This window comes from Lagenorhynchus albirostris, chromosome 5, assembly GCF_949774975.1.
Source record: "Lagenorhynchus albirostris chromosome 5, mLagAlb1.1, whole genome shotgun sequence".
In the NCBI taxonomy this organism is placed as follows: domain Eukaryota; kingdom Metazoa; phylum Chordata; class Mammalia; order Artiodactyla; family Delphinidae; genus Lagenorhynchus; species Lagenorhynchus albirostris.
In genome coordinates, this window is record NC_083099.1 from 7,466,638 (window position 1) to 7,585,077 (window position 118,440).

Genomic DNA, 118,440 nt, shown 5'->3' on the forward strand with positions numbered 1-118,440 from the left:
GCGAGTGCGGGACTGTTTCTAAAACCATAACACTCTTCTTTAGCTGGATGTTTTTCCTGAGTGTCAATGGGCAAGATGCAGTGGATCACTCCAGAGACACAATAAGTGTCTCTCCTCTTGAAAATCTCTCACTGATGGGCTGTGAATTTTTTTGAAACTTCACACAAGTGCAACAATTCTGAACACCTTCCTCGACATGCTTACGACCTAAGAACTAAGGATGTAATCAGTCATCAAACAGATCGTACATTTGCCCTGTAAACTCAATCTGCCAGAAGAAGAAAACACACCACCAGATTAAGAGCTTTTTAAAATATAATTTAAAACTATTTTGTACCAGTACAATATATTAATTTTACAAATGTAAAATTTTATCCGCTGTTAAAGCATTTGCAAAAACCACACATCCTACTTCAGCTTTATTGCACAATATCTATAAGAAAATATTAATTTTTAAATTAGAAAACATAAAAATGCTTTCAATATAGAAGAGACAATCTGATTTTAAAGACAATACTCTATAAGAATGTCTACCCAGAAAATAACAAACTTTCACAGGATACCAAGCTGGCCAGATGCTTCGGCAGATCCAGTACAAAGCACTGTGGAAAACCAGTCCAAGTTACTTAATCCAAACTGTATCATCCTTCTTCATTAGAAATCCAGATGCCACACAAGGTGGTTTCTTATACTTTAAAAAGTTGAGGCATTTCTCAGTTGTGAGCATTCTGAATATATCCTACACATTAAAAACAATCCTTCCAACTTCACAGCCATCTGCAGGGTTTTTTCCTTCATGCAGACTATCTCTGGCAACTGTGTTTAATGTCTATCAAATAATCATTTCAATTCTTTTATGCTGATAGAAAACATCAAGTTAAATATACCTTTAAACCTAGTCCTTTACAAAAATCAGTTTATAAATTTGTATCATAAAAATTAGTGTCGAGACCATCAAGGTGGCCTTCGTTTGTTTTACATGAGTTGGTTCTCCCAGAGTTGGGAAGGCGGACGTCCCACTTTTCAACGTAGTGTTAATGAGGAAATAAATCCAAGCACTAAGCTGGAATCCCAAGACGGGTTAATAAGGTTGTATGATGGATTTTAGTGGGATAGTATTACCCTGGGTATATATATACCAACGTAGGTATTAAAATACTGACAGCAAATCTTGGTGGTAATTTAATTCATCTCCAACAATGAATATAATCTGGAGATGCAAAAGGAAAAATGTTCATAAATACAGTATCAGTGGGGTTGTGTGTATTGTAGAAAGGGCAAAAAATCCTTATTTAATAGAACAAGGATTCACTAAATTTGATACATTAAATAGATTATACATCTTTTTTTGTTAAAGTATGTTGATTCCATCTCAAGTGTTTTCAAATGGATGCCTTTGTGGCCCAGGAAATTGCCTTTTGGAACTTACGGCCTGCATAAGCAAAGTCAAATATAGTATTACACACTCGTGTAGAGAAAGAAATCATTAAAATAGTGGTTATGCACTCACAAGTTTGTTGTAGGTAGATAGAATTATCAAAAACCCAGATGCTTATAAAAGTTTGCACTATTTAGAATTTCTTCCTTAGGAATCAAAGCAGTCGCTTTCTGGAACTGCATTTTTTTCAGAACTGCTCAAAGCACCTCACCTAGATGAGTGTTTTTTAAAAATATATATAAAAAGTCTACCATGAGACTTCAAACATCACATATTTCACCTTTTACGGGCTTTTTATCATGCATCCCTTCCTTTAAAGTCCTTCAGAATAAAATAAAAATAAACTCTCACATTCCATTAGAAAAAAAGGGAAACATTCATGGTCTGAAAATTTTCTGCCTTCCCCCAAATCTTGGTACTATGTGCAATGTCCTCATATACAAATTTTGAGGAAACCCCTGATCATCTATTACTGAATAGTCAGCTAATGGACATGCCATAGAAAGTTGACATTAATTGTAGTGAATAGATTAAAATCTATTCCATAAAATAAAAATGTTCTATGACTTCAATTTAAATACATATCTGAAAAGCTACGAGGAGGTTTTCTGTTTGTTTTTTGAACGTGCTAATTATTACAAGTATCTTCAATACATTATGTCCAATTCTTTGTAAAACTAAACCATGCTTTAGGCACACTGCTTGATGAGTTTCTAAGAAGCAGAGGAAAAAAAATATCACTTGTCAATTAATCCAGCTTCCTTAATTTTACTGAAGAAGAATTTCTCCAGGATATTGGCACATTTGTAGTATTCACTCTCAGGGGGGTTGTACTCTTTGCAGTTGGTAAAGACGCGCTGTAAGTCTGCCATGAATAATTTCTTAGACACGTAGTACCTATTCTTGAGGCGTTCGCTCATGGTTTTCAGATCTGCACAGGAAAAAAAAATATTAGCCATCTTTGACTCCTTTTAAACCAACCAGCTGACAAAAGTGAGACAGGGAAAGAAATCTATGTCATCAGTTTGATCACATTTTCACCATCCCAATGTCTTTCTTTAAGAGAAATTCATATGATCAAGGAAAACAGTTCTTGAGTCTTATGTTCTTCCTTTTGTGAGGGTATCCTGTGCAAAATCACAGTGTTTTAACACTGAAGGGACCATTATTAGTCATCTGGCCCAATCCCCTCTTCAGCACGAGGCAGCTAAGTAGATTAGCAGCAATAAGTACGATGAACTAAGTACTGTTAGCTCTTCATTCAGAATTATACAGAAGAGGCTTTGTCTATACATTGAGCACAGCAGGTGGAACATTTGTATCGAATCATTTCATTACTTAAATCAGAACAATCAGACTGAGTTTGTTTCTCTAAATTCACAGTTGTTCTGGTGCTGTAGAGATAGAACTAAAATGGAGAAACAGATAATAAATACATCTGCAAATATACCAGTGGCCTTGCATGTAAAATGGTTCCAGTGAATTTAGTTTCATGCTCCATCAATGAAATAAGAATGACAAACTTTACTTAATAATCTATTTTCTAAAGCAAGTAAGCCTTGCGAGACAATTGTCAAAAAGAATATTTTCCCAATATATCTACTTGCTTTAAATTATTTTACAAAGGAAAACAATGCTTCATCTAAACTTGTAAGAATATAATGAGGCTTCTTTAATCTTCACTCTCAGAACCAATTTAAAGAATTCCACGAAGATTAGAAGATGCTAACATTTGTCTACTTATAGGTCCCTAGTTGTCTCTAAGTCTGGTTCTATCATTAAAAATTATATCAACTAGGGCCTCCCTGGTGGCGCAGTGGTTGAGAGTCCGCCTGCCGATGCAGAGGACACGGGTTCGTGCCCCGGTCCGGGAAGATCCCACATGCCGCGGAGTGGCGGGGCCCATGAGCCATGGCCGCTGAGCCTGCGCGTCCGGAGCCTGTGCTCCGCAACGGGAGAGGCCACAACAGTGAGAGGCCCTCATACCGCAAAAAAAAAAAAAAAAATTATATCAACTGTTAAATTGGATTAGCAGATACACACTACTATATACAAAATAAACAACAAGGTCCTATTGTATAGCACAGGGAACTGCAATAAACCAAAATGGAAAAGAATATGAAAAAAATTATATAAACTCTGCATGAAAAAATAAGTCAAAATCACTAAAGAAATACTTCTGACTACCAACAACCCAAATTCCCACTATATTATCAAATTTTCCAGAGGGAGAGAAACTGACAACCAAATACACTGGGATTATCATTTAATAAGATAAATAAACTTATGTGCAACATCCCAAAATGGGGAGAAATTCATTTGCAGCAAAATCCTAAATCTACCACAAAACTCCAAAGGAAAAATAGGAAATATCTGCTTTCACCTATTTCCTTTGACTAAAGCCTTTTTTTTTTTTTTTAAATAAAGCCTATCTTGGTTAGAAGTATGTCATCACATCTGTGAATTCAACTTTCCATTTTCTTTCTTCTCTAACTGAAATAGTTCGGAGGGAGAGAAAAACTGAAAAGTATTAAGCTACACAAAGGCTTGACAAATAGCCCAGTAAACGTGTCACCTGAGTGTAACTGAACAGCTGAAGAGGTGCTCTCGTTGAATAAAGAAAGAGCAGTGGAACCGGCCTCTCTGGGTAAAACTGGATGCTTACCCTCCTCCCACCTAAATGCCCACCACTTAGGATATGCTGCCTGATATCATGTTTACGATGTTTAGAAGGAAGAGACGTGTGACCAAAAGAGAAAAAAAAAAAGTAAAGGGGGAAAAAATGAAACTTGACACAAAGAAGTTTACGCAAAAGCTCTCCCCACTAGTTTTTGGAAGGCGGGAGGAAAGGAGCGATGGGGAGAGCCTCAAATACAGCAGGAAAAGAATCATGAAAGTGTTTGGAGCTTTCTGAATAATTACAACCAACTCTGCATGTTTCCTTTCTCTATTGCCTTTCCATTCTAAAGTTATAGATAACAGCTTCCTTCCTCTGGCCTTCTTAGAAGCTTTTGGTTGACCAAATGGCCTGGGTTACAAAAGAAGGTGACTGAACACTAGTGAAAACAAACATGGAGACACCACTAAATTACTCATTAAATCCCCAAAAGTTGGGAATTCTGGGTAAATAGGAAAGCCCTGCCTACCTGCCTAGCTACCCATGTGTGGGAAGCTTGGGCCACACCTCAGACGCTGTACTGAATGCCATTTCCTTAACGAAACAGGTTGGATCTCATCCATATGGAAGAAAAGAGGTTTTTTTAGGGCATGGGGGTGGGGGGGAAGAGAAGAAATGTTTTTTGAAAAAGCCATGAAGGCAATGGCAGAAAAAGTGAAATTACCGATTGTCCGTCTTGTCCTCAAAGACATGACCATCTTAGGGGCAAGGGCATCCCAAGAAAACAAAGCATGGCTCCAACCAAAGAGCACCATCTACTGTTTTCATTAACGCTGCTTACGCACACCTCAGCCCACCACTGGCCTTGCTCAGTGGGGTCAACTGTCCCCTCACGAGCATTCAGCTGTGCGCACAAGTGGTGTCCGGCTGGCGAGGTTCCCACCCTCCCCTGGCTGGACCAAGCAGAAAGCTTCCAGAGGGCAGGCTGGGAGTCGGCTATGACAGACAGGACCCACCGGACCTGCCACCGCAGGGCTTCAGAGTGCACACGGACAGGGCCGAAAACCGTTCTCCCCAGGCTCACGCAACCTCCCTTGAGCATTTCACAAAAGAACTTGAGGCAGCCCAGGTGACGAGGATGCCAAGGTCAGGTAAGTTTGGAAATGGACTTAAAGGGTTTTAGCATATTTTTCACATCCTGGGAAATACTGATTCCCAAGTCAGCCTTCCATTCAGAATTCTACACTCCTTCAACCCTTACTCTGATTTTCATGTACTGAAATACACAGAAGCGAGGCAGATAGAAAAGGGAAAGAAAAGCGTACGGATGTGCGTCCACTTTAAGGACCAGAGACTACTGAAATCATTACCACCACTGTGTAGAACATTCGTGTGATAATGCCACAGAAAAATCTACAAATAACTCTGTTATCGGGGAGCTAATGGATCCCTTTCACTCTTCCTTTCACATCTTAATACCTTCTTAGCACCAGGTAGAAAAGGGACAGAAGATACAGGCCCTCTCCAGAAAAATGGCCACACAGCTGATTGGGGGAAAAAAAAAAAAAAAAAAAATTCAGCTCGTGGTCTGTCATCTGCACAATGCCAAATTAGTTTAATTTGGGGATTCTCAATTGACTCAATTAATCATTCCTTTTAGCCTGGTGCAGACACAGCAGCAAATTCCACAATTCTACATTTCTAAAGGCATTTCTTTTGTTTGTTTGGGGATGTGGGACCAAGCTTAAAATAGGAGTATAATTAGTGACACTCAGTCTCCTTCAAGAGCGTGGAAAATCAAGAGCTGCATTAATGATTATTTCTCCATCTAAGAGTACAGCAGTCAAGCGGCTTGATCTAACTTCGTCTGTTTACCTTCAAAAATTCTCAGACTCTCCAAGCATATCAAGAGGACAAGCTGATGTTTTTCCATTTGCAACCAAACTGAATATAATCAAGGTTATGTCCACACAGCTGACTCTCATCTCCAGTGCTGTCTGCAGCTCGCATCGATGGTGTGGGCGCTACAGGGCAGCAGCGGGAGCCTAAGGAACACGGCCATCCCCTCCCCTTTACCCCTCCTGCTCTGATGCCACCGGCCCTCCACCCTACAACAGAAGAGTGCACATCAACCTCGGCACCCCTTTGTCCCCCACACCGCCATCCAGAGAGTTTTAAATCTATACTTAGAAAATGTTAATGGCATTACCCATGGGGAACCTTATAACTTCATAATATCCCGGAGCTTCTGTTCTCTTCACGGGTTCCATGAAGGGCCAAGCGCTTTGATGGCTCTTGGGTAAAGAAAAAAGTAAGGTATCTAATATGGAAATGCCATGTGGGAAATCATTTCAAAATATTTGCATGAGGTGAAGGAAAACAAAACACCCACCTTCACCTGCTGGAGGATGCTCTTGAGGGTGCTATAAAGCTGGTCGGGGTCTTTGGGCTCTTTACTTGAAAGGAAAAGAATAAACAAGAAGGAACAATGATTAGTTTTCTCTTCTCTTGCCAAGTGATTCCAGCTCATTTTTACAGAAACTTAAAATTAGAACCATTCCAGAATTTTTTATGAAAACTGAAACCTAACAAGTGTTGTGATGGTGACTACAATCAGTTTGCCTGTTTTCTCTAAGTTTCTGGGAGGGGAAAAAGAACACTTGCATTAATATCCTCTGGCCCATCATACTTACCTCTTCTCTTTTCCACTCGGTTTCCAGCCTGTCTCTCCTATATATCAACAAAATTAAACACTGAATGAGAACTGCTTTTGGTCAAGAGAATAACATATTTAATAGTTATCAAAAATACAATAAATTATAGCCACAACTCAATAAATGTCTATATCTGAAGAGTCTGAACTTAACTACAGTTAATTCTTTACTTCCTCATACACCTAACAATACAAAACATTTCCAAGACTGACATTGCTCTGTCTGTTAGTACTTTTTAAAGCAGGAACTTCAACCTTTCAGAGGAAAGCATAAAAAACAAACATGTCTGGTACTGTGGGTGTGTATTTTTTTTAAAACCCTAAGTCACGGTTTTTGCTAATCACCCTGTGAAAGAGTTAAGCTGTTGTTTTAGGTTGGAACAAACTCTGTCCTGGTCTCTAGTTTATTTGGGGCAGACCCTGCTTGTAATGCAAGATGGTTTACTGTAGCAGAAAGAAGACACAGCCTGGAGTCCAATCGACCAGGACTGATTTCTTGTTCTCTCCTTAAAAGCTAGTGTACCCGAGATAAGTTAGTCAACCTTTGCCTCTGTTTATCAACCTATAAAACAGAACTCTAAAACTGAGCTGATGTGATTCCTTTTGAGATTAGTTGATATATGTAAAAGCACACAAAACAAACAAATAAACAAACAGAAGAATGCCTGGCACATGTAGGCATCCAGTGACAGGGGAGCTATTAATAAGATAATACACGGAAGCAAAATTTCCAGGTCTGACAAGGAAAGTAAGATCTGCTATAGGGTATACTCTGTAATGAAGAAATATATCTTGCCCATATAATGTCTTATTTTCTCTGGAGAATTTTAGTTTGTTTGCTTTGGTTTTGTTTATATTAAATCTTCAATATACTGGATGATCCTGGATTTGAACCGAATGAAAGTACCAATATTCATAGCTTTTGATCTACAAAAACAGCTGTTTTAACCCAATACAACTCACCTCTAATATACTCACAGAGAAGAACCCTTGGGAAAACTACTCTAAAATAGGGAACTTGGAACAAAGTATATGCTTTGCAATCATCTTGTTTAGAGGGTTGTGGAAACTAATTCAGCCCAAGCACAGTTCTATGCAGGCTGCACCCAGGAGGGCAGTGAGGCAGGGTACCAACAGCAAGATGTCTCGAGGAGGCCAGGATGGGGCTGCTACTATTCCTGACATTCACTGGCCATGCGCTGTTTAAGGTGAAAGGGCTTAACCATCCTGAGACTCAACCTTCCCCTCTGAGTAGAATTCCCTGCCACCAAGGTCACATATGGGGAGTGTCCAGCACGGTGCCACAAATAACAGGCTCTCATAACCGATGGACATTAACAGCTACAACAAGAGGTCAACTAAGTTCTCTTCCGCTTTGTCTGCACTGGGAAACAGAGAAAAGATGTAAAAGGAAAGCATTTGCTCCCTTCTTAAAGACTACAATAACACAAATGGAGACAGACAGGGGAAGCAGCTTTCCAAATCACTGCATTCTGGTATAATTGTTTCCAACACTGTCATGGCATTACCAAAAGGTTTTGCTTTTAGAAGAAGATCTATACATACGAATTCCAGGAATGCTTTCTATCGGGATCTGCCGGACTCCATCTTTAAAACAGGAAAGTCCCGGGTAGACTTTCCGAATCTGGGCTTGTTTTCTCTCTATCAGCTTTTTAATGATCTGCAAAGCACAGAAGAAAATACGTTTAGTGACAGGAGTCTGTGGCCACAGTTTAAGTCAGTCTATGGAGTCATTTTCCTAACAAAATTGAGTCTTCAGGAAACAAAAGGGTGAATGCTATTGAACAGTAAGACATGAAAGCATTCTATTATACCATGCCTTTAATGTCATTCACCCAGCCGCCTTTGAATACTTGTTCCCTTCCATTGAAAAGAAGCCAATACCGAGAGAACACACTGCCCCAAGGGCCCACTGTCCTCTTTAGTATAAGCGCCAAAGGTTTTGCCCCCTCCCCGGGAGCCTCAGCCGCAGCAGCCCAGGCAACGTCAGAACCTCTTCACATCCCATGACCAGGAACTGCTCCCTTCTACTCGAGGGGCAGACAAACTCACGAAGTCCCCAAAGCCTGGGAGGACGGCTTTCCTATTATTCACATTTTTCAAGGCTTGAGCCCCAACCTATGCTGTCTGCATCCAAACCGCAGCTCTAATGAGCAAAGGCAACACAACCAGGATGGGGGCCACCAGAACCGATTAGGGAATCTTGAGAGGTGTCCGTTTGTTTTATAAAATAATTCCTAATGCCCTGAGGTAACTATTTCCAGAGCAGTTTCCCTTTAAAAAAGGAAAGGAAAAAATAAAATAAAATAGCCCTCACAACTCACCATCTTGAGATTAACCATATCATAACTGAATTTTGGAAAACACAAAACAGTAGCAGTCGTTAATCGAATTCACAAAGGAAAACAAAAAAATTCTAGTTCCTAACTGCTTGATCTCAGACATAAGGCTGGTAAATGCCATAGCATGAATGCATAACCTTAACAATTAAACATAGGACTTCATAAAATGAATGGGACTGGCAACATATATTCCTGGTAAATCTACTCAGGGCTGTCCAATAGAAATATCATGTAAACCACTCATGTAGTTGAAAATCTTCCAGTAACTACTTTAAAAAAAAGAAAAAAAAAGTAAAAAGAAACAGGTGTAATTTTAACAATATATTTTTATTTAATCCAATGTATCTAAAATATTATCATTGCAGCATATGCTCAAGAGAAAAAAATTATGTGATATTTTACATGTTTTTATTCACACTAGGTCTTCAAAATCAGAGTGTATTTTACACTTACAGCACATCTCAGCTTTGACTGGCCATGCGGCAAGCACCCAATAGCCACGTGTGGCCAGTGGCTACCACCTGGGACAGAGCATATCTAAAACGATGCTCTGCATTTATTTGTAAGTCCAAGTCTTTTTTAAAAAGAATCCTTGGAAACAACCTAAATGTCTATTGACAGATGAATGGATAAAGAAAATGTGGTACATACATACAATGGAATATTACTCAGCCATAAAAAAGCATAAAATAATGCCATTTGCAGCAACATGGATGGACCTAGAGATTATCATACTAAGTGAAGTAAATCAGACAAAGAAAGACAAATATCATATGATAGCACTTATATGTGGAATCTAAAAAAAAGATGATACAAATGAACTTATTTGCAAAACAGAAACAGACTCAGAGGCACAGAAAACAAACTTATGGTTATCAAAGAGGATAGGGGGGAGGGATAAACTAGGAGTTTGGGGTTAACATATACACACTACTATATATAAAATAGATAAACAGCAAGGTCGTACTGCATAGCACAGGGAACTATACTCAATATTCTGCAATAACCTATAATGGAAAAGAATCTAAAAAAGAATAGATGTGTACAACTCACTCTGCTGTACACCTGAAACCAACACAACATTGTAAACCAACTACATTTCAGTAAAAAAGTTTTTTAAAGAAAGAATTCCAAAAAAAAAAAAAAGAAAGAATTCCAATGACAATTTCTTATATGAAGGCCTTCAGAAAATATAATTTCAAATATAATTTTGAAAGTTTTTTCTCTTCACCAAGGATGCCCTCAAATGTGACAGCCTAGCAGGTGGCTTCCATACCCTCAGGTAGCACCTTGAGGTGACTGGTAATAGAGGTGGGGTGCGGGGGGCTTCGCAACCTCTCTGCACCTCTGAGGATCACTTTGGAGAAAAAGACATTTCACTTCCGTTCCAGTCTCTTATCTTCACCTCCCTAGAAAATATCTTCACTTCATCACCACGTTGTCATCTTTCTCTACTCAAATCCGTCTCTCATTCCACCGCTGTTGGTGTTAGTCTTCCCAAACAGAAAATTGGGGGCAACTCCCCCATCTTTAATATTTCACCAAGTTTTAGCATGTCTTCCTACAAAGATCCCATTGCTTTTCCTCACTCTTACTTTGGCCCCTCCAAGCCCAGTCTCACGTAGCCTCACATGTGAACGGAGATTTAAGAATTACCCCCACTTCCCAGCCCCCCAGACACACCCACACTCAGTCCTGCCTGCTCACGGCCTGTTCACACTTCCTCAAGTAGTGGCCTTCATCACCCACACGCCTATGGTCCCAGGTGTGCAGATACCCATGAATCCACTTATGTTGGGCTCTGAATCTCTGCTCATGCTTGATTCCCTTCCAGGCCACCCCGTCTAGACACGTGTCCCATGACGCCACCTCCGAAGATGTGAGATGATGCTAGGGCTGCTGCATCCCACCCTGCCTTGGAGTCCTCACTCCCCACAGCACTCAGCTCCCACCCACCGCTCCACCTGTGCAACTGCACTGGTTCTCTCTCCACCCCTGCTAACCACAACCACAAGTGACTGCTCTGTACGCTTCCACGGCGGGGAAGACCCTCCATCTCCCTACAATTTGTTCCTTCCCACTATTTGTCCCTACCTTCCCCAAGGGGGTTTCCAGAGCTGGAATATGTGACACTTGTAAAATCACTTGAATTCTGTGGAAGAAGATATTACATGAATCCAAACACCTTCTTAGGGCGACCTCCGATCTCTCATGCATTCAGTGGTGCGCCTATTAGGGAAGGCTGGAGGCTGAGAGGGAGGTGGCGGGGGAGGAATCCAAGGGGAGAGAAAAGGGAAGGGGATGGGGCGCTGTCTTCTCAAAAGCTGAGGCTTTGCTGCCATCTAAAATAGCTCTGCGCAACGGGCTGCGAATTCAGACCTGCTCATTAAGCCCAGCGGAGAACAGGGAGAGGAGCCTGCTGTGCTTGTATTAACTCTCCAAGCACCCTATGTGGAATTCTGTCTTAGGCTGACGTCTCTGACAAGAAACAACAGAGGTTGTTTTTATTTTCTAATTTAATAAAAGCCTTTTGCTCACTTCCACGGGAAGCATAAGAACAACTCTGAGCTACTTCAAGTAAAAGGAAAATACTTACTGAGCACCTACTATACACCAGACTCTGCGTAAGGAGCTTTACATCTGTTATGTCAGTGACATCTGACAAGTAACTAAGAACTGGGATCAGGGAAATGAGCAGAAACCAGAAAACAAAGACAGGTTTAAGGCAGAGGTCTTTTTTGTTACTCGCTAGAGAAAAGTACACTCGAATGAATAACTGAAGTATCAAGTGGGACTGATGTGGGGTGACCCAGGTGCAAATTCCCGGTTTTTGAACTCCAAGAACTAGGGGGACCAAGGGGATGATCCTGGGCTTAACACATAAAGTTCATTCATTTAATAAACGGCTTCTGTTACACTCCCCTAATTATGATCTCCGTATGTTTCTTTTCCCTGACTTAGAGAAATGTAAAAATTACTATGTAGTCAAATCTATCAACGTTTCCCTTTACTGCTTCTCTTTTAGTTCATACGCATAAAAGACTTCACCCCAGCATCAGACACCAAATCACTTGGTACTTCCCTTGGCAGTCCAGTAGTTAAGATTCTGCGCTTCTACTGCAGGGGGCGTGGGTTCGATCCCTAGTCGGGGAACTAAGATCCCGCATGTCATGCAGTGCAGCCAAAAAAAAAAAAGAGTCCTCTCCAGATAACAAATCACTTACTATTTGGAAGTATAAGCCTTCAGAACTTGCAATGCAGAAGGAGAGGTGAATACAAACTAAGATAAATATGGAAGGTAATGACTAACTGAAATTCAAATGAGTGGATCAAACTAGTGCTCAAGAAGTTCGAAGAGGAATGGAAAACAGGCGGAAGTGGTCCCATCTGTGTGTGTGTGTGTGTGTGTGTGTACATGCATTGGGAGAGGAAGTGGGTAAAGGATGAAGATACCAAGCAAGAGGGTTAAAGCATCAGTAACAGCCTTTGGAGATTAGTTTACAAAGGGAAATAAAGAGGTGGGTTTGAGAAGATGCATGAGGCCAGCATGTAAGAGGCCTTGAAGGTGAAATTAAGATTTACTATCATATTTTACAAGTTTTGTATTTTACACCAATTTAACAGGTACTGACCCCCTTAGGAGTGGTGATTTAGAGAGAAGATAAAGGATACCTTCAAAGAAGAAACCTAGACAAAACAGAGCAAACCGAGGTTATGGTACCCAGCAGACCCACACCCACAGAGCCCAGTGATGCACACTTCTCCCCAAAAGAGACTGGTCTGCGCAGACCAGTCGGGTTCCCCCGAGTCAGTCGTGTACTTACCTCCTTCTGCTTCTTAATGATGACAGAAAATTCCGTGTACGGGATCTGTGGATTTAGCTCACATCCCATTAAAGTGGCTCCCTCATAATCCTTGATGTAGCCAACATATTTGGTTTTAGGGATTTTAATTTCTTTGGAGAAACCCTGCAAAGTCAATAATTTCATTTATACAGAGGCCTGTGCATCAAACATCCTCTCCGAGTGCTAACTATGTGCTAGGCCTGTCTTGGTGCCCAGCACAGGTCCAAGCTCTTGTCCTATTATCCTGGGGAGAATTAGCATGAAACCCTTCCAAGAAGTTCAGAAACATCAAAAATCAACTGTGCAAATAGGAAGCAATTCAACATAAAAAATAAACCTAGTAAAACACAAATAATATTAAAAAGTCTTTAACAAAAATGGCTATTAAGTAAAAATAAGGTTTAATTTTGCATTAAACTGCACAATTTCTCCCAAAGTAGACAGGGGGCCTCTAGGATGCTCCACAAATCAATAACTAACATTGATCTAAATTCTGAAAGCAAAATTTGTCCAAAAATATAGCAATAAGAACCTTGATGTTGAGGAAATGAAACACCTACTTGACAGGCAAAAAACTTCCATACGGGCTTCCCTGGTGGCGCAGTGGTTAAGAATCTGCCTGCCGATGCAAGGGACACGGGTTCGAGCCCTGGTCCAGGAAGATCCCACATGCCACGAAGCAACTAAGCCCGTGCGCCACAACTACTGAGCCTGCGCTCTAGAGCTCGCGAGCCACAACTACTGAGCCCACGTGACTAGAGCCCGTGCTCTGCAACAAGAAAAGCCACCGCAATGAGAAGCCCGCGTACCGCAACGAAGAGTAGCCCCGCTCCCCGCAGCTAGAAAAAGCCCACGCACAGCAACGAAGACCCAACGTAGCCAAAAATAAATAAAATAAATTTATTAAAAAACAGAAAAACTTCCAGACCATCACGACAGTGGTTGTTTCAGTGATATTAATGCTTTGCAGTATATTAATTTACATACTTTAAGCTGTAATAATATAGTTAGACAGGGCATATAGTCATATATCTATAACGACTTTCTTTATGGTGCCTATTTCAAATTTTTGCAGAAAATTACTTGGACTTTAAATTTCCTGCCTCCTCTTTTAGCAAAAACTTATTTTCCAAGCAATTATTGACATCAGCCTCAAAGAGGACCACAGACAAGTCATTTAAGAAGCACGCCTGAGATTTCTTCTCTACAATGTTGTTACTGCCTAGGAAAGCTGACACTCAAGCCCCCAGTAAAACAAACCCATTGAGTTCTCTCTAGTGAGTTTTATTACAAAAGTCACAAAGGCATCCTAAAGAATGAGGAGAAAATAAATAGGAGGTTACTTATCTGCCATCAGAGGAGTGAAAGTTTTCTAGTCATATAAGGACTTGTATTTTAAAAAGAGGTTAATAGATTGTATGTAATAAAATCTTTTAAATTCTGTACATTAAAAAAAATCCATAAGCAATGTGGAAAAACAAATGACAAACAGGAGAAAAATCATAAAATAAAGGTTACTATCTTTATATATCTGAGTTCTCATAGATCAATATGAAAATAAATATTTTAATAGAAGAAGAGGCAAAATGCAATGAATTGGGAATTCAAAATAAGAAGAAATACAAAGGGTCAATGAACAAGGAAAAACAAGTCAAACTTCACAATAATCAAATAAATGCAAACATGCACAATTTGTCACCTAGGAAAGCGGTAAAAAAATATATATTTTTTTCAATTATGAACTTGTTTCCTGAGCTCCCTTATACATTGCTGACAAGAGGAGAAATTACTTGGCAGTGCATAACAAAACCTTAAATACTTCTGGAAGCGCACATTCACACATGGACACTTACTTAAAAAAATACCTAAATGTCCCCCAAATGTGGTATTGGTTTAATAAATTATTCTCCATTTATACAACAAAATTTCAGAGAAGCATCAAAAATCATATTTGAAAAGTCAGACTATATTAAGTTAAACACGTAAGTGATTACATTACATGCAATAATGAGCCAATTTTTGTATTTATATACAGACAAACACACACAGAGAAAAAATATTAGAAGAGTATCTGTCAAAATGTTAACAGCAAATTTCTCTGGGTGGTAGAATTACAAGCAGTTTTTCTTCTTTTCTTTGTGCTTCATTTCATTTTCCAAAATTTCTACAGTAACTATCCATTACTTTTGTCATCAGAAAAGTAAATGGAAAATGTTTAGGAATTTAGAATTACAAAGCACTATTAAAAACTATGTAGCAAAGTATAATCCTCAGAGTGCTGAGATGGAAACTTCTGACAGAAAGAACTAAGATGCAGCCAAGCTCCCAGCCGCCTGTGTGCTGTTGGACCAGGATGGTCTGGAACCCCTTGTAAACATCAGAATTTCCTCTCTGCTGTCATAAATGAAGGTCTTCCAGAGACTGAATCTGTTTCTCTCATTCATGGAGAACTCTAGTCCCCCAGCAATGGGAATTTCTCCTTAGCCTGGGGATAGCACATTATAGATGACGTTCATTCATTCACTCAACAAACATTTATTTAGTACTTACAATGTGTTGGTCATACCCTCTAGTCCAGACTGAAGCTTACCTCTGGCTTAAGGCTTGCAAAATAAATGGATGCCCCTCTTATAAGCAGAAAACAGTGGGGGGCGGAGGGTGGGTACTTACTTGCATGAAAGCTACCTGAGTGCATATTAAGAAAAGGGACGACAGAACAGGGTTGCACGTGAAAAAACCCACCTGCTTCTTGAAATATCCAATTGCATATTCATCTGCATAGGTGAGAAAGTTCAGGATGTCATGTTTTATGTGATATTCCTTCAAATGGTTCATCAGGTGTGTTCCATAGCCCTGTGGGCAAGTCAGTATGCAGACAAATATATTAGGTTCTGGAGAAAAGGAAGTCCCATATTTTCACTGGGAAATGTTGGCAAATTTAGGAGTATGTATTGCCAGTATAACACCAACACCCTTCTTGCATTTCTGAACTTTGAAAATGAGCTGTAAAACCAAACAAATTCAAAATCCCTGAATGGAGATACAATCATCTTTTGAAAATACAAGTTTCTGGCTCTTCGAAAAGAACACACCAAGGCTACAAGCTTCTCATTCAGTCCTAGAGATTACACATTGAATATTAATAAAGAGGTTTTTGGAATAAATACTGATTATGAATTTCTGCTTATGTTTAAAGTATTTGAGAACCTGAGATGAAAAGAGCAATGTAAATGAGAAAGGCTAATCTCTACTAGAATATTAACTAATCCAGGTGTTGCCTGCATACAACAAATCAGCAGTCCTTCCAAAGAACTGTATCATCACGTACATAGGCTTTTCAACTTGGTCTTATCAGACCTTTCCAAGCAGTCTGAGAAGCCCCGAACCTCTGAGTGAGCCAGAAGACATTAGGAAGTAACTAAAAATAGTGAACAATGTTAAATAAATTAATGATTGAAATATGAAAAAAAAAAGTAAGTACCAGATTTTTTGGTGATGTACAATGCTTGAAGAAAAATCTATAAATTTAAAGGGATGGTTTTAGAATCTCATAAAAAGAAGATGAAGGTAAACCCAAGCATCCACATACAAATATCTTCACATCAATATTTTAGAATTTGGTGACACACTTTTCTAAAGAACTCAAACACGCTCATAGGTATGTTATCATGGAACTACAGGCCCACAGGGGAGAAGGATCTTTGGAAGTCATCTGGTCTAATTCTATCCCATGTGACACTAGAAGTCTCCTGCCATCTACCTTGGAAACGTGAGCTGCTAGAACACCTCCAGTTTAGGGTGCTCGCTCAGTCCTTAGACCAATTAATTTTCAGCCACTGTTATGGTTGGGAAGTTCTTCCTATGTTCACCTGAGAATCTGACCCCTTGTTCCTCCTTCTACCTATTGACCTTAGTTCTACTCCTAGAATAACAAAGACTGGTCCCTGCTTTAAACAACTCTCCAGACCCCTGAAAATTATCCTCCCTCACCCATGCCCATTCCTACCTCCCAGGTACGAAGCCAAGCTTCAGTTGTTCTTCATATGGCATGATCGGAAGACCCTTTCTCAATCTAGTCACACTTTCCAGGGCCGCACGGCAGGAGGTGAGCGGCGGGCGAGAAAGCGAAGCTTCATCTGCCGCACCCCATCACTCCCCATCACTCGCATTACCGCCTGAACATTCCCCCCACCCCTCCCACGGTCCGTGGAAAACTTGTCTTCCACGAAACTGGCCCCTGGTGCCAAAAAGGTTGGGGACCGCAGTTGTATAACAATACCCTTCTAAAGCATGGATCCCAAGACCAAGCATAATAATATTCAGGGGACAGTCTGCCCAGTACATAGGAGAAGTGTATTACCATCTCCCTATTCTGGAAATTATTCTTCCATTGATATTACCCATGGACATGTTAGCTTTTCCCAAACATATCACAACACTGACACATTGTGAGTTTGAATAAAACTCGGATAAAAAGACGAATGAAATCTCTCTCTTCTTGAGAAGATAGTAAAATGGGGAAGATAGACATATAGAACTCATAATTACATATACAACTGGCTGTTTAATATGGTAGCCACTAGCCATGTGTAGCTTTTGAGCGATGAAAATGTGACAAGTCCAAATGAGACATACAAGCGTAAAATACACACCAGGGGAAAAAAACTCTCATTAATGACTTTTAAACTTATTACATGTTGAAATGGCAGTATTTTGGACACACTAGGTTAAATAGAAAATATCAAAATTAATTTCACCTGTTTTGTTTTACTTTTTTTTTAATACGACTATTGGAGATTTTTAAATTACACATGTGGCTTGCATTTGAGGCTCACAAATGTATTTTTATTGCACAGCACTGGTACAGAGTGATGTATTTGTACCTATAATAGAGAAAAAGGCTATAAGATATTTAAGAGGGAGAAGGAAAAGAAGATGTGTAAGCTAAGCCTTAAAGAAGTTTTGTCAAGTGGTAAGAAGACGGACTGGAAATCTAAATGTAAGGAAAAATAAACCTATACAAAAGTATTATAAAAAGATACAGGAAAGTGGGTTTATAACCTAGGGATATAGAAAGGCTTCCTAAAGAAAATATAAAATGCGAAAGCACAAAAGACTGATTATTAAGTAGACTACTTCAAAGTTTAAAACTTCTTTTACAGATTTCATAAGCAATTTAAGATACCATAAACAAAATGACAAAATGGGATGGTATAGATATACAAGATATTATAAAAAATTAACATCAAGAATGCATAAATAATACCTTCGATAGGATCAATACAAAAAAAGATAAATCATCAAAGGAACAAGCAATAAATATAACCAAGAAATTTTAAAAAAAAGATGTTTGATCCCAATACTAATCAGAGCACTCCATCACGAGATGCAATATTTCACTCAGCAATGTGCAAATTTCTTTAAGGTTGACAATACCCAGGGAAATGGCACTCTCCAGCACCACTGGTGAAAGTGTAAATTGGTAAACCCACTGAGAAGGGTGATCTGGAAGTAAGTTTTTAAATTGAGACTCTGGCCATAGTCCTCCCTACAGCGATGCCACTTTTCAGTGTCCAGAAATCACTTCCAAACAGAGCACTGTTAGTGATGGAAAATAACTGGAAATAAATATGAATGTCTTCTATAGGGAACAGTTACATAAATTATGGTCTGTCTACATTAGGCAAATCTATATAAAAAGAATAAAGTAGTTCCATATTAGCATTGTCCAGTAGGGATTTCTGCAATGATGGAGATATTCTTCATCTATGCTATCCAATATGGTAGCCATTAGTCACATGCAGCTACCGAGGACTTGAGTGACTAAGGAACTGAATTTTAAATTTTATTTAATTTTAATTGATCTAAATATACATTTAAATAACCACGTTTATGTACTAAAGTTGAAAGATCCCTAAGATATAATGGAAAGGTTTTTTTTCAATTATGTACACTATGAATTCTAGTTATGTAAACAACACCACACCACACAGACAGGTACATGTCCATGTACATAATATAGAGAAGCAACTAGAAGGATGCACACCAGGCTGACAATGACTGGACAGCAGGGGGAAGGGGGCATGGGATTTTTGCTTTCTCTGAAAATGCATCTGTGCATGACCTAGGTAATTAAATATAATTTTTAAAGAAAAGTGGGGGGAAAAAAACTGGAGAAAAGGGAAGGGTTGGCTACTGCATGTGCACAAGAATAGTAATATCTAGGAATCAGTAAGAAATGTGTCCTCTGATGAAACTCACTTTAACCTAGAAGTGAGTTTAACCTAGATGTGGTTGATGGAAGAGAGTTAGGCTTTCACTGTATACACCATCTTGTAAGCAGCTAATAGAGCTATACATTTTCTCCCCTTCACCCACAATCCAAGGATTTTACTCAAGCAGAAAAATAATGGTTCTTTTGTAAATAGCTTCTCAAAACCTGCATAAGGTATTCTTCATCAACAGCCACTAATCTGTCATTTCTCCAAAGAAATTTTCCAGATTCCAACTGCTTGTGAGTAGGGACTGTGCCTTTTAACTTGAATCCTCTCTGTGTATTTCCTTGGTTAAAGAGGCACTAACAGTGTTAAGTTATTATATGCAAATGTTTAGATTTTTCACCCCAGAACTATTTCCCTCCTTTGTATGCCTTTATTTTCAACTATCACCAAAAGGATTCCTTTCCAAATCCACCTGGTAACTTCAGTGTTTATTTAAATACTTACTATGGTAAATTAAGTATTAGCCATGTAACTTTAAAGTTGCATATAATGTCAAACCCAAATAGTTCTTAGATAAGCTATTCCAAAACCAGGTGAGGAGCTTTAAGTAAATTCTCAAATGTTCTCTTGCATGTGTTTTGAGCAAGATAAATTCACATACAAATCTTATTTAAAGCATTCACAGGAATTTGTATATAAGCTTAGTCTCCAAAATGAGTACGTGCGAATTTTAACGTATCATTTAGCCAAGATTTTTAATATCTCAAATCAAAATTGTAAACCTCCACTTACGAACTTTCTGTTTTCAAAAATAAGTGCCACCAGAATTGACTTCCATCGCATGCATCCATTCTATCCAGTTTTGAAAGATTAATCTTCATTTTCTAAAACCAGTTAAGTCACTTACAAAAGGTGGCTTTTCTTGTAGTTTTCCCTACTCAGTTTGTAATGTTTGGCCACCTTCCTTCAAGTCTTTAGAAAATTACATGGTTTGGGGGAAAAAATATACACTGCCCTTCTGGGAAGTAATAAGACAAAGCATCCAATTCATATTAAACAGCTTTAGTTTCCCTCTGGTATCCTAAAAGTGTCCAAGGCAACCTTAACCAACCTTTCCAAACAAGCTGCTTGGTGTAGCTTTCTTTGCAAACAAAAATTAGGCAATCTTCTGAAATTATAAACCAAGGACATATTTTCCAGCTCCTCTCCCTATGAAAAGCCAAACCAAATTTTTCTTTTAAGTAAGTTCCTAAATTCCGGACACTTACTGTTTCTCACTTTGGCTAGGGGGAAATAAACCTGTGATAAGCACAGCAACAGTACCATCTAAAGATATAGAGTCAGAGTTCCTTGAAAAAGAGCCAGAGATCGGTTTCAGGTAGATGTGGGCCCTCACCTTCTCCGGTCAGAATGATGAATTTGATACTGATGAATTTTGTCTGTCCTTGGATGCTGAGTGCTGTGAGTCAAAGACAAAAAGCCCCATTTGTGCTTTGTGAGAGGAAACCACAGCAGCTGTTAATTGGCACCGTGACCATTACACAGAGGAGAGCTGTTAATGAAGCCAAAAGCACCCATGGCCCTGGTTTCAGCCGGCAGGCAGCTCATGATTCCTTCCAGAGATCCATTTTTGGTTTCTGTAACTGGCATTGCTGCACTGTAGCTGAAGAAGGCAACAATGCCCTTAGGCCCACACTGTCCAAGCCCAGTGAGCACCTGAAACGTGGCTAGTCCAAACTGACACAGGTGTGAGTACGGAATACACTCTTGATTCTGAGACTTAGTACCAATCAAAGAATGTAAAATGTCTCAATACTTCTTGGATGCTGAGTACCTGTCGCAATGACAACACTTTGGATATACTGAGTAAAATGAAGTACAATTTTTTAGAATTATTTTTGCCTATTTTCTTTTTTTCTTTTAATGTAGCTACTAGAAAATTCAAAATCACATACATGGTTCACATTTGCCCATTGCATTATATATCGCTGGACAACGTTGCCTTAGACCTGCCGATAATTTTTCTCAGCAGCCATCAAATCCTGAGCTACTTATCTTTCCACCAATTGCCGTATTTTTGCGTGATTTTAGGGCTCCCAAAGTACCAAATGAATTATAGCCTGAAAACATATTTCTGGTTCCACTTTCACAAAAGCAGCAGAGGACGACACAACACAATCTAAATCTTTCTGACAATTGAGAATCTGATTTATTCCAGTCAGACTGCAATGCCAAGCACACTATCAATAAGACAGTCTGGCTCCTGGGGAGGAAGGGACCCATGCCAAGTACAATCGGGAAGGCAAATCAGCCACACACACACATACACACACACACACACACACACACACACACACACACACACACACACACTCCAGAAAGACCCACATTCCAAACCTGCATGAATATTTCTGAAACTCGGTAATAAATTTATTCAAATGTCATGACTTCCCCGACAGAATTTCTTTAGTCCTTGTCCCCCATTAGGCATAAGGTCATAGGAAATCTTTCTGAGGTGTGAGTCACCTAAATCATCTCCCTAATCCACATCGCACCACACCCCTTCTGGTGGTGCACTGTCCCCAGGTGTGTGTAGACATGTCTGCACGTGGAAATGATCAGTAACACTGAGACGTGTTTTCAAACATCTCTTCACTTGCTGTAAACTTTGCCTGAGTTGCACCAGGGGCTGTGTGGTGTCCCCAGACCCTGCACCCAGGTCCAACAAAACCCGGTAGAGCCTGACTGTGGATACAGGGAAGCGTGTATGCTACACACACACACACACACACACACACACACACACACACACACGCAGTGAGAGGATGCTCCTGGGTCACGCTTACCTTGACTTGCTCATTGGAGGTTACAGCGCAGAAAACAATCTCTGTGAATCCTTGGGATGGGAACATTCGGAAACAGATACCACCAATAACGCGGCCGTCTTTAATTAAAGCAAGGGTTTTGTGTTTCCTGAAAGAATAAGATTATGTCAAAGTTTTACTTCTCTTGGTTATACAAATATACTGTTTGGGGTGTTCCTCATGAACCAGCCAGGAAAAGCAGGGGGTTGTTTCTTCTTGATTTTTCCACGGAAACCTCCTCCATCTCGCCAGACCATTCTTCACTGTGGACTTTTAGAGCGAGCTTCCCTGCCGGAGATGGCACCAGAGCTTCCGTGGGGACAAAGGCCAGCCACCTAAGGAGGCTCTGAGGTTACAAATAAAGAACACAGCGGGGCTTCCCTGGTGGCGCAGTGGTTGGGAATCCACCTGCAGATGCAGGGGACGCGGGTTCGTGCCCCGGTCCGGAAAGATCCCACATGCCGCGGAGCGGCTGGGCCCGTGAGCCACGGCCGCTGAGGCTGCGTGTCCGGAGCCTGTGCTCCGCAACGGGAGAGGCCACAGCAGTGAGAGGCCCGCGTACCGCAAAAAAAAAAAGAACAGAGCGTGTGGGGAGGTGCTGATTGGTGCTGCAACAGGGCCACCCCTGATGCCCACGGACCCACAGTGGGAGTCCAGAGGGAGAACACAAAGGCAGGGACAAACATGGTATGTGTTTCTGAAGAGTTTAGTCTCACTCAAAAACAGCACGGAAACAACGTGGAAAAGAAAACCAAATCCACAGGTACAATTTGCTAAAACCTGCATTCCAGAATCCTATCAGGCCTTCTGTCTAGAACGTCACTCTGAATAGTCCCATGCATGGATCACAATGCACACAGGCTACTGGGTTCCATGTGTTAAAATACATTCAAGTAGGGAAGTTTACTTTTTTGTTTTTTGCTTTTTTTTTTTTTTTAATGTAATGGATTGTCAAAGTTAACCTGTCTAATACCCCAGTAATCTTCTCAGGGCTTACAGACCCTGGCAACAATGGTATCTAGTTAAGATACCAAAATCAAGAATATTCTGACTGTGAAAAAAATGGGACGCCTTCTTAGCGTTTATATATTCCTTCATTGCTATAATGAATGACGCACAGGATGGTCACCAGCAACTTAAAATATAAAGCCTCATTAACAAAAAATTGACAAACTGTTGAAAAATTAATCTTAATGCCTTTAGCCATGGCAATTATCGTGATGCCACTCTGTATCCACAGCGTGACGAGAGGCAGCAGGACTCAGTGGGTGACTACGGCTATCTGAGTAGTTCCTCTTTCATTTAAAAGGGAAAAAAGGGGACAGGTGATCCCCGGTGATCCAGTGGTTCAGACTCGGCGCTTCCACTGCAAGGGGCACAGGTTCAATCCCTGGTCGGGGAACGAAGATCGCATGTGCCATGTGGCGTGGCCAAAAAATTTTAAAAAAAAGAAAGGAAGAAGAGGGAAAAAAGGGAGAAGAAAGAGCAGAGCACAACTTACGGGTCAAAGACAAGCCGTGTGATGTACTCCTTTGGCATCCGGGGCAGCTGATGGGAAAACACATTCTGCAGCCCCACCAGCCAAATCAGTATCTTCTTGTTGGGCTTCTGGTTCAGGGAATTGCCCACTACGTGAAATTCAATCACGCCCCTGCGCTCCTCCAGCCTTGCCGCTTCGTCTCTGGCTGAGTGTGCTGACAGAAAATTGGTCTGGGATGCAGGAGACAGGAAAACATTACATAGAGAGCTCTTCTCTTAAGACAGGAGGGATAGGACATAGCAATGCCTCTCTTCTGTGTTCTCATAAGACGCACATTTGTGGATTTTCAGGGTCCCAACCAACACACACACGTCATGAAAACAAAATAGGTAGGCAGAGCATCTGGAGGGACCAGAGTATTCTACGTGTACACGGAGGTTTGGTGCAGATCAGGAGTCCCCAAACTGTCTGTAAAGGGCCAGGGAGCTCATATTTTAGATCTGCAAGTCATAAGGCCTCTGTGGCAACTGGCCAACACTGTTGTAGGGCGAAAGCTGCCGCAGACAACACATAAACGACTGGGTGAAGCAGAATTCCAATAAAACTTTACTTAAAAGCGGGGAAGGCAGACTGGATCTGGCCTGAGGGCTATAGTTTGCCGGCCCCTGGTTTTTAGGAACTCCATCTGGCTGAGCGTTACAGCACCCTCGGGATGACAGATCCCAGTACAGGCCCAACAGTGGCAGTCCTATTTATACTGTCAGCACCTCTTCTTGGAAGATGGTTTTCCTTGCACAGGAGTCTCCGTTGGCCACGCTCAACCACAGCTCACAGCACAACCTTGTGCCAGGACTCAGTGGGGTGCAGGTCAGCGTTCAAACAATAGCTCCCCAAGGGAGAAAAGCCCACTGGCGGCACATGCTCATTTCACTGGTCTATGGCGTTGCCCAGGTGCCCAGATGCCACTGTGGTCAGTTTCAAGCTACCAACGTATTTAACAACCAGCACACAAAATTCCTGAAAATGTAACAGTTGCCTTGCGCACACCAGTACAAGTCAACTCCAGGACACTACTAAAGCCACCCAACACATCCTGAAATGTGTGACTACATCCACATTTTATAGTTGAAAAAACTGAGCTAAACTAATCCGTGAAGTTACTAAATCCCCAGGAGACAAGTACACAAAAGGTACTACAGTCGTAAGTCCCCAGGTCTGGATATCCAGAAGGAAACGGAAAGAACAATTTTATAAGAAGATCTCTCTCTTAACAACATTCTGGTTCTCTGAATTATCTCACTACCATGAAATAAACCTCTAAGGAAACATGACACATTAAAAATGGATATTTTGATCTAGCAGAGCCATAGTAAAAAAATTTTTAAAGAGGTTTTGCAAAATAATCTCCGAGCCATTTCTTCATTTTCTGGAAGCTGTCAGAAACATCTTAAACTGCTTTGCCCCTGGAGAGGACACAATGAGACTGACAGCAGTACTTTTACCAAAATTGCTTTACTTGAATCTAATCATGGGTAAACAGACAAATCCAGGTAGAGGGACATTATGCAAAACCAGTGACCAGGACTCTGCAACAACAGTGCTGCCACAAAAGACCAAAAGAGGGCTGGGGAACTGTTCTAGAATAAAGGAGACTAAAAAGGTGAAGAGGGGAAGTCCCTGGTGGTCCGGTGGTTAAGACTCCATGCTTCCACTGCCGGGGGCACAGGTTCAATCCCTGGTCAGGGAACTAAGATCCCGGAAGCCACACAGCGCGACCAAAAAAAAAAAAAAAGAGGTGAAGAGATAAGAACTAAATGTAGTGCGTGATCCCTGACTGATCTTCCAACAACAGCAGCAAATGTTATAATGGACAGAATTTGGATACATGGGAAATTTGGATATGGGCTGTATATTAGGCCAATGGTCTAATATAACTTTGTCTAAGTAAACTTTTCTATAAAGGGCCAGGGGACAACTATCTTAGGCTTTGCAGTCAGTCTTCCCCTATCTTAACAATTCAGATCTGCTTTTGTAGTGCAAGGCAGACACAGATAATACACTTCAATTAAACTTTATTTACAAAACCAGCAAGTGGGTTGGATTTGGCCCGCAGGCTGTAGACTGCCAACCCATACGTTAGATAATACTGTAACCTGGCGAAATTTGCTGGAGGTGATAACTGCATTGAGGTAATGTGAATGAACAGTCTCAGTCTTAGGAGATACATGCAAATATAGTTAGGGGTGAAGTGTTATGACATCTGTATTGAATTCTGAAATGGTTCCTAATGCTTCACAGGAGAGAGAGCACGACAGAGGGAAAGTAAATGAGGCATGTTAACAATTGGTGAATCTAAATAAAGAGTCTCTGGATCTTTATCATGGAGTTTTTTGCAACATTTATGAGGGTTTAAATTTTTCAAGATAAAAAGTTGAAGGAGAAATGCCTTCAGCTGCATGAGATTGTGTTTCCCCGTGATCTGACAGTCATCAAGGGGAATCAGCTCTCCATCAGCTTTTCTTGCCTTTCCAACCCTGACCGCCAGGCAAAATGCAAACCAGGGTAGCGTGACATGCTCTCTCTTGGCAATACCATCCCCATTCCCAACAGCTGGAGTGGCCCGGAGAGTAGAAGGGGTCCACCAGCTGGCTGCCTAGGTTCACCCTGCTGACCTCTGGCCCGAGCATCGCTGCAGGGTCCGTGATGGTGGACATGACCTCGTGGATTAATTCCAGTGGAATATCGCCCATCACTCGGGGTTTCTTGGCCTCCTCCAAAACGTGAGAGTCATTCATTTTCCTCTTTTCTCCTTGAAGATCAAAATAAAAGGGTAAACGATGGGTTATTTTGACCACAAAGCACAGGCCAACCAATCCAACTAATTTTCTAATAACACTGACAGGTGTGGACGTCAACCCTCCACGTACCAGGGGAGGGGCACAGTGGAAGGCAGGAGAGAGAAGGGAGGAGGTCTCACAGTAACTGCCAACCGTAGATCTATTCTAAATAGTTTCTATTTTCCATGGTCATTTTTTAACTTGATATATGAGTTATTAAAGCATGTGTCTCTTCATTTGCATATTAAGGGGTGAGTCTAGTTATCACTTTGTGGTCAGAGAACATGGCCCATATGATACCAAAGGTCAAAGTTTTTCAAAACTTGCTTTATGGACTAAGACTTGACCAATTATTTGTAAATTAAGTGTCTTCTTGGAAAGAATGTGCATTTTTCCGATTTTGAGTGCTCTCTACACATATGTTAGATTAATCTTGTTGATCGTGTTTGCAGGGCTTCTGTCCTTACTGACAGTTTTGTCTGCTTGATCTATGAATGAATCAGAGATGTTTCTTCCAGATTTCAACTGTTGGTTGGTTTGAAGTGATTATTTCTCTTTGCAGTTCTGTTAATTCTCCCTCTTCATATATGTTTGCATGTATGTATGTATAGATATACGTGGTCATATGCATGTCATGTATATATGTCTATATATTTGAAATATACTCATGAACTGTTTTTTGTTGTTGTTGTTGTTGTTTTATTTTTGCGGTACGCGGGCCTCTCACTGTTGTGGCCTCTCCCGTTGCGGAGCACAGGCTCCGGATGCGCAGGCTCAACGGCCATGGCTCACGGGCCCAGCCGCTCCGTGGCATGTGGGATCTTCCCGGACCGGAGCACGAACCCGTGTCCCCTGCATCGGCAGGCGGACTCTCAACCACTGTGCCACCAGGGAAGCCCATGAACTGTTTTATTTTCCCGGTGAATTTAATTTTTTTAATCACAAAATGACTCTCACTATCTCTCACAATGCTTTTTTGCCTTAAAATGATGCCTCACAAAGTGAGTAGGGCCACTGGCCTTTGAAGTAGGTATACTCTCAATATGTTACATGCTGGGAAAGGCCAGGCGAAGGCAAGAACTCTCTCCCACCTTCCTCCTTAGATTACATGGTGGCTTTCTGTCCCTTCTATTATCATGTTTGGTTTTTCTTTCTTTCTTTTTTTTCCTTCTGTCATAATGCATTTATTTTTACAATTAAAATTTTTTCAATTTTTAGATGTTCAAATCTAATTTATTCCTCAGGTATGAATCCCACTAAGCATGTTCCATAGAGCATTCCCATCAACTTTAGCTAAAAAGAAGCACAGCAATGTCAAGTATCTCATCTATACAAGATGCTTCTCCAAATATTATATGTTACTTACTAAACAGTTTTGGTTGAGTTCTTGTTTTCATAACTTTTTACTTGTTGTGATTGGAGGTGAGTGAGAATATTTTCAGTCATTTGACCAAGAAGCCTTCAAATTCCAAGATTCCCCAAGATTAACACTGCGAACTATTTATTTTGGAGTTGAGGCTTACACCCAATATGCCCCAAACTTGATAGATTGCTAATAGTGATGTGATAAGAAAGCATCTAAGGCTGCATCCAAGTTCACTGGCAAAGAGTTTCCAGATTAATTAGTGATGTCTCCCTTGGACGTGGGAGAGACAAGGGTAGCACCAATGCTAAATGCTTAGTACTTCATTCAAAATCCTCTTCTCTCCCCCTTTTATGTCATTTCTTGAATGTCAAACTTTGGTCATGCCCAAGATTTGTCTGAGGTCAAGCCTGTGGACAGAAATGCAACCTTCAAAACATCCTGTAACTGTGAAATGCCTTTAGGATTAAGAGATGTTTTTGCCCACACGGCAGATTACATTCAAGGCCAAATTCTTTCCCCTCCTGTATCCATGCTCTGCCATGTGATTTTGCCGTTCTTCCTATAAAAGGAGTAGGGTACACTTCCCCACCCCTTTACTCTTGAGTTTGACCATGTGATTAGCTTTAGATGACAAAATGAGGCAGGTGTGATGGGGTACCAGTTCCGAGCTTAGGCTTCAAGAAAGTGTATTTCTTCTTGCTTTCTGCTGCTTCTGCCACCATAATAGGGACATATTCTGCCCCAAGGGAAGGTGAAGAAACCCAATGGTCCTAGAAGGAGGATGAGAAATATGCAAGCCCAGCCTGAAGGAGACTAGCTGGGATTAGCCACCTCCCAGGCAACACACAAGATGAGTGAGCTATGATAATAAAAGATTACAGTTTTAAGACTCTGAATTTTGAGTGAGTTTGTTACACAGCAATAACTAACCAATACAGCTCAAACTGAGTTCCAACCATTGAGATCCTGGACATGTACAATCTGTTCGAAGTCTACCTTTGGCACTCCTCAGATAATAAAGCTTCTAGGGCAAATCGCAGTCCTCTATGATGCCCTCAAAGAGCTTACCTGGGTTTGCCTCAAGCCCCGAAGCACCTTTACAGGAAGGACTGTTGCTCCCTCCATTCTGTTGCTCAAGGGAAGCTGAGTTTGAATTGAAGGTAACTGTCCCGGCCACAGGAGGTGGATTGATAACTGCCCCCAGGAAAAGGAAAAGAAGGTATTAAATGACTTCTTTCTTAGGCAATAAGGAACCAAGTGCACATGACACCATCCCATTCCTGCCCATCACCCCAAGAAGTCATCTTTAAAATAAAAACTATGGGGCCAATGTGAGCATGATAAGACAGGGTTGGATTATAACCCATTGGATAGAATAAAGATATCCGAGTCCAAACTGATAAAATCATAAATAAATAAGTGGGGAGAAGGTGAAACTCTTCGTACAGGAGAATGCCAACAAATAAGAAGGGAATGATGGAAGTTGGCAGGGGCTGGGGGAAGCAGCCAGTATATAATAATTGATTCAGGGAAGAATCATCTGTACAGTCTAAACCCTGTGAATATAATTTTTTTAATATTTATTTTTATTTATTTTTGGCTGCGCTGGGTCTTCGTTGCTGCACTCGGGCTTTCTCTAGTTGTGGCAAGTGGGAGCTACTCTTTGTTGCAGTGCATGGGCTTCTCATTGCGGTGGCTTCTCTTGTTGTGGAGCACGGGCTCTAGGTGCGCGGGCTTCAGTAGTTGTGGCACGTGGGCTCAGTAGTTGTGGCTTGCGGGCTCCAGAGCGCAGGCTCAGTAGTTGTGGCGCACGGGCTTAGTTGCTCCACGGCATGTGGGATCTTCCCCGACCAGGGCTCAAACCCGCGTCCCCTGCATTGGCAGGCGGATTCTTAACCACTGCACCACCAGGGAAGTCCCAATGAATAGAATTTTGATAAAGACAGGATAGTCTCAAAGTATCTCCCCACAAAAGTACTTTTGTTCTTTTTATTACAAAAGGAGAAATGGTAACACTGCAGTGGAGAAACCTCCTAAAGCCTGCCCTAAGCCAGTGATCAAACTGCACACCAGCAATAATGGGAGAGGTCAACGTTACGTGCCTCCCGATGTGACGCAGAAATTGCCATAAGCCACATCACTGAGATGAGGGGCAAAATGGAAACTAGCACATAGATTAGATAATAATATTGCATCAAGGTTAAACTCCCTTACTTTGATAACTATACTGCGGTTAAATAAGAAAACGTCCTTGCTCTTAAGAGATACCCACTGAAGTCAGTAAAGGGGTGTGACGTTTGTAACTTTCAAATAGTTTAGAAGACAAAAAACATACATACACGCACACATATTTATGGAGCGAGGCAGAGACAGAGAAACAGGAGAAATGATGAAGCAAGTATGGCAAATGTTAACAATTAAAGAACATACAGCACACAGGACTGCTTTGTCCTAGTTTCGTAACTTTTCTGCAAGTTCAAGAGTATTTCCAAACAAAACCTTTTTGTTTTGCCTTTTTTCAAAAAGGCCTTCATAGGAAGTAGGACGTTGTGTGCTAGTGTGATTGCTGATCCGTAGCTGATGAGGTGAGACTGATGAGGGACACGGACATTCTCAGGGCAGACAGATGCCCAGAGAGCACATTCATCTTGGTGTCAAGGCAGCCACAGTGTGGTCTACGGGGGACTTTCCCCGTAGCCAAGAGAGAGATGGAGTAAGTAAACCAAGCCACGGAGAGACATGGACCCATAGCGATCCTAACTGAACAGCAACTGGTATGTAAAGAATCAGAATATACTGATTCCCAATGTTGTGTTAGTTTCAGGCGTACAGCAAAGTGAATCAGTTATACATCTACATATACCCACTCTTTGTTAGATCCTTTTCCCATATAGGTCATTACAATAAAAAAAATTTTTAAATAAAAATAAATAAAACATAGGTGAGGACACCATCACCCCCAGAAGAAAAAGAAAACAACGGGGGATCAGAATATACTAAAGCACCAGGCTGTGTGGCTTTCCTCCCAGCAAACAAGCCTTCTGAATTTCTAAGTACACTGGAGCGATTCTACACAAAGGGGAAGCTCTGGTGATTCAGAAGACATCTGAGTACCTTGCAAAAGTTCAGAGCCATCATTATGAATGTCATTTATCACAGTTGCATAGATGTGCAGACATGCCAATTAAGTAGGTGATTACACTTTTCTCTTCCCCCAGAGAACACACTGCAATTACAGCAGAACAGGAGAAGACAGCCTGCTTCCGATGGCGGCAGGTAATACTGACAAACCAGCTGAACTGGGTGACAACCTGAGACACAGAGATGAATCTGAAATCCCCAGAGGGTCAGAGACGTCCCGCCTTCTCCATCTTGTGTGATGACAGACAACACAATGGAAGTGGGACAGACTGGGAGGCATCTTGAGCAGGTGAGGGTCAAGGGAAGTCTTCACCCAGAGAGGAATTCTCTCCAGAAGTCCCTCCAGAAAAGAACTAAGATGACCCTGACAAATAGCTCTGGTGTCCCCGGCCCAGGTTCTTCACTCATTCCTTCCACATGCGCTCGCCTGCACATTTGCAAAGCACACTGGGGCCGTGCAGAGCAGCGGTTAGAGCTCTGGCTCTTAACACAGGGCAAGAGACAGGAATTAGACCCAGTGTGAAGCCCAGTCCCATCACTCACGAGCTCTGCCTTTGGGCAACTGGTTGCTCCTCTCTGAGCTCTCATTTCTCATCCACATAAAGGGGATAATCACACCAGCTTCTCATGGTCTGTGCTAAGGCTCAAAGACAGGAAGCAAACCTCAGGGTGAGCACTTACTGGAAGTATCAGCTATTCTCGTGGCAAAACTGGGTCTCTGACCATGCAACAGTCACCCTCATAGGAGACAGACACGTACAGAGAAAAGGGGGCGAGGGTAGCATGAGGTGAGTGCTGTGTGACTCAGACTGCTGCACATCAGGTCACCTGAGGAGTTTTTAAAGTCTCGATGTCCAGGCCACGTCCTTGGCCACGTCCAGGCCATGCCCTTGGCCAGTTACATCACACCCTCTTGGGACGGGCCTCAGAGATCAGTAGTATTTTTTTTTTACTTAAAATAAATCATTTTGTTTTATTTATAGCTATTCTCAGTATCTAAACCAGTGCCATAAATATTGTAGAAAATCAGGAGATAATTGTGGGAAAGAAGGAAATTATTTTCAAACATACAGAAGCATCTACTGGCAAAAACTGATAGAAGCAATTCTTAACTATTTATTGAAACAAGAACCTCTATATGGCATATTTTACTGAGCCACTAAGAGTCAGGCTATAAATTTAGGTGGTTTCTAAACTTTTTTTTTAATTCTTCTAAATTTTTAATATATTTTCTTCCCTTCCTTGACAGCATCCCAAATTAATAAAGTTCTATAATTAATCATACCACAAATAAATAACACTATTCGAAACCAGTAGTATTTTACATCACATGGGTGATGCCACGGTGCTGCCAAGTTAAACAACCGGCGATAGGATATTATCAAGCTTCCACGAACATTCGGAAGAAAGGAGATCCAGCCCTTACTGGAAGGCATGGGGAGAATCAGGAAAGAGTTTGTGGGAGAGATGCCATTTGAAAGTTAGGTAAGATAAAGACAGAGACAAAGTGAACAACATGGGGACAGAGAGAGAAATACAGAACACATGCCCAGGTGCTACACAGAGCACGTCCAGGAAATGCTGACACTCAGGTCTGGAGTTCTGTCCACGCACAGAAAAGCCCCAGAGCGCTACAGGTTTTGAACCAGAGAAACATGAAATTATATTCTATGACCTAAGGTGAAAAAACAGCACAAAAGATGTTTCTGGTAACAAGAAGCCAAGCAAAGATGGTTTGATCCAAACCAAAATACCTCATTCCCTAAGTACTCTGCTTGGAAGGATTTAATTATATGCATCCAAACTTGGGGTCTAGATGAAAAAAAAGTTTTAATCACCTTCTCAAATGCTGAGTGAAAGAAGCCAGTCAGAATGCTAGGATTCCACTCATACGGCATTCTAGAAAAGGCAAAACTACAGGGACAAAAAACAAATCAGTGGTTGCCGAAGCTGGGGGTTAGAGCACTGAATGGACTACAGAAGGGGTACAAGGGAATTTTCTAGGGTGATGCAGTTGTCCTATATATTTTTTTTTCTATATTCTGATGGTAGTGGTAGTTACACAACTAACTATGTGTGTTTGCCAACATTCACAGAACCACATACTAAAAAGGTTGCCTTTCACTGTATGTATTCAATTTAAAAAATTGGGGGGTGGGGGAAAGGCGAGAATAAAATTACCCTTTGCTGGAGGCAATACTTAAGAGCCCCCGTGTGACGCATTGAACTAGATCTACTAAAAACTCGACATCAAAATTCTGCATTCTATCTTTCCCCAAGGCCACATACAAATTACTGCTTTGGCATCTCTTGCCAAACTTCTCCAAATTTTCCGAGCATCCAAGGCAGGAATTCAGACCCTCTTTCTAGGGTCAGTGTGACTCCAGGAGTTACACATCTTCCTTCCTCACAAAATGCTCGCTGAGGCCACTGGCGGACCCGAGGCAATGCCAGCTGACGCCCTGACCCCACTTCACGTCCTGAGACTCACTATCCTACCATTATCCATGAGAGCAACTTGATGCCCAAACCACACCCCACAGATTCAGAAACCAGACGGAGACATGATTCCTGGGCATATGTGGCCATTGACCGAGACTGTAAGTGTCTTCAAAAAGATCCAGCATTGACTGCAGACCTGAGCCGCCTGGGTTTAAACCTCCCGTACAGCTGTGGGGCGCGGGCTGAGCAAACTCCCACAGCAGGCGCAGCAGCTGTTATTATTTTAACTGTTTGGTTTGCACCTGCTCTCCTCACCAACAGAGATGTAGATGCAAGATTTGCCAGAGCTTCTACTTTTTTTTTGCTGGTGCTAGTCTTCAATTCTTGATGAAAAACACAAATAAATGCAGAGTGAACTGTAACGAACACTTCCTGGTTGTTTTTTGATTTATGCAAAAAAAAATTTTTTTTTTACCTGTTTGGATTCCTAGCTGGCTGGTTCTGGAAGAAGCTGAGAGAAAATCCTGATCCCAGATGGGAGAGTTTTGACTATAAACTTCTTCTTCTAACATGGACAGAAACCTAGGCACAAGAGTAAAGGCAAGCATGAGGTCAAAACTAATGCATCACTAGAGGGACAAAAGCCCTGACCACCCACGGCCATCACATGAACACCAGCATCCCATCTTCAATTTAGAAATATGCTAGTCAAGGGGCTTCCCTGGTGGCGCAGTGGTTGAGAGTCCGCCTGCCAATGCAGGGGACACGGGTTCGTGCCCCGGTCCGGGAGGATCCCACACGCTGCGGAGCAGCTGGGCCCGTGAGCCATGGCCACTGAGCCTGCGCGTCCGGAGCCTGTGCTCCGCAACGGGAGAGGCCACAACAGTGAAAGGCCTGTGTACCGCAAAAAAAAAAAAAGAAATATGCTAGTCAATTATGACTCAAGTGATGATTTAGTTGGGCAGCCCTGGTATATTCTAATAACAGAATGCATTTCTACAGATGTATTCTCTTTGGGCTCTGCATAGATAGATACGAGCTAGACTACACGGAGCATTAGATCAGTGGAAATGGATTCCACCCAGTCCCCCTCAGGGAATCTCAGAACCAGATTCCAGCCCTCCACGGAGCGGTCACTGTCACCGTCATTTCCATCACAAAAGCCGCTACAGTATTTATGGAATCCTTGCCATGTGCCTGCACTGTCCTAAGAACTTTTTTTTTTTAATTAATCTTTATCGGAGTCTAGTTGCTTTACAATGTTATGTTAGTTTCTACTGTACAGCAAAATGAATCAGCTATACATATACATATATCCCCTCTTTTTTGGATTTCCTTCCCATTTAGGTCACCACAGTGCATTAACTAGAGTTCCCTGTGCTACACAGTATGTTCTCATTAGTTACCTATTTTATACATAATATCAATAGTGTATATGTGTCAATCCCAATCTCCCAATTCCTCCCACCAGCCCCCTTTTTCCCCCTTGGTATCCATACATTTGTTCTCTACTTCTGTGTCTCTATTTCTGCTTTGCAAATAAGATCATCTATACCATTTTTCTAGATTCCACATATATGCGTTAATATACAGTATTTTGTTTTTCTCTTTCTGACTTACTTCACTCAGTATGACACTCTGTAGGTCCATCCATGACTCTACAAATGACCCAATTTCATTCCTTTTTATGGCTGAGTAATATTCCATTGGATATATGTACCACATCTCCTTTATCCATTCCTCTGTTGATGGACAGTTAGGTTGCTTCCATGTCCTGGCTATTGTAAACAGTACTGCTATGAACATTGGGGTGCATGTGTCTTTTTGAATTATGGTTTTCTCTGGGTAAGAACTTCTTATTGAATCTTCACATCAACCCAATGAGTTACATATTTTATTTTTATTTATCACACACATACATAGCTCTTACTATAGGATAGACACTGCTCTAAGTAGTTGGTATGTATTAACTCATTTGATCTTCCTAACAACCTATGAGATAGGATCCATTATTGTACCCATTTTACAGATGGAAAGACCTAGGGCACAGAGAGGCTCAATAACTGGTACAAAGTCCCACAACCAGTAAATTGCAGGGCCAAGATCAGAACGTGTGATTAATTACTACGTTATATTTCCTGTCGTGTTATAAACAAACAGATCTCAAGTTTTGGGGGCCCAGAGAAATCACCCGAATACCTTGGTAAGAGTATAGATACCCAAACCCCACCTAAGCTTACTGAATCGGAGTCTGGGAGAATGGTCTGGGCAACTGATTTTTGATAAGTACCTTGGACAGTTCTTATGTGCCCCAAAATAGAAGAACTATGATTAAAATACCAACACAAATCTATACTCCTAGTACTGGAATGTCTTCCTGAAAGCCTCTTTTTAAGGCACATTAATTCTCAGGGAGGGGTACAGAATAATGGCTAAGAGCTTGGGTTCTAAAATCCAATTACCAAACTCACCACTTATTATTTGTGTGATCTTGGAACACGTTCTTAACTTTCCTCTTCCTTGGTTCCACTTTTATAAAATGGAAATATCAACAGTAACTCCTGCAGAAGATGGTAGTGAGGAGTACACTAATGTCATGCTTCAAATGGTGATGACCCCTTAGGAAGTGCTCATTCATTCACTCAACAAACACTGAATGCCCACCACATGCCAGGTGCTGTGCCAGGTGCTGGAGGGTAGAGGGAACACAACCTCGTCTTGCCCTCAAGAAGTTTACACTGCAATGATGTAATAAAGGTTAGCTAGTATATACGTCTACTATCCTGTCTCTGAAATTTTGAAATCCAAAAGCCCTTAAAAAAAGTATTTTCCCTAATCCATTTGGCAACAAAACATACGTAAGACTACTTACAGTCTTTATAAATGGATTTGCTTTGGGGGACCTGCCCCCACCCCTAAAGCTATGATAATGTATAGCCCATGTGTTATGTTACCTTTATAAAGGTGTCAAGTTACCCTAAAACTTGAACTGAGAAACAGACCAAGTATGGACAACTGATCAAGGACCTACATTAACATCATCATCATCATCATCATCATAATTACTGAAAGTGCCACTAGTCTTCTCATTAATCAAATCCGGCAAGACTTCAGAAGGTCTCGGGGTGGGAGAGGTTGCGTTTTTGGAAGTGAAGACAGGTGGGGAAAGGTCCTGAGGGTCTTCTGACTTGCTGTTCATACTCAGAAGATTTAAGAATAAGGTACCATTTGCGTGAACATCTACCTGCACTCAGTTGTGTAATTCATGGTTTACAGAGACGACATGAGTCGCCTTTTGCCAAGCAAGCCACCATTAACTTATTCTTTAAAACACTTTAGTATGTTTCTTATCTAACACAGAAAGACTGACAGCAACAGGAGGTAAAATCCTTACTAAGGTCACATTCTGACCTTGCTGACAAGACGGAAGGTTCTCGATGCATTTCCCCCTTTTGCTAAGCAGACCCTGCCTTCACCTCACACAGCCCTCAAGATTTCCCCAACTGCCCTTTATCACAGAAGTAAATTTCCTTTCCTTTTCCAGGCTCCTTCTTTATCAGTAATTATATAATGGGAACACTTCACAAAGCCCTAAAGAGACTCACCAAAGAAGAATGCCATTAATAATTTAGGAAAATAATCATGTGTGTGTTATATTTTTTATATATATATATATATATATACACACATACATATATATATACACATACATACATTTAGTTATTTCAATAAAATAAAGAACAGGCTCATCTAATGCTATGAGAAAACGCTTGTTTTATATACAGAGGATACAAAATTATATGTAGAATAAAAGAACGCAGTACACGGAGAAAAAACTGAAATATCTAAAAGCACAAAAAGTATATCACAGTGGTAGGATTATAGTGGTCTTTTGCTTCTTTGTTCCCTGTGCATCAAATTTTCATCAACATGTCCATTCATCATTTTTAGAATGAAATGCAGATACTAAAGTTTTTAAAAACAACCGTGTAAATAGGTGGATGGGGGTGGCGTCGGGGAAAGGCACACGTTAAAGCCAAGCAGAAGAAGCGGCAACATATGAAGAGCAGGAAGATAAGGATGTAAGCTCTGAAGATGCATCTGAGAAGCACGGCGACCTCACCAGGTGTGAGAAGCAGTCTGCAGCCCTTCCCTTGAGCTGGTGCCCAAGACGCAAATGGCACCTCCGGCTTCAGTATGAGATTCTGCCGCCAAATCTGCAGGTATAAATCCCTAACAGCCTCAAATGTTGTCAGATTCAATGAAAAGGGATTTAAAAGGAGAAGTGGGTGGTAGTTTTACCCTACCATTAGTAACAGAGATAAAAAGAAAGCAACACTGATTTTTCAGCTGAACAGCATAAGCATGCCAGAACTATGGGCTGAATGAACATAACACTATAATTAGCAAATACCTGCAAGAAGCAAACTGAGTTTGCTATGGGGGAAAAAAAATTGCTACTATGCAAGGTAATTAAAATTTCTCTTTAAGTACCACAAAAGGTGTGAGGGGGGAGGGGAGAGGGGTCCTCTTTGTCCCTTGGCTTAGAGACAGAACGACTACTATAATCTGAACACATGAAATGCTACTTATGTGGCAAATGTAACAGAGAAATAAGAAAACTGCTTTAATCTCTATGGAAAGAAGCTTAGAACAGTTAAAAGGTAGCCACTGAAATACATGAGCTTGCCCAGAGTTCATTACCCATTGAGGGGCAACATTCAAACTGCAGTTTAAGTGCTTCTGAACCTTCCTCCCTGGAGGATACCAAAGGGTCCATGTCCTGCCTCAGTCTCGTGTCCTTCAGGAAATACTGAAAATCAGGTGGCTAGGACTTATGTTCAAATATTGGACGTTCAGCTAAAGCTCATTAGAATTATCCTCTACCTAATGTTTGAGATTCGTGTTAAACTGCAAAAAAAAAAAAAAAAAATTGTTCAGTCCATTTTCATCAGAAAACCATTTTTGTTATTGTTTGTTTTGGGCCTCACTTATTTTTTTTTTTTTTGGCCGTACACGGGCCTCTCACTGTTGTGTCCTCTCCCGTTGCGGAGCACAGGCTCCGGACGCGCAGGCTCAGCGGCCATGGCTCACGGGCCCCGCCGCTCCGCGGCATGTGGGACTTCCCGGACTGGGGCACGAACCCGTGGCCCCTGCATCGGCAGGCGGACTCTCAACCACTGCGCCACCAGGGAAGCCCTGGGCCTCACTTATTTTTAAAAATTAAAACTATCATCTTTCCTGAGATAATTGGGTAAACCAGAAATAGTAATAATAAAAAAAATCCAGTTTCTCAGATAAAACAGGATTTCATCAATCTTTGCTCAAAGACTATAATGGCTCCTCTCTGAAACTCTGCTATCTCGCAGTTCTCCATGGCAGAACTCTATCAGACCTAGAATGCCTTTTCAAATGATACCTTCCACCCCAGCAGACCGGTGCTTCCAGGCAGAATGAACTGCCTCCTTCCTGTCTTGCTGTCACTGCTCCATGACAAGCCATCACCTGCACCCCTAGCCTCTCACCAGCACCCAGCCTCTTAGCTTAAATTTTGGGTTCTTCGCACTGAAAATTCATTTCCAAGGCCAATGGTGTGGCACTGCAACTTCCTATCCCTTTGACACGTTGCATGTATTTGAAAAACATTTAAATGATTATTCACATGTTGGCGTTCCGGCAGGTGTGAGAAGCAAAGGTGCACAAGAGCATGCACATTCCACAAGAAACTGAGTACACAGGAACAAGGATCATTCTGAAGGAGGCCTCTCTATTCCCGGCCAGCCCCGCTCTTGGGGTCTAGTTCACTCTAGCTGAGACGGAACTGAACCGCCAATCTTAGCAAGGGCTAGATGGGACTTCCCTGGAGGTCTAGTGGTTAAGACTCCGTGCTTCCAATGCAAGGGGCGCGGGTTCAATCCCTGGTCGGGGAACTAAGATCCCACATGCCGCATGGTGGGCCAAAAAATTAAAAAAAGGAAATGGCTGGAGACGTGGGACGGAAGAAACAGCCACCTGACTTCTCCTGCACCACTTCTGGGAAGATGGAAATGGCTTCTGCACCACCTTTCCCACCCCCCACTAGCATCCTGGCAGCTGAATATACAAAACAAAGCATTCCCCCCCCCAACCACCCCCACCCCACCCCCCAGCCCCATGAGACTCAGGTGGAATGAGGCGAGGCTAAGGGACCAGTGGTACAGAGTCAAGCTCATCTCAGATGGGCTGGAAAGTACCCACGGAGGCTCCCAGAGGGAGCTGAGAAAGATGGGGTCCCTCTTTCCTACCCCTCCTGATTGTGTCACTGAGGCAGGCTTTGCTGTGTATCCATCAGCCTTAAGCCCTTGCATCAAAGACCCACAAAAGCACTCCCTTACTTTGGGAAATGGGTGAGGATTAGAGTCCGTTTCTCCAGTGGCAGTTTGTCTTTTTCCTGCCTCGCCTGTTCCAGGAGCTGTCGTCTCATCACGGTGAAGACAGAGCGGAGCAAGGTTCTCCCGAACACCTGGGCAGTCTCGTACCGAGGCAGACTGTCACAGAACTGGGGCACGTTGCAGTAACATAGCCACCTGCAACCAGAGGAGAGCACGCCATCAGTATCCCTTAAGCCCCAGACCATGTGGAACACCCAAGGACGGCTACTCTGTATCATCAACCTCAGCAGGAGAGGCCAGGTCTGCAGTGACGAGCAGAAGTATCACCACCAGCTAGTAAAACGTGGGAATTCGGTGAGCTCACCCGGCCATAGCCACTTGGGTCCAGTTCTACTAGAATCATTCCATTCTGCAGCATCCTTTAAATAGGAGGAGGAATGAAAGGGGAAACCGAGGAAGTCCCTTTTGCAGAAGAATCAGAACTCCCCCATCTAATCCTCTAAGTAAAATGTAAGGCTTCTTTAAAATGCCTACGCAGCATTCACATACCTCCACAGCTTTGGTGGGAAGATAAAGATCTTCAAGACTGTTCAAAACTCAGTCAAAACGCAGGAAGTAATGAGCTTCCACCATCTGTTGCTTAGGTACGTTTTCAATGACTCAGACTCAAAGTCAAAAATGCATTTCAGCGTTGCACAGGGCTGGAGGAGTTCCCAGAGGGAAACCAGGGCTTTCCTGACACCTGATCACAGTTCTGGGGCGCACGGGCTATGCAGAGCATATGATTTAGAAAGCTCGTTGAGCCGAGAGAAGCTAAAACATGAGCGTCCACCCACAATGGACCCACCTTCTCCAGGGTGACCCGGAGATGCAAGCCCTGAAATTCCCAGCAACATGGGCACACAGTGGGGCGCAGAGGGCAGCAGAGACCAGGGTCAAAGGTCGAGGCTTCACTGCCCAGGTCCCGCTCCTTGGTAGCAGACCCAAACATCCTCTTCCAGGACAGGACTGCTTTCCCCAAATAAAACCCTCTCCTCCCTGTGTGCCTTCCTGATCTTGTTTAAGACGGGGGGGCCGTGCTCCAATGCGCCCAAACTGCTGAAGGACACCCCAATGAACTGCCAGCCCCTCAATAAAGAGTGGAACAATATTCACTTACTCATGCTTCTTGCCTTATTTTTTTATCTTATTCTGTATTACTTCTTAGTTCTCCTGTGTATGGGGTGGGACTGTTTCATATTTGGGGAAGAAACCTTTCATTAGTGTTAGTTCATCTACCTGGATTCAAAATTAACCTTAAAATCCTGCTACTATTTCTGTTCTCCTCTCAACTTTTCTGTCCTAATAATTCACACCCAAATGTCATTTTATGACACAATACCCAGATGGGCATCTTAAGGGCTGCACTGTATCTTGTCAAGTCGGAAACAGCGACCTTGGGAGCAGAAGGAGCTAGGAGGTTCATTGATTTTGTAATCCATAAGGCACTTCACATAGAAATTCATCACCTTCGAAGCCAATCTTTGCTGGAAGTTCGCCTGTGGCCACTAAATGAAGTTAAAATATTTGGAGTTGAAGGGAGGCCAGCTCCCAGGGAACTAATTATGAAACTACAAATGTAATCACAAACCATAATCATCAGTTCAATTTCATGAGACTTAGGCTATCATAAGATTGTTTGTAAATGTTAATAATATTAGAAGTATGTCCAATCTGCTGCAATGGAAGATATATAAGGATTTAGACCAGTACTGTCCAATAAAGCCTCTATGATGATGAGACTGTTGCATACCTGTGCTGATACAGTAGCCACCAGCCACATGTAACTACTCAGCACTTGTACAAATGAAGAGCTTAATTTTTTTCTTTCTTCTTTTTTTTATTGAAGTACAGTTAGGTTACAATATTATATTAGTTTCAGATGCACAGCAAAGTGATTCAGTTTTATATATACACATATGTGTATATACATACATGTGAATATATAATTCTTTTTCAGATTCTTTTCCCTTATAGGTTATTACAAAATACTGAATATAGTTCCCTGTGCTATACAGTAGGACTTTGTTATTTATCTGTTTTATATATAGTAGTGTGTGTATGTTAATCCCAAACTCCTAATTTATCCCTCCCACTCCTTTCGCCTTTGGTAACCATAAGTTTGTTTTCTTGAAGAGCTTAATTTTTTTTCCATAAATTTATTTATTTATTTAATTTTTGGCTGTGTTGGGTCTTCATTGCTGTGTGCAGGCTTTCTCTAGTTGTGGCGAGAGGGGGCTACTCTTTGTTGTGGTGCGCAGGCTTCTCATTGTGGTGGCTTCTCTTGTTGCGGAGCATGGGCTCTAGGCACGCAGGCTTCAATAGTTGTGGCACACAGGCTCAGTAGTTGTGGCTTGCGGGCTCTAGAGCGCAGGCTCAGTAGTTGTGGCGCATGGGCTTAGTTGCTCCACGGCATGTGGGATCCTCCCAGACCAGGGCTCAAACCCTGTGTCCCCTGAATTGGTAGGAGGATTATTAACCACTGCGCCACCAGGGAAGTCCCAAAGAGCTTCATTTTTAATGTTACTTAATTTTAATCAACTTAACATTTACTTTCAACCAACAAGGGCCTACTGTAGAGCACAGGGAACTAGCCTATGATAAACCATAATGGAAAAGAATCTGAAAAAGAATAGATTTATATATATCAATATATCTGAATCGCTCTGCTGTACACCTGAAACTAACACACCATTGTAAATCAACTATCCTGAAATTTAAAAATACATAAAGGAAAAAATAAAATAAATAAAATTTACTTTCAAATGGAAACGCTGTGAAATATTTTTCCATTAAACAAAACTTTACTGTTTTGGTAGAACCCCATTTATCTTTAACCACTTAAAATTTAGTGAATGAATTAAAATGTGCTTTAAGTATAAAACACACACTGGATTTGGAAGACTTAGTACCAAAAATACAAAAGTAAAATACATCATTAATAATTGTTCATATTGATTCCATGGTGAAATGATAATATTTTTATATACTAGGTGAATAAAACATTATTAAAATTAATGTCCTGTGTTTATTTTTTTAATGTAGCTACGAGGAAATGTTAAATCACATATGCGGCTCACTTTTGTGGATCATATTATATCCTATTTGGCAGTGCTGATTTTGTGTCTAAAAGAGCATTTCCATCTATAGGGGTCACAGATGTCAGAGACCCTACTTAAAGACAGATGCTCTTTCTGCTATGGCAATGATAGGTTATAAATACTATCATAAATTCATAAAATGTTGTCCCAAAGTGCTTAATAGGTCATTCACTCTCCCCAGAGTAGAGGAAGGCAGCATAGATTATTATCTAGTAAAAATTTTCAAATAATAGGTTGCCATTCATTTCTTCTCAGAATCATTTTTATAGACCTCAGTTTACACTTTGTAGTTTAGTTTTGTTTTTACTTGCAAGACTAATCTTATTTTATAAATCTGTAAGGGCACAGTATGAAAAGACAGAAGATGAGTCAGCGTGTGGTGTTTCGGGGACTGCTCTAGTAAATGACACAGTCCAGGCATGTGGTGAGACAGAAAGAAGGAAACGGGAATGAATGTGTGCCTTGTCACTGCTCACACGCTCCCCCAAAGACTAACCTGGAGGAAAAGATTATACCTAAACGACTGGTTTCAGGTCTTCTCCAAAGAAGTGAAAGGACAGCTCAGGGATCTTTGTATGCCTAACGGTGACGGCATGGGCGTGCAATTGACTGATGGTTCAAACAACTGTCTCTGACTCCTTAACGGCATCGTGGTGATTTGCAACCACTTTGCTTTCTTTAAAACGTGAACAGAATTGGAGAACTTGACTGCAGAAGACCATGTCATCCTACCTACTTGCTGGACTGAAAATCCTAAGGTTTTCAGCAATTAAGTGACCTCTCCCATTTCTCCCAAACTAAAGGCTAGTTATTTTTAGAAACCACACTAGAAGCTAGGTCTCCTGAGCGCCAATCCACTCTTCTTGCCACGCTCTGTGATAAATACTGCCCTAGATTTACACACCTAATTATGAATGCCCAGGAAGCATGGTGACAGGTTATAACCTCATACAGCAGTAGTTATATACAACTGTTTCACCAAAATCAATTTAGTTATATCTAACTTGCTCAGTATTCTTACAATGCATCTCCCCAGTACAGGCATGACCTCTAATTTTGAGGTCTGCACAACTGAAAATCTAAGGCTAATTATTTGCCACTTTCCTTTAGCATATTCTGTTGGTCAGATGTATTGTAAGAAGTCGTATTCCTTTGACACTTTATTTTCCAGTTATTTCCTCGTGAAATTATATTAGCACACCATCACGGAATTCAAGGAATTTCAAAATATTTGTCCAGATTTTTTTCCAACACCACAGTGATTTCTGGGGGACATATAAAAGTATATTTAATATATACTTATATAAATTATTAAGGTTAAGTATATTAACATTAATATACCAGCTATTTTTAACATATAAAATATTTACGTTTTTCCTTAAGTCAGAACAGAGAGGATAAGTAATTTAAGCAGTTCTACTGTTCAGTCTGCATTTAATTTTTTATTGGCTAGATCCTCACAGGTTAGCTTTGTGAGGAACATAATCGCTTTCTGAGTCTATTCTCTTCCACAGAGAATCCTGTTTCTCCCCATCTTCATGCTGATGTGCACTCCACGAGTTTTCCGCCCCTCGGTCCTAATGGCTACAACTGCTGTAAATTACATGCTGAACCAACAGTCCAGCTCCTGAGGTTCACTGACACGCCACGTGGTGCCTGCAGCTGTAACAGGACCTATTTTGGAGAAGATGGTATCAGTGAGACACCATGCCGCAGCGGCGTGTGGTTTTTTAAATTCCCACGTGGTCGAAACAAGTCTCGCTTGTGATAATGTTCACAGGTTGTTCCTCTCTGCTTCCCTTTCTTCCTCAACACGGCAGTGGTGGGGAAGCCCGGGGGTGGGGGGGGCGGGGGAGGTGGGGTAGGCGGGAGGCATATCTACCTTCATTCCCTTATTTATTATTTACAGAGGCTCCTGATCTCCGTCCGGCCTAGAAATCGGCAGGTTGCAGGACAGGCTCACTCAAGCCCCTCGCCGCTTCCCTTCCCCACATCGGACTCCACCCTTCCGCCCTCGGCTGGGGCGAGGAGGCGGGGCCAGCCAGGACCCTGCGGCTGTCTCTCAGCGCCCTTTCTAAAGTGACCCTCAAATCGCTACCCTCTCATCCCACTGCACACACTCCAGCTGAAGAGTTGCGCGCTGGCAGTGACTTGAGTTTTGGAGAGCGTGTGTTGGGGGGAAAGAATGAGTAGCATCTTCCCAGCGCCTGTGCTGTGCGCCAGACGCCAGGCACGGGCCACCTCAGGGGACACACAACAGCCATGGGACCGGGCAGAGGAAGAAACAGAAGGTCCAGGAGGCGAGGTGAGAGCTCTAACACACACACAGAACTGGGGAGGGATGGAGCCATGGCCATTGCTCATTCCAGAACTCGACTTCTATTTTTTACGACTCCTTGAGTCTTCATAAGTGCCGCCCATTTCTTGGTAATTCCCAAGTGCTACACAGTATTTTTATTGTTTTCTAAAATACAGCATTAACTCCCGTGCTGCTTCACAATTAATTCTCCTTCTTGATGAAACAATTTTTTCTCTCTTAAGGGCGGAAAATATTGGGAATTCCCTGGCGGTCCAGTGGTTAGAACTCCGTGCTGCCACTGCAGGGGTCACGGGTTCAATCCCTGTTCAGGGAACTAAGATCGCACAAGCTGGCACGACCAAAGGAAAAAAACACAAAGACAGACGAAAAGTGACAAAAACAAACAAAAAGAGAGGCAAATATTTTCAGGGGTTTGGCTTTGACAGATATTTTGACAGCTTTGTCAGTCGTTCACAGATGGAGTTAAAAGACATATTTTTGAGAGTTCTATTATCTCAACTCATAAACAGGAGTAACGATGCTATAGGAACTACTGTTAATATAAAACTCTGAAATGAAGGTGTGAAAATGAAGACATAATTTAAAAAGTTGATTTTGAAGAAATCTGTAAATTTTACAATTATTAAGATAAAATACTTTATAACTCAAATTGTATATATTGTAAAAGGGGAGAAAAGAGGGAAAGGGGGTTTTACTCATGCAATCAGGTCAGTGATCAGAGAGAAAAGCTTATCTTCAACTACACCCATTCCTCTTTGTCATCCGCTGTTACAGAAAATAACCTGGGTACAAGTGGTCTTTACAAGCTGTCGAAAAACATTGCCTATTTTAAATCGCGGTTGGGGGGGGGACCCTGAAGCAAGCTTGATGTGCCTATAAAATATAAATGGGAAAAGTTATAAAAAGGGTGAACAGAATGGATAATACAAGTCACTGTCTTACTTAAATAAAAATAAATGTAAGTCATTCTGTTTTGTAGGGCCCATGTTTATGACTCTTAAGTCAATTCTATTATTCTGCAAGTCATAAGTAATAAAAATAAATTCCCACTTTAGAAAAATGTGTAATTCTTGGATGTGTAATCCAGGAATATGTTTGATGTCCACCAACAGGGACATGATTAGGTAAATTTACAGTACATCAATTCAACAGACTATAATACAACCAGTAAAACGTCTGAATGGGGGACAAAAAGGATGCAAATTTTGTATTTTCTTTCATTCTAACAAATGTAAAATAGCTATTTAAAGGGACAGTGACTGTAAGACAATATGTATAACGATACTATTTATACCATGCTGCTGGGACTATGGTGATCTTTCCTTCTTTAAAAAAAAATTTTAACACTATTATATTCACGGTCATTGCTTATTTTTTTAATGATGTCTCTATATAATAATTACAGAGTCAGTATAATTATGTAGATCAGCAGTGCTCGATAGAAATACCATGCAAGCCACACATGTAAATGTAAGCCACACGTTTAAATTTCCCAGTAAGTCACATTAAAAAAGTAAAAAGAAACGGGTGAAATTAACTTTAATATATTCTATTTAATTCAATATTTCCAAAATATTACCATTTCAACCCGTAATCAATATAAAAATCTATTAAACTATTAATGAAATACTTGACATTCTTTTTTTCTTTTTTTGTACAGTCTTAAAATCTCCATTCATACCAGCCACACTTCAAGGGCTCAGTGACCACATGTGGCTGGCAACTATCATATTAAAGAGTTCAGGTCTAGATGATTTGGATCCCTCACCCTCCAAAACATCATGCTATGAATGAAGAGTAGGAATCTGGGGAGTTAAATTCGACGTTCTCTCTAACTGATGGAGTCCCGTGATAACTGGGCAACCCTCTGCTTGCAGAGGCAAGTAGCGATGTTATGTCTGCAACGTACTTTATGGGCCAAAGAAGAAGAACCGGCCGTCTGCTTACCTTGTATAGTTCTCCTTGTATCCAGAAATATCATCGTTGGGGGATCGCAGTCTTCGTTGAGATGGAGCCTCCAGATGCCAATAGTTGATGCGGTTCAGGAACATTTTTGCCAACTCAACTATTGTTTGCCTTTCTTTGGATGGCAGGTGACTAAATTTGTACTGTACAAAGTTATTCACACCCTTAAAAGGAGGAAAGGCAATTTATTCACGCAGCTGTGCAATCCTGAACACTCACATAGTCAGCCCCGTTGGTGGTCATTAGCAAAAGAAAAGACATTTCTCTATTCACAAAAACCTCTTCCTTTTCCCTCTTAGAAAACAGGAATGCCCAGAAGGAATCATGCCCCAGATCACAGTCTATGAAAAGTGACAAGACACAGAGGCTGTGAGTTGCAATTCTATGCCTGCTGCAATCGTGACGTGCTAAAGAAAAATTCAAAATCACGGACCGAAAAAGTCAAAACCCCATAAACAATAAAATATGGCTCTTTTGCAGCATAACTCTTGCTGTACTGTCAACACAGTAGCTCACATATAATGAGATTCTTGGATAAATATAATGTTTTTACATTCATAAAATTTTAATTTTTGAACTAAACCACTAGAATTTGAACTTTTACTATCCTCTTTCGGTTTTAGTAAACCTACCAAAAGAAAATTCTTATTCAAAATTATGACCTTTTAAAATAATAATCTGTGGATTTGTGGATTAATTTAATCTTTCTTCAGAACACTCCCATCTAATTTAATTTCAAATAAAGGAACAATGAATTCTTATTTCGTAGGGATTGGAGACAACGTTTTTTCTATGAAAAACTAACTGATAAAATACATTTATTTGTTTCTGATATCATGTCTTCTGTAATTATTCTCATCAAGAAATTCAGTCCAGAGTATCTGAGATTTACTTAGGCGAACAATGATGGGCCAAAAAATTGATACTGATGAGAAATCCTGACAACACCTAATAGAAAAGGTCTATACATATCAACAGATTCCCCAAGTAAATCTCGGCTTCTTTACAGGAATCTTAATGTACCAGGAAGCCAATTTCTGCAAACAAAATCTCATTTCTTTTCTGTGCTTGCTTTTTAGTTGACTTACAATGTTTTTCACATTGCTCCTGAATTCCCTCGCCTCAATAGACTTTTCAACAGTGCAAACAGAGGGACAAAGACTTAATTTTAAAACATCAACACTGGGGCTTCCCTGGAGGCGCAGTGCCGATGCAAGGGACACGGGTTCGTGCCCCGGTCCGGGAAGATCCCACATGCCGCGGAGCGGCTGGGCCCATGAGCCATGGCCGCTGAGCCTGCGCGTCCGGAGCCTGTGCTCCGCAACGGGAGAGGCCACAACAGTGAGAGGCCCGTGAACCGCAAAAACAAACAAACAAAAGTCAACACCAAGAAACAGCCCATTTCATGTGTTCTGAGGAACTACATGCTCTATTATTTTCTTTCCCAAACACACAGTGAATTCTGAGCGTTCAGCAACCCTAAGAGACACAAGCTAGATCATTTATTACATTAAGTATTCACTTCCGATCCAAAGGGCCCAAGACAATTCCTACCGACTTGAACATCTCTAAGCCATCAATGAGGATGAAAATGAGAACGTTTGTTCAGCCTTAAAGCACTAAAAAAGGGGCTTCTCTTGTATCTCTTTACCTGTTCAATGCTAGGTTTCTCAAATGGGGGTTTCTTCTCCAAAGAGCCTTCAACCACAGGTTTTCCTCTTTGTAAAATAGACTTTCTCAAGAGCTGTAAGGAAATCATTTAAAAAAAATCAGTCAGTGTCACACACGCACGCACACACACATACACACACACACACACACACACACACACACACACACAGACACTATGGACTCTCCAAGCTTACAATCTTGCTGGGAAAAAAAGGCCACATTAATCTAGAAAAATGGTACAGATAAACTGGTTTGCAAGGCAGAAATAGAGACACAGATGTAGAGAACAAACTTATGGACACCAAGGGGGGAAAAGGGGGATGGAATGAATTGGGAGATTGGGATTAACATATATACACTAATATGTATAAAACAGATTACTAATGAGAACTACTAATGAGAACTTGCTATATAGCCCAGGGAACTCTACTTCACTTCACTGTACAGTGGAAATTAACACAACATTGTAAAACAACTACACCCCAATTGAAAAAGAAAAAAGATTACAAATATTTTCTCCCATTCTGTTGTTTGCCTTTTAGCTTTATTTATGGTCTCTATAATTTTTTTTTATTTTAATTTACTTAATGTGTCAACTCTTCCTCTTTTTGTTTATCAGAATTTAGGTCTTAACGATACTTCTAAATAATATTAATAATGTTGTCTTGCTTAATACTAATAATATCATAAAAGTATTACAAAACCTTAAAAAAAAAAGAGGCCACATAATGGAGCTGGGCCAGGCCATACCATGCTGTCTTCCCACATACAAAAGGAAAAAAAAAAAAAAAAGGTTGGCAGAAGAGAAATTCCAAATAAGTTGCAAAGGCAGTAAGTGCAGTATAAAGCCCAGAGGATGAGAGCTCAGAAGTCTGCCTTACCGAGGGAAGATGTCACACAAGAGGAAGGGTATAAACTGAGTCTGGAAGGGAGGACAAGCATGAAACACAAGAGGACGGAAAAGCATTTGCAGGAAGGTGAGGTAGGAGGTCAGCCTTGGAGGGAATTTAAGGGCTCAGTACAGTTGAGGCTGCATCAGTTGGAGGTTAGAAGCCCCATTTAAACTTTGATGTTATTTTATTCCTAAAATATTTAATCAGCCAAGATGTGGATTAAAGGTAATACGTAAGAGTAACAAATTTAGCATTCTTTTTTGTTTGTTTGTTTTTGGCGGTGCCTTCGGCATGCACATGCACGCTGCAATCGTGACGTGCTAAAGAAAAATCTTAGTTCCCTGACCAGGGATTAAATCCGCGCCCGCTGCAGTGGAATGAATTCCACTGGACCACCAGGGAATTCATTTTAACATCTTATTTTGAGACATTTTAAGCTTAGGCTTTTCTCTGAAATACACAGTATCTCACACCACACACACACACACACACACACACACACACACACACACACACACACACACACACACACACACACACACACACACACACACACACACACACAGCCTTCAAAGGGAAGCTACCATATTCTATTTATCTTAATTACATGTTAGTAAATCCTTAGATCAACAACATGGGTGACTACCAGGTAACGCAATTTGCCTTCACGCCCATGACCAGAGCTGGGAGAAGCTAAACACTTTTCGTGTTCTGGGCAGCCGGGAGCACACAGCCGCGCCACACCTTTCCTGCTCACTCGCCCTTCCCCACTCTGTTCGTGCCTTCTGCTGACCCAGAGGCTGGTGGACACTGCACCCTCTGCACACGCCCATCCAGGCCGCTGCAGATGTGCTCATGCTCCGGATGGCCTGATTTAAACCCCTGAAAGGCCGAGGTCCACTGTGTGCGCAGGGGCTGTGTGTGACGGCTGTGTGTCGCACACATAATCCAGGGCCCAGGCTCTTCCGGAAGGAATTCCGTAGGGCTCTCAATTGGCAACTTTCACTGTTGAGGTCTTTTTTCATTTCCTCTCCATCCACAGAATGCGGGCCAAGTCTTCTGGCATCTCAACGCCCATAAAACAAAAACGTCGCTCTTAATCCCTGCCATTGGAATTTAAAGCCCTCAAAGAGCAAATATCAGAGAGTAAAAAGAACGCGGAACCACTCGTTAAGACCTAGTTTGAAAAAAATTTGATCTTGAAATTCTTTACCTTCAACCTTTGCTTGAACCTTCAGTAACCTTTACACATGGGCCAGTTATGATATACGACCATGCATTCATTCATTCACTCATTTATTTATTACATATTTATTTATTTATTACACATTTATTTACATCTTTCTCTCCTTTCTCCACTGATTGCCTTTTCAATAGAAACAAAACATGGCAAACTTTCTCCCAGGAGTTAGTGGAAATAGACGAACCCCCAAGGTTGAAGAACACCCTGTGTGCCCCCTGAGCCGGGTCTTATAAGGGCCTCATTTCCTTCTAGAGGTGCCAAATAAATTACTCACATGTAGTATTTGCTTATCTTATCAATGTATCATGCCCATCTTTACAAAAATAAAGGTGCCATGATGATAAGTTGTTGTATGTGTTTCTAAGGATATAAAAAGACTGATTATCAAATTTAGATACAAATAATTCTGGCTGCCTACATTTTTGTCCAGTTAAAGTAAGACCATTTGGGAACTTGACCCACTGAGGGTTTCAATTTGGAGGTAGACGGATGAACTGGGGAGGTGTCGAATCTCCGCTTCTTCATCTACAAAAGGATGAAGCTGGGATAAATAGGCGTATATACGAAGACTTTAATAATAGCAGCAAGGATTTGCTTCCTGACTTTTGCCAGGCACTCTCTGTGGTTCTTTATCTGTATTACCTCATTAATCCTCCTAACAACCTCTTGAAGTAGGTGCTATCATTGTCTATAGATAAGGAAACGCGACTTGCCTGAGGTCACATTCACTAAGTGATGAAGCCAGGATTGGAACCCAGCTATAGCTGAGCTCCAGAACCACGCTGACAAACACTAGGATAAAATGAGCTTCAGGAAGCAGCTTTTCACCGAGTTCATTTTCAACCTCTAAGGCAGAAGAAGCTTCCAAAATGCTACTAAAATGCACAATAACATTTTAATTTAATTTAATTATGGAGACATAAGAGACACAGGAACTCCTCTTCCAAAACTAAGAAACGGATGATTTATAACTTATTTGCCCCAAGAATGACTTTGGGGGAGGAGAGGGGAGAATGCTGAATATTTTGGATTTTGTTCTCAAGAGCAAAGATATTTGCATGGCTAAAGATGAGAGAGGTAAGAAGGGGAGAGAGAAAACATACTTCAAAGCGGAGCAGTGTTTTCTGGCCTGTTGGTTGGTTATAAACAGAACCTAGAGGAGGCCGACAGGATGGAAACCTTCCCTTCCAGCAGGGCGGTGAGGAACCGCCCGCCAGGGAGCTGAGTTCCAAGACAAATAATAGCTGCAGTCATGCAGACGTTGTTTTCCTTCAACTAAGGCCTTTTTCCAAAGAAGCTCTAAACAGTATGAACCTGCCAGGGTTCAGTCCAGATGACTCAGGCCTCACGGTCATGTCAACAAGTTGTCACCTGGAGCAGCCTGGCGCCTGCTAATGGCTGTGGTCTCTCTCCCTTGCCTTCTCCTCCCTCCCCCTACACCCCACCCCAACATTTACCGTTTTAGTGTTAACAGCCCCATGTGACTCCACAAGTTGAAAATAGAATTCCCTCTCCCACTCCTGTCCCCCATCGACCCCCAAAACCCCAGTAGTACAATAAAAAACAAAAGTTAGTAAAAGGGGAAAAGGGAAAATCACATATTTCAAGTAAATTCAGACCCCTCTGCCCTCACCAACGTTCTAAGAATTGGGTATAAAATTTGCCCTGAGATTCCTAGCAGCCAAAGCAAAAGAGGAAACTCAAAGGAAAATGGATCTCTCCTCGTCATACAAAATGAAGCCCAGCCCTCATTAGGAGAGGCCAAACTTTTCCTGGCTGTAAGCCCCGAGGGGAAGGGGAGTGTTTGGGGTTTTGTTTTTGTTTTTAGAGATCCTTATAAGGGTTACACAATACAACATAATCAACAGTGCCCTCAGTAGCAGGTTCTGGGGGCTTTTTAAATTATTCCTTCTGTCGGCCTCCTTTGTGCATCTATTTTGGGCAACCTGAATTTCCTCTCTCCATTTTCCCACCCCCGGTTTCCCTCCCCCATCTGTCAGTCTTGATCGCCATCACCAGCGTGGGGAGACCCATATCAGTGGGAAAGGAGGGGCTGGGACCCAATGGAGCTGAGGCAGAGCCATGAAGAGGCAGAGGCGGGGAGTGGCAGCAGTGCTGGGTGACTGGTGTCAACAGGCACAGAGAACAGCGGTAAGACGCCAAAACAAATCTGGACATTCTTGATTCCTCCCCTCGAACAGTCGAGGTCTTATCTTAGCAGCATCCCTCCAGCCACTTCTCCTGCCTCCCCCTGCCGCCTGGGCCCCACCATGCTGGGGGGTCACGTCCAGCTCACTCGGAACACGGTCTACACGCCCCTGCCTGGAAGGCGCTTCCCCGGCCCTTTTCAGGGGTGGCTCTCATGCCCCCGCTGTGGTTTCTGCTCAACTGTCATCGCAGACAGGCCTTTCCTAACTGCTCTTCCTTAGCACCAGGTCGCCACAGCCCCCCGGCATCCCTGCCATTCTGATGCCACTTCCCCTGCTTCGTCTCTCTTCACAGCACTTATCACCACCGGCAAACATACTGTTGACTTGTTGATTGTCTGCCTCTCTTACTGAAATGTAAACTCCATGAGGGCAAGGACTTTGTTTTGCCCACTGATCTATCCCTCATGCCTACACGAGCGCCATGCATAGAGCAGGTATGTGGTAAGTCCTTGTTGGATGGATGGATAGGCAATGGAAAGAAATCTATAAGCACGTAAAGATATTCAGCTCTGTGTACAAGTAGGAAGGCTCTCGAGGAGAGTGATGTGCTCAAAGTACAGTGGGTCATTTTAGAGAGTCCCTCACGGAGAAACACATGCTCCTGCAAACCCGAGGGCCAGATGTATCTAAGTTGAGAGCGTTCCCACGTGACCTGGCCCATTGATAATGAGCATATTTGAACAGTGAGAGAAAGAAGAAAAGCTCTTCAAAATGTGGAAGTCTCACCTTGAATAGGTAGAAATAAACTTGTTTGGTATCTGCATCTTCTTCCTTGTGGACACAGGTAAAGAGATATTCCACATCCAACACGATTCCCAGGAGTCTGTTCATTTCTTCCTCTGACACATTCTCCAGGTGGGAAACGTGAGCGGCTTAAGATAAAGATCAAAGGAACACAGGTGAGAAGTAGATGGAAACCACCAACAGTCTCCATGTTAAAATGGAACATTCGGGAATTCTCTGGCGGTCCAGTGGTTAGGACTCCGTGCTTTCACTGCAGAGGGCCCGAGTTTGATCCCTGGCTGGGGAACTAAGATCCCACAAGCTGAGTGGTGTACCCAAAAATAAAAATAAAATAAAAATTGGACTTCCCGGGTGGCAAAGTAGTTAAGAATCTTCCTGCCAATGCAGGGGACATGGGTTCGAGCCCTGGTCCGGGAAGATCCCACATGCCATGGAGCAACTAAGCCCGTGTGCCACAACTACTGAGCCTGCACTCTAGAGGCTGCGAGCCACAACTACTGAGCCTGCGTGCCACAACTACTGAAGCCTGCGCGCCTAGAGCCTGTGCTCCACAACAAGAGAAGCCACCGCGATGAGAAGCCCGCGCACCACAACGAAGAGTAGCCCCTGCTGGCCGCAACTAGAGAGAAAGCCCGCGCGCAGCAACGAAGAGCCAACACAGCCAAAAATAAATAAATTTTAATAATAATAAAATAAAATAGAACATCCTCTCCCAGGAACCTTCTGGAATGTCAACCCATCAGACTGCACTGTCAATAGAGGAACTTTCTGAACCCCTATAAGACTGATATCTTCACACAAAATCGACTTATAATTGTAAGAGACCACCACCTTGTCAAGCACGAGCCTCCCCCTCCAACACTGAAAATGACCAGCGGCTAATGTACGGTTTTAAGATCTGGAACTTGTTGGCATCAAGTCTGGGTACGACGGTGTTAAATTCTTATATGTTTCCATATAAGCCGATTTTCATCGTGCCAAGAGGGTCCTGTGGTCCTACAGGCTGGATCCAGGATTTGAGGACTGCGGGTTCAGAAGGACCCCAAAACCAGGCTCCCTAAAGGTTTAGCTCTAAGTCCTGTGAACAGTTCTGTGAACAGTTCTGTTGGCCAAGAATATCACATATCAGGAATGACCAAAAAAGAGTATCAGTAAAAACTGAAGGAAGGCCCTTTTCCTCAGCCCTCCTGAGATGCAGTGAAACCTCACTATCTCTGCAGCAGAGCCCCAAGGCCTGTCTGAGTTTGAGATTCAACGCCCTGCACAGTCACGCTCCAAACCCACCTCTCCTACCTTTATTCTGTTGTCTCACTATCATTAAGTGGCATATCCATCACCCTCCTCCCCTCCCACACCCCGTCCTCTCTTCTTCCCAAATCCAGCCCATTTTTCAAGATGAACATGTTTTATCCTCAAAATAATCCTATGAAGGAGGGATGAGTAGCCCCATTTTACGGTGGAGGGAACTGAGGCCCACAGAGACTGAATGCTGTTTCCTCCAATGTCAATTGGCCAACAAGGCAGAGCTGGGGTCTGGAAGCAAAGGATGTTTGACCCAAATTCTGAAGCACCCACGCACATAGTTTTTGGATGACTAGGTGATTCACTTCAAGCCCCTTTCCTTTGGAAGGGACTCTCTCTAGGTAAGCCATCCAGTACCCAACCAGGAGCCCAGGAGCACCTTGGGCGGGACCGTGGCTCTCGGGTCTGTGTCCCCAGAACTAATCACTGTGCTCACCGTGCTAACAGGCACTGCCCTTCGAGAGCGATCCATTTCAGGTATGTTGACCGAAAATGCTTAGACCTAGAAGCGCTTGAGATGACTTCTGAGGAAAGATTAAACTATGGAGAAGGGTAGGCTTTTCCTTGCCTTTTTAAAGGGAGTTGGAACTAAAGATTCTCGAGGAACAATCCAGGTGTCAAGCATGGGTCAGGCTACTCCAGAGATCAAACCATGAAGCCCAGGCCGAAGTCTGGGATAGAGAACGCAGCTGGTACCCCACCCAGATCCCCTTCCCTTACCACCTCAGAGCACATCTCCTGGCCTCCAACTGCCAGCAGCTCTATTCCCTCCTGTCACCATAATCTGCTCTGCCACCTACACGCCCCTCAAGAGCAGCCTTCAAGTTGGCGTATAAAGACCCCAGTTGCCCCGCCCCTCGGGGGGAAGAGCTCTGAGCTAAGTGTTCCAGACCAGCTCTCACATCTTCCCCACAGAATTACCCACCTGTGGCCCACAGCGGGAACTGGCTTAATAATGCACCCATATCGGCCACCTTCTCCTCCTGGTCTCACTTTCCCACTCCCCTACCTCCATCCCAGATAAACTAGGACTTGCACTCACATCCTCGTCTTTGATTCTGCATCTGTGGGACCTCCAACGAAGATATCCGATCAAAAGCATTTTCAGAGAGGTAAGAGGATTACATACCAAGAGGGTGGGCCTTCCACGCGTCCATGAGGAAGCCAGATTAAAGGGGTTCAAGTTAGAGGGGCAGAGGCCACCCACCTTTCATTCCTTTCTAATGCAGAAACGCAATGGAAAGGCAGAGGGAAGGTCCCAAGTCACAGGCCATTGGTGATGCGCGTAGGTGTGTAGACACCTACATGTGCACGGGTGTGCACCTCTAGACAGCGTTTCTAACAGGGAAGAGGGGAGGAAGGAAATGTGGTGAGGTCTGCCTTAGGTACCATAGATACATCCACAGATACATCTCAACTTGACAACGCCGACACTATATTACTACGTTATGTACACACGAACGTCAGTATTCAAATCTATTACTTTCTACTTGGCTCTACAATACGTGGCTTCATCACTTTCTAATAGATGCCCTTTTAGGTAGAACATGGGCTGGGTCATCTTGTTTTCTCAGGAATGCAAAATTGTCTTTGAGGTTAGTCCGAAGCCTTTGGGAGACAGGCCTTATTCTGACAAGTAGGTCAAAATTTTTATGTCACTTATTTACAGAAACAATTTTATTTAAGACTGTTTTGGTCTTGTAATGTTTTCATCTCTTTCCAGTGATAAGTTATGAAAGCAATCAGTCTCCAATATAATATAAATGCCTTCAGATTCTCCAAAATATGAAACAGTCTAATTAAGGTGCTAACATATAGTGGCTTTAACTCGTAGAAGTATACGCCATGATTCACTTTTGAAACCAGTGGTTCACTTTCTTTAAGCCACAAACGCTTTGCCCAGATAAATCCTTAATCAGAATTTAGAAAGAGCTGCTCTTTCTAAACAGAGGTTGAAACAGAGGTTGGAAGCTCCAATTTTCAAAATGGGGTGGGAATTGGATGGGGCCCAGCATCCCCTCCCCTTGTTGGGGCTCTAAGCTGCATGGTTTGAAAACCACGATATTCTGAAGAGACTAGATGAAACTTAAAATGCTTAAGACATGAGACCTGAGGAGGTCCATTTCCTTCTGATTCTGTGCATAAGGAAATCCATAATCTCTCCTCCAAGCTCTGTGTGTGACCCCAAGTACAGAGGACTAGAGCTGGAGATATGGGGAAATGGAAAGGAAGCTGCAGGTTCCCAGAGGGAGGAAGGGCGAGGCTGTGCTGGACAAACGGGGGTGTTCCTCACAGCCGAGAGGGTAGGAATCTTCCTCCAAGAATAAAGGAAGGGTGGGTCGGGGGGTGAAGGGAGCTATACTGAGGCAGAAGGATGACAGTGCACGAAAAGGGTTAAGCTTCCTAGAATGAATGATGGAGTGGGGTGGGGGGAAGATTAGATGAAAACAGAGGGAGTGGACCATCTACTTGAGAAGGAAAAAAGCAGCTCTGGACAAGTTGCCATGAAAGAGAAGCTTCCGTAGAGTGAGAAAGCCGGCACGGGCAGATACAACCATGCTGCATCAGTGTGTAGTCGTCTGCACCTGCCCGTTCTCAGACTCTCCAAGCATGGGCCCCTTTCACCAACACTCCTTTTCAGTCTCTGAGCATCTAGCACTCAGCTTTTCCCTCTCATCAAATCCACATCACCAGCTAACGTCTCCTCCCATCCGAATCATCCATCCCCACACCCTACCTCACCACCTCGCCATCCCAACAACCAGTGCACCACCATCCTGGCAAACTTGACTCCAGGATTAAAATCCTCAAGGCCATCCTCAAAACAGCAACTCCCTCTTGCCAAGGAACTTGGCACTCACTCCCTCACTGTCCTTCATCCCCCAACCAGTGCCACCACCGGATGGACGCAGCTAAGCTTTCCCACCCCTACCTTTGTGATCACTGGGATCTCAAGCCCACGGCACAAAACAACCCCCAGACTGCTCTGCTGCCATGGGAGTCTCCCTAAAGCCCCACTGTCCTCATCAACCCCATCTCCACCAAATCCAGAGACGTCTCCTGACTCTTGGGGGCTGCTGAGCAGAATTAGATAGACCCCACAGTCAACACCACGTCATGCCAACACCCAGATACACTTCACTCTAACTGTAAAGCGAAACTACTTACTGAACTCGTATTTAACTAAAAAGAGCCACTTATTATTGAAAAAAAAAAAAAACCTCTTAATGTTTTCCAAAGAAACCTTTTTGATGCAAATAAGCTCCCTTTGATGAACCAAAAGCATATTTTCTTGAAGAGATATGCCTCTATTATTTACAAGCCTGGAGGCATATATTAAAAAAATAAAAATCGGGCCTCCCTGGTGGCTCAGTGGTTGAGAGTCCGCCTGCCGATGCAGGGGACGCGGGTTCGAGCCCCGGTCCGGGAAGATCCCACATGCCGCGCAGCGGCTGGGCCCGTGAGCCATGGCCGCTGAGCCTGCGCGTCCGGAGCCTGTGCTCCACAACGGGAGAGGCCGCAACAGTGAGAGGCCCGCGTACCGCAAAAAATAATAATAATAAAAATCTGCAGACTACAATGTACACATCTACAGTGGTTAATCGGCCACAGAACTCATAACACTGAGTCAATGCCATTTAAAGCTTTGATACATGTTCCCTCATGCATCTTCCCAATAAAGTCTGCATCCATGTACATCCTATCAGCAGTGTGGTAGAATACCCCTTTCCCCGCGCTTGCCAACAGTGAAGAATCATGCTCAGTCATTTCATCGGTCTTTTGAAAATTAATCAGGGTCCCCCACTGTTTTGATTTGCATTCGCTGGAACGCCCTTGGAGTTGTTTGTTTTTCATGTTACTGGCCATTTGTATTTGTTCTTTTGTGCACTACCTATTCACGCCCTCTGCCTGCTTTTTTAGGATGTGGGTCTTTTTCTAATAGCTTGAAAGAGCTTTCTGTCTATCCTCCTGGATTTCACTGGGGGTTTTGTTTGTTAGGTTGTGGTTTGGTTATATAGGAATTTTACATTTTTCAGAAAGTCAAATGTATGTCTGGCGTTTCTTTAAGGTCTTGCTTGCAAAGGTCTTTCCCATAGAACCAAAAGATGACAAAAATGTATTTTCTCCTAGCTCTTCAACAGGTTTGTTCTCAACATTTAAAACATTCCTCCACTGAAACATCAATATCATAAAAGACCAAAAAGAAGAAAAAAAAAAGGCAGAGGAACCGTTCCATGTCGGAGAAGACTAAAGAGGCTGGCTGTGATGTGATTTATATAAAGAAACATATATTTGGTCTTTGTCTCCTTTCCTAGCACAGTTTCCTAGTAAACTTTCCAAATCTCTTGGAATTTCATAAGTAAAGGTGAAAGGAGTGTCTGTTGTTATTCCTAAGGTGTCCCTTTCGACCACACCTGAGCTTCTGTGAATGGGCTTTTGGAAAGCCCCTACTGATGGGGATTGGTTGCCAGGGGAACCAAACCCGTGATGAGAAGGTTGGAACTCAGCCAGCCCCCTCCACCTCCCCAGGAGAGAAGGGGGTCTGGAGGCTGAGCTAATCACTAATCAATCACTCTGCCTATGTAAACAAGACCTCCGTTAAAACCCCTAACTGAAGGGCATGTGAAGGTTCCAGTAGCTGAAGCCTGGAGGTGCTGGGAGGGCAGCTCGCTTGGACATGGCAGAGGAGCTTTGGGCTCCTTCCACCCCAGCCTGCTCTGTGCATCTCTTCCATCTGGCTGTTCCTGACTTGCATCCTTTTTATAGAAAGCCAGAAATCTAGTAAGTCAACTGTTTTCCTGAGAACTCTGAGCCGCTCTAGAAAATTATCCAACTCGAGGAGGGGGCCGTAGGAACCTCTGATACACAGCCCATCAGTCAGAAGCACGGGTTAGGACCTGAGCTTGGAATCGGCATCTGAGCCCTTACCCTGTGGGGTCTGTGCTAACTACAGGCAGATCGTAGCAGAATCCAGTTAAGTCGCAGGACACCCAGTCAGTGTCTGCTGGAGAGCTGGAGAACCGCTCGGTGTGGAAAAACCTGCACATCTGGTGTCAGAAGCCTTCCGCAAGTGCTGGGTGTGAGAAGACTCACTGTTTTCCGTTCACATGACAACTAAATACATATGTAATTCTAGACTGGGTGCTTAATGGAGAGGAAAATACGCTCGCAAAGACATTTTGGGGTCAACTATAAAACTGGAATACAAGCAGTAGATTAAGTATTACATTAATGTTAATATTTACTGAAGTTGGTAACTAAACGGAGGTTATGTAAAAGAGTATCTGGGAATTCCCTGGCGGTCCTGTGGTTGGGACTCGGCGCTCTCACTGCCGTGGTCCAGGTTTGATCCCCGGCCGGGGAACTAAGATCTTGCATGCAGTGCGGTGTGGCCAAAAAAACTAAAACTTAAAAAAAAAAAAAAAAAAGAATATCCTTAAATTTAGAAAATACATACTTATGTATTTAAGAGAAAAAAACCAGGATGTAAATGCAACTTATTCTCATATGGTCCAGGAAGAAAGTATAATACATACAAATACACACACACACACAGACTCGTATATATCAGTCTGTGTGTGTATCTGTGTGCGTGTGCACACGCAGGCACACGCAAACATACATATGAGAGCAAATGACAAAGCAAATAGGGCAAAATGTTACCAATAGGTAAATCTGGGCAAAAGATACGTGGGATGCTCCTTGTCACTGTTCTCATCATGACTTTTCTGTAAGTTTGAAATTATTTTCAAATAAATAGTTTTCTTAAAAAATCATCCTTCCATCTAGAATTTGAGAATCAGATGTAAAAGGACCCTACTTTCATTTCAAATTGTCTTCCAAGAGCCTGGTACAAAGCATCCACATAAGTACCCAAGAATGGCCAACCCTTGACCTGTGGGAAAAGCTCCCTTCTGCTGAGCGCTGTTGCCCACAGTGTCCAGGGCATGGGGGCGCAGGGGGATGCGGGGGACGCGGTGCATCAAGGACTGGGCGGCCACCACCTTGCATCTCCCAGCAGGGTGGACCCTACCACCCCGCAGGGCTGAGTCAGACTTGCAAACACCCAGGGTGCCACAGCGACCCGCCAAAACCTGCTGCCAGGAACCAGAGTGCAGCTGTGGCCTCGCTGGGGACAGGAAGCGCACTGTCACCGCAGGCTGTGACCTTCACGCACTCAGCTCTGGCCCCGCACACCTGTCCCGCACTTCTCCTGCGGACAGCCTGCCAGTCCTCACGCACCCTGCGGCGGGAACAGGCGGCCGCTGGGCAGGCTGCTGCTGCCACAGCTCCGCTCCTCTGGACCAGAAAGAAAGCAAAGGGCACAGCATCTGCAGGATCCGTGAGCTGTTCAAACATAGTTTTTGTTCATGGGAATTTGAGGTCAAGGCTAGAAGAGGTCGAATGACGTCTTTCAGTGAAAGCTTCTGAATTGACTATGTGCAAAAGGCTTATAATTTAATGGTAGTTTCCTAAAATGGAAAAGAATCTGAAAAAGAATAGATAGATAAACTGAATCACTTTGCTGTACACCTGAAACTAACTCGACATTGTAAATCATCTATACTTCAATAAAAAATAAATTTTTTAAAAGGAATTTTTTTTAAATTAAATAAATAAAAGTGGGGCTTCCCTGGTGGCGCAGTGGTTGAGAGTCCGCCTGCCGATGCAGGGGACACGGGTTCGTGCCCCGGTCCGGGAAGATCCCACATGCCGCGGAGCGGCTGGGTCCGTGAGCCATGGCCGCTGAGCCTGCGCGTCCGGAGCCTGTGCTCCGCAACGGGAGAGGCCACAACAGTGAGAGGCCCGCGTACCGCAAAAAAAAAAAAGAGTAAGAACCTTAAGAGAGTTCAGTCCAACAGAAATATGATGTGAGCCACATATAAACTTTTAAATACTCTAGTAACCACTTTATTTTTTCTTATAATAGATGGTCAAGAAACACTTATTTTATTTTTTTTAATTTCTTTTGGCCACTCCACACCGCTTATGGGATCTTTTTTCCCCGACTAGGGATTGAACCTGGACCCCCAGGAGTGGATGCACGGAGTCCTAACCACTGGACCACGAGGGAAGTCCCTAGTAACCACTTTAAAAAAGGTAAAAAGAGGGCTTTCCTTGGTGGCACAGTGGTTGAGAGTCCGCCTGCCGATGCAGGGGACACGGGTTCATGTCCCGATCCGGGAAGATCCCACATGCCGCGGAGCGGCTGGGTCCATGAGCCATGGCCGCTGAGCCTGCGCGTCCGGAGCCTGTGCTCTGCAACGGGAGAGGCCACAACAGTGAGAGGCCCACGTACCGCAAAAAAAAAAAAAAAAAAAAAAAAAAAGGTAAAAAGAAATAGGTGAAATTCGTTTTAATATATTTTATCTAACCTAATATATACTAAATTATTTCAACATGTACTCAATATTAAAAATATTTTACATTCTTTTCTCATACTAAGTCTTCAAAATTGGTGTGCATTTTCCAAGGGCAGCACATTTTAACTCGAGCAGCCACAGGTGGCTACGATGTTGCACAGGACAGGTACCCATCATAAACCATGAAACCTCCTCTGCAAATAAATGCAACCAGTCGTCTCTTTAGTATTACTAAATGTAATGGATATCTACTAATGAAACAATCCAGTTATACCCAAGGAACTAAATGTATTAGGAACTAGAGAAAAAGTCAGTCCTTCATCTCAGTCCAGTCCAGAAAATCAATAAGGGTAGAGAGAACTATAGTTATACAAGCAGGAACACTGCCGTGCAGCTCCAGGAAGTCCTTTATTGTCTGTACCAAGGGCTGGGGGAATCAGGCCTTGGAGGTGAGTAGGGTTCCCCCAGCAGAGAAAGAAGGAGCGGCATGGCAGGTGCTGTGCACCTCCACATCCAAGGCAGAGGTGGGAGAAAGTGTGCAGACCCTTCAGAGAAGGTGGAGCGGCCCGGGGACCAAAATGCAACCCAGGAGGAGGAAAGGCCTGACCCACCTCGCACGCTCAGCTGAAGTGGGCCTTCATCCTGAGAATGAGAGGCCGCCCAGTGGGCTGAAGCAGGAGAATGTGACCACATTAGGTCGCTAGTGCTTTCTTGGGAAGCCAGGTGGAGATGGGGCCTCCAGGCTGCAGATGCGACCACAGAAGGCAGAGAAGCAGCCTGAATCCAGGCAGAGCTGGCGGGAGGTGCACTCAGACAACATCCACAGGACTTCATGGCCGGAGGAGCACAGGGAAAAGTAATAACCTACGTCAGGTGAGCACGAAAAATGCTACCAGGTTTATCCCCTAATTGCGGCTGTACCAGACTCACAGGTCCTGACAACTCTGAAGCCCGTGTAGAAAACCAGAGGACCCCCAGCCAAGAGGAATACGCAGACCTGACCCAGGCGGCTGTGTCCATGTGCTGGCCGGGCCCCATACTTCTTTCACTTGGCGTCTGCCCGGGACATGTGTAAATGGGGACGACTAAGTGGTGAAGGGGTTTGCAAATGCGGCAAAGCCAGAGAAGAGCTGTTGGATCAATAGTCCATGAGAAAAATACTGGTAAGACACTTCGTACTGTTCAAGAAATAAGCTCTGGTGTAACTGTTAATGCTGGTCTTTACTTTCCTTGGAAAGTTTCTACCGTAAATAAGCAGGTAAGCAGAGGTAACCATAGGAATATATACCAATTTCCACTTCTGTGATGTTTAAATATATGTGTGTGTATCAGAAAAAAACTGATGACATTAAAAAACAGTCAGAAACCGGGACTTCCCTGGTGGCACAGTGGTTAAGAATCTGCCTGCCAATGCAAGGGACACCGGTTTGATCTCTGGTCCGGGAAGATCCCACATGCCGCGGAGCAGCTAAGCCCATGCGCCACAACTACTGAGCCTGGGCTCTAGAGCCCGCGAGCCACAACTACTGAGCCCACGTGCTGCAACTACTGAAACCCGTGCACCTAGAGCCCGTGCTCTGCAACAAGAGAAGCCACTGCAAAGCGAAGCCTGCATACCACGACGAAGAGTAGCCACTGCTCGCCGCAACTAGAGAAAGCCCGCGCACAGCAACGAAGACCCAATGCAGCCAAAAATATTAAAAAAATTAAATTAAAAAAAAAGGGGAAAAAAATCAGAAACCTTCCTAAAACTGCAAAAAATGATCAATCGTCAAATTTAATAATCAGTATGTTCAGGCACAGTTCAGAACAATGGACTCCAAAATGACAACAAAAATTCCAATTGTGTTTTGATCACAATGGTGTTTCCTACTGTCCTGGTCATAAAAGGAGGTTGCCATTTAAACAAGCAGTCCCAAAATTAGAAATTTTGATTAATACTAAAGTAAGGAGACGTGTTTGGGCCAACTGAAGTACTTTGTTAGTATCCTTCGCCAAGTTTTTATAAGCTGAATGTACTTGTACCAATCCCAAATATCAAATAATTTCAGAGAATGGAGTAGAATGTTCTAGGCCAGCACTATCCAATAGATATATAATGCAAGCCACACATGTAATTTTAAGTTTTCCAGTAGCAACACTGAAAAAAGAAACAGGTGAAATTAATTTGAATAATACATTTTATTAACCCAAAATATTATCATTTCAACATGTAATCAAAATTAATGAGATATCTCACTTCTTTTTCATACTAAGCTTTCAAAATCTGGCCTGTGTTTCACACCCACAGCTCATCTCAATCTAGAGCAGCTACAATTCAAGGGCTCATTAGCCAAATGTAGCAAGTGGCTATAGTATTAGACAGCGTAGGTCTAGACTAACAATTGCATTCTGTGGATGAAGATACTGAACAGCAAGGCGGTTAGGGGACTGGTAAACTGCCAAGCCAGGCGCAGAATTGTTAGTTTCTAACTCCTGCCCGAATGTTCTTTCTATTTAATCAGCGCATCAGCCCTGCAGTAGCCCTGCGTTTGACACCCAGGAGACACAGAAGAGTATCAAATTAAGGCAGGCCAAGGACGCCTGGGATGCAAGTCGCTGTCAGGAGACCGTGTGAAACCAGAGCTCACTGTCAAAAGACCGTGTATGGCTGAGCCAAAGGACACCCAACAGCAAATCAACAGAACAGACACCATCTCAATCGATACGCCTGAGTGTTTTGTTTTGACAAGTCCAAGAACACTACATATATTGTAGGATCTAAACTCATCATACTCAGAATAGTCACTGTGAAAATAGCACAGTGCACACAAATCGAAATGTTTTTGAGAATTCAAGCTTGCATGACACTGGACAGAATTCCCTAGACCCCGACCTCTACTTTGTTGGTAATATTTAAGAAGTCATGTGCAGGAATAAGAAAAGATGTCTGGCAAAAAAAAAAAAAAAAAAAAAAAAAAAAAAATGTGGGGAGGGAAATTGTCAAATGTTAATCATTGTTAAAGCTGGCTGATGGATACAAGACTGTTTATTAAATGATTCTTCCTACCTTGATGCATAGGTGGAAGTTTCCACAATAAAAAGTTTTTAAAGGGAATTCCCTGGCGGTCCAGTGGTTAGGACTCCAGGCTCCCACTGCTGGGGGCCCGGGTTGAATCTCTGGTCAGGGAACTAAGATCCCACAAGCCTTGCGGCCCGGCCAAAAAAAAAAAAAAAAAAGGGTCTTTAAGAAAAGGGGTTGGGGAGGAGGCATAATCCTCCTTCTAGAAGAGGAAAATTTTTTCTCGAGCTCCGGCACTAAGACCAGTAAATAATCTATGGCATTCGGGCAATAATTCCAAGAGCACTTGAAAATATGCAGACATCCCAATTCTAAGAAAGCAAACTGAATAGAGAAGAGAAAGGAACCGACAGGGGGAAGATATTTTTAAAACGCCTACGACCCCAATACCCTGAGAAAATCACTGTCAGCAGTGCAACACATGTCCTTCCAGATCTCCTGTTCGTATGTATTAAAATATTATCTAAAGAAATGAGATTATCCTCATGGTGCTGTTCTCAAGTCAGCAGCCCTGCATTTGGGACTGACCACCTTCTGGGTAGTTCTCACGGGGTGAAACTCAGGGCTGGGTGAGTGACAGATACCACACTAATCAGCTCCTCCTCTGAGGATTTAAATCTTGAACCAATACTCCCAGGGACAGAGGTTAATGGACCTGAATCATACAGGGTCCTGGACAGAAGGCCCATGAATTCCTGCAGCTGGGATCCCAGGACCTGACTGATACCGGGTTTCCCTCTGTTTCCGGCTTGTGGAAGCGACCAGTACTCTTCTTATGAATACGGTTTTCTCATTCAAACTGGACAGAGTTCCCATGTGTTGTTTGAAGTAAAGAACCCTAATAAGAGTAATAAGAACACATTAGTCTTCCAGGTATTGTGCTAAAATTCTGATAGGCATTCATTCACTTAATCCTCACGACGCTCCCATGAGGTAAATACTATTATTAACTCCATTTCAGAACTGAAAAACTGGAGGGCCAGGCTGATTACATAATATGCCGCAACTCACAGCTACTGGCTGTTGAGCAAGGATTTGAACTTGCGCTGGTGGATCTTGTCATTTAGTCCTCCGATTAAGCTGCTTTCTGACCTGCTTTTTTCATTAATAATACATTAAGAATATCTTTCCATGCTGGAAAACACATCTTTTGTTAAGAGCCATATTGAATTTCATAATATATATTTTCATAATTCAACCAAGGATCTCCTCCATTGGAATATTTAGATTGTTTCTAGTTTTTTTAATAGCATGAATATGGCTATAATAGCTGTCCTTTTAATCTGAAGGCACATCTTAATTTATATTTAGGTTAACTTTCTGGCATGGATTTGTCAGGTCAAAGGATATGTACCCTTTTTTTCCATTCTCGATCATGTACTGTCAAATAAGGGGACTTGTTTTCAAAGCTTGTGAAGAAATATAAAAGGGAACAAAGTTGGCTTTTCTTTGAGAAAGGCTGTTTCTGCCTTTGGGCATTCCTGTGTGTTGACCTGCTCAGAAAGGAGACAATCTGTGCAGCTAACAAAGAAAAAGGACTCTGTTTTGAAATGTTAATTGGTGTAGGATAATAGGATTTCCCAATCAATACCAAATACAGTTCAAGTCCAGTGTTTAGGGAGTTCTCTACTGCATCATATTTCCTGAGGCAATTCTAAAAGGCATCACTCAGGGATCGATAGTGGAAAAGGTGAGTTAAAAGCAAAGATATTCCTCTGGGCTTCCCAGGTGGCGCAGTGGTTGAGAGTCCGCCTGCCGATGCAGGGGACACGGGTTCGTGCCCCTGTCCGGGAAGATTCCACAGACTAGACCTAACTCCAGGCTAATGAAGGCTGATGCTCCACCATCTGATATCAGCAGGAAGCTTTAGAGAAAGATGATGGCTAAAAGGAGCCACTCATACCATATGACCCTGCAATCCCACTCCTGGGCATATATCTGGAGAAAAACATGATCCAAAAGGATGCACGCACCCCAGTGTTCACAGCAGCACTATTCACAATAGCCAAGACATGAAAACAACCTGAATGCCCATTCACAGATGAATAGATAAAGAAGATGTGGCACATGTATACAATGGAATATTACTCAGCCATAAAAAAAGAATGAAATAATGCCATTTGTAGCAACATGGATGGACCTAGACATTGTCGTACTGAGTGAAGTAAATCAGACAAAGACAAATATCATATGATATCGCTTACAGGCAGAATCTTAAAAAAATGATACAAATGAACTTATTTACAAAACCGAAACAGACTCACAGAGGTAGAGAATGAACTTATGGTTACCAGGGGGGAAGGGTGTGGGAGAGGGATAGTTAGGGAGTTTGGGATTGACGTGTACCCACGTTATATTTAAAATGGATAACCAACAAGGATCTACTGTAGAGCACAGGGAACTCTGCTCAATATTATGTAGCAACCTAAATGGGAAAAGAATTTGAAAAAGAATAGATACATGTATAACTGACTCACTTTGCTGTACACCTGAAACATGACATTGTTAATCAACTATACTCCAATATAAAATAAAAAGTCTAAATAGAGACTTCCCTGGTGGTCCAGCAGTTGAGAATCCACCTTCTAATGCAGGGGACACAGGTTCAATTGCTGGTCGGGGAATTAAGATCCCACACACCACAGGGCAACTAAGACAGAGAACTGCAACTACAGAGCCGAGGCACTCCGGAGCCCATGCGCCACACCTAGAGAGAAGCCCTCGTGCCACAATGAAAGATCCTGCATGCCGCAACTAAGACCCGACACAGCCAAAAATAAATAAATAAAGTTTAAATTTAAAAATAAATAAACAAATGGAGCCACCCCCTTATAAAGGGTCAGAATGGAAAAGGCCAAAGTACATTAGTGAGAATGTCTGGCGCTGCGTCCTTGCAACACTGGACAGTAAACTGGACACAGAGACGTTCTTTGGGAGACCAGATAGCTGAAGGCAGAAAAGTAAATAAAATAAGTACGGGAGTCCCAGATCCCCTGGGAACTGGAATTTTAATATGTCGGGAAAACGAATTTCTCAGTAACCTTACCCACTCAAACAAAATACAATTTAAAAAGAAAATCTGTATCCTAAAAGTAGGATCAGGACACAGAACATATTAGCACAGGCCTGTTGACTACTTCTGGCAGAGTCTATATGGCCAGGCTGACAATGATTATCTTGCAGGGACAGATAAGAAAGTTGAAAGGGAAAACACAAGTAAATATTTACCAAGCACAACCCCAAGGAAGAAAAGAGCTCGCAGACACAGGAAACTAAAGAATATGAAGATAAACATTCCCAGAAAGTTCAGGGAATCAGAAAATAATAAGAAAAATGAGAATCAGAATCAGGACATATTATGTGTTCATCTAAGTAGCTTGGCTGCCACGTTTCATCTTATTTGGCAATCCCCGTCTCCCTCACTCCCCCGCCAACTCCGTCCCAGTCAACCAGCTCTTAGGGAAAACCCGGGAAGAGACAGATGAGGAATCCATGCAAACACTGCAGGATTTGTCTCCCACGTGAAGCCTCCCCAGCAGATTCATGAAGCTAAAGAGTCTCTCTTGTTGCCTCATAAGGAGGTGAGGTGTGCAAGTCTGGTTAACCCACGAATTCAGTAAGTTAGAACTTGCAGGCAACAACGATATCGTTGGTCTCCTTGAAGATTTAGGAACTTACCGAGGGCATGGCTACAACTCCGGCAGGATTCCGTCAGACTGACAATTATTTGCTGCAGGTCGGCTCTGGGGGGAGTGGGAGAAGGGTTGGGGTTTTTCCAGCCATTACATTTACAAGATTCCTCAGCCTAAAAAAAAATGAATAGAGAAACAACGTTATGTAACAGGCAGCCATGGACTGAATGTATTACACGCGAATAATACACTCTAGTCACGTGACAGCTACCCTCCCCACTCCAGACTTAATAATATTCTCTATATTCACAAGAAACGAATACAGAAAGAAAGCAAAGAAGGTGTGTGACTTGGGCCTTTGGGTTTTTTGTTGTGTTTTTGGTTTGGGTTTCTTTTCTGCTGGCTGGAATCCAAGTACTGCCTCAGAAAAAGGACCGTCCCATACACTTCGGTAACACCGCCCCAAGCGAGCCTCCATGGGGGGGTCAATTCCAAGGGAGTCCATCCATGAAGCTTCCCAAAGGGATGAGCCAGACTCCTGAGGTCCCTGCAACACAGCTGGGGCTCCAGCTGCAACTCTGCCCCGCGGAACTGAAGAAGTCAGCAATCCTGGGGACATGAGGAGGGACACAGCAGTTGAAGCCACACGTGCAGGGTCCTCCAAGTCCTTTGGGGGAGGCCCCAGCTGTAGAAGTGGACAGGGCTCGCCACGTCGTCCGGGATTTTTACCTCTGTGTATTTCCCAGGCCTCCTGTACTAGAATACTATTATTTTAGCAACGCTTGATAGAGATCTTCCTTAACTTCTTCCACTTACTTCACACTTCCCCACCTTCTTAGAGAACAGCGAATATGATTGAGCATTTCAGTGATGACTTGGGTTGTGAAGCAGAGGACAAGGATAGAAAGACATCGATTATTCCCAACTACGCTACCAAGCTACCATGCTGGGTATTCAGGGGTCGTAAGTTGTGGAAGGCAATGTGGAAGGCTTGCACCGAATGACTCAAGCCGCTTAGAATTCTGCCCACTTCTGGTGTATCCGTCACCACTCCAACCCTCTCTTATTTACTGCTTCAAATCTGCTGTGGCTGGGAAACCAAAACATTAATTGTTAGAACAACATGAGACACAGGCAGATTCATTCTGGGCCTTCTACGTGCTCTGTCCAATACGGGAGTCACAAGCCACGCGTGGCTATTGCGCACTTGAAATGTGGCTTGTGCACGTTGAAATGCATCGTAGGTTTAAAATACACAGAGTTAGAAGACGGGCGCGAGGGGAAAAAAGTCTCAGTAATTTTCATATTCATTACATGTTGAAATGTCAGTAGTTTAGATACATGGAGTTAAATAAGAGATATTAAAATTCATCTGACCTGTTTCTTTTTTACTTTTCTTAATGTGGCCACCAGAACATTTAAAATTACACATGTGGTTCACATTACACTTCCACTGGACAGCACTGGCCTTGAAACAAATCGCAGTAGATTTCTGTGCTTGGGCTTCGTATTAGATCTTTTGTTCCCTCAGATGTCTCTCCTCCCTGCTTTGGATCCTGCCCCCCACCCAACCCTCCATCCCCTCGTGTACCAGATGGCTGAAGTTAACAGGAGTCTGATTTGTAGAAAATTCCAGAATGGCTGCTTGACCTCACACAGAAAACTCTCCAAGAGAGGAACAGTTTCTGAAGTATAGGCGTGTATAGGAGAGTAAGAAAGAAAGAATAAATAATTGGTAAGGCAGGAAGGGTCAAGGTGGAAGAAGAAAAATCTGCTTTGGATGGTAAGTCCTCTCCAGGGGGCCCCGTGAACCTGGCAAGCCCAACCCGACGGTGCCTCACATTTCATCACAGCGCGGATGGGGAAGGATGGGCCCGAGGAAGGACCTTACACCAGGTACCCCAACAGAGCAGCCCCCCGCGAGTAGCCCCCGTCACCCTCCTCTGTTTGGCCAGGCACCAGGCAGGACCTAGGCAGGACCTACCGTTACCCTCATTGCTCTGCTACTAAGCTGAGCCGGGCCCTGAAATTCTCTGCCGTGAGCCATCCACCTCCTTAGAGACTTGGAAAGGTCTCCGAGGCCATGTTCTTGAGGGGGACACTCATAAGAACCTGCTCCCCGCAAAGCAGCCCGACAGGCTCCGGAGGGCTGGGGGAGACCACCCCCCGCCCCGTGGACCTCTCCTCTTCTAATCGTGGGAGAGCTACCTGAAGGGACTCCCACAGCCCCCAGCTTCTCTGAGCGCTTGGTCTGATCCCGCTGCCCTCTCCGAAATGACCTTTGGTTGGAAAAAGAAAAGTGATGACAAAACAAGTGAATGAAGGAGAGCAGGATAAACCTAAGAAGAGAAAACAGTGATAGCCAGAAACCCTGAGTTCGGAGACCTACATTCTAAGCCAGACAAAGACTACTGTGCATACTGAGTCACTCACTACCACACGGTGTGCTGAGGGCCTACCATGGGCCGGGTACTTCTGCTGGGTATGGAAGGGAACGAAGAAAGATCCTGCCTGTCCTCAAGGAGCTGACACTGGGGTGCTGCAGGAGAGGGCAAACGGGCAACACCAATAAGCACATCATACAGTACGTCAGAGAGTGACGGCACTCGGAAAGAAAGATGGAGAGATGGATACAGGGGGGTTCGGGGAACAGTGAGATCGAATGCGCAATTTCAACCAGGCCTTTTAGAGAAGGTGGCATTCAACCAAAGGCTTGACCGTTAGGGACCTGGCGGAAGAGCATCCCAGGCTCGAAAAGGCGAGCATGCCTGGTCTGCTCAACACAAAGGCCAGCACAGCTAGAGCACAGCAAGCAAAGGAAAGAGCCGCAGACAGCGAGGTAAGGTGGACGTGGCGGGGAATCCTACAAGGCCTCCCGGGCGATGATAAAGACGTCAGCCTGGTTACTTGATCTCTTCCCTTCCTCTCAAACAGGATCCTCCAGGCTTGAAGCAGGGACAGGAATGGAGTGCAAAGACATGAGGCAGGGTGTCTCCAAACTCATTTCTTTCTCTTTCACTTTTTCCTTTAGTCATTAGGGTCAACCATCCCCACTTGCTTTTTTCTTTTTCTTTAATGGCAATCACTAAGGCAAAAAAAAAAAAAGGTCCATCCATTTTCCTGTCCCTAAATTACATGAGCAAATCATCCTATTTCCTTCTTCTGTTAACTTCCAGTCCAGGACCAATGATGCCTTCTATCACATGGAGAAACACCATAATTCCTAATACAATCCAGAACTTAATAAATCTGTGCTATCTGGATAGGAAGGAACGCCAACACCGTCACCGAGGCCCACCGAGGGAACACAGGATTGTCATCAATGTGCCGAGTTGCCTAGTCAAGGGTTTCCTCACTGAGTAAGGCCGAGGATTTATGTTAGGGTTTGGGGTCAACTGGATAAGGACTGAAGTTCAGAACGCTGAGGAATCGTGTGACTTGGGAGTCTGTCCTCAATTTGCCTCAGCAACCCCTTTCGCTTTTGACAAACGTGATGGATTTTGCATCCTGGCAGGTTAGCGACCACAGCCTAAGTCTCCTTCTCTGGCAGGCTGGCTCGGGGCAGGAAGTAAAACTGGCAGGAACTCTGTATAGACCAGAATTAAACCCACCAGAGCCAGCATCTGTGACTCCAGATTCTCGGAGAGACGGTGACCTAGTTAAGCATGAAGTTCCTCATTACGGGAAGCTGAGAAGCCAGCGTGCTCTGAATCCATCCCATACACTCCACACCTACGAGAAGAGCCATCAGCCTGGACAAAAGAGGCTGGACAAAAAAAGGTCTGAGTCCACAGGTAAGAAACCCCTCGGTATGTGCTTGGGTCTGATGGGACCTCCCCACTGCTTTTCACACAGTGTGCGGACTGGATTAGCTCAGAAGACACTGCTAATGGGGTGGGTTCTCTCTGCATTTGCAGGGTGGTGAGAAGAATGCACAGGGAGGAGAAGGCAAAGAGTAGATAAGGGACTTCCCTGGTGGCACAGTGGTTAAGAATCCGCCTGCCAGCGCAGGGGACGTGGCTTCGATCCCTGGTCCGAGAAGATCCCACAGGCCACGGAGCAACTAAGCCCATGCACCACAACTGCTGAGCCTGTGCTCTAGAGCCTGCAAGCCACAACTACTGAGCCCACGAGCCGCAACTACTGAAGTCCGTGCACCTAGAGCCTGTGCTCCGCAAGAGAAGCCACCGCAATGAGAAGCCCGCGCACCACAACTAGAGAAAGCCCACGTACAGCAACAAAGACCCAACACAGACAAAAATAAATAAATTAATTATTTAATTAAATAAATAAAGAGTAGATAAAACACGAGCTTTTCCTGCTTTCTTTCCTGCGCCACCTATCCATTCTTCAAACCATGAGCGCCCACTGCACGACACTCACAGGCCTGGATACTGAGACACAAGAAATCTCTGTGGAACTGCTTCAGCAGTTGTGGCACATGGGCTCAGTAGTTGTGGCTCACAGGCTTAGTTGCTCCACAGCATGTGGGATCTTCCCAGACCAGGGCTCGAACCCATGTCCCCTGCATTGGCAGGCGGATTCTTTTTTTTTTTTAGAAGGAAACAATGTACTTTTTTTTTTTTTTTTTTTTTTTTTTTGCGGTACACGGGCCTCTCACTGTTGTGGCCTCTCCCGTTGCAGAGCACAGGCTCCGGACGCGCAGACTCAGCGGCCATGGCTCACGGGCCCAGCCGCTCCGTGGCATGTGGGATCTTCCCGGACCGGGGCACGAACCCGCGTCCCCTGCATTGGCAGGCGGACTCTCAACCACTGCGCCACCAGGGAAGCCCTAAATATTTTAATAAAAACAATTCCACAGCATTTATTGTCATCTGGTAATAACATAAAGGTGAGCAAAACAATATAAATAAATGCTTTAGAACTACACTCCTAACAAAGGACACCTAAAAAAACTGTACTGCCTTCTCAACAACTTCTCACTTCACTGATCATTTCTAGTTGGAGACACTTTGGAGCAGAGTAATGTTAGCATGATCCGACCCAGTTGTTTTCGTGACTTTGTTTTAGAATGGATCTCTTCTGCATCATCTAATACGAGGTTCATATACTCATCAGTACCAATGATACAGCCCTCAATCCACATATTCACTTGCTCATAAAGCCACACCTGAATCCGAGATCCATTTGGCAAGTATCTGAAGATGAGATGGATGGGCTGCACCACCACCTTCTGCACCTCCTGGCCCTGGCCCCGGTACGCCATGGTGGAAACTCACAAAGACCACACTATCCCGCACGCTACCTCAAAAAAAAATGGCAGGCGGATTCTTAACCACTGCACCACCAAGGAAGTCTGCCCTTGCTTTTTTTATGTCATACTATTTACCTTAAAAATTCAACCTAAATTACAAACAAAAGGTTGAACCATTGGCCTAAAATAGATAAGACTTTGGGATTGAATCAGATAGGTAATGCATACCTATTCCTCCTGAAGCTCTGCTTAGCAACTAGATTCCTGGAAATTTTCCCAGATAACCTGGGAGAATGAGACTGGATGTTCCTGCAGCAAAGCCCTAGGACTAGGATGTTCTTTCATGATATATTGCTTCCTCAGACTCTGGAGCAGCCGAGAGGGCAGGGATGGAGAAAAGGGGCAGAGGAAAAGGGAGCCGGGAAGGTTGAGGCAATCCTCCATCACAAGAGGCTGGCAGGAGACTGGGGAAGGGGCCTTTCTGAGCCCTCCCGCAAGAACTTGTCCCCTTCCTCCGCAGCCCTTCAGCACCTGCCCTCGACCAACCCACAGCAACGATAGGGGAAGGAAGGGAGGCAAACTCATGGTCAGCAAAATGTTCCATCTTAGGTTGAAGCTGGTAGAAAGGCTGCAGGTACACGGTATCAAAGCTGTGGTCAGAAGGGTGGGCCTCACAGTGATATAAATGTGGTTTCAAATCTTAGCTCCAACATTTACTAACTGTATGAACCCGGGGTAAACCCCTTAACCTCCTAAGCTTCCCAAGCTATAAAATGAGTATAAAATACCTATCTCACAAGACTGGTGGGGGCATTAAGTAATGAATGTGGGTAGGCGCTAGAGTGAACACAAGTGGTTATAAAGATGATGGTAATATGCTAGGAGTGCCCTGTTAGGTGAAGGATGAGCTGGAACAAGAGCTCTGTAAGTCATGATGAACTACAACAGTTAATACTTCAAAGCAAGGACCTGAAGAGGATGCAGCCAATGAAAGTAGCTTCAGGATACTGGCCCCAATCACTAGAGAATCACAGCTCTTACTGAACAAAAGATTGGACAGCTTACAAATGAAAAGTTATGCCCCTCACACATATGATCCAGCAACCCCACTCCTGGGCATTATCCAGACAAAACTCTTAATTTGAAAAGCTATATGCACCCCTATGTTCACAGCAGCACTATTCACAATAGCCAAGACATGGAAGCAACCTAAAGGTCCATCAACAGATGAATGGATAAAGAAAATATGGTATATACACATACACACACACACACACACACACACACAATGGAATATTACTCAGCCATAAAAAGGAATGAAATAATGCCATTTGCAGCAACATGAATGGACCTAGGGACTATCATACTAAGTGAAGTAAGTCAGACAGAGAAAGACAACTATCATATGATATCGCTTATATGTGGAATCTAAAAAAACAATGATACAAATGAACTTATTTACAAAACAGAGAGTCACAGATGTTGGAAACAAACTTACGGTTACCAAGGGGGAGGGGGGGAGGGATAAACTGGGAGATTGGGATTGACACATACACACTACTATATGTAAAATAGATAACTAATAAGGACCTACAAGGAACTCTACTCAATACTCTGTAATGACCTATATGGGTAAAGAAAATTTAAAAAGACTGGACAGACGTATACGTATAACTGACTCACTTTACTGTACAGCAGAAACTAACACAACATTGTAGATCAACTATACTCCAATAAAAATTAAAAAAAAAAAAAAGTGATGCTCCTTGCAGAATCAATCAGCTCCATTCCCACCACATGTGAGAACAATGGGAAGTCACTCAAAAGGCTCATGGGGTGACCTTGGTGGACATTTTTATAACAGAGTGGATGTGAAGAGAAAGAAATGGCAAGGTTACATATACACAATCACTCAGTAAGAACACAATGTATCAAAACCTATGGGATATGGTTAAGGCAACACATAAAGGAAAACAAAGACCCTTAAATGCATTTACGGGAAAAAACAGAAAGATTAAAAATAAATGAACTAATCATTCAACTCAATAATCTAGGAAAAAAGTAACAAACTCAAGGAAAATTTTTTAAAACTCAAGGAAAATAGACAAAAGAAATCAATGCAAAAAATATTTAAGGAACTCAATAATGAACAGAAGCATATACCTAGCCAGTATTATAAATGGTTGGTTTTTGAAAAGAACATTAAATTAGGGCTTCCCTGGCGGCGCAGTGGTTGAGAGTACGCCTGCCGATGCAGGGGACACGGGTTCGTGCCCCGGTCCGGGAAGATCCCACATGCCGCGGAGCGGCTGGGCCCATGAGCCATGGCCGCTGAGCCTGCGCGTCTGGAGCCTGTGCTCCGCAATGGGAGAGGCCACGACAGTGAGAGGCCCGTGTACAGCAAAAAAAAAAAAAAAAAAAAAAGAACATTAAATTAAACAAACTCTTGGCAAGTCTAATCAAGGGGGAAATAAAGAAGTGAGAAAGGACATAAAACTACAGATTTATTTTATAGCCTAAATAAGTACTCTGTAGAACTTTATACCAATAAATTTGAAAAACTAGATGAAACAGGTGACTTCCTGACTTCCCTCAGAAAATATAAATTATCAAACCTGATTTACTAAGTACTAAAGTTTCTAACAATCCTAGAAGAAGTGAAAAGGGCGTCAAAAATCTACGCCTAAAAAAGGACCTAAAAAAGGACCCAAATAAAAAAAATGTTATAGGAACATTCTAGTTAATTCTCAAGGGTCATCCAACATAAATATTATGTGAACCACAGACAAAATTTTAAATTTTCTAGTAGCCAGATTTCAAAAAGTAAAAGTAGGCGAGATTAAGGTAAGTAATAAATTTATTTCATATAACATCTAAAATGTTACCATTTTAACATGGAATTGGTATAAAAATATTATAAATAAGATATTTTACATAGTTTTTTATGCTAAGTCTTCAAAACCCAAGGGATATCTGACATGGCACATCTCAACTCAAACAAGCCATGTTTCAGATAGTCAATTGTCATTTGTGGCTAGTGGCTACCATATTGGACAGCAGGAAACCAGGTCACTGGTATTGAAAACGGTGCCAAAGCATTATAAAAAGATTAAAAAACACATATTATTCTATGAATTCAGTATAACCCTAACAGTAAAACAAAATACAGAGAGCAAAAAAACATAGAAAAAGTCACCAGCCCAACCTCACAACAACAAAAATGAAATACTTGTAAATCAAATTCAACAATACAGGGGGACTTCCCTGGTGGTCCAGTGGGTAAGACTCCACACTCCCAATGCAGGGGGCCGGGTTCGATCCCTGGTTGGAGAACTAGATCCTACATGCCACAACTAAGAAGCCCTCATGCCGGAACTAAGAAGTCCGCATGCTGCAACCAAGATCCTGCATGCCACAACTAAGACCTGGCACAGCCAAAATAAGTAAATATTTTTTTAAAATTTGACACTACACAATCCAACATCATGCATCTTGACTAGTACATAATAACTAAACTTTATTACAGGAATGCAAAGATAGATCATTTGAAACAAATTAATTCATACATTAACAAATTAAAGGAAGAGAAAATCATTACGACTGATGCCCGAAAAAGCTTTTCAAAGCATTCAAAATTAATTTCTGATTTTTAAAAAAATAGCAAATTTGGTATAGAAGAAAATTATATTAACTTGAAAGCAAACATTATACTAAATAGACATAAAATCACTCCTACTGGGACTTCCCTGGTGGTCCAGTGGTTAAGACTCTGCACTTCCAATGCAGGGGGCACAGGTTCGATCCCTGGTCAGTGAATTAAGATCCCTCATGCCACGCAGCACAGCCAAAAAAAAAAATCATTCCTATTAAAGTCACCAAAACAAGAAAGTCCTGAATATGCCCAGAGTTCAACACTGTACTAGTACTACACAAAAATTATGAATATTGGTAGGCAATTCTTAAAGCTTATCAAAACTAATAAAGAAATTAATAAACTGGCTGGATATAAGAGCAACATAAAACTCAGAAGCTTTTCCATCACCAATAGCCACTCAGAAAATGTAACAGGAAAAAAAAGATCCTAATAGCAAGAGCCATCAAATACTTAGGGTCAAAACTTCAAGATGAGTCAGACCTATATTCAAAAAACTACAACTGTCTACTAAAGATGAATAAATGAAGAAATATGCATTGTTCTTGATAGGAAGACTGAACAGTGTAAAGATATCAATTCTCCTTAATCTATAAATGTTGTAACTCAGGATCAGTTGAGAGGGCATACACTTACAACCCATAATCAAAGTATTAAGATCCAGAGCATATATAGATCATCTACAAAACAATCTGAAAAAGGCAGTCTGATAGAAACAAAATGGCAAATCCAAGTGATTCCAAGAAAAATGAATGCTAATTACAAACAAACCTGTACAAAGTGATCAAAGTAACTATTAATGGGGAAATAAAAAATTAAAAGCCCTGCGATGAAATTTTTAAAAAGCAAAAACAAGAAAAATAAAAGATAAAAACCCTGTGATACATTTCCTCACACTAATTAGTTTGCCAAAAAATAAAAATAAAAGGTTGACATCTTGCAGGGGAAACATGCACCTCATACACATGTGTGGGAGGAAACACTGGTGCAGCCTTTTGGAAGTCAAATTGGAATGTTCCTGCCCTTTGGCCCAACGGCACAATTAGGAAGGGCACCTACAGAAATATTCACATGGGCTCAATTATATTTGTATATACTGTTTATTAAAGTAAAATATATATATATGTCATCTTATATATATCATATATATGTCATCTAAAATTTGATCGAGAAGAATTTATTAAATTATGTAGCTTGTTACTACCGACTATTGTACCACCTTTATCACATGCTAGGGACTTCCCTGGAGGTCCAGTGGTTAAGACTCTGTGCTTCCAGTGCAGAGGCCACATTCGGAAGCAGCAGGTTCGAACCCTGGTCAGGGAACGAAGATCCCACATGCCGCGTAGTGTGGCCAAATTAAAAAAAAAAAAAGGCTAACTCAAGACATGGAAGCAACCTAAGTGTCCATCGACAGATGAATGGATAAAGATGTGAGATACATATATATATTTATAAATATATATATAAAGTAATATTCCATTGTGTATGTATATATATTACATATACAATGCAATATTACTCAGGCATAAGAAAGAATGAAATAATGCCATTTGCAGCAACATGGATGGACCTAGAGATTATAATACTAAGTGAAGTAACTCAAAGACAAATATCATATGATATCACTTATATGTGCAATCTAAATAATGATACAAATGAACTTATTTACAAAACAAAAATAGACTCACAGATATAGAAAACAAAGTTACCAGTGGGGATAGCAGGGAGCAGGGGATAAATGAGGAGTTTGGGATTAACATATACACACTACTATATATAAAACAGATAAACAAGGACCTACTGTATAGCACAGGGAACTATATTCAATACCTTGTCATAACCTATAAGGGAAAAGAATCTGAAAAAGAATATAGGGACTTCCCTGGGGGCGCAGTGGTTAAGAATCCTCCTGCCAATGCAGGGGACACAGGTTTGATCCCTGGTCCAGGAAGATCCCACATGCTGTGCAGCAACTAAGCCCGTGAGCCACAACTACTGAGCCCATGAGCCACCACTACTGGAGCCCGCTCCTAGAGACTGTGACCTGAAATAAGAAGCCACCACAATGAGAAGCCTGCACACCACAACGAAGACCCAACGCAGGCAAAAATAAATAAGTTTATTTTAAAAAGTATATATGTATGTATGTACAATACAAACTGAATCACTTTGCTGTATACCTGAAACTAACACAACATTGTAAATTAACTATACTTCAATTTTTTAAAAAATGGTTTAAAAAAAAAAAGAAGGCGGCTAACTATTTGTGCTGATGTGGGACCTCTCTAGGTCCCGGTAAATGGCAGAAAAGGCAAACCACAGAACAATATATACCATAATCTGATATATGTTTTTTAAAAATAAATGAATAAGCAATTTAAATATATACGAATGTGGGGAATTCCATGGTGGTCCAGTGGTTAGGACTCTGCACTTCCACTGCCAAGGGCCTAGGTTCGATCCCTGGTGGGGAAACTAAGATCCTACAAGGCAGGCGACGCAGCCAAAAAAATGTGTGTGTGTGTGTGTGTGTGTGTGTGTGTGTGTGTGTGTGTGTGTGTGTGTGTGTGTGTGTATGAATGTGGGTGGGTATACAGAGGGCCTAGACAGATACATACTTATGGGGGATGGGGCAAAAGTTGGGGAGGGGAAGGGACATTCCCACTGTACTCTATATTCTTCTCTGTGGTATTCATATTCATGGGTTGCTTGCTAATTTTCTTTAACATTGATTCCTCTGAAGGGAAAACATAATTCCGGAGAGATTCCAACAACAATAACAGAGGCTCAGTATACATCAGTTGTGTGAAGGAGGGTGGAAACCACCTTCTTATCACAGACCACATTTAAGAATTCAAGGATCCAAAACTCTTCTCCCTGTGGGTCTGCTTATAAACCAACCCCTCCCCTCACTGAGGTTCAAGCCAAAAAGTAACAAGCTTGCAACTCTTGGAGAAGACAGTACAGATTTTTAGAGATATTAATCTTAACTTCATGACTGCAAAAGACTCAGAGCAATCAGCCCAGAAAGAAAAGTTTGTGCCTCTTCTTGTCTTAACAGGACAGAATAATGCCACGTTCATGGAGGGGCTGCTAAACGGGTGGGTCACAAATCTCATGGCAGGGAGATTCCTCCCAATAGCCTACTCAATAAAAAATGTTACATCCCAAATATTAACCACACTTATTTAAGCCACTTGTGATAGAAGTGCTTAATAAGCTGTAGAACAATGAACCCTGATGCTTAAAAATGAACTGAATAAAGGACTTTTCTTTCAAAACTGGCTAACTCGGCTTCCTCCACTGAGTCTTGGGGACCCAGTAGCTTTTACAAAGTAAGTTTTTATTTCTTAAGCTAAGAGGAGGGTAAAGGGAGGGCGAGAAGAGAGGAGAGAGGGCGAAAGTACAGGGCAAAACACTGAGAAGCATAAAAGCTTTGTCAGCGTGTTGGCCAGCACATGGCAGTCCGCCACAAGCCGCTACGCAGCCCTCAGAGAAAGTCCAAGTTGAGATGCGTTGTAACTGTAAGATATGCACTGAATTTCAAAGACTTAGTGTCCAAGGGGGAAAAAAGGATGTTAAAATATCTCGTTAAGAATTCTGTTATATTGATTACATGTTATAATGATATTTTGGAATATTACATAAAACATTAAAATTAACGAAATGGAATTGTTTTCTCTCATTTTTTTTAATGTGGTGTGGTGGGTGGAATAGTGTCCCCCCAAAGTTTAGGACCACCTGGAACCTCACAAAGGGAACTTATCTGGAAATAGGATTACTTAAGTATCTTTTTTTTTTTTTTTAAACTTATTTTTGGCTGCGTTGGGTTTCTGTTGCTGTGCGCGGGCTTTCTCTAGTTGTGGTGAGCGGGGGCTACTCTTCGTTGCAGTGCGCAGGCTTCTCACTGCGGTGGCTTCTCTTGTTGCGGAGCACGGGCTCTAGGCACATGGGCTTCAGTAGTTGCAGCATGCAGGCTCAGTAGTTGTGATGCATGGGCTTAGTTGCTCCGTGGCATGTGGGATCTTCCCGGACCAGGGCTTAAACCCAGGTCCCCTGCATTGACAGGTGAATTCTTAACCACTGCACCACCAGGGAAATCCTACTTAAGGATCTTGAGATGAAATTATCCTGGTTTAGACTGGGCCCTAAAACCAACAACTGGTTTGTTTGTTTGTTTTGCAATACGCGGGCCTCTCACTGTTGTGGCCTCTCCCGTTGCGGGGCACAGGCTCCGGACACGCAGGCTCAGCGGCCATGGCTCACGGGCCCAGCCGCTCCACGGCATGTGGGACCTTCCCAGACCGGGGCATGAACCCGAGTCCCCTGCATCGGCAGGCGGACTCTCAACCACTGCACCACCAGGGAAGCCCAATAACTGGTATTTTTATAAGAGAAAGGAGAGAGGGAGATTTGGAAGCCGAGTCACTGACACTCAGGGAAGATGCCACGTGAACACGGAGGCGGAGACTGGAGAGACACAACTATAAAACCAAGGAAGGGGAATTCCCTGGAGGTCCAGTGGTTAGGAGTCCGTGCTTTCACTACCATGGGTGTGGGTTCAATCCCTGGTCGGGGAACTAAGATCCCAAAAGTCACGGGGGAAAAAACAAAAACAAAAATAAAAACAAGAAAGGCCAAGCGTTGCCAGGAATCACCAGATGCTAGAAAAGGCAAGGAAGGATTCTTTCCGGACCCTTCAAAGGGAGCGTGGCCCTGCTGACACCTTGATTTCAGACCTCTGGCCTCCAGAACTGAATTAAAGGAACTTTCTGACAATTTGTTTGTGATCATTTGTTATGGCAGCCCGAGGAAATAAATACAAGTGGCATAAAATAGATAACTAATAAGGACCTACTTTATAGCACAGGGAACTCTACTCAATACTCTGTAATGACCTGTATGGGAAAAGAATCTAAAAAAGAGTGGATACATCTATATGTATAACTGATTCACTTTGCTGTACAGCAGAAACTAACAACATTGTAAATCAACTATACTCCAAGGAAAATTTAAAAGAAAATATACAAGTAGCTATAAGGAAATGTCAAGTTACAGATGTGGGCTCACATTCTACTTCTGGTGACACTGCTGCACTAGAGTTTAAAGGGAATTCACCCCCTCAAACACAAGTCTTCACTATGGACCCTAACAGCTTAGGCAGAGAATAGTCCCCATACTTCTTAAGTGGTTCTAATTGATGAAAGTTATACCCCATTGAGATATCTGGAAGTCTCTCGATTTTGCTCACTTGCTTCTAAATTTTTCATGTTGGTAGGATATGAAAAATACTTCCTAACATGCGTACAAGCATCATGGGACACTCAGAACCTAAGTGCACAACATTTTTAATATGTATGGGACTTATTGCCCAGTTTACTGAAGGGGACGTATTATGTCCTTGGAAAACATTCAACCATTATCCTCAACTGCCAGCGAAGCATTTTCTGCCAAGCGCCCCAAGCTGCTGCCACCCTGCCCTCTGCCTTGGCCTTCCTATCTCCCTTCCAGATGTTCAGGCCCAGCCACTGTGCTTTGAGATAAGACGTCTCCCTTCAAAACACCTTTCCCATGTCTCTCCTTAATAAGACAAGACAGCTGCTGTTGCAGGGAACTCCCAAGGGGGTTGGCCTCGCAGCTTCAACAAAGTATCAGCTGCAGGACAACCTTTTAGGGCGTGCACTGCCAAGCCAATTACCACCGCAGCTAGCAACCCAGGCACAGGCGGGGAGGCTGCCAGGGGGAGTGCATCTCCCCTCCCCCCCACACCCGGGGGCAAGTCTCTGCAGATGTGGCAGCACCATGGCAGCACCGAGAAAGGAAAGGCCACCTCATTGCTTTCGACAGGCCCAGGATAAACATGTTTTTTGCCCCAACAGGATCCAGAGTGAGAGGTCAGGAGAATGCACCAGATTTTGTCAGACTACACAGAAGCCAGGACGGATGATGAGAAGGAAGCAAAACTGGATAAACAAGTGATCATGACCCAGATGACAGGCAGGCAAGGGGGCAGGGTGCTTCCCAGTTCACTCAGCGTCGATGAGAGACGTGAGCGTGAAGATATTTGGGTGGCATCCAGAGGAACCGGAGAGAGATGGCCAAGCTGCTAGCAGGGCTCTGTGATGCTTAAAATGCTGGAAAGTCATATTTGCTGGAAAAGTTAAATCAGTGACAGGGACGTCCCACAGCAAAATCACACAGATGGGAAATGTAGGGAGTAAAACTGTGAATCCAACATTTGTTAAGAACCAGAAAAAAAAGGCACTTGTATACTTGTTCTTATCTCACCTCGTGTGAGAAAGCGATTTTTTTTTTTTTTTTTTTTTTGGCCGTACCACATGGCATGTGGGATCTTAGTTCCCCAGCCAGGGATCGAACCCATGCCCCCTGCAGTGGAAGCTCGGAGTCTTAATGGACTGTCAGGGAAGTCTCGAGAAAGGGATTTATTATTCCCGTTATTCAGAAGAGAAAGCTGAGGCTCTAAGATGTTGAGACACTTGCCCGAGCTTATTCAGTCTACCCTGCAGAAGGACTAAGTGCGTTCAGGCAGGTAACTGGTCCTGTGGTTGTGTGTATGTCGGGGGGAGGGAGGGAGGGTGCCCTCACTCTGTCTTACTACCTCTCTGTTCCAGGCTGGACAAAGGCAGAATGTTCAAAGGTCAAGAACCAAAATCACAATGAGATACAACTTCACACCTACGAGGATGGCTATAATCAAAAGAGCAGGTAAGGGGACTTCCCTGGTGGCACAGTGGTTAAGACTCTGTGCTCCCAATGCAGGGGACCCGGGTTCGATCCCTGGTCAGGGAACTAGATCCCACATGCATGCCGCAACTAAGGAGCCCGCCTGCTACAACTAAGGAGTCCTCGAGCCACAACTAAGGAGCCTGCCTGCTGCAACTAAGACCCAGCACAACAAAATTTAAAAAAAAAAAAGAGCAGGTAATAAATTTTGTCAAGGATATGAGGAAATGGGAATCCTCACACGTTGTTGGAGGGGATTGTAACACGGCGCAGTTGCTTTGGAAACCGTTTGGCGGTTTCTTAAAAAGTTAAACCAATAGAAAACCCCAAAATAAACCCTCACATATATGGTCAAATGATTCTCGGCAAGGGTGCCAAGACCATTCAATGGGAAAAGGACAGTCTTTTCGACAAACAATGCTGGAAAAACTGGACATTCACATGCAAAAGAATGAAATTGTTGGACCCTTACCTTACACCATATACAAAAACTAACTTCAAATGGATCAAAGACCTAAACATAAAACCTAAAACTATAAAACTCTAAGGAGAAAATACAGGGGGGGAAAGCTGCATGACATTCGATTTGGCAATGACTTTTTGGATTATGACACCAAAAGCAAAGGCAACAACAACAAAAAATAGGATTTAATTGGGAATTCTCTGGGGGTCCAGTGGTTAGAACTTGGCACTTCCACTGCAGGCGGCCCGGGTTCGATCCCTGGTTGGGGAAATAAGATCCCACAAACTGCACAATGCAGCAAAAAAAAAAAAGGACTTAATCAAAATTTTAAACTTCTGTGCATCAAAAGAACATAATCAACAGACTGAAAAGTAGTCAAATCATAGAGACAGAGAGAATAATGGAGGCTGGCAGGAGCTGAGTGGACAGAGCCCTGGGGAGTTACTGTTCAGTGGGCAGTTTCAGTTTTGCAGGATGAAATGAATTCTAAGCAGAGACGGTGGGGATGGCCGCACAGCATAGTGAATTTCTCTGTGCCGCTGAACTGTACACTTAAAAATGGTTAAGTTGATAAATTTTACGTGATGTGCATTCTGCCACAACTTTAAAAAACAATCCTTTTAAAGTTAAGCATAAATTTATCACATGACCCAGCAAACCCACCCATGGGTATCTACCCAACAGAAATGAAAATATCCACACGAAGAGCTGCATGCAGATGTCCACAGTAACGTGATTCATACTAGCCAAAGAGTGGAAAGAAAACAAAAGTCCATCAACTGGTGAACTGGTTCATAAACAAAATGTGGCATATCCATGCACTGGAATGTTACTTGGCAGTAAAGAAGAATGAAGTGTTGATACAAGCTACTGCATGGATGAACTTCAAAAACATTATGTTAAGTGTAAGAAGCCAGTCACAAAAGACCATGTATTGTACAATTCCATTTATATAAATGTCCAGAAAAGGCAAATGTATAGAGATAGAAAGTCAATTAGTAGTCTGGGGCTGGGGGGTGCAAACAGGGTTGACTGCAAATGGACACAAGGATCTTTTTTGGGGTAATGGAAACCTGGATTTTGGTGATGACTGTACAACTCAATTTCCTAAAAATCACTGAATTGAATGCCTAAAACCAGAGGAATTTATGGCATGCAAATGATACCTCAATAAAACTGTCTTTTAAAAGGGCAAGAACTTGCTATTAAATTATCACTTCAAATATGAGTCTTCTACGAAGTTTCCCCAAAGCGCGTCCCAAAATTGAGGTTTATTTTCTCAAACACAAATTAAAGAAGCTTAATACGCTACACTAAAAATCATCATCATAATAAAAGACCAGCACATGGGGGTCTCCATCTCTGTCCTTTCAGATAGAAAAAAGCAAAAGAAGTCAGAGCATCTAGGTGGCCACACCTCTGCTGGCAGAATCTGTCCCAGCAAAAGAGAAATAGCAAATGACAGAAATAAGTCATTAAGTAGGCTGCCCTGTTTTTAAAATTAGTGGACAGTGTGAAACAATTAAAACTTGCTAATAATAAAGCCATGTTGCTGGCGTCCCTTTCGGACTCCCTCACCCAACACCTTTGACCTGCTGCCATGCAGCTTTCTGGCCTGTTCACAAATTCATTCGAGCCTCGTCGGAATCGAAAATGGATTTCTGTACAGTGACTCTAGTTCCCCTCCTCGAATTCTAGTAGAAGATGTAAGATGCAGCCTCAGGAGGGTGGCGGAGGGGAGACCAACAATTTCTGGAAATAAGTCCAAGGGAATGAGGAGTGAGCCTGGGGTTGGGGAAGACTGGGGTGAGAGTGTCTAAATTTTCACTGGGCCCCACTGCGAGCAGTCTGAATTTTGCTCTTAACTGCGTGCATGTATTCCTTCGGGAAGAAAATTCTTTTAATCCTATTTTAAAACAGCAACAACACCCAGAGTCTGCTGTATGAGCTGTGATCCCAATAAATGTTCTCTTTAGAAGTGAACTGCTGTGGAAGTAGTCTGACTAATGCTCATGGGACTTGCAGCAGTGCCTCTCAAACTCTACTCTGCTCCTGAATTACCTAGGCAATCTTGTTAAAAGGCAGATTCAGAATCAGTAGGGCCAGGGCGGGGCCCAAGATGCTGCATTTGGAAGAAGCTCCCAGGTGAGGACCCCACTCAGAGTAGCAAAGGTGCGAAGGAAAAAGATGGTCTCGGGGATGTGGGTGTTAATACCTCTCTCTTCTCCCTGGATTAACGTGAGCTTTCCATATACAGTTTAAATTTCACGGGCTAAGTAATCCTTTCTGGGACATGAACACTTTTTCTCTCTTCACTGTGTGATAATATTTCCAGTTGACACAGTTGCCCACAGACAGCCAGCAGACACCATAAAGTTATGACTGGAAACTGGGATTTTTAAATTTTGGTGACTTTTAGTACAAGTGAAAAGAATAAAGTGGGAGTGGGGGAGGGAGTCTTCCCTCAGGAGATCAAATTTGCCTGGAATTGAGAGTGAAAACAGAATCGGAAGGGGAGACTAGATAACCGGTGAGGTAATTCAGAGCAGAAGCGTCTCTGAAGACCTTAATTAAGGGTGCCATTTTGGTCTGGAAAGCCACAAGGAACCAAAAAAAACAAATATTGAAGAGAGGGGTCAAGGGTACAGAGGAAAAGAGAGTGGTCAAGCCTGAGGAAATGACCCAGGACAAGACAAGCAGGTGCTTGTCAAACACCCTAGTCAAACAACATCCTTGCAGGCCCTCCACGAGGCACCAACATCCAATCCACAGAAAACCTTCAGGAGGAGACCTCTGGGTCTGGAAGAAATCCCTGTGTCTGTGCTGGACTTCGATAAGGAACTGCACTCTTTATGCGAAATAATCAGATCTGACTGAACCCAAGGCCCAGGACCCTCAGGCATGGTCTCAGAAGGTGCTAGAATGACTCCAGTGCTACCAAACGGCCTAGGGGTGGGCCAGCCCCTTCCTTATGTCTGAGTCACCTCTCCAGGACCAAACCGAAACATGCATCACCCTTGGAAGGGCCTCAAGAGGTCCTGAGTGACACCAGGGCCAAGAAACTGGTGCCCCGGAACCCTGAAGCCCAGACAGTTCCTGGAGTCTTTTCATACACACACCGTCCATCTTGGACTTCACCGGTGAACCTGCCAAAGCAGCCAGCTCAGCCTCCAACGCAGTGGGAAGATTCCTCAAATTGCTTGGCTGGCACTGAGCAGCCTGGGCAACCGGCTGACTGACAGAATGTCTCACTCCTCAGCCTGCTGTCTTGGCACCAAATCAATCATGACGAGCAAAATAAACAGTGCCGCCGCATACGCTGCATCCTGGGCCGGCTCACGCTCTTAGAGTATCAGCCAGTATCCGGGCTGATGCCTCGCAAGTCCCCTTAACCAGCACAACCTGCGGGGCAGAGTGTCCAGCCCACATTCCCAACTGCCCACACCTGGCATCTCGGCCCAGGTTTTACTTGAAGGCTTGCCCTCAACTCCAACACACCCCCTTTTCAACTATGCTATTCCCTACACAGGCATTAGGCTTTTCTCCCAGCTCCTGATACATCTGCATTCAAGGCCCTCACCCAAGGCCACCCGATTCTCCTTTCAAAGTCTTTGCCAGATTTATACCTTCTCCGTTCTCACTGCCAAGGCCCTAGGTCAGGCCCTCACAAGCCAGTTAGAAGGAACAGCCTCCTCCCTACCTTCAATCTGTTCCCACTCCCACCCTCCATATAACACCTACTGCACACATGGCTCTACTCTAAAATGACACTGAATAATGTCAAACACTTCTGACACTTCCCAAGGCAATTTTCGCCTACATCATCCTATTTTCCCCACCCAATAGCCCCGTAGGAAGGGCCAGTGATTCAGTCCTTAGAGAAGGGTGTGGCTTTGCATTCACCCAGCTGGCAGATGAGCAAAGACCAAAACCTAGACCTCCTTGCTCTAAAATATCTCATGTCTCCTCTGTCTTAAAGTGCAAAGACTCACTATTGGTAAGTGGATTCAGTTTGACTTTCTCTACTTGAAATTCAAGACCTTCTATCAACTGTTTTCTTCTTTACCCAGTGGATCCTATTTCCCATGATTTCTATTTACTCGCTTTTCCTTTTTCTCCAGTTGGGCTAGCTGCTTTATTAAGATCAATCATTATCACTTTGCACTGCTTTTTTGTTTTGTTTTTTTTTTTTTAAGTACGGTTGACTTACAATACTGTGTTAGTTTCAGGTGTACAGAAAAGTAATTCAGTTATACATATATATGTATATATCTATAGTCTTTTTTTCTATTCTTTTCCACTATAGGTTATCACAAGATATTGAATATAGTTCTCTGTGCTATACAATAGGTCCTTGTTGTTCATCTTTTTTATATATAGTAGTGTGTATATGTTAAAACCATACTCACAGTTTATCCTTCCCCCTGCTTTGGTAACCATAAGTTTGTTTTCTATGTCTGTGAGTTTGTTTTGTAAATAAGTTCACGTGTACTATCTTTCAGATTCCACGTATAAGTGATATCATACGATATTTGTCCTTGTCTGACTTACTTCACTTAGTATGACAATCTCCAGGTCCATCCATGTTGCTGCAAATGGCATTATTTCATTTTTTATGGCTGAGTAATATTCCATTGTATAATGTACCACATCTTCTTTATCCATTCCTCTGTTGATGGACACTTAGGTTTACTTAGCATTGCTTTTAACTATAATAGTAGATACCATTTGCTGAGCATTTAGAATGTTCCAGATATTGGGCTTCCCTCATGGCGCAGTGGTTAAGAATCCACCTGCCAATGCAGGGGACATGGGTTCAAGCCCTGATCCGGGAAGATCCCACATGCCACAGAGCAACTTAGCCCATGTGCCACAACTACTGAGCCTGCGCTCTAGAGCCCACGAGCCACAACTACTGAGGCCACGTGCTACAACTACTGAAGCCCGTGCGCCTAGAGCCTGTGCTCCACAACAAGAGAAGCCACCATGATGAGAAGCCCACGCACCACAATGAAGAGTAGCCCCCACTCACTGCAACTAGAGAAAGCCTGGGCACAGCAACGAAGACCCAATGCAGCCAAAAATAAATTAAATAAATAAATTTATTTAAAAAAAGAATGTTCCAGATATTATACACGACTGCTAAATGGATTACCTCACTTTATCATCAAAGCAACACTTGGGGGCTTCCCTGGTGGCGCAGTGGTAGAGAGTCCGCCTGCCGATGCAGGGGACATGGGTTCGTGCTCTGGTCCGGGAAGATCCCACATACCGCAGAGCGGATGGGCCCGTGAGCCATGGCCGCTGAGCCTGCGCGTCCGGAGCCTGTGCTCCGCAACGGGAGAGGCCACAACAGTGAGAGGCCCACGTACCGCAAAAAAAACCCAAAAACAAAAAACAACACTTGGCTAAGAGATATACGTTAACACACCCGTGAAAGAATTCTTGACTCTCACCCACCCCAATATGCTTCTCCCACGGTCTCACCCTTTTTTTTTTTTAAACATCTTTATTGGAGTATAATTGCTTTACAATGCTGTGTAAGTTGCTGCTGTATGGCAAAGTGAATCAGCTATACGTATACATATATCCCCATATCCCCTCCCTCTTGTGTCTCCCTCCCACCCTCCCTATCCCACCCCTCTAGGTGGTCACAAATCTTGATAAATGAAACTACCATCCTTTCAGCTGCTCAGGCCAGCAACCCAGACATTACATTCACTTCTGTCTTTTCTTCGCATGCCTCCCACCCACCCTGCCAATAAATCAAATCCTGTTGCTTCTAAACTCATAGCCCCAAACTGTCTCCTTCTCACCCCTCCGCTGCTACCACCCTCATCCAAGCCACCATCCACTTATACCTAGACTGCAAGAACTTCTCCAAGCCACCATCCACTTATACCTAGACTGCAAGAACTTCTCCAAGCCACCATCCACTTATACCTAGACTGCAAGAACTTCTCCAAGCCACCATCCACTTATACCTAGACTGCAAGAACTTCTCCAAGCCACCATCCACTTATACCTAGACTGCAAGAACTTCTCCAAGCCACCATCCACTTATACCTAGACTGCAAGAACTTCTCCAAGCCACCATCCACTTATACCTAGACTGCAAAAACTTCAAGTGGCCCTCTTTTTCCACTCTTTCTCTTAAACACTTTATTCTTCTCAGAGCAGCCAAAAGGAGATGCTTGAAAACGCAGGTTTTCTCTGAATCTACTGGAAACAGCCCAGATGCCCATCAACAGGTAGACAGATAAACTGTGGTACATCCGTACAGTGGAGTATTTCTCAGCAATAAAAAGAAATTAACTACTGATGCATGCGACAACATGGATGAATCCCCAAAATCCTAAGCGGAGTGAAAAAAGAATAGTGTGTGTACTATGTGGTATCATTTATAAGAAATGCTAGAATATCAAAACTAACCTGCGGTGACACAAAGTAGATCAGTGGTTGCTTCTGGGAGTAGAGGGATATGAAGGAGCAGTAGGGAACTTTCTAGGGTGACATAACTGTTTGGGTCTTGATATGCATTTGTTGAAACTGCTCAGAGGTGGAGATCAGATCATTTCACCGGGTGAAAATTATACTCTGGCAATCTGGCCCCATCTACGCCTTCTTCACCTCATCTATGCTCATCCCACGCCCACCCCCATCCAGCCATGGTGGTCGCCTGGCTGCCCTTGACCCTGCCAAGGCCTCTCAGGGCCCAGGGTCTTTGCACCTCCCTCTCCCCTTGCACCCCAAGCAGAGCTGGCTTTCTGTCATCGTTCTGGCCCAGGATGTGTCCCCTCTTCAGAGAGAGCTTTCCAGGCACACATCTGAAGGAGCTCCCCAAGGGTTCTCATCTATGTCTCTGTTTTCATTCTCTGTGTGTGTGGCACTTGCCACTTTCTGTTATTTTCTTGTTTACCGTCTCCTTCTGCTACCAGAAAGCAAGCTCTCTAAGAGCGAGGACCCATCTGTCACTGTATCCCCAGCATCTAAACCAACGCCTGACACATTTCAAGAACAAGTTGTTGGATGAATGGGAAAAGTTGACAGTAACACCCTCTCCACTTTACAGCTCTGAAATGGAGGCTTGTGAAGGGCACGGAATCTCCCCACAGTCTCAGAGCAAGATAGCAGCACATCAGGATTCCAACTGGGCCAACCTGTTGCCCAGGTCCGCGTTCTATACCGCTCTGATGCCTTGCTCCCTTCCACTCTGCTTTCTACTGTTCACTCCACCTGGGCTGGGCCCCTCACCTCCGCTCCCACCCACCCCAGCTCGTGACACTTTCTCTTTGCACGGACTTCGTGCCTGATTATTCGCTTCCATTTTCTTTCCGTTCACATCTGTCTCTCCAGCAAGATGAGGACTCCCTGTGGCTTGCACGTCCTTTTGTCACTCACCACACACCTAGGACAGAGCCGGGCACAGGCAGCTAGCCAATACATGTTCCCCTGGAGGTGGGTGGGTCAGGTGCTCCTGTGGGTATGTGCAATGTGCAAGTCCTGGCTCCCATGACTCACTTCGCTGTTTCAAAGTACGCTGACCTTGGCTTCCCTGGCATTCTGCCAGCCAGTTTCAACACCAGCTTGTTAGAGCGAATGCAAACAATAGATAGGGCTGCCGCTGCCATCAATCACTAGGGTATTAGTCAGGTATCATCCCTGTACTTCTGGAATCTCCTGTGTACCACAGAAGCCTCGTAGACGGCTGCACAGACCCAGGGCACGCAGGGGCTGGTTAGGATGGTGTAGAGTTCATGGAAATGTCTCCACACACCTGAGGTCACTGAAGAGATTACAGAAGGCCTCCTCCTAAGGTTAGGTGGTGTGTCAGGCCAAGGATCACTAGCGACATCGTTCCCACTTTTTTCCAAAATCAATACATTTGTCTCCTGATTAAAAAAAATAAGCCCAGGGCTTCCCTCGCGGCACAGTGGTTAAGAATGCGCCTGCCAATGCAGGGGACACGGGTTCAAGCCCTGGTCCAGGAAGATCCTACATGCCGCGGAGCAACTAAGCCCATGCACCACAACTACTGAGCCTGTGCTCTAGAGCCTGCGAGCCACAACTACTGAGCCAGCGTGCCACAACTACTGAAGCCTGCATGCCTAGAGCCCATGCTCCAGAACAAGAGAAGCCATCACAGTGAGAAGTCCGTGCACTGCAACAAAGAGTAGCCCCCGCTCGCTGCAACTAGAGAAAACCCGTGCGCAGCAACGAAGACCCAGTGCAGGCAAAAATTAATTAATTAATTAAAATAATAATAAGCCCTGTGTCTAGGCCTCTGGGTACAAACAGAAGAACAAATTAAAGAAAGCCTGTTGTAGCCTTTAAGTGGACAGCAAAGGAACAAAAAATATAAATAGTAGTTAGAAAACATACCTTTATAGGCAATCTTTTTTGTTCACTAGCGTAATTTAGACTTTTAGAATATACGGTAGGGCCTTTCCCCCCCCACGCCCCATAGGTTTTAACCCGCTGGTCTTACAATATTCACAATCCCCTTGTGCAAATTTCATTTTAATTTGCAGACGAGGAAATGTGGGTTTGAGGGTTAGAGAAATTCACATCATTCACTCAGAGGAGGATTAAAAGTGGGTTTGATTCCTTCTTGCTCTGTTTTGAGCAGAAGTCCAGGCCATCAGACAAGTACCGCGTGCCATCAGGTCCCCGTGAGCTGAGTACCTGGAGATGCTGTTCCAGCCCCAGCTCAGGGCTGCCCTGCTGCTGACCACACGGCTGTGGGCAAGTTACGAAACCTCCCTGGGCGCCAGTTTCCTTGTCTTTAAAACAAAACTTCCTCTCCTCCAACCTCACAAAGCCTGTGAATATGACCCACTTAGTCAACAAATATGGATTGAACACCCACTGTGTACATGGTCCGTGGACCTGGGATATGGAATGAACCAAAGTCCCTGCTTCAAGGAACTTCCACTGTCGTAAGGGAAACAGACAAGAAACTATATGTGATTTCCAAGTACTGACAAATGCAATAAAGGAAAGCAAACCAAGGTAAAATTATGGAGTGATGGGGTACTGCTACTTTGGCGGGGTGGGGGAGTGGTCAGGAGGCGTCTCTGAGAAGCTGGCATTTGAGAACAGACCAGAATGAGTTTTAACAACAAGCCACACCAATACCTGGAGAAGAAAAGTGTGTGATGCAGGGGGTACCAGCATGCCAATTAGAAGCCCGAGGTGAAAGCAATTCATCATTATAAAGGATTTGATTCTAGTTCGATGATAACTAGGTGATGAGTTGTCATAAGGGGTTTGGGCAGGAGCAAATGTTACATGAATAACTACATGGTATAGGTAAAACACCTCCATGTACAGGCACACACAAGTAAGAAAGACGAAACTCCCGTTGTGTTAGCTATATCAGTTACAGAAAAGATTGCTTTATGGCCCATAGGATCCCATTAAATAGTAAGCTCATCTCAAATATTTAATACAAGTTTTCAAGGATGAGCTGTTATGGAAAAACTGTAGGCTGTCTAGTAATCTGTGTCCCTCACTGCCACTCCTGGGGAGAAGGTGGCCCTTAGTGGCCTCGGCACACAGTTCTGGAGATGGTGTGGGGATAAACCGGAAGAAACATTCTCTGTCCTGCATCTCCATCCCCTAGGCCAATAACAGAGGTGTCAGCACCCACTGGAGCTTTCTGGACCTGTCTCCAGCCAGCCTTCTAGGAACCCCGCCACTGCACCCAACACGTATGATTCTGCGTGGTTTACAGGACACAGTGTATAACTCCAGTCAACTTGCAGCAGGACTTAGCGCGATATTTACCAGTAAGGGCTCACCAACGCAGACTCATGGGGAGAAGAAAGGACTCAGGCTGGGCATTCCGCAGCTGTGACATCACAGCCCCCAACATTCTGCCTCTCCTTTCCAATCCTTCTCTATGTCTGCTCGGCCAGTACGCCTCCTGGATTTCCTGTCCACCTTCCTGCCCTCGTGGGTTCTTCCCAGTACACCCGGAGATCAAATTCCCATCTTTTCTTTCAAAAGCCTAACTAAAATTCATCTTAGGAAGCTGTCCACATCCAATGACATCCATTCTGGACATGGTTAGCAATGTTTAACTTGTTTTTTAGCTTAAACACATGTGTCTTGACAAACCAGGGCTATAGGAAACAACGCACACGCAGCGCACAGACGCCATGTGGAGTGACAGAAGCCGGAGGCAAAGGAGTCCAAACCGTGCGATGCCACTGATGGGAAGTTTCAGAGAGGCAAAGCTGATCTCTGGCAATAAACATCAGAATAAGGGTTACCAGAGGTGGGGAGGGGGCACAAGGAGGCCCCTGAGGTGCCGGAAACACTCTACAGGTGCTGTATCTGGACGGCAGTTGCATAGACGCATGCATATGTAAAAATTCATCCCCCAGATCCTCATGCATAGTGATGCTTTGAGCACTTTACTGTCTGCATAATCAAAGTTTTTAAAAAAAATGACTCCTCTGGATTGTGCTGAAATACTGCTGTGTGAGCAGTCTTATACAGAGCTACTTGGGGACTTCTAAATACCCAGGACGGGCAATTCCTTACCTCTGTGGCACATCTGGCACCTCCGACACCCCGAGTAGATGTCTGTTTCATCTTCTTGCAGCAGGGAACGCTCTCCGGCCGGCCCAGCGACCATTCTTGATTGTCAGCTTTAAAACCATCAAGGGCATGCATCTGTCTGCCCTGGGCCAGTCATAAAGAACACATTTTGTCTGCCTTATGGCCTGCAGTTTCAATGAACTACAAAAGCCTTTGAACATACCTCTCAACAGGAGTACAATAAACATCAAATGAGAGCAGGAGAATGCCTGCCACAAGTGAAGTCCCCTCTGTAAACCATCTGGAAGGACAGCCTCCTCTCCGCCCCATGAGAATGCCTGGGAAGAGGACGCAGAGGACACGTGGGAAAGAGAGCCTCTGTGGGCAGCTTCCCTGTGAGCCACCCCTGCAGCTGGATGAAGCTGCTGAACTTCTTTGGGTCCCGGTTCCCTGCTAGTAAAATGACCTCGCCTGCCTCTCTCTTACCCCAGGTGGAGTGGCAAAACACTAACGACAAAACTGCTGATACCAATGGAAAGTTTTTAAAAATTAAAGAGACATCTGTGGAATGCCTGTGTTCCAAGAACCGTCACATAGGCTAGATGATTTCATCTTCACGGTAAATGGATGAGGTGGCACCTCGCCTCCCGCTTCACCAATGAGGAAACTGAGAGATAGGCAGTTAAGACACTGCCCAGGGGCACCCGCCAGCCGGTGGGGTGGGAGGAGTGATCCTCCAGGTTTTCTCCAGGTCGCCAGGTGGTCGGCACGCCTGCAGTTCTACCACAGGTGCCGTGGCAGATTCGAACCCTCGAATCGAATCAGATTAGGAGTGTAGGAAACCATCCAGAGCCGGAAGCCATCGACAACCGTTCCTAAATAGCTATCTTCCTCTCATGGAGAAACAAACGAACTCCATCGGAAGCCGCTCAGCCTTGGAAATCCAAGTTTTATTGGCACTGTGCTGAGTATCCAGGTCTTTCATCTGAGAAGCAGATGTTCTGATTGTTCCAAGGTACCTGGCGTGAAACTGTATATTTCACCCTTTTACCCTCAACGTTCCCTATGACGGGTCAGACCTGTGGATTTACAGAATTAAATGGACACAGAACTAAATCCTGCCCATGTGGACGGGTAACTAGGTTGAGATCTACTGAATGGTAAAAACAAACAAACAAAACCCCACGAGCACTGCGTCACAAAATGCTATACGCAAGCACGAGCTTCCTAAAACAAAACAGTTCTCAGCAGATTTTGTACTGTTTTGCCCTATAAACTACTTTTTCCAGTTACAGAAAACTGCAAACTGCAATCCAGAGGCTTTGCAGGCTTGCATTTTTCCATCTTCCCTGAAAGTTTAGGAGGACACATAATTCAATTTGGTCATCTTTCTGGCTTTCCGCATGGTGCCTGCCAAGTGAAGCATTTTGCCTGTGTGCCTGGCTCCATGATACCACCTTTTAGAGAAGTTACCACACGTGAAATAATCGTCTGCATTAGATTTATGTGGCTAGAGACTGAGTTTTTAAAAACATTTAATCTACCCCCCCCCGTGTTGTGCTTTGCCGTAACAATACTGATGATCTAAGAGTCTCCAGAAAGATACTTTCAATTGGGTTTCTGTTTGCAAACCAACAATCAACTGCTATAAAGTATCACCTTAAAAAGTTGCCCACGGTGGGGGGAACTGGTGGGGGGGAACCACCAGACCTCTGCAGAGGTAGCGGGGCGGGGGGAATGGTAGAGTTATAAAACTGGACTGTGGTAATGCACGCACAATTGTACACATTTACTCAAGAGCATCTAACTGCACACTTACAGTTGCTGAGTTTTATGATCTATAAATTATACCACAATAAAGCTGTTTAAAAATATGCCCAGGATTCACAAAGCGAGATTTTTCAGGTTCTGAGTGTTATTCAAATTAACATGAAAAGCATTCGTTTCTCCTCCACTGCAAATGTATTTATGGTATTTGGGGGCAATACGATTTTCTTCCAAGGCAGAGTTTCTCAACTTCGGCACTACTGTCATGGGGGCCAGATCATTCTTTGTGTCGGCGGGGCTGTCGTGGGCTGGCCTGTGCATCTGGCCTCTGTTCACTAGCCACCAGTAGCGCTCCCTCACCCCAAAATGTCTCCAGACCTTGCCAAACATCCCCTGGGGGGCAAAACAGCACCTGGGTAAGAGCCACTGCTCTAGACACTGAACACTGGAAACTCGCTCTCGGGAGGAGTGACTGACAAATACAAACACAGGGCATTCAGGACCCCCCCCTAACGTGAAGGCTGGTCTAGTGCCCCATTCGCAGCCCCCTGGCCAACTTAGGAAGCTTTTTCTCTTACGGTGGTGCCTCTGCCTGTGCTCGCTGCATATTCAACAGCCAGTGTCACTTCTAGATTATAAACCATTATTTTTTAAATGAAGACTAATTTTCTAGTCCTGTGCCTATGTCAGTCTCTAAGTAAGGCACTCAGCCCAGAATCAAAGTTCTCCATAACTGCTTTGCAGCCCCTGACTGGAACACTGAGTACGGCAGCAGACAATTTCTTTTCTTTTAATTTTTATTGGAGTGTAGTGAATTTACAACGTTGTGCTAGTTTCCTGCTGTACAGCAAAGTGAATCAGTTATACATAGACACATATCCACTCTTTTTTTAGGTTCTTTTCCCATATAGGTCATTACAGAGTATAGGACAGAGTTCCCTGTGCTACCCAGTAGGTCCTTATTAGTTATCTATTTTATATACAGTACAGTGTGTATAGGTCAATCCCAATCTCCCAATTTATACCTCTCCCCCCTTTCCCCCCTGGTAACTATAAGTTTGTTTTCTACATCGGTAACTCTAGTTCTGTTTTAGCACCAGGCAATTTCATTTTGCCAGCATGAACCCAACACGTTTAGGTTCCAGGAACTCTGGGGAACCTTCCACCTTTGAACTTCAAGGTTGAAGTCATGGTCTCCATCTTAGAGATGAAGCAATCCAGGCTCAGAGGAAAACTAAGTGACTTGTGCCCAAGACCATAAAGCGGCAGAGCTGGTATTGGAGACTAAGCCCCATGTGCTTTCTTGACTCCCAAGTTTACAGGGTATCCCCTACTCCGAGCTGCTGAGAAAACATGGGGTGGACTAGACACCTGCTGGATGCCTCATACACAGGAGCTCATTTGAAATCCTCACCGTTAGGCTGTGAGGTGAGGGTTTTTATTCCTACTTTACAGACAAGGAAATGGAGGCTGAGGTAAAGTCCTTGTCCAAGGTCACACAGCTGGACCTGAAATGTGAACTCAGGTGGCTCTTGGCCACCACTCCCTCCGGCCTCCCCTCCTGTAAAAATGGCCTATTTCACTAGGAAGAGTCGGTCATTGGTTTTTGGTTTTTTACTACCTAAATTACATTTTCATTCAAATAGATGTGGATTTGGGCTACTCATTATTTACTCGGGGCTCCTTTTATAACACTAAAAATCCAGTCCTATGCACATCCGTGAGAAAAAACCCTCTCTGTCCAGTTGTCAAGAAGTGGTCAGGCTAAAATTTCACTACTGCTCTTCTAACAGTTAATCATTTCCTCCGTTTTCTCTTCTCTCATTCATTCATCCAGTCAATAACCACATCACTTAGGATCTATTCAGAGTGACAAACACATATCAAATAATCACACAATTAAAAATCATGATGAAAGCACCAGTTAGGAAAAGTAAGTACAGAGGGGGTTCCAAACATTTAGAATGGGAAGGCTGGCCAGGGTTGTAAAGGACACGCAAGGAATCTGAGATTGGCGGGAAGAGCTGGGAGTTCGTTTGAAAGTGAGGCAAGGGACTTTCCTGGCGGTCCAGTGGTTAAGACTCCGTGCTTCCACTGCAGGGGGTGCAGGTTCAATTCCTGGTTGGGGAACTAAGATCCCACATGCCGCGCAGTGTGGCCAAAAACAAAGAAAAAAGGAAAAAAGAAAGTGAGGCAAGAGGAGCTTTTGGTGCTAGTAAACAATGTGTGCAAAGGTCCTGAGGTAGAAAGGAACCATGCACGCAAGGCCCTGAAAGGGGGCCAGAGATAGCAGTGGCCAGGCCACACAGGGTCTTGTGGACCCCTCGTAAAGAGAAATTAAGGGTCCTAAGTAGGGGCAGAGCATGGTCAGATTCACAATTTTAATGAGCAGTCTGGCTGTGTCACATGAGCAACCTGTGCCAGGACACAGTTCAAAGAGCTCTACTCTGGATCCTGCAAAACAAGTTTGTTTGTTTCTTTTTTTTTTTTTCCCCTTCTCTCCGGGCTGTGGTGCACCTCCCTGGCTGTGTGAGCTAGCTCCCTTCTTTCTCTGTTTCATTTGTGAAGTTTAAAGGCCAGATGTTTTATCAGGTCTGGGACCTGTTTTCTTTCAGTAGCCCCCCCAGTAAAGTACTTCATCTCTTCCCAGATTCCTCCCCACTCCCTAACCTCTCTATTCTCTCCAACTTGCTAAGTGGCCAGTCAATGACAAAAGGTAGGAGAATCTGTCCTTTGGGGCATTCTTACATAGAGGGTAGAGACAAGCTGAGAAAGAAATACAGATTCTACTGGCTTGCACCTCCTCACACTCAATCAAGCACAGTTGGAAGAAAAAAAAAAACAAAAGCAAATCTGAGATAATGTTAAGATTCCTGGATTCCCTCTTGGCCGCACACACCCGCCTCCACCAATCTAGTGGCCACCGCCAATGGACTTTAGCTCCCGCTGGCCCAACTCCAAGCTTTCATAACTACTTTCAGTTTCTCCACTACAAGAAGCTTCAGCTGACCGCACCCTGCCCCGCTAAGAGTCCTTAGCAGCCACTGACACTTCTTCCAGGAAGCCCGTCCTACCCCACCCACCCTTCGTGCCTCCTGCCCGTGAATGCCCTGCTCTGAGTTCCAACAGAGCTCTAAGAAAGCAGGTTCTTCGAACTTCATTGTAATTGGTTCACCCAACACATGCATGCAAGTGCATGCACACACACGGTCAGTAGCTCCAGAAGGACAGATTCTGGGTGTCACTGTCCCAGCATCTAGCACAATGCCTGGCATCCGGTTGGGATCCTTACTGAATGAATGAGCAAATAGAAGTGGACACATTCAGAGTCTCCCAGGGGCAGGAAGAGAGACCTTAAATGAGAGAGGTTTTCCCTTCCTATAGGTTTGGTTGTGAATGTGAACATGAAACACTGAAGTTACAAGTTTTAGAAAAGGCGCTACATTTCACTCACGGAAATTTGAAAGGATCAAAAATATCAAAGCAGGACACACATGCTCATGGTTTTAGACAGGACCAAAACTGCGGAAAGTTTTCAGACGTTAAGGTGGTAGCAGGGAAAGAAGATGCTCATGATGGGAACCCAATCAAAAGCCAGAACAGAAACACAGAGCTGACACGGCTCCCACCTGAGCCCAATCTGGCTGCAAAATGCCACGTCAACCGAGTAACTGACCCCGTTCTTATCTCCGTACAGTTCTCCCTTCGGCCCACTACTCTCCCGGTCTTGTTCTCATTTGTCAAATGCCCTTCATAGCCAATTCCTACCCCTTCACCTTTCTTAAAAGCACACTCCCCACTGGATCATTTTTGCATTCTGTCTTCAGAAACGCCAACCATGTGGCATTACTGTTTCACAGTTTCACTTTCTTGGCTGAATTCAAATGGGATAATCTTATATTGTCCAGGTCTGAACCAGGGTCTTGCTACTTGGAGTGTGGCCGGTGGACTAACATCGCATCACCTGAGAGTCTGTTAGAAATGCAGTCTCTCAGCCCTATCCCAGACCTCCTGATGCAGAATCAGCATTCAACCAGCTCCCCAGAAGAGTCCTGTGCACACAAAAGTTTTAGAAGCACTGGGCTAGATCCTACGTTCACTCAACAAATATGTATTGAACCAGTGCAGGGTCTACAGTAGGTGCTCAACATACACAAGAGGATGTGAATGACGTGGAGAAAGGAAGTACAGATATTCCACTGAGGTTGAGAAGCTCCTGTAAATACTAAAAACAGCATCACCGGGGTGCGAGGTTCTAGCAGGATTAATAACCTTTACGCCCAAATTCAGACGTGGCCAACTGCATCTGGGCTGTGGGAAACTGGAATCTGGGAACTTGACCCTGTTTGCAGCAGGCGGGAGGAGCACAGGGGAGGTGTGTGAGTGTGTGTGTCTCTTCCCCGCTTCAGCCACAGGCCGCAGGAGCTGACAAGGCCAAGTCCCCGCCCCCCTCAGCTGTCACCCTGTCAAAACAAAGCCGCTGCTGACAGCGCAGGGCCAGCCTGCCCCGCGGCCTCGGGCAGTGCTCCCACCCCGGGAGCACGGCGCCCACATCTGGATCCGCATTTAAGGGGCGACGGGGTGCCCGGAGCTGGGGTGGAGAGGGGATGGCCAGAAACGCGCGTCCTCAAACTAAGCAGTAGCGCCCGCCGCGCTGGGCCGTCACCTTGCCAAATCCTGTTTACACCCCGAGAGGCTGGGGCAGCGTTTCAACTAAACAAGTAAAAATACAGTAATGACCGGGCTGTCACCGCGCGCCGCAGCGCCTCCGCCCCCGGCCGAGGGCGCCCGGAGCTCCAGGACCCTAGCTTGGGGCTGCGCCGCCCAGCCCGCGCAATCCGCCCCTTCGAGCTCCCAAAGCGCCGGGAGTCCTGAATCCTATTCCAGCCTCACTCCTTCCACCCAGCTCCGCCCAGTGGGGCTCGGTGGAGGAGAGGAGGGCGCTCAGGTCCCCCAAAAGATGTTGCCTTGGCCCCGCTCCACTCCCTGGGAGGCGCCTCCGGCGAGCTCCTACAGAGCAACAAAGCCCCAGGGCAGCCCAGGAGCTCGGAGGCGGAGGCAACTCCTTCCAAGGGGGAGGAAGGAAAGGCTCTCGGTCCCGGCGATCTCTCCTTCCCACCCGACAGCACTCTGGTCCGAGGAGCAGCTAATTGGGCGCGGGCGACAGCAGCACTTCCGCGGTGCCGCGGCCCCGGGCGGGAGGCGGGGGCGGGAGGGGGAGGGGGTCCCGCGGGCCCGGCCGCGGCCCCTCGGGCGGGCCGGGAGCCGAGCGCGTACCTTGCAGGCGGAGTACACGCCGAGTTTCTCCAGTTTCTTGGCCCGCGGAGCGGAGCGCAGCTGCGCCTTCTTCACTGCGATCCGGGCCGAGCCGCCGCCTCCCGGCCCCTCGGCAGTGCCCGCCGCCGCCACCGCCGTCGCCGGTCCGCAGGCGCCCGAGCCCCCGGCGGCGGCGGCGGCGGCGCCAGGGGAGCCCTGCGGCGGCGCGGGCGGGGGCGCGGGGGGCGGGGGGGGCAGCGCCCCGAGCCCGGCCCCCGCCCCGCCGCCGCCCGGTCCGGCCCCGCCAGCCTCGGACATGCCGCTCCGGAGCACGGCAGGAGACGCCGAGTGTCAGGCGCCGCCGCCGCTGCCACCGCCGCCGCCGCCAGGGTCTCCCTCTCGGGCTCTGGTAGCCAGGAGCGCGAGACCCTCCCCCCGCGCCCTCCCGCCCCAGCGCCCACCCCCCTCCCCGCCCCCGCCCTGCCCCGCGCGCCACCCGCCCGGCTCGCTCCGGCCGCGGCCCGCGCGCTGACGGTGGCGGCGGCGGCGGCAGCTGCTCCCCCAGGAGGGAGGGGACTAGCGGCTCCGCGGCCGCCGCCGCCACTGCACACGCCCTCCCCCGGCTCTCCTCCCCGGGGCCGCGCTCGGCGCCCGGGCCGCCGACATGGTCCTGGGGTGCGGGCGGCGGGTGCCGGCCTCTCGGTAGGGTTGGGGGCCAGCCCCCCGGCCCCCGGCTCTTTCCTGCTGTCTGCCGGACGCGCGCCCCCCACCCCGCGCCTGGCACCCTGCGCTCGCCCGCCAGGGGGCGAGGCCAACCCCGGGGGAGGGGGGAGGGGGAGAGGGGCAGGAGCCGGAGCCCAGGCACCTGCTGGCCGCCTCCGTCTCGGCAGACCACCCCGCGCCCCCCCAAGCTGACCCGGCGGAGGGAGGGGGCGCGGGAGGAGCGCGGGGGAGACTCCCATCATTTGTTCCTCCGCTCCCTTCCACCCTCATTCGGAACAGAGGCAACTTCCTCCACCCTAGCGGGAGCCAGAGAAAAAAAAAATATTTTTGAAAAGTACCCGACCATGCTAATCCTTTTCTTTGTTGCCAATTCACCAAAATAAAGGCGTGATGTTTTCCATTTCTCTTTTTAGATACTTTTCCGTCCACCTTCTCTTTTAATTGAGAACGCTTTCATCCTGTAATCAATTTCTGGATTGCATCTGCCAGAGGAAGGAAAAGACTGTTAATCGATATTTTCTGTAATTTTTGTTTGAAAATGCTGGTTTTTAAAAGAACTGTCGTCCCAAAAGCAGGGTCACAATGAAAACTAAGCGCAGTGGGAAAAGTTTGCTAATAGGTCTCATCTCTGCAGAGTGGGAGTATAACCTCACTACTTTCTTTTCTATAATGTTCCATAGTTTTCAATTTTGATATCACCAGCATGCATATTAACCATGAAAAAAAAATTAAGCAGCATCCAAAAGAATGTGTTGATTTTGGCCTCAAACTTCAAAAAAAAAAAAAAAAGGAAAAAACTCGACTCAGCGTTTTCAACTTTGTTGAAACTGTTGCTAACTGTCGTTTTCATTGTTGATGACAATGAAGGTGGTGTTTAGTAATTCGGAGACCACGTTTCAGTTTTTTTCATTTGAAACTGTACACCTTTGGTTGGCCTCTCTAAAGCAGTTTTTGAAAAGCCCAGCACTGTATCTCAGGACCCTTCCCAAGTGCCCTGCTTTTGTAATGTGAGTCACAATTTCTGTATAATATGGGTCATAATGTGTGTATTATCAAATTCTTTACATACCCTAAAGCTCTTGCCCCAGCTCCGGCCAGACTGCCTGCAGAAATGTGCTTTTCCCTGGAAATATTCCCCTTCCCATCCCGTTTTTTCCAGTTAATTTTCTCTATCCTTTTTCTAGATTCTCTGTGTTCTTTTGACTTTGAACTTTTTTTTTTTAAGTTTGTAGATCCAGACAGTGACATTAGACAGCACAAAAGGAAATAACCTCTCCCAACTTGAGTTCCGTCTCAAGGTCTGAAATTGTAGACTCTCTGGTTCCAGCAGGACAGTTACCTGGGGCTTCTTTTCTACTGAGGTGTTTTGCAGATTTTTATGATTCTTGCCTAAGCTGGATGGGAGTCGTAAAGACTGAGATCCCATGAACAAAGTCCAATATCATTGATGTCAGCAGATATTGATAGGGGTTTAGGTTCCACAATGTAGGCATTTGTCAAACTGATGGCCCCCTTGGGATCTGTGCATTTCAGTGGATAAAAATATCCCTCATATATTAAAAAAATTTTAAATATTAAAGTCTAGTTGGTGGTGCTCCTGCTGAAAGTTTAGGGGTGCAGTGTCGTGATATATGCAGTATGCTTTAAGAAGCATTAAAAAAAAAGATGGGATGGGATAGGGAGGCTGGGAGGGAGGGAGATGCAAGAGGGAAGAGATACGGGGACATATGTATATGTATAACTGATTCACTTTGTTATAAAGCAGAAACTAAGACACCATTGTAAAGCAATTATACTCTAATAAAGACGTTTAAAAAAAAAGATGGATTGATGCATCTGTGAATGCGCTAATAGGCAGATGAACATGATAAAGCAAGTAGAGTGAAATGTGAAATGTTAAGAGTTGAATCTAGGTAGTAGGTATATGGGTGTTCACTGTGCGGTTTTTAAAATCTTCTATGTTTGAAATTTTCATCATAAAATTTTCAGGGGGGGGAGCCCAGCTTCAATATTAACTCACCCATCACCCCTTCCTCCCAAGCTGTCCCCAGAATTCAGGAGGCAGGCTATTTCCAGGATGTTCTGAAGCAGAAGAAAACAACCTCATTTCAACCGGCCCTGAAAACCATCACTGTCTGAATGGTGAATGGCTTGTGACATCGACTGAACATTATTTTTCGTTATTTCCCTGCTCAGAGCACCCAGATGACATACTGCCTTAGGCTGAAGGCCCACAGTTTCAAGGCCCTATTCAAAGTGTTATGAGCAGCAGGCAAGGACAGTTCAAGGGCAAAGGATTCAGGAGGCTTGTTGCCTCTGCATAATCAGGCTGCTGTGAGCATTTAGTGAGCTCCTGTGTGCAGTCCTTTTATGAAGTGAGCACCAACAAAAGAAAAGGCAATGTGTTCATTTACAAAGTATTCACAACTGTGAAAGGATGTCCATCTAAAATGGAAATCTCATGCATATGCCCTGAAAAGAACGGAACTTGGAACTTAAGAACTGAGAGACTGATTTGCCCTAAAGGCTGTTATACAGAAGACCCAGATTTACCTCCTGACCAATGAAAAAGCGCCAAGAGTCTCTTCCCGTCCTCAAGCCAATGAACTTACTGCTTGGACTGCAACCAGACTCCCCGTCTTTGCTCTCCCCCACCCCATAAATACAGCCCACCCACACACCAGCACAGTTGCCCTTAGCTTGCTGTGGTTTGCATTTCCTTAAATTGCAATTCCCATGCTATTCCTGAGTAATCTCAATTTCTCATAGTTCAAGCTTACCTCAATTTACCTCTTCATTTAGTTTAACACAACTTGCTGAGGTAAGCAAACCACAATTAGGAAAGAAAAGGCTTGGGGAGTAGGAATTGAGGGAGCAGGTTGACCCTTGGAGGTTAGTTCTGGCTTATTAATACTACAGAATAGTATGCAGCTATCACAAAGAATGACCATTATACAAATGTAATAGCATAGGTGGATCTCCAGGAAATGCTGCTGAATGAACCCTGTATAGTACAATACCATCTATATTAAAAGCAAACTCACACTGGCATATAAGTACAATTCTCTGTGTTCAGTCAATGCATATAAAAATGCAAAAGCCAGAGAAAGATTTAGAAAGATATGCAGCCGATTCCTAAATGTCGTTGCCTTTACTGGGCTCCCTTGAGAGTAAAACTTCTTTTTCTCATTTTTATATTCCCAGTGCCTCACTCAAAGAAAGTTCTCAATAAATAGTAGTAGTTCTTTCTACGTGCAAACTGGACTCTGCTTCCCTTGCTCTACCATGATCCCCCTCTTCATGGTAGAGTTTTTAAATTGTAAGTGCAGGGGCTTCCCTGGTGGTGCAGTGGTTAAGAATCCACCTGCCAATGCAGGGAACACGGGTTCAAGCTCTGGTCCAGGAAGATCCCACATGCCGCGGAGCAACTAAGCCCATGCGCCACAACTATTGAGCCCGTGTTCTAGAGCCCGTGAGCCACAACTACTGAGCCCGTGTGCCACAACTCCTGAAGCCCACGTGCCTAGAGCCTGTGCTCTGCAACAAGAGAAGCCACCACAATGAGAAACCCGTGCACCACAACAAAGAGTAGCCCCCACTCGCTGTAACTAGAGAAAGCCCGCGCACAGCAACTAAGACCCCATGCAACCAAAAATAAAAATAAAACAAAAAATTGTAAGCGCAAACCTGATCCCACAACCCCCTGCTTGAAACCCTCCAAGGGCTTCTCATAACATTGAAAATACAATCACAACCCCATAACTTGATTGGCAAGGCCTACCTCTCCAGGCCCTTCTCCCAGGTGTGTGGTTTACTCCAGCCTAACTCAGGAAGCTTTTTCCTGCCTCAGGGCCTTTGCATTTGCTGTCTTGCCTGACACCTTCCCCCAGACAGCATGGCTGGCCCTATTCATCTAGCATCCTTTGTCTGGAGATGCCTTCCCATCTAAGAAAGGAAGGACGGGGACCATCTTCTGCTACTCCAACATCTAGTACCTCTTTGCCATATTCCTTCTTACCCACCTTCTATAATACACCAACATCCTGAAGCCCACACTGAGGATGCAGACTCTGAGGACTAGTCTGGACAAGGGGGTATCACAGCAGGTTTGGCCCAGTGTGTGGCCAATGACTGGCATCCTTCCCTCCCAGCACAGCCACCTGCTTATTTAGAGACAACAGCTCGATGAGAATATAAAATAAAGAAGGAGGAGACAGATGCCTTAGGCTTGGGCCAACTTCCCACTGGAGAAAGTGGCTGTGATCACTGGACATTTATTTTAATAACCTCTAAAATAAAATCTATCTGTCTAAGGAAAAATTACTGGAAAACAATTAGGAAATGAATCCTAAGATGGGGAAACATAAAATCTCCGTCCCTGGTTTTCAAGCATCTTTGCAATTAAATCATGATTTCCAGTGTGAGTCTTAACTCTGCAGCAAATACCATTAGTGCTATTTTTTTCATTTTTATTTTTAGTTGTTCTTAATAGCAATTTTCATATCTAATGTGAATAGGCCTAAATGTGTTTGCCTGAGCACTGCCCTTGTAAAGAGAGAGGGTTTTTTCCCTTTTGTTTTCTGTTTATAATAACTAACACATAGGACTGTTTTACCAGCCTACCTACCATTTACAATGAAGGTACAAAATAAGTAAAAGAAATGAAGCCTCCTTCTTCTGAACTCCGGCTAAATGGCTGACTGCTTTTCTAAAGCAATATGTATCTATCTCTTTGAGCAACTTGAAAATTATATAAGAAAATCAAATTTCCAAGGAACCAAACTTTGGTATGACCTAGATTTTCTCTAACAATCTGAATATCATGAATTTTACTAATGTTAGTGCCAGATTATTGTTTAAAATAAAGGTAAGAGGGAGTCTAATTCCCTAACTCTATAAAAGTGTTCATACACAAAATTTCACAAATTAAGAAGAAGATTTTTAGGACAGGTTTTCTAGTTTAGGGTCTCCTTATCAAGGGAAAATCTGTTTCCTCAAGTCCTTAATCTTAAGTCCTGGCTGGCTGACCCTCTGGGTCTAAAATCAAAGCTCAGAGTGGAGTGTTTCAAAATTTATAAAGTAGGTGCTATACATCAGCAACCACTTTGGGTGAAAGCAACAAACAAACAAACAAAAGTGTGAAGCATAGTAACATAACATCCTCCCAAAGCACAAAAATGTGTATGTTGTTATAAAATATTTCAAACATATAGAAAAATAAAGGGAGTGATTTAATTTCTGTACATTCACCAGCCACATTTTCTTAATGTTTTCATTTGCCGGCGAGATATATATTATTAGTTTAAGAAATCCTCCTTCCTAAGTCCCTTTATCTCAGTTTCCCAGTGCCTGCCTCCACAGAAGTAAACACTCTAAGGCAGGCTGTATCCTTCTTGTTCATGTTTTTCAACATTTACAAAATAAAGCCTGTAGTAAACACACTAATTAAAAAATTTTTTTTTATTAAAATAGAGTTGATTTACAATGTTGTGTTAGTTTCTGGTGTACAGCACTGTGATTCAGTTGTACATAAATATCTATTCTTTTTCAGATTCTTTTCCATTATAGGTTATTACAAGATACTGATTATAGTTCCCTGTGGTATACAGTAGGTCCTTGTTGTTTATCTATTTTATACATAGTAGTGTAAGGTATGTATGTTAATCCCAAACTCCTTATTTATCTCTCCATCTCCCATCTCCTTTGGTAACCATAAGTTTGTTTTCTATGTCTGTAAATCTGTTTCTGTTTTGTAAATAAGTTCATTTGTATCATTTTTTAAGATTCTACATATAAGTGATAGCATATGATATTTGTCTTTCTCTGTCTGCCTTACTTCACTTAGTATGATCATCTCTGGGTCCATCCATGTTGCTGCAATTGGCATTATTTCATTCCTTTTTACGGCTGAATAATATTCCATTGTATATAAGTGCCACATCTTTATCCATTCCTCTGTCGATGGACATTTAGGTTGCTTCCATGCCTTGGCTATTGTGAATAGTGCTGCTAGGAACATTGGAGCAAGCATGCTCTTATTAATTGTCTAGCTCAATGAATGTTTATCTATGCATATACTTGGTCATCCGCCATCCAGACTGATATAACAATATATTCCCAACGCCCAAGAAGGCTGCTTTTGGCCCCTTTCTAGTCAGTGCCCTAAGGCAACCATTACTCTGGCTTCATCATCATAGATTAGTCTTGTCTGTTCTTGAACTTCATGTAAATATGCCCATATAGCATGGACTCATGTTGTCAGGCTCTTCTTTGGAATACCGTTATGTTGATGATGTCTATCATGTTGCTCCATGTGCCATATGTCACTTATTTTTATGGTGGTGTAGTATTCTATTATATGACTATCACAGTTTGTTTATTCGTTCTCTTGTTGATGAACATTTCCAGTTTTTTACTACTATGAATAAAGTTTCTATGAATATTCTTATAATGCCTTTTCGTTGTCATATATGCTTATTTCTCCAGGGTATATACCTAGGGGGGACAGTTGCTAAATCATAGGGAAAGTGTATGTCAAGCTTTAATAGGTCCTGTCCCTCCCAAAATAATTGTACCAATTTATACTCCTGCCCACGGTGTGTGAGGATGACAGCACCGCCCTCCTCATAAAGCTTTGGTACCGTCTATCTCTTTAATTTTCACCATTTCGGTGGTTGTCGAGTAGTATATTTCTTTGTGGTTTTCATTAGCATTTACAACATGCATAATAACATTGAGCACATTTTCATTTGCGTCTTGGCATCTAGGATGTCCATCTTTTGTGAAATAAATGTCTGTGCTAGTCTTTTACCCATTTTTTATTGTTTTGTGGTAGATTTTTACTGTACAGTCTGGATTTGAATCCTTCGATGGATATATATGTTGCAAATCTCTTAGTCTGTGACTTGCTTTTTCACTCTTTTGAGTGTCCTTTGATGATCAGAAGCTTTTACTTTTATGGGTTTGATCTGTCTGTATTTTATTTTATGTTTAGTGTTTCCATGTGTCCCGTTTAAAAACTCTTTGCCTAGCCCGTGTTTGTAAAGATACTTTCCTATGCGTTCTTTGAGTTTTATTGACCTTATCTCTCACACGTACGTCTCTTTTGCAACTCAGTCAATTACTGAGTATAATGTGAGATGGCAGTGGTCATGGTCACCATCTTATTCAACTTTCTCTTTGTATTTTATTTCTAAACTATCATGTGAAATGTTTGGAGCAGAAGGATTGCCTTATAACATGGCCTTCTAGCTCAATCTTTACTGAGAGTTCACTGTAATATTGCCTTTTAAGAATAGTCTTGATACTCCCATTAAAGACTGCGTGCTCTTTAATTCGTTTTTAAAGCAGGATCACCCTTGGCCTCAGGCCAAAGGAGCCCCTACACTGGGGTCCACAGTTTAAAGAATCCCTCGTGTCATAAACGCTGAAAGACAAAGTGGAGGCGGGGGCATCTCTGTCACTTGTCACTTGTCACCTGGTATGAGCTTCAGACAGGGCAACCCCGTAAACCTGGACTTCACCCTTCTACCCAGCAGGATCAAGTCCTTGCCTGAGACGCACTTCCTCGCATCTGTTGTCCTTGAGCCTGGAAGCAGAAGGCGCCTGCATAGGAATACTGAGAAGTTTTGCATGTGAAAGAGGCACAGTTTTGGAGTGCAGGAAGGATTTGAGTGGCAGGAATGCTTAGGTAAGAGAAAAGACAAATTAATTAACTTGTCAAATCCTCCTTCTAAGCGTGAATGCAAAAGATTCTTGCATAACAAAGTATTCTTTCCCAGAGTACCAAGCAGCCGTTTTCTTGCTTCTCTTTGTGTTCCAATTCATGGTTCTGAGGATCCTCGTCAACCAGCGCCACATTCACTAACGCTGCCCAGTGTCTGAGGAACATTTTGTAATGTTAAGGAATTCATTTTACCCTTAAATGTATATGTATAGAGATCCAAACATTATCTCCGGGAAGCACGAAATAGACTTTTTCATCGGCAAATAGATGAACATTGAATGCAAAGAGTGTGAACAGTTTTATAAAATTATTTAGGAAGACGTCACTGAATTCTCTAAAAAGCTAATAAAACATTCAGCTTATTTTAATATCTTTGACTAAAAATTTGATAGTCATTAACTATAACTTCCTTTTGCCTTTTAGTTTTGAAAGGGCACTTTGACTATGGTAGAAGAAAGAGCATTTTTTTAAATGTAAAAAATAATTTGAATTTTTAAATTTTTTTACATTCATGTCATTCACCTTTTTTTGGATGAACATACATTTAAATTTTGTACACTTTAAATACGATTACATTTTGACCGGGTAGTTATGTATAATTTTGAATTAAAAAAAATAAAGGAAAAGAAGAAAAAAAAAGTCCATGAGAAAAATGTGCTTAGAATATTGTCTGGCAAATAATGGGTATTCCATAAATATTAGGGATCCCTGTCTGCCACCCACCCTTTTCCTCTCTTGGTTTTAACTTGATATCAGATTAAACATCCTTTCCCTCCCTCTTTTTCCCACTCTCCACCCTCCAAATACAAACATACATATCCTGTTTGGAATGTGGTTGCCTTATGGAAACAAGTCTAAAATTTGGAAGAAAACAGAGCCAGCAGAATTGACAGGAGACATTAGGGGAATCTCGTTGAGGCCAAATTAAAAGCTCAGTTGTTAAAGATACCCAATTCTTTTTGAAGAATTCTGACATACCACATATGTCAGGCACTTCTCAGCCTAGTGAGGCGTTTTGGGCATCTCAGAAATGTGGGTCAGACCAAAGGGAATTTAACCGATTCTTGCTAATCATTTGACTTACAGGTTGGGCTGCCAGCCCTCAGCAAACCGAATGAATGAAAGCTTCAGGAAGTTAGCACTGCTGGCCACATCCTCACAGCTTTAGACACACACCTGGAACGTTTTAACAGCTGCAATCCAATTTCTGAGTTGATCTCTGAGAAAATCAAATTTGTTGTAGCACTCAACAATAATAAAAGAAGAATAACTAACAGTTTGGGGGTACCTACTACATGGTAGGCACTGCACTAATCCCTTTCTGCAAAATGTTCCATCTAATCCTTACCAGGACGTGAGGGCTATTATCTCCATCATAGAGATGAGGAACTTGGGGCTCAGAGAAGTTAAGTAACTTACACCAGACCCTCTCCTGATTTTAACCACTTTAACTTACAGCTGATGACAATGGTGGCTACTGTTTTTTTGTTTGCTTGTTTTTGTTTTTTTAAATTTTTATTGGAGTAGAGTTGATTTACAATGTTGTGTTAGTTTCAGGTGTACAGTAAATTGAATCAGTTATACGTACATATGGGTATACACATATACATATGTGTGTGTATATATCTATATGTCTATATATCTATATCTATCTATCTATCTATATCTATATCTATATATATATATATCCACAATTTTTTTAGATTCTTTTCCCGTATAGGCCATTACAGAGTATTGAGTAGAGTTCCCTGTGCTATACAGTAGGTCCTTATTAGTTATCTATTTTATATATAGTAGTGTGTATATGTCAATCCAATCTCCCAATTTATCCCTCCTCCCCCTTACCCCCTGGTAACCGTAAGTCTGTTTTCTACATCTGTGACTTTATTTCTGTTTTGTAAATAAGTTCATTTGTACCCTTTTTTAAGATTCCACATATAAGCGATATCATATATTTGTCTTTGTCTGACTTACTTCACTCAGTATGACAATCTCTAGGTCCATCCATGTTGATGCATGTGGCATTATTTCGTTCTTTTTTATGGCTGAGTAATATTCCAGTGTATATATGCACCACATCTTGGTCCATTCCTCTGTCAATGGACATGTAGGTTGCTTCCATGTCTTGGCTATTGTAAATAGTGCTTCAGTGAACATGGGGTGCGCGTATCTTTTCGAATTATGGCTTTCTCCAGGTATATGCCTAGGAGTGGGATTGCTGGGTCATATGGTAGCTGTGTTTGTAGTTTTTTAAAGAACCTGCATTCTGTTCTCCGTAGAGGTGGTACCAATTTACTGTTCTCCGTAGAGGTGGTACCAATTTACACTCCCACCAGCAGTGTGGGAGGGTTCCTTGATGGCGGCTACTGTTTACTGAGCGCTGACTAAGGGCCTGAACATGTGTTATAACAAATTTCATCTTTGTAAACACTCTAATGGGAAGCATTTAGGAGTCCCAGCTGCAGATAAAGAACATTCAGCTGCAGCACCTGGAAGTATGGGGAATACAGACGATGATAATAATAGGTACAGACTCTCTTCCCCACCTCCTCTTTTCTGTGCAGAAGAGGCTATTTTTCATTCTAGGGCTGTACTAGTCAATATAGCTTTCTGTGATAATGAAAATGTTTTACGTCGGCACTGTCCAATATGGTAGCTACTGACCACGTGTGGCCATTGAGCATGAAAAACGTGGCCGATGACACTGATGAACTAAAATTTTAATTTTCTTTTAACTAGTTAAATTTAAATAGCACACGTGGCTAGTGGCTACCATTTTGGGCAGCGCAGCTGTAGAGGGTAAAACCGCTTGGTGGCCAAGTTCCCAACAGAGTCTCAGAGTTTCTCACACTCCACTCTTCTTTCTCTTAGCTCTACTATTGGTCAGCTTCTGGGGCAGGATCCTCAGACTAAGGCACTGCTAAGAACTGAGGAAGAGGGAAATGGATCAGGATCTTTCTTACTCCCTTTATTCGAAACGAAATATTTATAGGGAATTCCCTGGCAGTCCAGTGGTTAGGACTCTGGGCTTTTCGCTGCTGAGGGCACGGGTTCAGTCCCTGGTCAGGGAACTAAGATCCTGCAAACTGTGCCGGCACAGACCAAAAAAAAAAAAATCCTAAATATTTAAGTGTGCAAACACTTATTTCACGTGTTCATTTATTTATCTAACAAATATTTATGGAGCTCTCCCCACATGGCTGGTATATCTGCTTATTATAAGTCTATGCATTGGCCCCTGGGTTAAAACAGCAAGCAAGGCAGGACTGGAGAGACAGACATTAATTAAATCATCACACAAATGCATCATTAGAAACTCACTCAAATAAAGGGAAAGTATCAGGAGTTGTGAAGGCTTTTAAGGACAGAGGATTCCCGTGAGGCATCGGGAAACACTTTAATTTTTTTTTTTTTTTTTTTTTTGGCTGCGTTGGCTCTTCCTTGCTGCGCACGGGCCTTTCTCTAGCTGCGGAGAACAGGGGCTACTCTTCACTGCGGTGCGTGGGCTTCTCATTGCGGTGGCTTGTCTTGTTGTGGAACACGGCCTCTAGGTGTGTGGGCTTCAGTAATTGTGGCTCGCAGGCTCAGTAGTTGTGGCGCAGGGGCTTAGTTGCTCCACGGCATGTGGGATCTTCCCTGACCCAGGCTCGAACCCCTGTCCCCTGCATTGGCAGGAAGATTCTTAACCACTGTGCCACAAGGGAAGCCCTGGGAAACACTTTTCTGATGGTGCTCAAATTCAGCTTGTGGAAGTGATGTTTTAGCTGAGAAACTAAGAATGAGTTAGAATTAACTGAGTGACAAGGAAGGAAAAGCATTCAGGGTGGAGGGAATAGCATGTACAGGCCTGAGGTGTGCAGAGTGTGGACATGATTGAGGAACTTTAAAGAAAGGGTCAGTGGGGGAATTCCCTGGCAATCCAGTGGTTAGGACTCTGCGCTTTCACTGCCGAGGTTCCAGGTTCAATTCCTGGTCGGAGAACTAAGATCCCACAAGCTGCATGCAGTGTGGCAAAAAAAAAAAAGAAAGAAAAGAAAAGAAAAGAAAAAGAAAAAAAAGAAAGGGACAGTGGGAAGAGACAGGCTGAGGCTTTCTACACAGCTTCATCTGCCATATCAGGGCTTCTGACCTTTATCCTAAAAGCAGTGGCTGGCTACTGAAAGGATTTAAGCAGAGGAGTGACCTGATTAGAAAATAAACTTAAAAAACAAAACCAAACACACAAAAACCTTGGCTTTTCACAAGGGCGTCATTGTTCCCTGTTCCTTCCTTCCCTCTCCAGCAGGCAGGCAGGTGACTTCCCCAGACACAGGGCTGCAGCTGGCTCAGGACAGACTAGAAGAGCTTGGTCCTGGGCCCAGTGGATGAATGGAGCTGAGCTGTGTTCTTTCCTCTCATGCTCTGTGTGTTCTGTGTGTTTCTGCCATTGAATAAATACTGGGTATTTATAAAAACTGTCAGCAAGCCACCCACTCCCGTTTCTCTGCCTCAGGACCAGAAGCCCTCAAACAGTAACAGGCTGTACCAGAATCTCTGCGATATCCAGAGATCCAGCTCCTAGAGGACAGCTAAATATAACTCTTCCACACAGGCTGGTGTCTGTCGTCTCCACTTTTACGATCCTAGCTGTGGAACATCCAGGAAACTTGAACTTGATGGGCGGTTTACACCAAACCAGGGCAGAGGGGTGTCATTGGGGAGGTGGGGTGACTTTCAGTATTTTCTTTTCTGGCCACCTTTCCATTGAGCCACAGGTCATGGATTGGCCTTCAGAGGGGAGAATGACAAGTGAAAGAATTTATTCCAGTGAGAGAAGGGCAAGAAGAGTGAAAAGGAGAGGAAGGACTTGTGAGTGTATTTGAACTTCAAAATAATGACATTCCAACTTCCTTCACAAAATGCACCTGTCATGGTCCTCTTCTTCCAAAATGAATTGATTTTACCTCCTTGCCTGGCATCCTAGAAAAGTTCCCCATTTTGTTGTTCAACACACTTGACCTTGATTCCCAGCTCTGTCGCTTACTCGGGGCAAGGTAACTCACCACCCAGAGCTTCAGGGTCCTTGTCTGTAAAATGGGTTAATGGTGCTTGTTTGCAGGGTTGTGTGACTGTGAGACAATGTGGATGGAATGCTTAGAAATAAGCAGGGACTTCCCTGGTGGTCCAGGGACCCCACACTTCCAATGTCGGGGACGTGGGTTCGATCCCTGGTCCAGGAAATGAGATCCTGCAAGCTGTGCAGCACAGCCAAAAAAAAAAAAAAAAAAAAAAAAACAGAAAAAGAAACATAAATAAGCACCGGCTTTGTTATTATCCAGTAATGCGTCTGTGTATCTCTCTTCCCCACGACACTGAGCTCCTCAAGTGCAGAGAACTCTCACTGGCCTTTATATCTACTACCTACTCCTGCAAGTGCTCAAGATATAAAATGAATGGTTGATGTAGTTATCTAATAGTGAAGGAATTCCTCTCTTCCTGCCCAGGATGGTCAATCTTCTAATTTCCTACACCCTTGACTGTTTATTTAGACACAAATTGGGAAAATAAAATTAGTGGATACACTTCCAGAAAGATAGTTTCCTACAATGTTTCTACTTACACATACACATACATATTTTAAATTAAATAACTTTATTTTTAAAGCAGTTTTAGGGTTACAGAAAAATCGAGCAGAAAGTACAGAGATTTCTCACATGCCCCTTCACTCCCTTCCCTCTACTGTATTAACATCTGGCAATAGTGTGGTACATTTATTACAACTAATGAGCCAGCAATGATACGTTGTCATTGACAAAGTCCATAGTTTACGTTAAAGTTCACTCTTCGTGTTGTACATTCTGTGAGTTTTGACAAATGTATAATGGCATGTAGCCACGATTACAGTTTCATACAGAATAGTTTTGCTGCTCTAAAAAGCCCCTGTGCCCACCCATTTATCCCTCCCACCCCACCCCCCCAACCCCTAGAAACCACTGATCCTTTTACTATCTCCGTAGTTTTGTCTTCTCCAGAAGTTGTGTAGCCGGAATCATACAATATGTTGCCCTTTCAGATTGGCATCTTTTACCTAGTAACATGCATTTAAGATTTATCCATGGATGCAGTGTTGGGAGGCCCACACGGCTAGGAGGTTGAGGGCAGCCTCTGGAAACTGAGGGCTACCTCCAGTGAACAGTCAGCAAGAAGCCAGGGTCCTCCGACTTGGAAATGCAAGGAAATGAACTCTGCTATCGACATGAGTGAACTTGTGAGTGTATCCTTCCCTAGCTGAGCCTCCTGATGAGAACCTAGCCCTGACCAATATCTGATGGCAGCCTTACAGAAGACCCACCCAAGCTGTGCTGCACAGAAATCATGAGGTAATAAATATATGTTGATTTAAGTTACTAAATCGTGGTAGTTTACTATGCAGCAATAGATAACTAATATACTCTTGTTGAGAGATATTTGGGTTGTTTCCAGTTTTTCCTGACTATCAACTATGCTAATATAACTGCTCTGATGCACGTCTCCTTGGTGCATACCCACAATTGTTTCTATAGAGCAAATTACTCGAAATGGACTTATAAGCATAAGGCATTGGGCAAGACAGAGGGTGGCAAACTTTTTCTGGGAAGGACCAGGTAGTAACTGTTTTAAGCTCTGAAGGCCCTGTAGTCTCTGTTGCAACTATTCAATTCTGAAATCGTATTACGAAAGTGCCAAAGACAGTCCATGTGAGAATGAGCATGGCTGTGTTTTAGTATTTCATTTGTGAACACTGATACGTGAATTTTGAATAATTTTCACATGCTACAAAATATTGTATTTCTGGTTTGTTTCAACCAATTAAAAATGTAAAAACCATTCTTAGCTTGCAGAGTACGTAGAAACAGGTAGAGGTCAGATGGGCCCACAGGCCATAGTTTGCAGGTCCTTGGGATTTTCAACTTACCGGATAGGGCAACATTGTTTTCTGAAGTGATGATCCTGATTTTCCCTCCCATCAGTAGTGTAATGTTTAGGAGTTCTCATGGCTCCACATCCTTGCCCATATTTGTGACATCTATGCAATATTGAGTTTTCCAATCCAAAACAGAGATGAGTCTTTGCCTTTATTC

General features: G+C 43.6%; 1 protein-coding gene and 1 pseudogene across 1 annotated transcript; both read right to left on the bottom strand.

Moving 5' to 3' along the window:
- Nucleotides 1-297: 297 nt before the first annotated feature.
- On the bottom strand, nucleotides 298-103,209 carry KAT2B (lysine acetyltransferase 2B). Its single transcript, XM_060149541.1, has 18 exons — nucleotides 102,913-103,209; nucleotides 69,290-69,416; nucleotides 53,867-54,012; nucleotides 48,775-48,867; nucleotides 47,106-47,287; nucleotides 39,702-39,893; nucleotides 33,803-33,909; nucleotides 28,813-28,938; nucleotides 26,214-26,350; nucleotides 23,563-23,771; nucleotides 22,044-22,170; nucleotides 15,719-15,829; nucleotides 12,956-13,099; nucleotides 8,335-8,449; nucleotides 6,749-6,785; nucleotides 6,448-6,511; nucleotides 6,265-6,349; nucleotides 298-2,369 (listed from the first exon to the last, which is right to left on the bottom strand). Exons 1-18 carry the CDS (start codon nucleotides 103,207-103,209, stop codon nucleotides 2,176-2,178), a joined length of 2,493 nt encoding a protein of 830 aa, XP_060005524.1. The 3' UTR covers nucleotides 298-2,175.
- Nucleotides 73,988-74,498, bottom strand: LOC132520353 (small nuclear ribonucleoprotein E-like; annotated as a pseudogene).
- Nucleotides 103,210-118,440: the final 15,231 nt, after the last annotated feature.

Bases quoted from the DNA above. Each gene is read 5' to 3' on its own strand.
- KAT2B (XM_060149541.1), bottom strand. From the start codon at position 103,209: ATGTCCGAGGCTGGCGGGGCCGGACCGGGCGGCGGCGGGGCGGGGGCC. The intron at 8,450-12,955 runs GTAAGTACACGA...TGTGCTTTGCAG, and splicing joins TCATTAAGAAGCAGAAGGAG to ATCATTAAAAAGCTGATAGA. The intron at 6,512-6,748 runs GTAAGTATGATG...TTTCCTTTCAAG, and splicing joins CCGAGTGGAAAAGAGAAGAG to TAAAGAGCCCAAAGACCCCG.